The sequence below is a fragment of the Miscanthus floridulus genome, chromosome 8 (assembly GCF_019320115.1).
Source record: "Miscanthus floridulus cultivar M001 chromosome 8, ASM1932011v1, whole genome shotgun sequence".
Classification (NCBI taxonomy): Eukaryota; Viridiplantae; Streptophyta; class Magnoliopsida; order Poales; family Poaceae; genus Miscanthus; species Miscanthus floridulus.
Genome location: NC_089587.1, coordinates 203,094,134 through 203,234,642, shown reverse-complemented (window position 1 = coordinate 203,234,642; position 140,509 = coordinate 203,094,134). Strand labels below are relative to the sequence as shown.

Here is a 140,509-nt window from a genome sequence, read left to right as displayed (position 1 = left end):
GAAGATGGTTACATCAACACCTCTGACATTGAGGATGAAGAAGATCAAGATGCAGATGAAGAGGACGGCAAAGTCCTTGGTGACGAGGCCACGGTAGCCTATAGGAGCATCATTGTACAGCGGGTGCTCAGCTCACAAGTCCTGCAAGCATCGAGCACGTGTCATTATTGATGGAGGTAGCTGTAATAATTTGGTGAGTTCTGATTTGGTCAAAAAGCTTGGCTTGACCACACATCCACACCCACGTCCATACCATATTCAGTGGCTAAATGATTCTGGAAAAGCAAATGTAACATAAACTTGCAGAGTTTCATTTTTCATAGGTTCTTATGCTGATTATGTTGATTGTGACATGGTACCTATGCAGGCTTGTTCGCTCTTATTGGGTCGTTCTTGGGAACATGATAATGATGCTACACACCATGGAAGAAGTAATAAATACACCTTTGTGCATAAAGGAAAGAAAATTACTTTGGTACCTTTGACCCCTGCTCAAATTGTACAAGCTGATAGAGAACGCGCTGCTAGCTTGAATGATGTTCAATCTGAAAATCAGCAAGTTGTTAATTCTATTCTCCCACCTAAAAAGGATAAGTCTACTTCTATTTCTAAGGCTGAGGGGATTAAATTGAATGGTGGTGTTATGCTTGCAACAAAATGTGACTTTGCTGAAATTTCTGATGATGATATTTGCTATGCTTTGGTATGCAAACGAGCTATGTTTTCGCTTGATGATATTGTTAGCTCGGCTCCTCCTGCTGTCACTAATCTTTTGCAGGAGCATGAAGACATTTTTCTAGCTGAGATACCCTTGGGGCTGCCACCTATGAGAGGGATAGAGCATCAAATCGACTTAATTCTAGGAGCAACCCTGCCCAACCGTGCTGCCTATCAAACTAATCCTGAGGAGACTAAAAAAATTCAACAAGTTCAAGACCTTTTGGACCGTGGGTATGTACGTAAAAGCCTTAGTCCTTGTGTCGTTCCTGTACTTTTGGTTCCTAAGAAAGATGAAACTTGGTGTATGTGTGTTGATTGTAGAGCCATCAATAATATTACTATTCGATATCGTCATCCTATTCCTAGGCTAGACGATATGTATGATGAGTTGTGTGATTCTATAATTTTCACCAAGATTGACTTGCGAAGTGGCTACCATCAAATTAGAATGAAACTTGAAGATGAATGGAAAACTGCGTTTAAAACCAAATTCGGTTTGTATGAGTGGTTAGTAATGCATTTTGGTTTGACCAATGCACCTAGCACTTTCATGCGCTTAATGAATAAGATTTTGAGAGCTTTTATTGGTCGTTTTGTGGTAGTTTACTTTGATGATATATTGATTTATAGCAAGTCTTTTGATGAACATATGGATCACTTACGTACTGTTTTTAATGCTTTACGTGATGCACGTTTATTTGGTAACCTTGAGAAGTGCATCTTTTGCACGGATCGAGTGTCTTTTCTTGGCTATGTTGTAACTTCACAGGGAATTAAGGTGGACGAGATAAAAATTAAAGCCATAAAGAGCTGGCCGGTTCCCCAAACCGTCACACATGTGAGGAGTTTTCTTGGTCTTGCAGATTTAAAGCCTTATTTGGGATAAAAAGATGAGCTTGAGTCGAGGACGACTCAGTTTCAAGAGGGGGAGGATGATGAGGACATCACTCCTTCATATGTACACGCTGATCCTCCAACCGTCATGCAAGGTCCTATGACCCGGGCTCGAATGCGTCAACTTAATTTAGAGGTGAGCTCGTTCTTAAGCGATCTTTTTTATACTTTTGAGAATAGACTACTATCTAATGATGTTATCTTGCTTAGGAACATTAGAGAGGGTCATGAGGGACTTAGAGGAAGACGTGGAGGCGTTGATGACTAGCAATGACGTTCAACAGAAACCGGAGGCCCGGTCCAACATGATTTCAAGTCTGCTTCGGTCTTCAGGACCAGTCTGCCTTAAACTGGTCACCCAAAACGTATTTGGACTCCGTTTTCGATAATCCACATATGGTTGGAAAGCTAATTTGATAAGGAAGCCAATCCAAGTCATCTCACGTCAAAAGCCCTTTAGAATCAACAGGAATCGTTGAAACAAGTCAACGTTCAGAATCTGTCAGGGTGCTGCGACACCGTCTTTTGGTCCGTTGGACCGTGTATCGTGTTTGGGCCTATTAGGGGCGCGTTCAAGGTAGGCGATGACCCTAAGACCTTTATAATCATACGCCGTCGTCATCATTAGGTTTTGGGTTTTGCTTGGATCAATCTGTCAAGAACAGTTTCGTCGTTCATCGGTTTGTGAGACCCCAACTTCATGAGGTTAATCATTCATCTGTAATTTGGTTATTTTCTTTCTTGTTCTTGCTTGTGTTCTTCGTTGCGCAGGCAAGGATTAGCCTTCTTGGCGAGGTCAACCGGATACGTGTCTCGGTTGATAACCAGGGGAGTTGTGGTGCTAAGATTGCAGGGTTCGATCTTTCGATCTGAAGCCGGATCGATGTGTCATTCTCCGCCACAACGATAGTTACCTATACATGACGGAAGATCGGGATCCCCGTCCCCATTACTAGCCTTCGCCATCCCTGTTGTTGGGTACCCTATAGTGCAAGTGCAATCAAATCTGACAGGTTAGCTTAGCACCTAGAACCGGCTAGAATTGAGGGTATCACTGTTTGATTGGGTTTCTTATGATGAAATATTTCTATTTTTTTGGATTTAAATTCTCAACTTGTGTGTGTTTGTTTTCTAGATTTATTTTAAAATTTAACTGTGATGTTTTTTAGTGGTAGGTGACCTGCTCATCCACAACGAGTAATCTATGATAACTTTGTCAATTTTAAGATATACCAGCTCGGTCTTTAAAGGTACTCATAAGGATAAGATATGTGCATAGTAAGGCAAATATAAGTGTTTGATTCTGTAAAGTGTAATTGAAAAAAAAAATACTAGCACTGGCAGCTTGCATCGGTGATTCTTCATGTTGCTTTGCTTCAAAACTCCATTCGTTTAAAAAAAAGAATAAAAAAGGTGACTATATCAATCTGTTCAAAAGGTAACTATATCAATCTCCTAGAATCACTCCTATTTTTATTGATAGAATATACAACAAAATAACTATTTTGATTGGATCTAACTTAGGCCCGTTTGGATGATTGGAATTGAATTTATTTTAATAATCATAATTTAGACACATATTAATTAAGCTAATATGATTGTATATGGATTATATTTATATATTGTTGTTGGCTACACAACAAAGAGACTTATGTGATGCATTTCTACCGTAGGGGAACGAGTTGAAGAGCGTGTTATAAGTTACAAAGTAGAAACACAGTATGATGATCTAGGCTGCGTTTGGCTGACACCATACCCGGCTTGATCCGCTTCTTTTTTTCATCCGGAACAGTATTTTTCTCTCACAAATTCATCTGTAAACAGTAACTTTCTGTCGCTACACTGCTTTTTGGGTCAGCCGAACGCCCCCCTATAGAATAAATTTTCATCTCTCACCCTACGAATTTAAGATAGGCTTACATGTGAACTTTGAAAAGTTGTGGAATGTCAAATTCCAAGCCAAATAGTCTAGATTATTAAGTAGATTTCAATTTCTCCAAATGAAATGATCTAAACGGCTCCTTAGGGATTTTAAACTAAAGTTCCTCAAAATTGACTGATTGTATAAACTATTTGCGCTTAAGAGTATAGAATTAATATTTTAAAAACTAAGGGAAACAAGTATCGACCAATAAATATAGATAAAAAAATATAGAGAGAGATTTCAGATTTGGCTAGTTTCTTGAAGTCCTTGGAGTATGCTGAAATGTGAAGAAGAAACTGTATGGACTAAATTATAGCCAAATGAAAATACAGAGTGGAATTTAGAGTACCCAAAGGACATGCTATCAGTTATTCAGTAGCCTTTGCTATCAGGTTGCTAGTGCTAGTACATCAGTACATGATTGTGGATTGTAGTATTGATGGGAAATGCAAATCCGGTGAGAGCGGGCCGCAGGGCCAATACGGACGCGGGGGGTCGTTTTGCAAAATCGGAATTCGACCATATTTTCTTGAAACGAGAAACGGACGGTACAAACTTGACTAGAATCAGCCCGCACGCACGGCCCAAATATAGGCCTCACTCTAGTACCCAGGACCCGACGTTGTTTCTTTTTTTATGTGTGCTGTATAAAAGCCTGCAGATCCTTTTTTGTTTTGTTTTTGATGAGGTGTACTAGCCACACTTTATCATACTTCACCTTAAACAAGTTTGATGAAGTTGACGAGTATTTAGTTACTAACTAGACAAGATTCTTTTATGCTACATATGTCATAGAGTAAAAAAACACACCGAGATTTCCTTAAACATAGCACAATGAGGCTCAAAAAATTTCGAGCCACACTCACTTAAGGTTAGTTGTGGCAAATTATGGCTGGGACCATACATAAAACTTGTTTTTGTGACAATTTTAAATGATAAATTCAGTATTTTGGACAATTTCAAACAGTAAAATCCTATTCAAAATTGTGAAGACAACAAGTTACAGAGATTTTTCAAACTTTTTTAGCAGTTTTTAAAAACATCATCACTATTTTCTATGAGATCAATGGCAGAGATTCATCAAAAGTATCAGGAGGGGCTAGTCTTTAAAAATGAGTACTAATCTTGCATAAACGGTAAAGGAATTACAATTTAGCGAAGGGAAATCGCATTGGATAGGGGGGGGGCGGGGGCGTGGCCTAGCTTGGTCCTAACAAAATTTCTGAACCTGTATGAGATTATAATTATAACAGTATATAATGAGATGGTGAACTAAGTGTTATATTTGAACATTTATTCTGGCTACAAAATTTAAATACATTTGAAACAATATCTCTTAATAGGAATCCTGCTACCAAACCGCGGACGCCCAATAGGGCCACGTCGCCCGTTAACCTCACAGCCATTGGATCGAGCAGTCAAGCGATCTGGTCCGTCCAATACCGGTCGGTTCGGGTCTCCCAACATCGACCAATCCTTCGCGAGCCTTCGCGGACCGCAGTTCTCTGCCCGCTCCCTCGCCTCTGCCTGCGCATCGCAAGGTGCACGTCGCCGCATCCCACACCGGAGAGCTGGCCACGGCCACACCAGGGAGGAGTCGCGCTGGGGCCAGGGCCATCTCGCCGCCACGCCAGGGAGCGGGTCCGCCCCGCCATGGCCGGAGACCTGGACCACAAGAGAGAAAGAGATCGAACCGGGGCAGCACACCGGGGGCCTCACCGAAGCGCCGTGGACCGGCGCCGCCGCTTCCCGCCCACGGAGCCTGCGCGTACCATGGCTGAATCACGACCCTCACGTGCCGGGGCCGCGATTCCCGCACTGGTGGGTCCACGCGCTCGCGTGCCCGCCTAGGCTGTGCGCCGGCCGCGCGTGCTCCCAAACCACCGAGGCCGTGTGCTCCTGTATCGCCGGGGCCGCGCGCCACCGGTTCCTCACCGTCGTCGCGCCCGCACGTCCGGCTGTTTGACCAGACCAGTACACCATCGCATACTAGGGCAGCGACGCTGGACCTCCTCTGCCTCCACACGCCGGGGCTCGCACATGCTTCCTTCGTGCCGCCTCTAGAGAGAGGAAATAGAGCGAGAGAGAGTTGCTGCGCCGTGCTCGCGTGGGCCGCGTGGCTGCTGCTGCAGCGAGAAGAGCCGTGCTCTTACTGTTGATCTTGGATCATTATTGAGTCCCCTTCCTATGCTCAAAAGGTATTTCACTAAGGGGGCGTTTGGTTCTTTAGTCGCTCCTAAAATTCATGTCACATCGAAAGTTTAGATACTAATAAGGAGCATTAAATATAGATTAATTACAAAACCAATTACATAGACGTTGTCAAATTATGGACTAATTAGACTTAAAAGATTCGTCTAGCAAATTAGTCGCAAGTTATGCAATTAGTTTCGTAATTAGTCTATATTTAATTTTCCATGCATATTTCCAAACATTTAATGTGACAGAAATTTTAGAAGGGACTGCAGAAACCAAACAGGATCTAAATGCCGCAGCAGACATTCTTCGCTTGGAACATTATTTTGACCAGTTGTACGCACGGCGGCATGCTAATGCAGGAACTAGCTTTTCAATGTGACGTAGAGGGGCTGCCACTCTCCAGTCATCTCCGAGTGCAGCTATCAAGGGCGCATCGCGTGACAAGGTGACAACTGACAACACCAAGAACCTACTGCACTATGCCAAGCAACTTCAGGTATGAAACACATATTTCTCCCTTTCTGATTTCTCTCTTTTTTAATCTGTGCTCTACACTTACATATCCATGTGTTTTGCTAGTTTCACAAGCACATGTGCCAGCTACTCAGCTCCCGGTCCAATTTTCCTTTTGATGTGTTTAGTTTCAGGCTTTAATTAACTTCAGATGTTTGCTAAACTATCAAAGAAAATATGCAGAAATTAAAACAACAGAATGACATTTGTGCATGAGCATTTGTTTAGTGTCGTATTACTGACAAACTAGTATACTCAAATTTTGTAGTGCTGCTAAACATATGTAGGATTTAGACAAAAAAACTAACAGGACTAATTACTCATTATAGGGCCAAGAAAAAGACAATATTCAAGATTATTATCATTTTATACACAAATTTAGTATGTAAAGCATACAACAACTTGAATGCCAAATATCGTATTTTTTGCAATTTGGGCAACTGTATTCAGAAATTTATCTGTCAATACGTGTGTCTACGATGGTATGGTGTATTGCTTTTTATACAAAATCAAGGGCAATCAATCCAAGCATATGTACAACTAACTAATAAGTCTACTGGAGTAACCAAGTGTTAGCTGATCCATATCTGTACCTTGTTCCATGCCCATGGTGTTTAATTTTTTCCATGTACAGCTTGGATATAGTTACCAACATGTGACATCTTGGTTCAAATGGAGCTCTATTGTAACACCCGGTGTTACATTGTAATGTTTTGCTGAAACATTTCGTAAGCATATGAATTATGTGCACATGTGTATGACAGGCTTTATAATCAATGTTGGCATTGAAACATTTTGATGAAACGGGAAAGCGAATGTTATGTTTCGCGTCACATAGCATGTTTATTATCTTAATCAAATTCTTGTTAAAACAAAATGTTATAAAACGTTTTTGCGAACGGCGATAAAAAAATGTGCGGTCGAAGACATGGATGGCTAGCGAGTACGTCCCGGGGGTCGGGTTTGGGATTTAACGCGAAACCGTTCAAATCGACGTCCTTCGCGTAAGTTTTAGAAGAGGTCGACGAAGCCATCTTTGACATTATTTGTAGAACAATTGGCTTAAGGAGTAGCGCAATGTCGCGACTGTGGTTGATGGCTCGCTGTACCCCTTTGCGCATCTAGCAATTAGCTTAGCGTTTGGAACACGGCGTACGCGTTTTCTAACCGCTTTAAAAACCGTGCATGGCCCCAAGCTGAGTCCTGAGCGCGGTCACCACCCGCTTGCCAACGCGCTCTGCCGCGCGGGCCGTACCCGCCGCCACCCGACTGCGCCCATTGCCGCGTTTGTGCGCGCGCACGCCCTGCGCGCCAAGGCCACTGCCCCGCTGCTGCTCGCCTCGCCAGCTGACACGTTGCGCCCTGGTCGCCGGCCGTGCTCTGCCAGCGCCTTGCCCTGCCCCGCTATGGCCGTTATCACACCGGGTCCCGCGTTCGCGTCGCCAGCGGCTACGCTCGGTACTGCGCCATTGACTTCCTTGGTTGCTTGCGCGCTGGATGTCCACCTGCACCGCCATACCTCCGCGTCGCATCGTTTTGCGTCGGTGTCGGGCGTTGACTGCAGCAATGGCGCCATACCGCGTTCGTCGCGTTGCTGCTGTGGCCGTGCAGGCAGCCGTCTGGGGGTACGTCCCGCCTGTCCCGTTGTCTGTAGTGGTGATGTTGGCCCGAATGTTGACGCTGCAGACGAGCCAAGCCAGGACCTCCCCTGTCTCCGCTGTCTCCTTACCGCCGTGACGATTTCTCCTAATTCGCCATAGTGGTTGCACCACGTTTCTATTGGCTTTGCTTGCAGCTCCGTTAGGCAGCCGGTCGTCCAACCTACCCTACCGTGCTATCGTTCTCACCTCACTGTGCTCCAATTTCGAATTACCGCGCCACCAGGTCCATAAGGCCAAGCCGACGCCCTCCATCGGCGAGCTAGCCCCGCAATACACCTCGTGGCGATTTAGTGCACCCACAGTCTCGCCATGTCCTCCTGAGCATCCCGCGCCCTACAGCCGTAGCTTCGCAGCAGGCCAGCCCCACCGCCGTGGTAGTGCCACCGTCGGGCACCACCGCACCACCGCGAGCTCATGTGGCTAGCCTTGCTCAGACCGCCTCCAACCAAACCATCAGTGCCATGGTGTCGGTGAGTACTCCCTGGTGCTCGCGCGCTCATGTGCTGGTCTCGCCTTCGCTATTGCTCAAGGGAACGCGGCCGCCTTTGTAGGTCAGGAGCCACCACCGGGGAGGGAGTTCGTCACTGCGCCTCTGCTCGCCGTGTCGCCTCTAGTAGCTTCGACTTGTCGTCAAGGTACCTATCGACCCCCTTAGGTAGACCGTAGAGGTTCGGGTGTGGCCGGCGTAGTCGCCCAGTGCCCGCGCCGTCGCGCCGGTGCGCGCCCTGGGGGGGCCAGGGACTTCGCCACGGTGAAGACGTAGAAGTTGGAGGGTGCAGGTGTAAAACTGCAGACTAGCGAAACAGTACTGTAGGTCTCGTAGCAAATACCGTGTACGTCGGGGGTGCTCGTGCATAATCGCCTTCGCGCGCAGGCCATCCCCATCGCGGGCCGTTGGCCGGCTGGGCCGCGCCTCCGCGTGGGCCTCGCGCTGGCCTACCGTCGCGCGTGGGCAGGGTGACGCACTGGTCCGGGCCACACGTTGTGGGCCGGCAAAAGAGGTTTCGGTTTTCCTTATTTCCTGGAATTAGAAATGCTTATTCATTTTATGTTATGAATCCAACTTCGATAAATCATAGTAAATTGCATGGTTGTCCAAAAATAGCGAAACTAAGTTTGTTAGGTTCACAAAGATGTCATCTACCTGTTAGTACAGTTAGTTCACCATTAGCTGTTAGGATGGTAGGCTCATAAGATTTAAATAGAAAGCTTAGAATTATATCGATCAATAATTGCAAGAATTGTTGTGGCGAACCGACAATAGCTTTAGCTTCGAAATTGCTATAGTAGGGTCCTTAGACCTTTATATACTTGCTGTAAAAATTGGTAGCCGTAGAGCGAGTCGTTTAATGGCGTAGTTATTATCCTTGCTTTAGTGAATGTATCATAAACTGGCATTAGGAGTAGGAGTATCCGTAGTCACCGTAAGAATGTATGACACGTTCATACTTGTTAGTAGTGCTGGTACGTAACTTAGACTTTAGTGGGTAGATATCACTTAGTAGTTTAATAGAGGTACTTTTGCATTGAGAAGTTCTGTTGCCGTAGTGCTAATCATTGCATCGTCATTTCATGTAGATCACGAACAGGTAGACTTCGTTCCTGTCGGTGAGCCGGAGTACGACGAGGTGATCGAGGAGTACGAGGAGGAGCTCTTCGCACAGGAGGGAGCCCAGGAGCCTGTTGGTACTGATTTTGCTGACCCGGCACCTGCCCAAGGCAAGCCCCGGTGCATAACCCCTATTTTTAAATGATCATTGAATATATTTATATGATATGCATTTACGTTACAAGCATTTTATGGAAACTACATGCATAAATATATCAACCATGAGTCCTACTAGTACAGGTCGAGTAGCTGCTATGCTCAGGATGTCGGTAGCGTGAGTAACCTGCCGTTACTCGTAAATAGGTGATTAAACTATGATATCATGATGAAATAATGGAAAGGAAAATGGTGACCGGACAGGGATGTGGATTTGGTACTGGTGGGTGTGAGGGGTTGTGTCCTGCGGCCAACAGGGCATAGCCCGGTTACACTTTTTCCCTGTCTGTGTCGATTAAGGACCGGTCATTGCATATGACTCTAGACAAGTCATAGACTATTATCCCAAGCACATACTTAGGGATGGGCGCAGGGAAGACTTGCTGCTCTCTTGTCACGGATCCTGCTCTTTCCTAACTGACTGATGGGGAGAGGAGGTGGTGGAGGTCCTTGCACTGCACTGAGTCCAGGATTCAGAGGTAGGGGCTTGGAGTCCAAGTTTGGACGGGGACCTGGACACCCAGGACAGGAGAGTGGTGGGTTAGTCCTGCTTGTGCCTGGGGCACAAGCAGGGCGTGTGTCTTCAGGGCACCCAGCTGGGTACATTGATTCGTGAATCACCGGGTTATCCGGTATGGCTTGTCTGCGGTTTAGCACCATAGTAAGAACTAGAAGTGAAAAAGAAGAAACAGTATCGATTGCTCAACCCTTGCTTGAAAGTAGAATAGGTGCTTATATAGATGGACTAGATGAAAACTTAATCCGACTGATGATAATAATGTATCCATAAGGACTCAATATTAGTATTGTTTTTTGCTAGAAGAGAACCAACAAACCATAAAGCCTAGCATATTCCTTGGAGTCAGGAAAGTATTCCCACTGGTCAGATAAGTCTTGCGAGTACATTGTGTACTCAGGGTTTATTTACCCCTGTTGCAGGTGATGCTTGAGGAGTACCTTGTGTGGAGGATTCTTCTGGTGGGCTCAGACGAAATCCTCGTTATCTTATCGCTAGAAGTTATCTTTTAATATTCCGCCGTTTAACATTCCGCACTCTATATTTGGTATTGTAATAATGTACTTTTTAAGAAACTCTAATGTATGAGATGGACTTGTGTTGTAACTCGTTTTCATTATTGGATCCTTGGGAAAAATATGGATCTTTCGGGTTCTCCCTCGGGGTGTGCCCGACGGACACCGCTCACGGTAGTTACTTTCGAGGTGCTTAGTGTCTAATGGAAGACGAGCGCCTCCATAAGTACGCTATTTTGGGTGGTTCTGCCACAGTTGGTACCAGAGCCAATAATGGTCATGAGTTCCTCACTCTTTTACAAAACTAAAAGTTTGACCAACAAAAGTTTTGCGAAAAGTAGGATGTGATTAAGTTAAGTATAAGCCCTAGCTATATGGTATATCTAGGATAGCGGCACTAGTTTTATCTAATTGGTTTTCTGCAGGTACACTGACTTACGTTGCGTAAGAAATCGCTTAGTATACAGAAAGTGAGTGTACGATGTGCCGAAAATTTTATGAACGTCGCTATATTCTGGCTTGAGTGAACGTATAGGTCGAAGTATGCATCATATAATAGCATCTTACTTGAACTAGGAATCCCCTTCACATATAATGAAAGTAGTAAATTGGTAGGACTAACTTAATGAATGCTTTAATAAATGTGCTGCCATCTCTTTAATCCCTAGATCCTGATTGAGAAGGTGTCCTAATGGATGGTTCGTCTCTCTTACAGATGACTCTGAGGTCCGGACGTGGGAGCACCAGTTTGGGAGCGCCCAACGAGGGCCATGGTGACAGTGCTTGGGCCTTTGTGTGTGACAACGAGGGAGCTCGGGAGGTTCCACCTTTGGTTCCTCATCCTTTGCCGCCGCCACCACTGCCTCCGCCGCTGTCCGCCATGGAGGTCATGGTGGAGTTGTTGGCTGCTCACCAGGAGTCAGCCGCTACTCGGCAGGAGACAGCTCATGCCATGGAGATTATGGCACAGGCCGTCGTGGGTCTCGCCCGTGGAGACCCTGGGGGCAACGGTGGGAATGGGAGTGGTGCTCGCCGTCCTGAGGGATAGTCCTCTTACCAAGACTTCCTCAAGACCCACCCGCCCACGTTCACACCGTCGGACGATCCGTTGGAGGCGGAGCACTGGCTTTGCACGCTGGAGCAGAAGTTTTGGCTACTCGGAGCGGTCAACGAGCAAAAGATGCACTTTGCGTCCCAACAACTTTTGGGGTCCGCAGGTGCTTGGTGGGAGACTTTCTAGGCCGCGGAGCTGCCGGATCACCCGGCAACGTGGCAGGAGTTCTCCACCGCCTTCCGCGAGTTCTTCATACCTACTGGTGTTATCCACCAGAAGGTGACCGAGTTCATGGAGCTGCGTCAGGGGAGCAGGACGGTAATGGAGTATGTGACCTAGTTTAACCACCTGGCTCAGTATGCTGGTAGTTAGGTGGACACGGATGACAAGAACAGGGATCGCTTCTTTCACGGTCTCACTCCTGCTCTTCAGGAGAAACTGTACCTGGGGAACTATCAGACTTTTGGGGCTCTGATGAACGCCGCCATTGCTCTTGAGGGTTTTCAGCGAGCATCTCAGGTGGATTGGAAGTGGAAGCGGGTGGTAGCTGGATCCTCCAGCCATCCTCATACTCAGAAGGTGCAAATTGTTAGGCGGGGGCCCTATCAACCATCCGGCGGGCCTCCGTTCCGGTCACCCTAGCAGACATCACAGACTTCCGCTACTCAGTACAAGGCACCTCTGCAGCAGGTGCAGCCCTAGCAGACTCAGGGACAGCAGGTCCCACCTCGTCAGGGATTTGGGAACAAGCCTGGTGCTTGTTTCAAGTGTGGCAAGGATGGCCACTATGCCAGGGAGTGTCCTTAGCAACAGGCAACTCAGTCGTCTCAGCCGTCTGCAAATTCCAAGCTTATTAAGAGGACTTTCATCAAGAGGAAGGTGCCCAACAGATCTGGTCAGGTGCACTTCATGGATGCTCAGCAAGCTGTGCAGCAGGAGATAGTTATGGCTGGTATGTTTACCATCGAATCCCATCCAGCTTTGGTGTTGTTTGATTCTGGTGCATCGCATTCCTTTATGAGCATGGGGTTTGTAGAGCAGCACAACTTATCACTATTGGTTATACCGTATGCCTATAAGATCCGTACTGTGGGTGCTTAGATGTTCATCAACACCTGCACGGATACAGTAAGTTTGGTATTAGCCACCCACACTTATCGTCTATAGTTCATGATAATGCCTAGGCAAGGCATTGATGCTATTCTTGGAATGAACTGGTTACGGGTGTATGGGGTAGTATTGGATATGAGAAGAAGTGTAGAGTTATGGCTTCCTTCTTCTAAGGATAGGATGTCTCTTATCGTACCCTCAGAACCGGTCTTACCTGTTGCTGCCCATGCTGAAGCCGTTCCTGATCTTACCTCCATTCCTGTAGTATGTGAGTTCCCAGATGTTTTCCCTAAAGATCTTCCTGGATTGCCACCGGACCGTGAGGTAGAATTCTCCATTGAGCTTGAGCCTGGTACTACTCCTATCTCTAGGCGTCCATACCACATGGCTCTGAGAGAACTGGTAGAAATGAAGAAACAACTGGAGGAGTTGATGGACAAGGGTTTCATCCGCCCAAGTTCTTCACCATGGGGTTGTCCAGCGATTTTTGTGAAGAAGAAGGATGATACTCTACGGATGTATGTGGATTACCGCCCCCTTAATGTGGTAACAGTCAAGAACAAGTATCCTTTGCCCCGCATAGATACTTTGTTTGATCAGTTAGCTGGGCCAAGGTGTTCTCAAAGATAGATCTCCGATCGGGCTACCATCAGATCAAGATCAGGCCATAAGATATACCAAGGATAGCTTTCTCTACTAGGTAAGGGTTGTATGAGTACCTAGTGATGTCTTTCGGTCTCACCAATGCCCCGGCTTTCTTCATATACCTGATGAACTCAGTCTTCATGTCGAAGTTGGATAAGTTTGTGGTAGTATTCATCGATGACATCTTGATCTATTCCAAGAATGATGAAGAGCATGCCTGTCACCTCCAAATAGTCCTGACTCGACTAAGAGAGCACCGGCTATATGCTAAATTCAACAAGTGCGAGTTTTGGTTAGATCGAGTGCAGTTTTTGGGACATGTGTTGACACCTGAGGGCATTTATGTGGATCCCAGCAAGGTGCAGGATGTATTAGATTGGAAGTCTCCAAGGTTTGTGCACCAGATCCATCAGTTTCTTAGGCTAGCTGGATACTATCAGCGTTTCATCCTTGATTTCTCCAAGATAGCCTAGCCCATGACTAAGCTGCTCTAGAAAGAAGCTAAGTTTGTTTAGAGTCCAGCTTGTGAAGAAGCTTTTTAGTCCCTGAAGATTTTTCTGACCACTGCTCCTGTATTGGCTCAACCTGATATTGAGAGGCCCTTTGATGTTTACTGTGATGCCTCAAAGATAGGATTGGGGTGTGTGCTTATGTAAGAGGGGCGTGTGATAGCTTATGCTTCGTGCTAACTGAAGAAGCACGAGGTGAACTACCCTACCCATGATTTAGAGCTAGCTGCTGTAGTTCACTCTCTGAAGATTTGGAGGCATTATTTGTTGGGCAACAAAGTGTATATCTTCACTGACCACAAGAGCCTTAAGTATATTTTCACTCAGTCTGAGTTGAACATGAGGCAAAGGAGATGGTTAGAGTTGATCAAGGATTATAATTTGGAAGTCCACTATCATCCAGGAAAAGCCAATGTGGTAGCTGATGCCTTAAGTCGTAAGTCACATCAGGGTGAGAAAATACCCTTGTCACTTCACCACACCAAGGTGCTAGCTCAGATTGCATTGACCTCAGAGTTGCTGGAGCAAATTATTCGGGAACAAAAGGAAGACCCCAAAGAGATTCCTCACATCAAGAAGTTGCTAGTTGAAGGACGTGGACCTCATTTTAGCATTGATGAGCTGGGAGTCGTGAGATACAAGAATAGGCTGGTGGTTCCGTCTAATGAGGAGCTAAAAAGAAAGATTTTGCAAGAAGCCCATCATTCCAAGCTGTCTATCCACCCTGGTAGCAACAAGATGTACCATGATCTACGCCAACTATACTGGTGGTCCTACATGAAGCAAGATATCACCTAGTTCATTGCGGAGTGTGACACTTGCGGTAGAGTCAAGGCAGATCATATGCGTGCTCCTGAATATCTACAACCTTTGCCCATTCTGGTTTGAAAATGGGAGGATATTTCCCTGGATTTCATTGTGGGTTTACCTCGCACCTCCACGGGTTTTGATTCTATTTGGATCATTGTGGACCGTCTCACCAAGTCTGCCCACTTCCTTCCGGTGGACACTAGATACAATGCAAAGAAGTATGCGGAGTTATACTTTGATCGGATTGTGATCCTACATGGAGTTCCTCTCACCATCATCTCTGATAGAGGGTCAGTTTTTGTCTCTCGTTTCTAGGAGAAACTCCAGGAATGTCTGGGTACTCGTCTTCTCAGAAGCTCGGTATACCACCCACAAACTGATGGTCAAACTGAAAGGGTGAACTAGGTGCTCGAGGATATGCTGTGGGCTTGTACCATCTCTTTTCCTGAGAAGTGGGATCATTGTTTAAAGCTGGCAGAATTTTCTTATAATAACAACTATCAGGAGAGTATCCGCATGGCACCATTTGAAGCTTTATATGGACAGAAGTGTAGGACGCCACTAAACTGGGTTGAAGTAGGAGACCATGGGTACTTCAGGCCTGATTTCATAAAGGAGGCTCGAGAGAAAGTAAATATAATTTGTGAACACTTGAAGGCAGCTCAGAGTCAACAGAAGGCTTACGCAGACAAGCGAAGAAGACCTTTGGAATTTATAGCTGGGGATTATGTGTATCTCAAGGTATCTCCTATGAGAGGGGTACATCGGTTTGGTGTCCATGGCAAGTTAGCCCCTCGGTATGTGGGTCCATACAAGGTGTTGCAGCAGTGTGGTCCCGTTGCTTATCGTCTCCAACTCCCTAAAATTCTCTCGGCAGTTCACAATGTATTTCATGTCTCGCAACTGAAGAAATGCCTACAAGTTCCTAAAGAATCTGTGGAAATAGAAGGACTTCCGCTCCAACCTGATCTGTCTTATGTGGAGCATCCTATAAAAATCTTGGATGAGAAGGAGAGAGTGACCAGGAACAGGGTGATAAAGTTTTACAAGGTACAATGGCAAAACCATTCAGAGGACGAAGCCACCTGGGAGCAAGAGAGCTACTTATCAAAGCATTACCCCCCACCTCCTCTCTGGGCCGGATAGTTAGTTTTGTGCCAAATGTACTCCCTACCTCTTTCTCACACTAGGCACATGAAATCTCGGGTCGAGATTTTGTTTTAGGGGGGTAGATTTGTAACACCCCGGTGTTACATTGTAATGTTTTGCTGAAACATTTTGTAAGCATCTGAATTATGTGCACATGTGTATGACAGGCTTTATAATCAATGTTGACATTGAAACATTTTGACGAAACGGGAAAGCGAATGTTATGTTTCGCGTCACATAACGTGTTTATTATCTTAATCAAATTCTTGTTAAAACAAAATGTTATAAAACATTTTTGCAAACAGCGATAAAAAAAATGTGCGGTCGAAGACATGGATGGCTAGCGAGTACGTCCTAGGGGTCGGGTTTGGGATTCAACGTGAAACCATTCAAATCGACGTCCTTCGCGTAAGTTTTAGAAGAGGTCGATGAAGCCATCTTTGGCATTATTTGTAGAACAATTGGCTTAAGGAGTAGCGCAATGTCACGACTGTGGTTGATGGCTCGCTGTACCCCTTTGCGCATCTAGCAATTAGCTTAGCGTTTGGAACAAGGCGTACGTGTTTTCTAACCACTTTAAAAACCGTGCATGGCCCCTAGCTGAGTCCTGAGCGCGGTCACCACCCGCTTGCCAGCGCGCTCTGCCGCACGGGCCGCACCCACCGCCACCCGACTACGCCCATTGCCGCGTTTGTGCGCGCGCATGCCCTGCGTGCCAAGGCCACTGCCCCGCTGCTGCTCGCCTCGCCAGCTGACGCGTTGCGCCCTGGTCGCCGGCCGTGCTCTACCAGCGCCTTGCCCTACCCCGCTGTGGCCGTTGTCGCACCGGGTCCCGCGTTCACGTCGTCAGCGGCTACGCTCGGTACTGTGCCATTGACTTCCTTGGCTGCTTGCGCGCTGGACGTCCACCTGCACCGCCATACCTCCGCGTCGCATTGTTTTGCGTCAGTGTCGGGCGCTGACTGCAGCAATGGCGCCATACCACGTTCATCGCGTTGCTACTGTGGCCGTGCAGGCAGCCGTCTGGGGGTACGTCCCACCTGTCCCATTGTCTGTAGTGGTGATGTTGGCCCAAAATGTTGACGCCCCAGACGAGCCAAGCCAGGACCTCCCCTGTCTTCGCTGTCTCCTTGCCGTCGTGACGATTTCTCCCAATTCGCCATAGTGGTTGCACCACATTTCAATTGGCTTTGCTTGCAGCTCCGTTAGGTAGCCGATCATCCAACCTACCCTACCGTGCTGCCGTTCTCACCTCACTGTGCTCCAATTTCGAATTACCGTGCCACCGGGTCCATAAGGCCGAGCCGACGCCCTCCATCGGTGAGACAGCCCCGTAGTACACCTCGTGGCGATTTAGTGCACCCACAGTCTCGCCATGTCCTCCTGAGCATCCCACGCCCCGCAGCCGTAGCTTCGCAGTAGGCCAGCCCCACCGCCGCGGTAGTGCCACCGTCGGGCACCACCGCACCACCGCGTGCTCACATGGCCAGCCTTGCTCAGACCGCCTCCAACCAAACCATCAGCGCCATGGTGTCGGTGAGTACTCCCTGGTGCTCGCGCGCTCATGTGCTGGTCTCGCCTTCGCTGTTGCTCACGGGAATGCGGCCGCCTTTGCAGGTCAGGAGCCACCGCCAGGGAGGGAGTTCGTCACTGTGCCTCTACTCACCGTGTCGCCTCCAGAAGCTTTGACTTGTCGTCAAGGTACCTATCAACCCCTTAGGTAGACCGTAGAGGTTTGGGTGTGGCTGGTGTAGTCGCCCAGTGCCCGCGCCATCGCACCGGTGCGCGCCCTGGGGGGGGGGCAGGGACTTCACCGCGGTGAAGACGTAGAAGTTGGAGGGTGCAGGTGTAAAACTGCAGACTAGCGAAATAGTACCGTAGGTCTCGTAGCAAATACCGTGTACGTTGGGGGTGCCCGTGCATAATCGCCTTCGCGCGCAGGCCGTCCCCGTCGCGGGCCGTTGGCCGGCTAGGCCGCGCCTCCGTGTGGGCCGCGCGCTGGCCTACCATCACGCGCGGGCAGGGTGACGCGCTGGTCCGGGCCGCGCGTTGTGGGTCGACGAAAGAGGTTTCGGTTTTCCTTATTTCCTGGAATTAGAAATGCTTATTCATTTTATGTTATGAATCCAACTTCGATAAATCATAGTAAATTGCATAGTTGTCCAAAAATAGCGAAACTAAGTTTATTAGGTTCGCAAAAATGTCATCTACCTATTAGTACAGTTAGTTCACCATTAGCTGTTAGGATGGTAGGCTCATAAGATTTAAATAGAAAGCTTAGAATTACATCGATCAATAATTGCAATAATTGTTGTGGCGAACTGACAATAGCTTTAGCTTCGAAATTGTTATAGTAGGGTCCTTAGACCTTTATATACTTGCTATAAAAATTGATAGCCGTAGAGCGAGTCGTTTAATAGCGTAGTTATTATCCTTGCTTTAGTGAATGTATCGTAAATTGGTATTAGGAGTAGGAATATCCGTAGTCACCGTAAGAATGTATGACACGTTCATACTTGTTAGTAGTGCTGGTACGTAGCTTAGACTTTAGTGGGTAGATATCACTTAGTAGTTTAATAGAGGTACTTTTGCATTGAGAAGTTCTATTGCCGTAGTGCTAATCATTGCATCGTCATTTCATGTAGATCACAAACAGGTAGACTTCGTACCCATCGGTGAGCCGGAGTATGACGAGGTGATCGAGGAGTATGAGGAGGAGCTCTTCGCACAGGAGGGAGCCTAGGAGCCTATTGGTACTGACTTTGCTGATCCGGCACCTACCCAAGGCAAGCCCCGATGCATAACCCCTATTTTTAAATGATCACTGAATATATTTATATGATATGCATTTACGTTACAGACATTTTATGGAAACTACATGCATAAATATATCCACCATGAGTCCTACTAGTACAGGTCGAGTAGCTGCTATGCTTAGGATGTCGGTAGCGTGAGTAACCTACCGTTACTCACAAATAGGTGATTAAACTATGATATCATGATAAAATAATGGAAAGGAAAACGGTGACCGGACATGGATGTGGATTTGGTACTAGTGGGTGTGAGGGGTTGTGTCCTGCGGCCAACAGGGCATAGCCCGGTTACACTTTTTCCCTGTCTGTGTCGATTAAGGACCGGTCGTTGCATATGACTCTAGGCAAGTCACAGACTATTGTCCCGAGCATATACTTGGGTATGAGTGTAGGGAAGACTTGCTGCTCTCTTGTCGCGGATTCGGCTCTTTCTAGACCGACTGATGGGGAGAGGAGGTGGTGGAGGTCTTTGCACCGCACTGAGTCTGGGATTCAGAGGCGGGGGCTTGGAGTCCAAGTTTGGACGGGGACCTAGACACCCGGGATAGGAGAGTGGTGGGTTAGTCCTGCTTGTGCCTAGGGCACAAGCGGAGCGTGTGTCTTCGGGGCACCCAGCTGGGTACATTGATTCGCGAATCACCGGGTTATCTGGTATGGCTTGTCTGCGGTTTAGCACCGTAGTAAGAACTGGAAGTGAAAAAGGAGAAGGAACAGTATCGATTGCTCAACCCTTGCTTGAAAGTAGAACATGTGCTTATATAGATGGACTAGATGAAAACTTAATCCGGCTGATGATAATAATGTATCCATAAGGACTCACTATTAGTATTGCTTTTTGCTAGAAGAGGACCAGCAAACCATAAAGCCTAGCATATTCCTTGGAGTCAGGAAAGTATTCCCACTGGTCGGATAAGTCTTGCGAGTACATTGTGTACTCAGGGTTTATTTACCCCTGTTGCAGGTGATGCTTGAGGAGTACCTTGTGTGGAGGATTCTTCTGGTGGGCTCAGACGAAATCCTTGTTATCTTATCGCTAGAAGTTATCTTTTAATATTCCGCCGTTTAACATTCCGCACTCTGTATTTGGTATTGTAATAATATACTTTTTAAGAAACTCTAATGTATGAGATGGACTTGTGTTGTAACTCGTTTTCATTATTGGATCCTTGAGAAAAATGTGGATCTTTCGGGTTCTCCCTCGGGGTGTGCCCGACGGACACCGCTCACGGTAGTTGCTTTCGGGGTGCTTAGTGTCTGATGGAAGACGAGCGCCTCCGTAAGTACGCTATTTCGGGGGTTCTGCCACATCTATTTGTGCCACTTCCCTCTCAACCCTGCTCAAACATGTTTTACTTTCACTTTTTTATACTGATGCTTCCCATTATCCTTATTTTCATCAGTTAAATGACCTAACCATCATGACATTTCATTGTACCCTTTTGAAATGTACAGAGTACTATGTGCATTTCTATTACAAGGAAATGCAGCTACCATTTGCACATCTGTGTACCATGTCGATATGCACACTGTGAAAATGATTATCGTGTCGTGCCATGGCGGTTGGCGCTATCTTCGTACACTTTGCCAACTTGATCAATAATTATAAATTTAGTTGTAGAACATATTCAAGTTTGATGTCTACTTACATAAATCCTTTCTTATCATCCTTTGCTTTACAATATCTTTAGGTGGTATGATTGAGTTGAAGAAAGACAAATTTAGCTATATAAGAGATCTATCAGGAGTGACCCCTATTAAAGTTCACCAAGATTATTTCTAAAGCATGGTTAACAGATCAAACGATGCTAGTACAATGTCCGTGCAAATTCAATCATTTATAACTTTTATCAGCTTGTAATTGCTAAAAGTGTGCCAGCTAAGCTGGAACTACATAAGTGAATATTTAGCTGCCAACATTATCAACTTGCACATATTTTTACATTTAGTTACTTGTTGCTACTATATGTCAAAAACTTTAGAGTTCATGTCCTCAAGTCCAGATTGATCCACCAGCGACATCAAAGGGCCATGTTCGCTTTGCTGAAAAGTCATGGCTGAAAGTATTGTTCGCTAATTTGTTGTGAGAGAAAAACATTATTCCTTCGCTGAAACAGTATGGCTCATAAGACAATTATATCTAGCTGGGGGCTCTAACAAGGATAAGGGACCGTGAGTTGGATTGTTTATTTGTTTACACACTCAAAGTAAGATATGTACTTGCTACACCTTTAGAAAGTTGCAAATTGCTTATTCTTATCATCATAATGTCATAGGTAATTATCTGTTATTTTCAATTATTACCATTTCACATCACAATATTTTTCTCATTCAAAATAAAAAATATTATTGGATATTCTTATATATCATCCAAGCAGCGAAGGAGCATGAGCTGTCGCCCGCCCTGATGGTCTCCACATAGGGTGTGATTGGTTGCCCGAACCGGACCGTCATATGGCCCACCCAGCATCCTTTGGTGCATTCGCCTGTGTTTGGTTGCCCTACTCGCATCTTTCTCCTGCTTCCTCCCATGCAGATTCCCTCCTTCATCCCGGACGGCGTCGTCTTCTCGATCCCCACTTCCCTCTCGGTGCAGGCTCGCTCGGTGCTTGGCGGGAACATTCGTGCCGAGCACGGGAGATGAGGCCGTCCGAGCCATAAAAGCGCATGTGGGTCTCGGCTAGGGTTACCGCCCTCACTCTTCGCCTCTCCTTCCACCATAGCTCCGGTGCAAACTCCCATCTTGCTCCCCCTTGACCTCGGTAGCCCTACCTAGGCGACCCTCGCTGTCGGATTTCTCTCGGTCCTCCAGCGCTTGGACAGTATATATGCCACCTGCGCTCTTCCCCTCATCTTTCTTTAGTGTCGATTTTGTTGATTTGTTGGTGGATTTTGCTTGAAATGCCAAGAAATCAGGGTTTTTGGTTTGACATCCTCAGATCTGTATGATGTTATACCTGATTTACCTGTTCCTAGCTCAGATCTGTACATGATGCTTCGTATTTGGTTTATACCTCATGTTTTGTGTAGATCTTATACATGCTGATGCCTATTTTGTTGTACACACTGAGCAAAGTGCCTAGAGGTTAGTGATGTTGATTGTGTAACCGTATACGCTGGAGGAGCACCCTTTGGTGTGGCAGCCGCATCTTTCATAGTTCATTTTGTCTGATTTTTTGCTTGCTAAGCAGTACACACCCATGTTGCATGCTTCCTTTCTAATGTTGCCCTCCATCATGTTGGTAGACATGGCCTTTGAAGCTAGGCGAAGGGCTACCGCTGCTGTGGTTGTTGCAGTGGCTGCTTGGTTTTTCATGTGGTTTAGGAGGAGAGTTTAAGATTCACGCTCAGTTACCTATGGTCCCTTGGCTGAGAGGGACAGACAGAGGATGAATAACCTTAGATACATCTATGAATCTGATGATGTGCACTATGTCAACCTTCTTAGAATGAAGAGGGCCCCTTTTTCCAACTTTGTGACCTTTTCTGTAGTAGAGAGCTTGTCACTGACAGCATACATGCATCTATTGAAGAACAAGTAGCCATGTTCTTGCATGTTGTTGGTCACAATGAGAGGTTTAGGGTGGTTGACCTCACCTTCAGGAGGTCCGTAGAGACAATTAGTAAGTTCTTACAGAAGGTGTTATATGCGGTAGGAGAGCTGAGGAATAAAATGATTGTCCCTCCTGCTACCAATGTCCATCCTAGGATCCTTAGGAGTAGAAGGTGGTATCCCTATTTCAAGGTTGGTATCCATAACTTGTCATACATAGGTCTCATGTATTATCAGTTTAGTGTCAATGTTCACTTGCACTTATATTTTGTTGATTTAGGACTACATAGGAGCAATTGATGGTACTCATGTATTAGCTAGAGTGCCTGTGAAGATGCAAGTTGCCTTTAAAGGCAGGAAGCACACCATCACACAAAATGTGTTGGTAGCCATGGACTTTGACCTCAGATTCACCTATGTGCTTGCTGGTTGGGAGGGATCTGCACATGATGCTCTTATCTTGTTTGATGCTCTTGAAAGAGCTGATGGCCTTAGAGTGCTACCAGGTATCATCCAAACCACAAAAAACCTTTGACACTTTGCTTAATCCTAAATGAAACTACTAAAACATATTCCTATCTGCTAATTTTTAGGCAAATTCTATCTTGTCGATGCTGGCTATGCAGAGAGGCCTGGTTTCTTGCCACCATTTCGTGCCACAAGGTACCATTTGAGGGAGTTTGGTTCAAACCGTCCTCAAAATCAAAGAGAGCTTTTTAATCTAAGGCATTCGTCTCTTAGTGTAACAGTTGAGAGGGCTTTTGGGGCTCTAAAGAATAGATTCAGGATATTGGATAACAAGCCTTTCCACCCATACAAGACCCAAGTTAAGCTTGTTCTTGCCTGTTGTATTCTTCACAATTGGATCCTCAGGCACGGGTAGGACGAGCATGTGCCTGCTGAATCCACATGGACTCCTAACATCAATGACAATGCCTCACAACCAGATCATGTCCCTGACAATGGTACCTAGGCATAATAGAGGGAGGCATGGGCTGCACAGATGTGGTAAAACAGGGGGAATTCTAGGGTGTAGTGGCATGGTGTGTGTACTGTTTAGTAGCATTAGAGAAACTTGTATTTTAACTAAGACCTATGGCACTTTGCAATGATGTAGTACCTATTCCTTTTCTGCCTATTTGATTTGTTGAACTTGTATTTCATATCATGCAATTTGTTTTCCTTACGTACTGGTTGTTCAATGTTATGGTGGTTGTGGATAGGAAATGGACAATATGTCTGACCAGGTTATTAACATTGGTGGTGAGGACGATGTGGTGAAACAGGGTGGGGTAGTTGCTGCTAATGATGGCAACCAAGCAGCCCCTTAGCCCAATGGCCCTATGCACTGGAGTCATGTCCAGTCTGGGTTCATGCTAAGGAGGTTCCATGATTTGGTGGGGCAGGGGGTCAAAACTAAGAAAGAGTTCAAGGAGGTACATGTTAGGTAGGTTGCACTCATGGTCTCTAAGTTTGCTGGGGTCAATGTGAGCACCCAGTAGATTTACAATCACCTGAGAAAGTGGAGGCAAAGGTGGGTTAAGATTGTTACGCTCAAGGATTTGAGTGGTGCTCTGTGGGATGAGGACCACCATATGATAGTACTTGATGATGAACACCTGCTTGGTCACACCAAGGTTAGAAACTATTTGGATAACACCTTAGCAGTCCCTTTTCTTTTCTTCTGCTCCCCTATGTCTAATAGTTACATCTGTTTCACTAACTAGGATCATCCTGCTGATGTTAAGTTCTTGAACACACCAATAGAGAACTATGTTCAGATGGAGGCCATCTTTGGTGGTAACCAGGCCACAGGCAGGTATGCAATGGGCTCAAATGAGCCTCTGGGTACTCCAACTGACATTGGCCAAGGTGATATTGATGTCGTTGAGGACATCACTGACTTAGGTGGCACAGAGGCTGATTCTGGAAAGGGAACTCCTCCTGGTATGAAAGGTTCTAAGGGTTCTGATGCCATGGGCCAGGAGGAAAGGGGTGGCAAGAGAAGGAAGCTTGCCTAGAGGAAATAGACCTCATGAATGGAATGATCAAGGTTGTGGAGTCTGTAGGAGATGTCCTCAAGACTCCACAGCATAATGAGGTGCATCAGGATCTTTATGGCTGTCATCAAACCATGTGAGACATCCATGCCCAAGCAACAGCTGGGCGGTTGTGATGATCTGATGGTTGGGCTGGATGTCTCTCATGGTTTCATGCCTATCATGATATTAGTTTTCTACTATCTGTTTGAGGTTTGTTGCTGTCTATGTTTCTTAAGCTCCAAGTTCAAGGTCAAATGAAAAGACAATTAAATCTAAGGCAAATCGATTGAACTACCCCTCATCTTATCAACATCTTATACTTGCTTTTATGTGTTTTTAAGGGGCAAATGGCTTGGTATGTTGTGTACCATGGCAGAGTTCCTGGGGTATATGCAACCTGGGCTAGATGCAATACCCAGTAACTAGTTTTAAAAACAACAGCTACAAGAGCTTCCCTAACAAAGAAGAGGCAGAAGCATCATACCTCGAGTTCATGGGTTGTGAAGATGATAAAGTTTTTGTCAATCCTCCACCAAAGGTGCTCAGGAACAAACTGGTGTTATTTATTGTGGCTGTGGTGCAGTCTTTTCTGTTGCTGGTGCTCTTGTGGTTCGTTCTTGCTCGTTGCTACAACTGTCTGTGATGCTCAAAATGGCATGGCTTGGTATGTTGCCTATCGGGGAAAGGAGCCTAGGGTCTATGCCCTAAAATGCCTCCTTGCAGTGCTTCGGGCAACCAATGAAGCCCTAAAATACCTTAGTTACTGGCTATTGCTTTGGTTCGGTCGTTTATTTTGATGATGCTTAACTTTTTCATTGCTAAGCATTGTTGTAGGTGCCTCTAATTGTTTCATATTGCCTGTGATGGTTTCAAAATGCCATGAACACGTGTAAAGACAATGACCTTGTGAGGAACTGTGACTTTTGTTGTTCATGATTTGCTGGGAGTACTATTGTCATGTTTATGTCATTAGAAGCTCCAAGGTCATTGTCAATGCCAAGCTTGTTGAACCGAGGCAAAGTTATCTCTGTTTCCTTCTATTCTTCTTCATTCTGCAATAGCTGGTGGTAACCACACCAAACTCATACATGGGTACTCAGACCTAGGGCAATACGGCCAACCAAACAAGACCTGGAATCACCAGTTCATACATCGAAATGGTGCAAACGGGGAACAAAACACGATGTAGGTCATCCGGTATCCTGTACTCGGATGCAACCAAACACACCCACTTGCATGCTTCCATCATGACTGGGAAGAGCCTGCACAGGGCCCCCATCCCAGATCACCAATGCCAGAGCAACCAATCACGCCCATAGTCTCTGCACGCATCACGGATTGGGCGACTGGCCCAGCACAGGCAGGAGCGCGGCGAAGCCGCGCATGGTTTCTAGTTTGGTCCAAACTGGCACATTAATGGAGTGTTTGGTTTGGAGAATTAACTTATTCTAGATAAGGTGATCCATCATGAATTCATCTTTTAAATTTAGTGACATGATTTCATTAATCATACTAGTACTAACTATTAGCTTGTGAGGAGTGAGGCGATGATTGATCAACTCATTCTATTCCACAAACCAAATAAAGAACTTAAGAAATAAGACGATGATAGAGTACCTGGTTCCACAAACCTAACACCAGTCAGCCAACAAAGTGAAATAACATGCCGTTCGAAAAGGTGTAAATTAAAGACTACAACAGAATAATGGTCGTCAAATGTCTTATTGGATGGGGACAAACATTTTTGCAAAAACAAATAAAAAATAAAAAAAACTCCAAGAGCTCGACGCACTCTGCTCGCTAGCAATGAGTGGCCCAGTCCATGGAGAAAGTAAGTTGGGGTCACATTCCTCACTTTCTCTAAGTCAATGTTCGCTAGATAACTTGGGCCGGTAGCAGCCCGCGGACCACTCGATTCCATTTATTCTGGGGTGCTGCGACTGATATGGGAATTTAAATGAGCAAAGCTGAACATGTGCATACTGCATGTATACTGTACCATGGTATCTCGGGTACGAGTGTCTGCTATGCACCGCGACAGATACGCGGTACGCTTGGGTCCCCTAGCAATTATACGTAGACAGAGGTGCCACCGCACGCTACGCGATCATGCCAAAGCGGAGCGGAACTCGCGCAACTGTCGTGTTGGCGCGCGGAGGCCAAACCTGCCGGCGCATCGGCAACAGGGCCAGCCGATCGACGGCATCCGGCCCGGCCGGGGTCCGGGGACAACCATCGATCATGGATGCAAGATGCCATGCAGGCAGGCTGCTTTTCGTTCCTGCACCGCATGCATTCGCTCTGCAAACCAAACCCGGTGGCCTACTCCGAGGTACTGACCTGCCACCTACCGAGAAGCAACAGCAGCGGCGCCAACCAACACGACACATGTTCTCGATCGACCGTGCTCAGTTCTCTCACTTTGCGGGCAGCGTGCAGTGGCATCGCTCCATGGCTTTCTGAATTCTGAACAAGCACGTGAGTGGCCCCATCCCCAGTTGCACACTTAATAAGGGCTACTAGTAGCTTGAGCCATCTTGAAGGAAGGGGAGGTGTGTGGTCTGTGACTGAGTGGCATTCCTGTCCAACCTGTCCGACTACAACTCCCTATGGCCGCAACACATCATCGTCCTGGTTGTGTTCCGAGATGGATTGATCAGTGTTTGCATTATATAAGTCTCTCTCCACCATTGGTTTAGTTGAGTTTACCATCACATCATCCAGCTAGCTAATTTAGGCTGATTGTCAAGATAACAGGACTACAATACTTAGCTTTTCTGTTATATATGTTGGATCATATATTTTATATACAGTAATAAACATTATTATTTCACAACACAAACAGTCAGTTACCTCCATTCCACAGCTGAACAGCATGACATACTTATTCCTGGCTTTTGTTTCGCACTGTTAGATCCTGGATGAGTGCGAGGATAAAAGTACGTGTGTTTATAGAATTGAGTGTGTATAAGCGAGGATTTATGTTTGTTCTGTGAAGCAAGAATGTGGGATGAAAAGTTTAGCGTACTGTTCGCTTGTCTTATAAGTCATACTTTTCAGCCAACGAACATTATTTTTCTCTCACAATAAATCAGCCAAAAGTACTTTCAGTCATGGTTTATCAGCCAAACGAACAGGGCATAGAACTCGGGACCAAGCTGTGAAAGGCTCGAGGTTCACAAGTTTACTTGATCTCTAATAATATAAATGTGCTGAACTCGAACCTTACTTATCAATCCATTCAGCTCGAGCAGAAATTGTGCTGACAAGGCTTAACTTTTATACTCACATAGCAACGAAGCTTTGGGTATTTCAGTATCACGCGATAACGTCCCTTGTATTACTATTCATTCAACATTTTCGACCACTTTCTTTTATAGGAAAAGGTTTACAATGTACGGAGTAATGTGCATCCATTTTGAGCCTTGCTTAGCCTGATCTAATCAACTTTGGCTAATAAGACCAGCTCTAATGTCAAGGTGGCTTGTTGTTATTAATTAACTCAAGTTAGTCTTCTCGTCCCTTTGAAACTATAGGAACTAAGGTAAAATTAAATTTTCCCAAAAGGGCATGTGTCCCATCAATGCATATCATTGCTGGACGCGTATGATCGAAGACGTGTGTGCATAATAGGAAAAAGACAATCGTATATACAGCTATTACTTCGTTTCTTTTTCTTAGGAATCTTATATAATCAGAGGAGGTATATTTCTTAGTACAAAATTTGGATAATGCCTCATGGTATTTTTCTTAGTTATGCCAGGAAAACCTACTCCCGTAGGCCAAAAAAAAATATTATTTTTGCTATAAATCTAAACAAATATTTGATCAGATTCATAACAGAAATGACATTCTTTTTAGATAGAGGGACTAGGGTGCAGTGTCGCCTATTCACTCATTTACTTTTTTGCCGAAACACTCTTTTTGTTTGTGTTATAAATACCCCTATATCGTTCAGATTAAACGTTATGCTCTGAGTAAAACACATCATCCCTTCGTAAAACAAGACTTGGTTTCATTAATTAACGGAGGGGCTGGTGGCCATTTCCTAAGCATAATAAGCCATTAGTCCACAAAGCATGGCTAATAATATCGTGGATTATTTACTGCTGGCTGGTTTGGTGTGAGAGAAAAACACTGTTCCTGGCTGAAAATTTACGATCGTTTACGAGCAAGCGAACAGGCTGATAGACCATATATTAGCCCACCCACACAGTAGATGTCTATTAGGAGTTTAGGACATACTTCATCGTTAATACATGACCCCCGTTTTCTCTAATAATAAGGTCTTTTGAAGCTTATTAGTGACGAAGTTAAAGCAAAATAGAGAAGGGGTGCTCCTATACTGTAAATGCATAGACATGTACCTCAGAGCACATATACCTCGAAAAATTAGAAATAATCATTGTTTTAATATTTTTTTACGAGGTCATAGTTGATTCACCGTCGACTGGTTGTAAATCTCAGGATCCTAAAGTCCTGTCTCACTGTTTGGATCTTAAGAGAATTTAAGAATCTAGATAAAAAAAAAATCTCGGGATCCTAGAATCATATCCAAACATACAGATTTTAGAGAATAAAACACATGAATTTCTTTAATCCAGATTCTTAAAATCTCTAAGGAACAAAACGGTACTAAGGATCCTATTTGGCACGGCTTCAAACGTCTCTGGCTCTGACTCCCTGCTATAATGCGCGGAGGAGCCGAAACTAGTGAAACAAGAGATAGTGGTTGCATTGGCTCTTAGTTTCTTTTGAGATGAAAGGGGAAAAAATAGTTCCTCGCTACAGTGCTAGAAAGATTTAGAGCTCTACCAAACTATACTCTATTCTATTTTCTCTTTTTCTCTATTTAAGGTCCTATTTGGTGTCGCAGAACCGACCAATTTATAAGAATACAAGTACAATGGCAATCCGCAAGCGGTTGCGCTGTTATACTTGAACCCATATAAACCCGGTAGTCCGTCGAGTACCACGACGGGTCTCGATAAACGATTTACAACAACCAAGATCGTACAGGATTCAACATACATGCCACATATTACATAAAGTTCACAGATACTTTTCATCATCAGAGTACGAATAGAAAGTTATTACAAACCGAGTTTGATAATTAAAGCGAAAGCAAATGAGTTCGAAGATAAGTTTCCAACGTAGTTTGATACAGTGCCATGCCAGATCACGATCCACAAAAGCAAAGATAGGAATTACTAAGGAAGCCTGCCCAAGGCTTACTCCTCATCCACAGCGGGATAGAAGCAACTCTTGCAATAACCATGATACACAGTGCCATCTGCAACAATGGGAAAATAAACCCTGAGTACAAGAAGGTACTCAGCTAGACTTACCCGTCATGAACCAGAAATAAAATGACTCCAAGGATTATGCAAGGCTGTATAAGTGGACGTAACTTGACAACATTTTGCGAAAAAGGCAATTAATCTTTGTACACTTGTGATTCCTTTGTCAAGTTAATTATAACTATCCATTTCTAGATTAGCAACTATCCTGTGCCAAACATGTGGTATATTATTTAGAGTCATATAATAGTAACCATAGCAGGTATTGTAATTCCATATTCATCTGAACCATCATGTTTCATAACACAGTTACTACGATGTTGGAGCTAGCCAAGTTTCTCACTATCCGGGAGAGACGGCGATTCGAATCGATTTCTACCAGCTGGGAATTTATTCCTAACACAAACCCAGATCTACCAGCCACGATAGTCTTAGGTCACCTTTGGTACAACTCAGGTACACATTTCGCGGGTCCGTACCGCGCCGCACAATCTGGAACACCAGATGCCAGGATGCTCAGGCCAAGCCTACCCTTGGGCTCAGTCTGATCGTTCCCCGGAAGGAGCGCACAACAGAACGGTTCCCGCCCTGAGTTGAATTACTCGGCTTCGCGGTCGGAACGAATTATCCGGCCAGCTAAGTGAGAGGCATGCGTTCAATCTTGTCAGAAGTTCCAACAACGGTACGGTCCTTGATCGACACAGACGGGGATAGATCCACACCCAAGACCTCCATGCCTTGTTGCTTTTCTATCGATATCCCGCCCGGTCTCCATTTACATTAACCATGGTTCTTTTCCACGATAACAATTATGACCAACCGTGCTCCGGTATCCACCTATATCTCGCAGGTGACAGGAAATCGCCCGACTTCTACCGGTCTAAGCATGGCTAAGCATATATATTCGATCCTGGACCTATACCAGTTAAAGGTGTAATTTCTGGACAAGGAATGTACATGCATCGAGTGGTTTCATTCAACTCTTATAACCTAATGCATCAATCATAAATACGTAATTAAACATTTGTAAATTACTGGGAGACTTATAATGCTCCGGGGCTTGCCTCGCAGAAAGGAAGTAGGGCGATGGTCAGGGCACTCCGGAAGCTCTTCAGGGTTCTGCTCTACGCCTTCGGGAGCTGCGGCTTGCGGATCCTCCTGCGGGTTCCCTTCCTCTGCTTCTTCGAATTCCAGCAACGTGATCTCTTCCTCCGATCCTAGATGCATGAGTATGGTATGAGTATTACGAATGCATAATGTTAACAAGTGCATCGCGTTGTTGAGTAGGTGCATATCTCTTCTCGATTACTACTTAACTATTTCTACAATGCATCGACTACACCATAAAATAGCAGCTACTTGTTTCACTCATAACTGGAGTTCTAAAAATCCAAAAACAGTGATCCTGGACTTTCTGGAAAGCTTATCAAATTCTCTACAACTCTGTTATTAACCATTTTTACAGTCTACATCAGTTTCAACATGCAACTCATCATATTCTAGAATCAGTCCGGAAACTATTTAACATGCAATATAAAGTAAGAATACTTCTACTTTATGTAATCATTCAAAATTTGACAAACTAGAACCTACCAACAGTGTAAGCATACCAAATACAGTTAAGATGATATAATGGTGAAGCCCAAACTATTTATTAAATTGCCTTTATTATTTTATTTAGATATCTAGGTTAAATAATAAATATATATCAGATGTGCTTAATAAATTCTCAAAAATTTACAGAGCCTTACTAATGCTATCAAAGGACTACTATAAAAATTTCATGTCATTTTACTAAGTAGAACATTCTATACAAAAATGATAAGGAAGCAAGGCTTGAAATAGCATAAATGGAAAATCCTATTGAAAAGTGTCAAGCAACAGATTTCTTACTTTTCCTAACATCCATATGGTACTAGTATCATCTCCAATAAATCTCATGAATTTTGGACTTATAATTAATTTATAAAAATTCAGGCAAGGATTAACTATTTATAAAAGAAAAATCTATAACTATAGATCTACACATGCACTTGTTCTCAAATTTTTATCCAAGCTCATGTATGACAAGAATAGCCTACCACAAAAATTTCATAATTTTTGGAGCACAGGAACTCTAGATATAAAATAAACAAATTTGAATGCATTCAAAAGCACATTTGAAATCCCTATTTAAATCTCCAGAAATTTCTACTGTTGAAGCCAAGAACATATTTTTTCTAAATACTACACTTCCTAAGCAACACAATCATATTTATTTCAAAATTTTAGGAGCTACCAAACTAAAGATACAAAAATAACAAAACAAATCAAAAACTGGAATATTTGAACTAGCCTACAACACTGCTGTCGCTGACCGGTGGGACCCAGTGGTCAGGGGACCCCACACGTCAGTGACACGAAGCAGAGCAGCGGCGCTGCTGGGCACTGCGCGGCTGCGGCTCGTCGACGGCGAGCTTCGCCGGTGGTGAGGTCATCATGGTATGACCTACATGACCTGGCGAACCTATTGAGCCGCATGGTCGGACCTATTGCCGACCCTAGAGCTAACGGCGACGGCCATGGCGGGGTGGAGGCGCGGGTCGACGGTGAAACGCCGGTGTGGGCTACGGTGGCTCGAACAGACGCTGCGCCGAGCATCACCGAGCTACGGTGGAGCTACCTAGTGCCCTAACGCGGCCTGGGATGGACGGTAGTGACGTGGCCACGGAGACGGAGCTCACGGCGGAACTCCGGCGAGCTTAAACGCGCGGCGATGGCTTACCAAGCGCTGTCAATGGTCACGGGAAGAGGCAGTGGGTCGCTGAGAAGACGGTGGAGCTTTGGTGGTGGTGCTGGAGTGGCTAGGCGCGGGCTGCGCACGGCTATGGCGATGGCGGAACTGTGGGCGCTCGGCGGCTGCTGCAGCGGAGAAGAAAGGGCGCCGGGAGCGAAATGGGAGCGCGGGATGGCTCGGGCGGGCGCTGGCGACGTTAAGGCCGCGCTCGGGCGCGGCGTGGCCTGCGCGGACAGAGCGCTGGCGACGCGCGGCCGTCGCCGGGGACACGCGGAGCGCGGATTCTGCCGGTGTCGGCCACTGACGCTCGCGATTCAGTTCGTCAGATAACGCGAAGCCGAGCCTGACGACGTACTTTCGTGGAGCTTGATCTTCTAATCCGTGACGTATTAGTGCACACAATCTACACCAAAGTTGTAGCTCTAAGTACCATCTGTAATTCATATAAAACGATCAAGACCTAATTCGCAACGGTTAAGGAGGAAAATCGTGCTCAAAGTTGGCTTGTCAGGCTGTCGGTGTTCACGACTTAGCAAAAATTTGCTAAGTGTAGAATTTGTGATTTCTCAGATTTTTGAAACCCAAATTCACACATGTTAGGAGCTGAATCAGTCAAAGGCCCAAAAATCAAAGTTGTTCCTTATGTCAAACACTACAACATTGCTTTAGTGAACTCCTCCATGCAAGGTCCCTAACACTTAGTTCAACTTTAGTCAAACATGTCACTTTGAAAACATGCTACATATACAAACCATGGCTAAATGACCAAACTAGCCCTAGCACTAAATACCAAAGTTGTTCCTAATGATATCCTAAGCATGTTAAAACAATTTGCAAGGTCATTTAAGCATTTCATGTAGTAGTCACTCATATAGCCATTCAGGTCAACACATGAAATATCACTTAAGTGCTTGATCATGAAATATGGCCTTCATGAACAAGGTTCCTTTTGTTAACCTAAGTATAGCTAAGGTGTTTTAGTGACTAGCACTACCCACTTGCATTCATTTGTACAAGATCATATGCATATGTTCTAAGAAACACGAGATAACAAGTAATGTTTCATATGTTTCGATCCAATGTTTCAATTGTAAATGATGATTTATGAATGCTTGATGCTCATGCTCATGCTATGCAAGTCAAGTTATGCAAGGCTAACACCCGAGGTGTTACATTTGGAACACGTGCATTTTTCTCTGTTCCTGCATTTTTCCTTAAAAATGAACTATTTTCTCTTTTTCTCTATTTAAGGTCCTATTTGGAACATGTGGATTTTTATCTGTTCTTGCATTTTTTCTTAAAAATGAATTGATTCATATAAAATTCCCCTGAAATTACTGTGAAATTCATGCGTTCGAAACGTACCATAAGAACAAGTATAATAGCAGGCTATAAGCCGACTAAATGCTGAGGTGGAGGAGAGAGGGGAGAAGAGAGAGGAGAAGCGGGCTGTAAGCTTACAGCCGGCTTGGGCACAAGAACCAAGAAAGTCTGTGAGAGAGACAACTGGGCTATATATTAATTGTAAAGAGCTAACTACTGTATGAGTGGGCTGAGAGAAGGCTGTAAGGAACCTTACAGCCAATAAACCGGCTGTATTATTAGCCTTGCTCTAAGCATTCATATGTATCGCTAAGGGTCCAGCTGGAGCTAGCCGTCCAGTAGGGTAACAACAATAGGGCTGACGGGTCGCTGTCTTGTCACTGAGTGGGCAGATGGCCCTACCAGCTGGTGGCACATCTAGCTAGCTGGATGTCAAATGCACCAAAACCCTTCTCTTTCCTCTGGAAAAGTAAAGTCGTTGGCCGCCATTAGTGCCCTGTGACTCCATTGGATTGGATGGTCGCAAAACTAGCGAGTCTGCTCACATCGCAACCATGAACTCCGTACTCAAGTGCACTGCAATGCAAAACATACAGACGCTTGAACTGCACGTACTACTAGCTGGTTTGTTGCTGCGTTGCATTGCATCACTAGGGCATCTTGTGAAGCAGTAAAAAATCTGCGTCCTTGGCCCAGCTGGTAAAAGACAGACAAGGGCAACGGAGGACAAAATGGCCTCACTGTTGGTCATGTTTTACCTGTAGCAACGGACGCCCACATTCACGTCTAGTGGTATGCTGCATCGCAGGCTCGCAGCATTGCACAGTTGCACTAATAACTTTATTACTGTGCATTTGCTGCTGGCCACCATTTTCCTGGCTCTCCGCATGTGTAATGCAGGCTATCCTACGCTCGCTGTTTTTTCGAAAGGCAGGCTATCCTACTCGACCGCTCAGATGAGACGGGACCCTTCGTATTTTCTTAGGCGGTGTTTGGTTCTTCGATCTCTCCTAAAATTTATCTTACATCAAATATTTAGATATTAATAAAAAACATTAAATATATATTAATTACAAAACCAATTACATAGATGAAGGCTAATTTGCGAGATGAATTTTTTTAAGTCTAATTAATCCGTCATTAGCATATGTACTGTAGCACCATGTTGTCAAATCATGAACTAATTAGACTTAAAAGATTCATTTCGCAAATTAGTCACAAGTTGTGTAATTAGTTTCATAATTAATCTATATTTAATATTATATTCATGTGTTCAAATATTCGATGTGCTTCCATAGGCCCTTAGACCGCTTTCTCTACGTCCAACCGAACCGGCGCCCCCGTCTTCCTCGTACAGTAAGCAGGAGTGGCTACTGCTGCAGACCGGCAGTGCGAGGCACCAATCCTCGTCACTTCCTCCCTGCCTCTGTGTCTCTAGCCCGCTTCAAATCTTTACAAAAATAAAGAGGCTTTTATATGTATGCTATTAAAAAATTTTATAATTACGCATAAGTTATTAAAAAAATTGATCGCACATGAGTGCTATCATTCTGAACTTCTTTGCTCTTCAAACCATTCCGTCGGTGTTCTGTTCGTTTTTCACCGTTACATGTGGGCCCAGTCAGTATAAACGTTCAAAATACCCTTCTCTCATCATATCCTCTTGCTTCTTTAGTCCACACCGCTCGCGCTCGCGTCCGAGGCCGGCGGAGTTCGCTTCCGCGCTCGCGCTCGAGCTCGCGGCCGCCATCCCCTCCGTCAGCGGCTGCGGCGTCCATGCCCGGCCTCGCGCTCGCAGCCGCCTATCACTTCCGGCAGTGGCAGCGGCGTCCACGCTCGGCCTCGCGCTCGCGGCCGCCATCCCCTCCGGCAGCGGCGGCCTCGTCCACGGCCGGCTTCCCCTCGCGCTTGCGGTTGGCAGAGCCCCGCTCGGCGGAGCTCGTGCTCGAGCTCGCGGTCGCCATCCCCTTCGTCAGCGCTCGTGCTCGCGGCAGTGGGCGTGCCCGTCGCGCTGTGCCGCTGCGCGCTCCGCACCCGGGCGAGCTGCAGGCGCACCTCCCACACCGCCACGGCCAAGAAGAAGGAGATGGCGGTGTTGCTGATGGTGGCCGCTCTGGCCGCGGCCATCCTCAAGGTGGCCACCGCCGTCATCGTCGTCGTCGTGTTCGGGGGGCAGCTCCACTCCGACCATAGCGCCACCTCATCCAGGCTAACGCGTGCGAGCTCGCGGCCGTGGTGACCGCCTCAGCGGCACTGCTCCGCGCGGCCGCCCAGCCTAGCCTCGGCCGCCGCAAGCGCGGGTGCGGGCGAGCTCCGCCCCGGCCGCACGCACAAGAAGAGAGATCGAGTTTGAGAGAGAGAGGATAGAGATGAGAGGGGTATTATGGACGTTTTGACTGACCTGACCCACCTGTGATGACTCCCAAACGGTGAAAAACAAACAGAACACCGATGAAATGGCTTGGAGAGCAGAGAAGTTCAGAACGATGGCAGTTATGTGCGGTCAATTTTTTTAATGACTTACGCGTAATTACAAGCTCGAAAACAAATCCATGGTTTTCTCTGCTCACTTTTACAGTAGCTCCAAACCGGCTCCACAGAAGACGATCATTACCGCCATGCAAATAATGGCGCGGGAAAGAAAAAGAGACTGCCGCCGTAAATCCACCTGTCAGCGGAACAGTAGGCGGATATGGACGGGCTCTGTGGCAGGCGAGGCGACAGACGGACTGGTCCTGGAGGGGGGCATGCCTCCCCCGTGCCGTCACGTGCATGTCCTGTCCGGGAAAGGCACGGCCGAGTAGGCCGCCGGGCCCGGGCGGACCGAGCTGGACTGCTGGAGCTGGGCCTGCCGCCGCTTGCGGTTGCGGGTGTCCGTGTCCCAAGGGGCCGTGGAGCCCGGTCCAGAGCCCTCGGGCCTACTTGTCCTTGGCACGACTGTCCTGCGGGCCACCCGACGCACACGTAGCGGCGGCTTCTGGTTGCGCTGCCCGTGGTTCATGACCTTTTCGACACTGCTGAGGTTGCACAGTTTTATTGCACAGCCGTGAAGGGCCTGCCATGGACATGGACGTGAGCGGCAGATTGGGTGGCCGCAAACGGTCCGAGTAAATCGTGATATTCAGCTCTTGTTGCCGTAAAAGTTACTGATTTATTACGCTTTGGTCGAAATACTCCTGCGCTTGTTCCACGTATAAAAAACACCATGCTGGCTGACATAGGGCTCCTGCCTGGACACTGAACACGGGCTGCCGAGTGAATCGCAGACGCAAATCTTTATCGCATGGACGACGTACGGTCACGATGTGTGTATCGTCTGCTGGTGGCCTCACTACTACAGAATGGACCTGTTGTCCCGGGCGGTAACAGCCTTTAGTCCCGGTTACCGCGCCGGGACAACGATCCCGGAACTAAAGGTGGAACCTTCAGTCCCGGGTCATCGAGCCGGGATTAAAGAGAGACCTTTAGTCCCGTTGGTAACACCAACCGGGACTAAAGGCCCTCCAGCCGAGCGAACCTGGCGCACCCTTTAGTCCCGGTTGGGGTTACCAACCGGGACTAATGGTTCACCCTTTAGTCCCGGTTGATAACCCCAACCGGGACTAAAGGTTCCTTTTCTTTTTCTTTTTTTTTGTTTAATTTGTTTTCAGTTCAGTTACACGTATTTGTTTAATATATAATATGTTTTTATGTACGTATTCTACGTTGCTAATATAAATACACGCATGCATATAATTACATCTAATTCTCATCTTGAGCATTATTATATTCGAATAAAGTATGAAACTATATATATATATATATATATATATATATATATATATATATATATATATATATATATATATACAACACTTTCATAATCTTGTTCTCGAAAATAACGATATCAATAAACATTTAATTTACATCATTTATTCCTTAAGATCAAAGTAGAACTCGCCGTTGGGATTTAGCACTTTTTCTAGAAGATATCCTGCTATTGACTCTTGAACTGCTTTCAGATGGTCTTTTTGCATGACCCTTCGTTTCAACCATTCAGTCTTGCATTTGAAATAAAAGGAAAAGTATTAATACACATATATGTATATATATTCATTTAAAAATAAATAAAAATTGATATATACGTACTCTGAGGACATCTTCAGGAGTTCTTCTTATGTGCGCAGTGATAAATTCACAAACGTAGTATCCACACAAGTTATTACCTGGTTCCTGCCGTAAACACCACTGTACGAGAAGAAGATTATTCTCATCATCTCACACGTAAATTGAAGTACGATATAGTAATTAAACACGTGGGGAAGTGTATATAGTACAACTTACTGGTATTTCAACTACATTAAGTGGTGCCTTGCAATCCTTGCGATGTTGTCGAATAAACTCTTTCCAAACCCTTTGCGACCAATAATGTACGATCGTTAATAAATTATGGCAAAGTCTATTCAATAATAGTTGTGCGCGAGAGATCGAAATTACCCCTGGATAATGTCTATCATATCTTGGTATAGTGCCCGTTCTTTTCTCAACGAGTCAAAGATTAGTAACCGACTTGAGTTTAACTCAATGACAATGAGTATCCAGTGAAAACTGCATTGGTTTATACACACACGTACATGCATATAAGTTGTATTGATATTACATAAAATGTGTAGACTACATTATTATTAACACTTACTCAAAGTTGTACGGGAAAAGTATTGTTGTCTTGTCGTGCTGCTTCACGAAGAACTTCATGATATTCGTCTGTGCTTGAGATACCCAGTGGTCCTTGACAATAATATCGGTTTTGAATACGATATAAGGATCAATGAAGCCAACACTGGTGTCTTGTATTATTTGGAGCTCTGACATCTGGAATCTATATATAAATATAAGTTACATGTGAGGATAATTATATACACGTACGCATGGAAGTGAGTTTATTAAATAAAAGTAAGAATCACTTACAAACAAAAGGAGCTCATGATTGATTTGTCCAGAGCGTCCAAGTGGAATAATTGATGCAATTATTCGAAACTAATATGTAAGATGTCATCGCCACGGAAGTAATGATGGTCTCTAAATCTGACAAAGATCCACTGCTCACCCCTGCCACACGCCTGCATGTACCACTTGTTGAGCAAGTACATTTGCGTACCTAATTCATTCAGAGCCGCAGGGTTGTACAGACTTTTGCCATATTTATAAGTCTTCCAGGTATCAACTTCCAGGTTCTGGATTGGAGCTTTGCCCGTCAATTGATCCAAGGTTAAACCAGTATCTTTAAAAAAAGCATTAAGGGCTTGAACCGACACTTCTCCAGAGTTGTCTGGTCGATAGACTTCTATGTTGGAACCATATTCATTAGCAACAACAAGATTTTGCATTGGTTGCTTCTGTTGTCCGAGCTGTGGGACATCCTTCCCTGATGCTCTTTTCCTTTTCTTATCTGCATCATGTGACTTCACGAGGGAGCGGTCATAGTCTGATAGTGGCGAAGGCTTACGAAGTTCAATCATCTTTTTCTTGTGAGCATCGACCTTCTGCCTCAGCACATCTCGTGGTATGTAAAAGTACGGCTTCTCCTTAAGCTTTGCTTGACTCTTGTTTTTGATATCTATAAAAAAATCTTTTACTTTTTTGTCTTCTTCAGCTGCTATTTGCTCATCAGTCTTTTTAGGAAGTATTTCTTGAGAAATAACTCTTTTTCTTGGGGTCTTCTTTGCCGCCGGGACCTTAGACGTCTTTGTAGTGCGTCGTTGTGGAGGGGGTGGGGGCGGTGTTGGAGATCGGTGTGGAGGCGATGAGGCCGGTGTAGGAGTTGGAGATCGTTGTGGAGGCGGTGGGGCCGGTGTAGGTGTTGGACATCGTTGTGGAGGCGGTGGGGCCGGTGTAGGAGTTGGAGATCGTTGTGGAGGCGATGGGGCCGGTGTAGGAGTTGGCGATCGCCATGGGGATGAAGTCGTCTCGCCCCCCGCGACGCTGTGATGAGATGGGGAATGAATGATTAGGCTAGGCTGGGGAGAGACCCTGCTATAAAAACAATTTGTGTGTCAATTATTTTTGAAGCCAATAGAAAATTAATGGAAAATAATATTTCATTCACTTTCATTCGTACCTAGGGTGAGGTAGGGGAAGCGGTGGCGCCCCAGGAATGATGATGAAGCGTTTGCGCCATTGAATAAATGTCTTCTCTGTTTCTCCTAGTGTCTTCTCCCCATCACCACCTTCAATGTCAAGAGGAACATTGCTGTAACCTTTGAGCACTCTATCGACCGAGACGCTAGCATATCCAGGTTGAATAACTGACCCATGGATTCTTGGTGTCTTCGTTCGGTCTATTAGAGATACAACCCCGACAGCCACCATGATTGATGCATTACCATCTGGAATGTGCAGCTCACATTTTGTTAGAGGCTCGGTAATGTCATCAATAGGGAAGCGTAACCCAGCGTCGTCTTGAATAACTGGTAGCTCCGTAGAAGCACAACTGCTTTTCATCTGACCAACGGGGCTAATGGTGACTCCCGGCGTTGATTGCGATTGCATTTGACTCATTGCTAGCTGCACTTGCCTCTTGATCTCCTCCTGCATTCTTGCCTCAAGAGATTTTTCTCGTTCACGTGATTCAAGCAATGCTTGTCGTGACTCATCAACAAATTGCTCCAATGCACGAATTCGTTCTGCCTCCTCATCCTTCTTTCTCTGACGGCTTCTGTAGGTATCCTTGTCTGCTGGGAATGCGTGTAGCCACAGAACCGCCCCATAGCCTCTTGTTCGACCACCGTGTTCGGGATTCTCTAGGGCATATGTCAATTCATCCTTCTCTCTGTTGGGCTTGAAAACACCACTATCAGCTTCTTCCCTAGCACGAGCTAGTCTCTGTGTTGCTCTCTCAATTTTTTGGCCGAAAATTAGCTTGCCAGTGTCTGGGTCTAGGCTTCCCCCATGAGCGTAGAACCAATTCTTCGCGCGTTGAGGCCAGTTCTTTTCTATTGTTTCAGGTATGATTCCCTTGGCAGTAATCTCTGCTTCTAGGTTCTGCCACTTGGGAATAGCACTCCTATAACCACCTGATCCCATGCGATGATGGTATTGCTTCTATCGGGCATTCTGCCGATTCCTCATCACACGTTCCTCACTGTCTTGAGATGTCTTGTATTCTACGAAGGCATCCCAATGTGACTCCAACTTGACAAACGCCTTAGCATTGAAATTCGGCGTAGCATTCTTCAAGATAAACTTTTTATACAATGTCTTCTTCCAACTCTAGAACAATGTTGCCATCTTCTTCATTGTCCAATCCCTCACTAGCTCCTTCAAAGCATCATCTGCTTGTAATGTGAAATGCTGAGTGATATCTCTCCAAGCTAGGTTCTTATCACGATCAGATACAAAACTAACATTAGGAGCGGATATCTTCTGCTTCTATTCATGAGCACTAACTGGGATCCTATCCCTTACAATGAACCCACATTGATTGACATATGTCTGAGCATGTGGTCCCAATGGTTTGCCAGTGTCGGTGTCGAATTCTGATATTATGAAACGGCCCTCTAATGGCTTTTTTGGCCCTCGGACTTTCCTACTTTTGTCGGTGGTTGATGTAGATCCAGAGACCGGCTACATGAGTAGAAACACAACGATTAACAACAAATATACGTACGCATGCATCTATAAGAGATGATAGATAATCGAATATACCTCGCCAGTATTTTCTTGCGCGACAATTTGTTGATCTTCAACCACCGGCATATTCAGGATATCCTCATAATCAGCAAAGTACTGACTCGTGTCATCTACATCCACATTGGTGCCGGCGTTGATAATATCCGCCAATATGTCATCACTCAAGTTATCATCCGGAGCAGCCATTTGTATCTTCAAGATAACACATAGATAGAATTATTATGGTACATAACATAAGTACATGTGATAACACATATAGAATTACTAAATCCAATTAAATATAATAACACATAATATTTCATAAGGATAAACAATAATAAGGTATAGGCTTTGGAATCGAATCAAAAACACTTTCGATCCAAAAACATGGAAATAAGTACATGTATATATATACACATAGAATGATACAATATATTTTCTCTCTCTCTCAACACATAGAAATAAGTGCATATGTCTATATCTCTAGATATGCATGTGATAACACATAGAATGTCTCTCTAGATACAATTTTCTCTCTCTCTCAACACATGAAAATAAGTACATGTATATATACATATAGAAATAATTAATTAAGTACCATATGTATACATATAGAATCTCTCTCTAGATATATATATAGAGAGAGATAGAATATATAATTACTAAATCCAATTAAATAAATCTAACATGAAATTAGATAAACTAGTAATAGATAATACATTTTAATCTAACATATATCAAAAACTATAATAAAAAACTTGTTGATGCAAAAGTGGATCTGCAAACACAAAGGGCTAATACCCGAATCGATATCCAAAGCGTGCCAGTCAATTTGACCTGTTAATCGACAAGGATGAAGATACGAACACTTTAGTCCTGACAACAGCGATACGCCCGGAAGTCACGGCCAAGAGGTGCTCACGCGGAACCCGAGAATCGCCGAAGGTCGCACTGAAACGATGCAGCTCGCCGATTCAATGAGAACTCGTAGAAAAGAAAAAGTATGCAAATTGACGAAGTCGCCGAAAAGTAAGTAGATGCAAATAGGAGTAAAAGTTGGTTTTGATGTTGATTGATATATCTCTTACATTGCCCCTTACTCCATATTTATACCCTGATCTAAAGAGACACAACCAAACACAACTAGGACACCAATCCCATATCTAAGGAAACACGTGACTCTTACATGAATCATACTCTAACTAATATAGAAAAGGAAATCAACTTCTATCTATTTCCCTGTCCGCCTCAATTACGATGGAAACCTCACTGTCCTCCTTCCCATCGGCATACTCCCTATTTCATCGGCAGTAGTCTTCAAGCCTTCCTTCATCGGCATATTCCCTGTTTCATCGGCAGTAGTCTTCCAGCCCTCCTTCATCGGCATATTCCCTGTTTCATCGGCAGTAGTCTTCCAGCCTCCCTTCATCGGTATTGACAACAACACCTCCAACCTCATCGGCAACGTCCGAGTCCAAATCAACCTTTCCATCGACCATCACCAGCTATCGGCAACCATCTTTACAAGCTGGCTTTCATCGGTTATCAAAGTATTCAATAACTTTCCCCTTGCCGATTAGTCCACTCCGATTATTTTGACACGTGCAAAAAACGGTGTCAACACATGCCCCCCAATTTCGGAGTATAAAACCATTAATGCTCCGAAATTTACTCCAGATAACGCTTGCCTTCGCCCGATTACCGTAACTCATTCTCCAAGCCAAAACTTGATTTGTTATCAAATCCAATCAAATCTAATCTTGATTCACGCACTTCAGTAAATATCGCACAATCGCCAACCACTCTTGCCCTAATTATGGTTAAGATACCGAAGCAATAACCCATCGGCAAGATCTTAACATGATAATGCTGCCATTTTCAGAATTAAAATATCCTGTATCGATATCCCTTCCAAGTCATGATTACTTGTCATCAACTCATCTGTACAATCCCCTGATTATCGTGCGAACAGTTACCATATCCTTCTGAACCGTCTCGACCTATATGCGCGCGATATAGAGATAAGTCCAAAATACCCTTACTCCGGGCGGCTTATAAATAGATTTCTCCGGAACCCTCATTTTCTACTTTCAGCCTCCAATCCTTGGCATTTTCTCTCTCCGGCGGCGACTCCGACGAACAACCGCGCGACCTCAACCAAGGAGAACCCTTCTCCGGCGCTAACTTCAAGTTTCCTCAGGACCATGGCTATCAACTTCGACGTCCCCGCGGTTCGCTCCACTTCCATTACCCTTTACTTTAATCTTTTCGCAAATTCATTCAGTCGGTGATTTTTCCTTTCTTCTGTTCTCTGGATTCTATAACCTTAGGAACTGCGCAACAAATTAATTATCCCAACCGATCAACCGCACGTCCAATGCCTCGGTCCAATGGGCAACCCAGATCCAACCGATCTGATCAATGCAGAAGTTAACAGAATCCCCTTTAGAGCCCAAAATTTTTCTCTGAATTTGTGGAAAGACACATTCCGATCTTGGCCCAAAACCACCAAGGGGTGGAAAGATTGGTACTTGAGAGTTAATAGATCGATGCAAGTATACTGGGCAGAACGAAGATTAGACCAATGCATTAGGCTATCTATTGCCGATATGCAGAAAAATGAATCAATGATGATTGCAGCTGCTTATTTCTGGTCAGACACGACCAATACTTTTATGTTTGGACATGGCCCAGCCACTCCTACCCTTGCCGATATCCATATGCTTACTGGCTTGGACATCTCAACTGCCGATGAAGGCTCCATCTATGGTAGAAAGCCTGAATACAGGGTAAATACCCGCAACATCGGCGGTTGGACAGGATACATTCAAGAATACCAGAAGACCGGGACAGTTAACCAGAGGGAACATGCCACATTCCTGAATATGTGGTTGGAAAAAATCATCTTCTGTGGTCGATCAGTAGGACCAACCAACGCCTTCCTCCCTGCAGCTGAACTTTTGGCTAATGGCGTAAGGTTTCCTCTTGGCCGATACCTTCTGAGCTCCACTTATCATCTTCTTCATCAAGTGTCTCAGAAACTTTTGCTCGGCGAACACATCGGCAATCTGGGAGGCCCGTGGTGGTTTATCAACATGTGGCTGAATGCCCATATGCACAAACGTTTGCAATGGGACTTTTTTGCTCAACAATTCCCACGAGAAATTGCTGAAGACTATGTGCTTGGGGATGATGAATCGGCAACACGCTCACCCCTCAATTTTGGTGAAGCCATAATTGTCCTTCCTGGAACAGAAGCCAACGAAGACCAAATCGGCAGATTCTTTCAAAGCTTCTACAATGGTCTTTCTCGTGATCATAGGGCCTGGGTGCCTTATATTGACGAAGACAACAGATTCCCCCTTCTTTTCAACTTTGCCGATAACACTCTGAATCAAGATAATGAGCTCATGATGGCTATCATTACTCCCAGGGCAATTCCAGTAAACACATTCGGCAGCGGGAAAAACACCAACATTACTTATGAATTTTACAACCCATCGGCAGTATCCCGCCAATTGGCTTTTGGGCAATTGCCAATCAAACTCTGCTTTGCCGATGTGATCAAACCCAGGGAAACAATCACCTGCGGAACAGATTGGAACAAGGTAGTACAACTCTCCCCCGATGCCGATACTACAGATGTTGATATATCCACCTGGACACCAATATCTTTCATCACCGAGTCATATAAGCAATGGTGGCAAGAGTGGAAAGAACAACTGTTCGCAACTTCTGCTCACACATATCGGCACATGATCGACCCTGAATACGCCATCCCTGACGACGCGGTAAGTTTCCTTTAACTCCCTTCTGCTTTTCCCTTCATATATCAGTAACCGATTCTCTTGTAACAGGTTAACAACCCAGCACCATCGGTGAGCAAAAGTGGGAAACCCTTCAATCTCCGGCCTGTTTTCCCAACATCGCTGATCGGCTACAACGCTCCCACCTTAGCCGCTTTGACCCACCAGAAGATTCGTACCAAGACCATCACTTCCAAGTCCAAATTGGCCACATCCAGGGCTACTCCATCGGCTGCTGCTACAACCTTGGTCAAAGCATTTAAGGTAACAACCTCGTTTATTTTTACTTATGCCGATCACAAACTGTATTAACCTTAATCATCAGGGGGTAAGAGCTACTACTGGATCATCATCGGCAATTCCGCCGATATCAAGCACCACTTCCTTCGATGAACCTTCAGAGGTAGCTTCTTGACTTTACATTTTACTTGTTAAATATCATCTCTTACACTTGTTTTGCAGCAACAATTGGGTACATCGGCAAACGTACCAGATGTCCAAGCTTCACAACCAACAAGTGTCGATGCCCCCCAGCCCATCGTTGCCGATGCCCAAGCAAAACGCAAAGCTTCAACAGATACTGAAGCACAGCCAAAACGACAAAGGTCTATGCCGATCCCTACATCTGCCCCAATGTCATCGGCCGTCATACCTCAAGAGCCCACCATCGATGAAGTCACAGAGGATATCCCATCAGCAAGCTCAGCCGATCCCCCACACGACATACTCCAGGTTGCTTCCTCCAGTCAAGCACAAGAAATTGCCTTGAAACAGGTAAACCGATCAGCCTAGTTGATTTACAATACTCATACTTACCCCTAACTGATCTCCCTCTCTCTCTCTCAGGAACAAGACTCCCCGAACAGCCTATTTTCCTTTGCCATTGATATTTCTGACGACGATGGAGAGGAGACAAGTTCTTCCCTTGCACTGGGAACAATATCGGCAGAGACTAAATCCAAGTTGGAAACCCTCCTGAACTTGCTACAACAAGGTACCGCCCAACTGGTAGATGACTCGGACCCCGCAAAGGCAATCTTCAAAACAATTCGGGGCCAGGTCCCTGCCGATGTTGAAGAAGTACTCTTCCCAGCAGCTCACCTAGAAAGCCGCCAACTGCAATATCAATGGGCCGCTCAGCGCATTGCCGATAGAGCAGCTCAGGCTCAACTCAAAGAAGAGATGCTACAACTGAAACAGATTGCCGATGAGAAGCACAAGGGCATCGGCAACTTGCAGACTTCGGGCGCTGAACTTAAGCAGAAAATCTTAGATTTATCAGCAAGGAAGATGGCTCTATTGGCTGAACTGAAAGAAGTTGAGGCAGCCTTAACTCATGCCCAACAAGAAGAAAGCCAGCTACCCGATGCCATCAAGACCCTTCAGCAAGAAAGAGATATCCAAGCTCGCAAAGCTTTAGCCATGAAGAAAAAACTCAAGCCTGTGGAGGGTGCCGCCGATGACGATATCAAGGAAATGGAGGAAGCCGACCAGATTCGCCTGCGTGCGATATTAGCTATCCAATCCTTGTTGAACGTGTAATCTTATTTATTGTATCGGCACTTTATACTTTTATGCATCTATCCAGATACTAGGGTAATATTTCTTTAAATATTTTCCATTTATCGCTCTGGGAAACACAACCCCTTCGAGGGTTTCTAAAATATATGCATTACCAGGAACAGACTGATTTATCCGATATGGACCTTCCCAATTAGGAGACCACTTTCCAAACTTTGAACTTTTAGTCCCAATCGGTAAAATCAATTTCCAGACCAGATCTCCATCGGCAAACTCTTTTACTTTCACCTTCTTGTTATACCATCTAGCTACTCTTTTCTTATTTTCTTCGATACTAACTAAAGCCCTTAACCGATGACCCGCCACATCTTCCAACTCATCCTTCATAAGAGTATTATAATCATCGGCTGTCAGCTGATCTTGAGAACGTATTCGTCTAGAGCCAACCTTAATTTCCCAAGGCAATACTGCATCGTGTCCATATACTAACTGATAAGGCGTTACTTTGGTTGCACCATGACATGACATCCGATATGACCACAAGGCTTCATTTAATACTGTATGCCACCTCCTAGGATTTTCTTCAATTTTGCGCTTAATGAGTTTGATGATCCCTTTGTTAGAAGCCTCAGCTTGACCATTAGCTTGAGCATAATATGGAGAAGAATTTAAAATTTTAATTCCCATACCTACAGCAAACTCATCAAATTCTCCTGATGTAAACATAGTGCCCTGATCGGTAGTGATAGTCTGAGGAATACCAAATCGGTAAACAATATGCTCTTTCACAAAATCAATCATATTGACCGATGTCACCTTTTTTAAAGGAATTGCCTCAACCCACTTTGTAAAATAATCGGTAGCAACCAGTATAAATTTATGTCCTTTACTCGATGGCGGATAAATCTGACCAATGAGATCAATAGCCCATCCCCGGAACGGCCACGGTTTGATTATAGGATTCATAGCCGATGCAGGCGCTCTTTGAATATTACCAAACTTTTGACACTCCTGGCATCCTTTAAAATACTTAAAACAATCTTCAAGAATAGTCGGCCAATAGTATCCATTCCTTCTGATCATCCATTTCATCTTGAAAGCCGATTGATGTGCCCCACATACTCCTTCATGAATTTCACCCATCAAGCTTTTCGATTCATCATTGCTAACACATCTAAGTAAAACTCCATCTATAGTTCGATAATATAATTCATCATCGAGGAGCACATATTTGGTAGCTTGGAACCTTATACGTCTCTCAACCTTTCTATGTGGATCCTTTAAATAATCGACAATCTCTTTCCTCCAGTCATCGGTATCAACTGCCGATGTTAGCACTTCCTGAATAGGCTGATACCCTGAAGCATGCTGAGCTAGTCGATTAGCTTCCTCATTATGCAATCGAGAGATATGTTCAAGACGAAAACCTCTAAATCCTTTCAACAATTGCAAACATCTTTCATAATACGAAATCAAAGCTTTACTTCGGCATTCATAACTTCCAGTCAATTGATTTATAACTAGCATAGAATCACCAAAGATTTCAACAACATCGGCACGTATCTCCTTCAGCAATTCTAACCCTTTTATCAAGGCTTGATATTCAGCTTGATTGTTTGTTGCTGTAGCAACAATCGGCAATGAAAACTCATACTTCCTCCCTAGAGGTGAAATTAACACAATGCCGATACCTGCTCCTTCACCACATGTGGACCCATCGAAGAAAAGTGTCCAGGGAGCAATCCCCAGAAAGTCCACTGTATTACAATGCTGAGTGACAAAATCAGCCATCACTTGCCCTTTAACTGCCTTAGTTGATTCGTAACGTAGTTCAAATTCTGATAATGCCAAAATCCATTTGCCGATTCTACCACTTAACATCGGCATCGACAGCATATACTTGACCACATCGTCTTTGCATATGACCGTACATTCGGCAGTTAACAAATAATGCCTTAATTTGACACAAGAAAAGTATAAACACAGACACAATTTTTCGATGGCCGAATACCTCGTCTCAGCATCCACTAACCTTCTGCTCAAATAATAAATAACACGTTCTTTCCCTTCAAATTCTTGAATAAGAGCTGAACCGATAACTGTATCATCAGTTGACAAATATAACCTGAAAGGCTTCCCATGTTGAGGTGGAACTAACACTGGAGGATTTGATAAATATTTCTTAATTTCATCAAGGGCTAATTGCTGTTCAACTCCCCATACGAATTCCTGATCAGCTTTTAATTTAAGTAGTGGGCTGAAAGCCTTGATCTTACCCGACAGATTAGATATGAATCTTCTAATGAAATTAATCTTACCGATCAAAGATTGCAATTCAGTCTTATTAGCAGGAGCAATCACCTTGTTAATTGCATCAATAGACTTCCTACTGATTTCAATGCCTCGCTGATGCACCATAAAACCCAAGAATTGTCCTGCCGATACACCAAATGCACATTTATTAGGATTCATCTTCAATCCATGCTTCCTTGTGCACTCCAGTATCTTTCGCAGATCGGCTAAATGCGCTGTGATATCTCCAGACTTAATCACTACATCATCAATGTAGATCTCCACTAATGTGCCGATGTATTCATGAAAAATAAAGTTCATAGCTCTTTGATAAGTAGCACCGGCATTTTTCAAACCAAACGTCATGACTATCCACTCGAACAACCCCACATGACCTGGACATCTGAAAGCAGTCTTGGGAATATCTTCCTCAGCCATGAATATTTGATTGTAACCTGCATTACCATCCATGAAGCTGATAATTTGATGTCCAGCCGCAGCATCAATCAACAAATCAGCAATCGGCATTGGATAGCCATCCATTGGTGTGGCTTTGTTGAGATTCCTGAAATCAATACAAACACGAAGTTTTCCATTTTTCTTATAAACAGGAACCACATTAGAGATCCACTCTGCGTATCGACATTGCCGAATAAACTTTGCTTCAATTAATTTAGTTATTTCGGCCTTAATGTCAGGAAGTACATTAGGGTTGCATCGGCGCGCTGGCTGCTGATGTGGCCGAAATCCAGATTTGATAGGTAACCGATGTTCAACTATCGATCGGTCTAATCCAGGCATCTCAGTATAATCCCAAGCAAAACAATCTTTATATTCTTTTAACAAATCTGTTACTCGCTGCTTACACTTGGAATCTAACTTAGCACTAATAAAAGTAGGTCTTGACCTATCACCATCACCAATATCTACTTCTACTAAATCATCTGCCGATGTGAACCCTTGACCTAATTTTCCATCATCGGCAAACCTATCCATTAAAACTCCTCTTCAGAACCGACTGCTTGGATCGGTGGAATTTCATAATCAGCAACTCTAAGGAACTCTTTTTCCCAAGCTTCTCCTGATATGCATTTAGTTCGCTCATAAGTATCTGATTCTGCCGATGCGATGATATAAGAAGAATCACCAGGGACGACCTCAATCTTATCCCCAATCCACTGTACGAGGCATTGATGCATTGTAGAAGGAACACAACAATTAGCATGAATCCAATCCCTCCCTAGAAGCAGATTATATGCACCCTTGCCGTTGATAACAAAGAACGTCGTTGGCAAGGTTTTGCTGCCGATGGTTAATTCCACGCACACTGCCCCTTTAGCCGGTGACACATTGCCTTCAAAATCTTTCAACATCATATCGGTTTTGGTCAAGTCTTGACCCCCTTACCAAGTTTCCGATACATCACATAAGGCATAATATTAATCGCAGCCCCTCCATCAATAAGTACCTTAGACACAGGCTGCCCATCAACTCTGCCCTTCACAAACAAAGCCTTAAGATGCTGTCTCTCGTCATCGGTAGGTTTCTCGAAAACAGCCATCATTGGATCTAGTGTTAACTGAGCTACTTGATCAGAGAGAACAACTTCTTCCTCATTATCAGATAGTGCCAAAAACTCCATCGGCAACATGAATACCATATTAACATCTGCCGATGGACCCTTATTTTTGTGTTTTACCTGCCACTGCTGATGACCAGGCTTTTCATTGGAGGAATTTTCCTCTTGGTATAAATCCTCCTGACGCTCACGTTGCATCCTCCTCTTCTGCGTCTTTGTCAGACCCTCTGGGCACCATCGAGGAAACTTGGTTTTCCAAACCGGCTGATAACAAGTCCTAGTTGATTCTACACGACGTATATTAGGGTCCCTGTAGAATATTTCCTCATCGGGAACTCTTGCGTTTGCCATCTCCTCAAGCTCCTCTTGATTCCTTGGAAAATATCCAGCGCGTTTACCAAGCCTCTCATGTACACTAAGTCTGCCCCCCAGCCGATCATGCACTGATGCTCTGCCTCTGATCGGCTCATTGACAGACGAACCCTGATTACCAAGTTGAAACCTCCTTTCTGAGCGATTGACTCCGTAATAACCATTACACTCAGGGCAATTTTCAACAGTTGGCAATTTAATACCTTCTTCCCAGCAATGGATGAAAAACGGACATCTCCAATGATCTTTATGTCGATTCCATTCCTCCCGACGTCTCACTTCTTGCTGTTGTCGATATCGGTCATTACGTTGACGCCAACCCTCCTGCTGCCTCCGATGAGTAATCACAATGCCAGATCGAGGAGGATTTTTGGAACTACTGCTTTCTCCTAGCAAACCCTTACTTTTTGCATCATCGGTAGTTATCCGATGTTGGGGGTCCACTGACGCGTTTTTCTCAGCAGCCTCTGACGTCAAAACCTTGGTCTTTCCTTTGGCATCCAACATATTTGCTGGAAAAGGGTGTTGATCAATTTTCATCGGCTTCTGGGCTTTGGAAGTACCAAACTTAATCCTCCCAGATTCAATAGCCGATTGTAACTGTTGCCTGAATACCTTGCACTCATTTGTACTGTGTGAAGTTGCATTGTGCCATTTGCAGTACAAGATCTTCTTCAACTCTTCTGCCGATGGGATCACATGATTAGGTGACAGCTTAATTTGGCCCTCTTGAAGCAAAAGATCAAATATTTTATCGGCCTTGGTGATATCAAAGGTAAACTTTTCTGGCTCTTTTTGACCAAAGGGACATGATATTGGCTTTTTATTCTTAACCCACTCAGCTAAACCGATAACTGGTTCTTCATCAGAGTCAGAATCTCCTACTTCTTCAACAAATGATACCTTTTTACTCCAATTCTTTTTAGGTTCAAAAACCCTAGTATCTTGATCAGAGATCCTTTGCACAAGATGACTCAGGCTTTCAAACTCCTGAGAAGCATATCTGTCTTTAAGATGTGGCAATAACCCTTGGAAAGCCAGATCGGCAAGCTGCCGATCATCCAGCACCAGGCTGTAGCACTTATTTTTTACATCTCGTAGCCTTTGCACAAAGCTCTCTACCGATTCATCATTACGCTGTCTCAATTTTACTAAATCGGTAAGCTTCTTTTCATGGATTCCAGCAAAGAAATACTTATGGAATTGTTTTTCTAGATCAACCCAAGTAATAATAGAATTTGGTGGCAATGAAATGAACCATGTAAATGCTGATCCAGACAAAGATGATGAAAATAATCGAACTCTTAATTCATCTCTGTTAGCTGCTTCTCCACATTGAATAATGAAGCGATTGACATGTTCCATTGTTGATGTATCATCTTGCCCAGAGAATTTAGTGAAATCCGGTACCTTGTACCGATTTGGGAGAGGAATTAAATCGTATGCAGGAGGGTATGGAGTCCGATAAGAATAAGTATTGACCTTGGGCTTTATCCCAAACTGATCCTTCATAATTTCTGCTATCTTATCGGCCCAAAAAGCATCAGCCTCCTGCTGACGAACCGGTTGAATTTCTACAGGTGCCTGCTGACATCCCTCCACATATCTTTGTGGCCCACGATCTCCAGCAATCGGCATATTTGCCGTTACTTGTGGTCCATTAGCCTGTTGGAAAGGATTCATCGGCTGGGCTGCCGATGCTTGATTCTGGAAACCAGCTTGCATATGACCTTGTTGAATCCCTGCAACCTGCTGATTTCGCTGAACTGTATGTTGAACAGGTAACTGTCCTGACCAATCATTATTAGAACTCATCGGTACAAAACTTACCGATGGCCGGTAATTTGCTGATATTGTTGGATAATTAAAACCGGTTTGAGGCATGAACTGAACCCCAGTTTGACTCATAGCAGGGACTTTCTGCTGCATCGGCAGTAAGCTCGCCGATGGACTTGAATTGAATGTTTGAACCATAGGTATCTGGAAACCTCCTGAAGTTGGTTGCACAGAAGTAGTTGCGGCATATTGAGGCACTTGAGCCATCGGCGAAACGGCCGATGGTATAGGCGCTCTCCCTACTGCATCAAACACTTGAGGTAATCTAGGATTGAAAGCAGATGACTCTGGAGGCATGCCATATCCCCACCAATTAGTAGGAATCTGGCTATTCTGAGACACAGGGCCTGACATAGCTGATGCCGATAGATCTGTATTAAGCTGAACTCGCCCTCCTGGTAGTACCTGTTCTGATTGTATTGGTGTAGATTGAACATTAGGTGAGCCCGCCAATACTGGAGGGGAAGTAACTTCTGTACCCACAACGGCCGAAGGAGCCGATGGAGTTTTGACAGATGCTGGCTCTGGTTGATGATAGGCAGGCCCAACGTAATGTGGTGCCGCTTGTCCTTCTTTGAGAGTTCGAACCACAGCATTATGAACAGTATTGGACAGCACACTGGAGTGATTAATCAAAGCATGATTTACTGCAGAATTAACCATCTCTTGAAGTTTACCAGGATTGGAGTCAAAGGTAACCTGCCGAGGCAACGGCAAATCTTGCTTCTGGATGACTTGTCCACTCTTGTTCAAGCTAAATGATCTCAGACAAAGCTGCTTGTATTCTTCTACAGCCTTTTCCATAGCCTGCCTCTGTTCTTCCTTGAGATCTTCTTCTGATACTGCGATAATGTTCCCTGAATCGATCTCGGAATTGAACATATTGATTGATTTGTCCCACCGGGCGTGCCAAAAGATGTGTTGATGCAAAAGTGGATCTGCAAACACAAAGGGCTAATACCCGAATCGATATCCAAAGCGTGCCAGTCGATTTGACCTGTTAATCGACAAGGATGAAGATACGAACACTTTAGTCCTGACAACAGCGATACGCCCGGAAGTCACGGCCAAGAGGTGCTCACGCGGAACCCGAGAATCGCCGAAGGTCGCACTGAAACGATGCAGCTCGCCGATTCAATGAGAACTCGTAAAAAAGAAAAAGTATGCAAATTGACGAAGTCGCCGAAAAGTAAGTAGATGCAAATAGGAGTAAAAGTTGGTTTTGATGTTGATTGATATATCTCTTACATTGCCCCTTACTCCATATTTATACCCTGATCTAAAGAGACACAACCAAACACAACTAGGACACCAATCCCATATCTAAGGAAACACGTGACTCTTACATGAATCATACTCTAACTAATATAGAAAAGGAAATCAACTTCTATCTATTTCCCTGTCCGCCTCAATTACGATGGAAACCTCACTGTCCTCCTTCCCATCGGCATACTCCCTATTTCATCGGCAGTAGTCTTCAAGCCTTCCTTCATCGGCATATTCCCTGTTTCATCGGCAGTAGTCTTCCAGCCCTCCTTCATCGGCATATTCCCTGTTTCATCGGCAGTAGTCTTCCAGCCTCCCTTCATCGGCATTGACAACAACACCTCCAACCTCATCGGCAACGTCCGAGTCCAAATCAACCTTTCCATCGACCATCACCAGCTATCGGCAACCATCTTTACAAGCTGGCTTTCATCGGTTATCAAAGTATTCAATAACTTTCCCCTTGCCGATTAGTCCACTCCGATTATTTTGACACGTGCAAAAAACGGTGTCAACAAAACTATCTAAAAAAAACTATCTAAATAAGTACTAATTAAAATTTAATACATTTTAATCTAACATATATCAAATACTATAATAAAAAACTATCTAAAAAAACTATCTAAATAAAGTACTAATTAAATTTTAATACATTTAAATCTAACATATATCAAAAACTACTAATTAAATCTAACATTTTAATCTAATATTGGCCGGTCGAGAGCAAGCTAAGCTCTAGCAGGCTGGGGATCGAGGCGGATGGCGCGGGCCGGCAGGGCGTGCTGGCCAGCCACGCGCGGGGCCGAGCTGAGCACCTCGATCGCGCGAGGACGATGTACGGCGGAGACGGCGGGGCTCGACGACGAGGCCGCCGGGCGCGCGGGAAGCGGTCGACGGAGGGGGCTCGGGTGCGGGCAGAGACGGGATGCGGCCGGGCGGATGGCGCGGCCGGGCGGGGGTAGAAGACGACGGCGGCGCGGCAGAGATGAGCTTGATGTACGGCCGGGCGGGGCTGGGGCGACGGAGGCGAGATCGAAGATGGCGGTGGCGGCGGCGATGATCGACGTGTAGATCGAAAGGTAGAAGATGAAACCGTTCGATATATATAGGCCGGGACCCTTTAGTCCCGGCTAGTAACACCAACCGGGACTAAAAACCCTTTAGTCCCGGCTGGTATTACCAGCCGGGACTAAAGGCCCAACCCTTTAGTCCCGGCTCGCCTTACAAGCCGGGACTAAAGGGTTTTTAGTCCCGGTTGGTGTTACTAGCCGGGACTAAAAGTATTTTGGGCGGGCACCGAAATTGCCGCTCACCCTTTAGTCCCGGTTCTTGGTCTGGGCCGGGACTGAAGGCCTGAAAATTTTGGCAACCCGCCAGCGTAATTGGACAGACCTGGGATTTTGATTTTGTTTAATACTAGGTTAATCAATTAATTCCATAGCAACTTCAATACTTTGCAATATTTATTTTAAAAAATTCTATTGATTAACTAATTATTTATTGTAAATAGGAAAATTTTGTAACCTATAGTTTTTAATTTCTTTTATGAATATAGAATATAAATGTTACTAATACTAAGTATTTTGTTAATGCAAAAATATATTTGTAACTTAAAATTAATAAAACTAATATTATTCGATAGGAAATTTATTATCACATTATTGTAACGTCAATGTTTCAATTTTTTCTCGGTTTTTGACCAAAATTGACAGGAAATTTTTGTTAAACCTATAAAAATAAAGAAAATATAGTATTTTTTGTTGTACAACTTTTTCAAATGAAAAAATGGCCTATATAAGGATTGTTGTTTTTTCAATTCGACCAAAATTAACAAACTTGGTATTCAAAACTTTTCAATTCGAAGTCATTTAGAGTCCATAATACTAGGGTCAAAGTGTTGTTTTTTCATTTGACCAAATTTGACTTGGTCAAACTTGCTCAAATGAGACACTAAATGACCTCAGATGAAAAAACTCTGAATACCAAGTTTGATCATCTCAGCAAGATCTACAATTGTTACATAGCTTGTTTTCCCATTTGAGAAATTTTTATCAAACACTAGTCACAATTTTCCTTATCTGTTATAGACTTTCTAAAACTATGTCACACACTTGTGAAAATTGAACTACATTTTGTTCAAGCTTTCTCAAATGAAAAAATGGTCTATATAAGGATTGTAGATATTGATGATATGAACAAACTTGGTATTCAAAACTTTTCAATTTTAGACAATCTAGGGTTCCGAAAACTAGTTTGTAGGCGTCGAAATTTAAAAATCATAAATTTGAACCGTCCAAACTTTCTCAAATGGAAAGTTGACCAAAACAACAATTGTAGATCTTTTTGAGTTTAACAAACTTGGTATTCAAAACTTTTCAATTCGAAGTCATTTAGAGTCCATAATACTAGGGTCAAAGTGTTGTTTTTTCATTTGACCAAATTTGACTTGGTCAAACTTGCTCAAATGAGACACTAAATGACCTCAGATGAAAAAACTCTGAATACCAAGTTTGATCATCTCAGCAATATCTACAATTGTTACATAGCTCATTTTCCCATTTGAGAAATTTTTATCAAACACTAGTCACAATTTTCCTTATCTCTTATAGACTTTCTAAAACTATGTCACACACTTGTGAAAATTGAACTACATTTTGTTCAAGCTTTCTCAAATGAAAAAATGGTCTATATAAGGATTGTAGATATTGATGATATGAACAAACTTGGTATTCAAAACTTTTCAATTTTAGACAATCTAGGGTTCTGAAAACATATTACATAATATCCGTCTCTAAAACATAATATATTAAACATGCATCGTTGTATCATGCGGGCACAACAGTGAATTTCTTCTTGACGTATGACCCTTGGTTATGATCTTGTCGTAACCATGGAGTGTCTTCATCATTTAACATGATGCTTGGATCTTTCTTCACTATGAATGGTGGAATTCGGACATTTCTTTCGTAATCTTCTGACATGTCTGACTTGTCTTCAATTCCTACTATATTTATTTTCCCAGAAAGAATTATGTGGCGCTTTGGCTCATTGATCATTGAGTTGATGTCTTCGTTTTTTCCTCTCTTTGATTTTGTAGACATGTCTTTCACATAGAACACCTGACTCACATCGGCAGCAAGGACGAATGGTTCCTCTTTGTATCCAATATTGTTGAGGTCCACTGTTGTCATTCCATACTCTTTGTCGACTGTTATCCCTCCTCCGGTCAGCTTCACCCATTGGCACCGGAACAAAGGGACTTTAAAATTAGGTGCGTAGTCTAGTTCCCATATCTCTTCTATGCGGCCATAATATGTTTGTATATTTCCATTTGGATCTGTGCCATCTATGCGAACACCACTATTTTGATTGGTGCTCCTTTTATCTTGGGCAACTGTGTAAAATGTATTCCCATTTATCTCGTACCCTTGGTACGTGAGGATATGCCACGATGGCTGCCTAGCCAACAAATACAATTGCTCATCAATATTGTCATCGCCTTGACATTCTTTTTGCAACCAACCACTGAAACTTTTCATGTGCTGACGCCTAATCCAAGCTTCAGTCTTCCCTGGAAACTTGGATCGTAAGAACTCCTTATGTATCTCGATGTACGGATGCACCAATGACGAGTTCTGAAGAACTGTGTAGTGTGCTTTATTGAAATAATCGTCTTCCATGCCAATATATGTTTTCTTCCCTAAAGTTCCTTTACCACTGAGTCTCCCCTCATGTCGTGATTCGGGAACGCCAATCAGAGCAATGTCAGGAATAAAGTCAACACAGAACTCAATGACCTCCTCTGTTCCATAGCCCTGGGCGATGCTTCCTTCAGGCTTAGAACGGACTTTCACATATTTCTTCAAGACTCCCATAAACCTCTCGAAGGGGAACATGTTATGTAAGAACACAGGTCCAAGAATACTAATCTCCTTCACCAAATGAACTAGGATGTGTGTCATGATATTAAAGAAGGATGGAGGAAACACCAACTCAAAGCTGACAAGACATTGAACCACATCGTTCTGTAGAGTAGCTAGTTCCACTAGATTGATTGCCTTCTGAGAAATTGCATTGAGAAATGCACATAGCTTCACGGTGGCTAGACGTACATGTGGAGGTAGAATTCCTCTTAAAGCAACTGGAAGCAATTGCGTCATAAGCACGTGGCAGTCGTGGGACTTTAAGTTTAGGAATTTTTTATCTGGCACATTTATTATACCCTTTATATTGGAGGAGAATCCCGATGGGACCTTGATGCTGCTTAGACATTCGAACATGCTGTCCCTCTCTTCTTTGCTAATCGTGTAGCTAGCAGGACTTAAGTAATGACGTCCATCACCTGTCTTCTCTGGATGAAGGTTGTCTCGTTCTTTCATGCACTACAAGTCCTGGCGTGCTTCAAGTGAATCCTTTGGCTTCCCGTACACACCCATGAATCCTAACAGGTTCACACAAAGATTCTTTGTCAGGTGCATCACGTCGATTGCGTTGCGGACCTCTAGGACTTGCCAATAGGGTAGCTCCCAAAAGATGGACTTCTTCTTCCACATGGGTGCATGTCCATTAGCATCTTTGGGAACAGATTCACTGCCTTGTCCCTTTCCAAATACTACTTTCATATCCTTGACCATTGCGAGTACATCTTCCCCGGTTCGGTTATGAGGCTTCTTCCGGTGGTCTGGCTTACCTTTAAAATGCTTCCCTTTCTTTCTTACTTGGTGGTTCAAAGGAAGGAATCGACGATGGCCAAGGTACACGACCTTTCGACATCTTTTCAAATATATACTGTCAAGGTCATCAAAACAATGTGTGCATGCATTATATCCTTTATTTGTCTGACCTGAAAGATTACTTAAAGCAGGCCAATCATTGATGGTTACGAACAACATTGCTCGTAGGTCAAAGTGTTCTTGTTTGTACTCATCCCAGACACGTACACCTGGTTTGTTCCATAAAACTAGAAGTTCTTCAACTAATGGCTTCAGATATACATCAATATCGTTGCCAGGTTGCCTCGGACCTTGGATGAGGATCGGCATCATAATGAACTTCCGCTTCATGCATAACCATGGAGGAAGGTTGTAGATACATAGAGTAACTGGCCAAGTGCTATGACTAGTGCTCTGCTGTCCAAAAGGATTCATACCATCTGTACTTAAGGCGAACCTTAAGTTTCTAACCTCATTTGCAAACTCTGAAAATTCTCTATCTATCGCTCTCCACTGGGACCCATCAGCTGGGTGTCTCAGCATATTGTCTACCTTACGGTCTTCTTTATACCACCGCAACAACTTTGCGTGGTCTTTATTTCTGAACAAACGTTTTAAGCGTGGTATTATAGGAGCATACCACATAACCTTGGCAGGGATTTTCTTTCTAGGACGTTGTTCACCCTCGACGTCACCAGAATCATCGCGCCTGATCTTATACCGCGATGCTTTACATACCAGGCATTCATCCAAATTCTCGTATTCATTGCCATGGTAGAGGATACAGTCATTAGGACATGCATGTATCTTCTGGATTTTTAATCCCAAAGGGCAGACAACCTTTTTTGCTTCGTACGTAGTGGTGGGCAATTCATTTGGCTTCGGAAGCATCTTATTTATGAGGTTTAATAAATTCCCAAATGCCTTATCGGATACACCATTCTTTGCCTTCCACTGTAGCAATTCCAGTGTTGTACCCAGCTTTTTTTGCCCCTCTTCGGCCATCGGGTATAGCAACTTCCTATGATCCTCAAGCATGCGCTCCAACTTAACTTTCTCTTTTTCACTTTCCCATTCTTGTTGTGCATCACGAATGGCATCGCCAAGAGCATCACCGAGATCATCTTCTACCGCTACCTCTTCTTCATCTCCCCCCATTGTAGTATCATCAAAGGCACCATACTGAGCAATAATGTCATCAATGTCTAAATCTTCTCCTTCACCTTCTTCCATCATGACCCCGCTTTCTCCATGCTTAGTCCAACATATATAGTTTGACATGAAACCTGACTTAAGCAAATGTGAATGAAGACTCATTGAGCTTGAATATTCCTTTAAATTCTTACATAGGGCACATGGACAGCATATGAAACCATCCCGCTTATTTGCCTCGGCCACACCTAAGAAATAGTGCAAGCCCTCTATAAAGTCTTGGGAGCGACGATCGGCATTGTACATTCAATGGCGTGACATAATCTGTATTACACGACAAATTATGAAAACCTTGAACATAATTTAGTATTTTATTACACAACATAAATGGCACACACACGGTTGATTAATTAACTAAGCCTGGCTACAACGTAAGCAATCCCAACTATCACTAAACAAACTAAAACTACAATGCACTTCAGTAACATAATTATTTTGTGATCGTACGCAACTAAAACAGACAAATCATTCTTCTGTTGAACATCAATAAGCTTCTCCTGCTGGCTCACTGCCTCATCAGCAGCATCCGCTACCTCAAGCGCACCCAAATTCTACACGTATGTAGCATAATCTTCCTCCCAGTACCAACCATCGCATCCATTGCCCTCCCACTGAAATTAAAGCCAAAAAATATTTAGTCAAAAATATTCAAGAAAAGCAGGTCAATTAGCCATAATTATAAAATGCGTAAGAAACTCACATCGCGATCCGGGCACTTGTAGAAAACACGACCCTTGTTGGGTCCCTGTCTCTTGACTCGGTACTCCATCACAATCTTCTGCTTACACTTGCCGCAGATAATGAGAGGGAGTTCTGGCCTCAGTCGTTTCGCAACCGAACGAGAGGCCGAGGATCCAGTAACAGTTGTCATCTACTTTCTATACTTATTTTTGCAAACTAGTGTAAATTTCATATTATCAAATATCCATCAAATTATAGCTCAAAAACATGTTTCAATAAATAACCATCCATACTAGTTGACCTTGCTTACGTGATCATCTCGACGAGCATTTCTCCACCGGACGGCACCGTACTTGGCCAAGGAAGAGCTCTGATTCTACGAGAAAGGGAACACGGTCTTCCACGACCGTTGCCGCTCTCCCTCGTAGAATCAAAGCTCCTCCTTGACGTCCGTTACCGCTCGGCAGAGAACATGCTCGCCGAGATGAACACGGTCCGCAAGTTCAACTAGTACGGATTTTCTATAATTTTCTAACAATTTTCTAAGTTTTTCATTTCATGGAAAAATTAATTCTAAGATCACGTAAGCCACCGGGGACGAGAATGGCGCGTGCTCCAGCGAGGACGAGCGAGGCGTGATTTTGATGAACTAATTTAACTTTTGTTTATCCAAACATATATGCAAATCATCATGTGATTTTGAGCTAAAAATGACATATAAAATCATAATAAAGTCCAACATATAAAGTTACACATGCATCTACATCGCAAAATGAGATAAGCTACTGATAAAACATAAGAGGATTAAGTTTGTTACCTCCAAAATCGAAGAGCAACACCAATGGAGGGGGAGAGTGCAAGAACAACAGCAAGCTGAAGAACAGAGGCAGTGAGTTTGAATAATGGAATGGCTCGGGCTCGGGGAGGAAGAATTGAGCAGAATTATAGGCCGGGATAATTAGTCCCGGTTAGGGGTCCAAACCGGGACTAAATATTAATCTTTATTCCCGGGGCATAACCCAAACCGGGACTAAAAGCTTTAGTCCCGGTTGGTAATACCAGCCGGGACTAAAGATCCCTGCCCCGCGGACGACCGTTGAGCAGGGACCTTTAGTCCCGGTTGGTATTACCAACCGGGACTAAAGGGTCCTTTAGTACCGAGGGCAAAAAATCCCGAGGCTAATGCTAAATTGGGACATCGTTCTAAAGTCTGTTCTCTAGCAGTGCCTGGTCCATCCAGATACTACACGGTATACTAGGCCGCAGTCGCAGCAGAAGCCAAAAATAGACTGCCCGCGCCGATGCCCCGTTCGCCCTAGTTGTTCATCGTCGTCGTTCTTCCCCCCCACCTTTTGATTTCTTTCCACCCTACACACGTGAACGGTGAATCATGCAGGATCAGGGTCAGCAAGGCTCAGCATGCGGCGAGCTTGCTTGGACATGGCTTTTCAATTTCGTCGTCGCATGCGATATGTGCACCACGGGCGTGCTTGAAGCGGAAAGATTTTCTGATCGTTACGCCTTACAATGACGCGCGTGACGACAGGTGTTTGCCCCATAATCGGACGAGCGAGGCGTGGTGGTACCCAACCTCACCGCGCGCTCGTGTGCCTGCCCAGCCGCTGGACCGGCCGTCGTCGTCTGCCCGGTCGGCGATCTGGACCACGCGGCGTGCACACGGGCTGCCAGTGCATGCATGGCCGGCCGCGCGCCCGGCGTCGCGCAACACGCGCGCGGGCTGACGAACGCCATCCCTGCACGCCCGCGCGTGAACATGCATACGACTTCAAATCCCACCAGACCCATGCATGCTGCGGCTAGCTGCTGCGCTCCTGGCTGTAAAAATCTTTACTGTAAGCTGGGAGTAGTGGCTGGTATCAACATCAGTCAGGTGCGGAAAATCACGTCCCGTCTTACATCCAGCATTGTCACTTCGATCGCTTTTGCGGTAAACCTTTTTTTTTTGTGAAACATTGGTAAGCCTTTTTCTTACCCAGCCCCAGCTACTGTAGGTCACTTTTCTTTGACCACGCTTTGTGGGAGTCAAACGTAGTAGTAGTACGACCGGCGGGTCCAAGGGTGATCGAGTTCGTTCACGTATATCACCAACTTTTTAGGGGCTTTAGTGTGCTTTACCGTGTGTATGCATTCGCAACTGTTTAGGCGTGTCCTCGTTCAAAAAAGGAGAATGTTTACGAGTACGTAGATAGGTATCGCGCGCATACGGAGTACCGTCGCAAAAAACGCGCGCGGATACAGACGTGGTACTACTCCGTATGCGATGGCACGTAGCCTGTGAGATTAGTGCCAAGTAGTACTACATGGAGCAGTTGCAGTTGGAGTGCTTACCGGTTGGAGTGCTGGACTGCTGGTACAGATTTGTGTCGCCTCATCTGCCGCGCCGCGACCAGTCAGCGTGCGAAGGCAAAGGCACCATCCCATCCCTGCGCTCCCAGCTGCGATTAGATAAGGGCAAGCTACTGTCTGCTGAGCAACTGCAGCTCGCTGCCCCTTGGTCCTGTCTCGCGGGATACGCCTCAGGTACTACAGCAACGAAATGAGCAATGCAAGCACTCTCCTACAAGCACTTCTGCCCCGGACCGGAAGCTACCAAGAAAAAGCTTCGGCGTGAAGCATCGCATCCGGCCGGACAGCACGAGGCCAGCTAATACTCACACCGCTTTTTTATCGATCCCTTGAGTTGAGAGCATTTAGCCGATCCCGATTAACAGCTGTACGAATGATGCGTGGTGCATGGGATGGCACACCATGCAGCCATGCTCCCCCTCCCCCTGAAGTGACGGTGCCTGACGTGAAAGGCCCCGGACCGGGAGGGTGCAGTGCAGTGTGCAGGCAAGAGTGCGCCTTGCGCGCGGCAGCGGCAGGTGCGTGATGTGACAATGGCATCATCCATCTCATCTCGGCATCTCGCATCCATCCACCACTCTCCTACAAGGCGCGCGCAGGCGCAGGTTAAAGCCAGCCGGGAGCCGGGCAGCCGGCCGGCCCTAGCTAAGCTAAGCTAGGTGCGGGGGCTACGGCGGTAGCTGTGGCTATATTATAGGGAAGCATGCCCCCTCCCGTCACGTCACGTGCACCAGCTGTCCTGCAAAGCCCAACCACGCCAACGGAAAGCTAGCCTATCCTAGCCAGTTGCCAGCTCGACCCTCCACGCACCGCGCTGCTCCTGAAAAGGCCAACCGCTCAGCAAACGTAGGCCTTGTTTAGATTGATGAAAATTTCAACCTGATGAATAGTAGCATTTTCGTCTTATTTGATAAATATTGTCCAATCGTGGACCAACTAAGTTCAAAAGATTCATCTCGTGATTTCGAACTAAACTGTGCAATTAGTTATTTTTTTTACCTACATTTAATGCTCCATGCAAGCGGCTAAAAATTGATGTGATGGAGAGAGAGTGAAAAAACTTGGAATTTGGAGGTGATCTAAACAAGACCGTAATTCCAGTTTTAAAGCTGGACGTGGGCCTTGTTTAGATCGCCTCCAAAGTTTTTTCACTTTCTCTCCATCACATCAATTTTTGGACGCATGCATAGAGCATTAAATGTAGGTAAAAAAATAACTAATTGTACAGTTTGGTTGTAAATCACGAGATGAATCTTTTGAGCCTAGTTAATCCATAATCAGATAAAGTTTGTCAAATACAAACGAAACGTGCTACAGTGTCCAGATTGCAAAAAATTGCAATCTAAACAAAGCCGTGGTCACGTTCAAAGCTGAATTATGTTTTTTTATACGAAAGGAGTAGATGCGGCCAGACCAGGAACAGACGGAGCCCGCTACGGCGCTACCTGGCCTGCTGCCGCTGCCGCTGCCATGCATGGCATGCATGAAGGGGGTCGATGCTGCAGGTGGCATGGCGACCGAGGCGCGCGCGGCGGCCGCCAGGTCGACGGGAGACGACCGTGCCCCTACGGGCTACAGGCATTTACTCCCGGTCCTGTCGCTCTTCCTACCGCAGTCCGCAGATCGCCTACCAGCGGCACTGTTCCCTCTTCCCTTCCCTCCCCTCCGGGCTCCGGGCTCCGGCCCTCCGGGAGATTCCCACGCGTGGGTCCGTATCGATGCCTTGCCTGCTGCGGGGCGCCCCCCCCCCCCCCCCCCCCCCCCCCCCTCGCTTCTTTTCTTCCATGCAGACGCGAACGCGGTCGTCTCGTCTTTTTCATCGGCCGTTTGCACGGAAGACATCTGGGTGGGTGACGCCGGGCGGACTGCCATGTGTGGATGTGCCATGCACGCACGCACGGCCCATGCGTGCTTGCTGCTTCGCTTCCTTTCTTTAACTCCACCCTGCAAAGCTGGAAATTAGTACTCTGGTTCGGTTGCTCGCTCGCTCCTCGTCGCTGACGTATAGTCTGCGCCCCTGTGCAGCGTACTAGCAGACTGTACAGTGCTGTACTCCTGGTCTTAAAAGATATCTACTTCGTTCGTTTCAAATTATAATTTGTTAGACTTTTTTTACACCAAATTTGATCGCTTGTCCTATTTAAAAAAATGTATACAAATATAGTCAAATTTAAGTCATTCTCGAAGAACTTTTTTTAATAAAACAAGTCAAAACAAAAAAGTGATATTTAGCATAAATTTTTGAATAAGATAAGTGAGGGTAAAAAAACTAAACGAATTATAATTCGGAACGAATTTAGTAGCTTCGCAACGCTGTCCATCGAGAAAGATACCAGTAGTAGCACTATAGCAACGTTGAAGCGGACGCTGGCCCATCCCATGCCCCATGGACGACACGGCGCGAGTCGTCGCGGCAGCTTCGAGATGGATTCGACCTGTCGTGATGGACGCCGCAGCGCGCAGGCTCTCTCGCCGGTCGCCGGCGCGCTGATCAGCTTGTAGTGGCAGAGGCCGCGGCGGAGCCTGACGCTGCCGGCCGGTTCACTTCAGTGTGACGTCGCTGCTGCTGCTGAACCGGCGTACGAACTTGGCTCCTGGCACTGTCATTTCGTCTTGGCATGGCATGTGACTTGTCGTCTAACTCCATACCTATACCTATACGTATACTATACTCCACTACTATACTGCACTCTGCTTTATAGTAACGTTATTATAATATCATGGCGTGTCATTTGTGTCTATCTCAGTGGAAGTCAGGTTCGGTATTGATGCACAGAGAAAAACAGATGTTGCCCTTATCTACTTTGCCCTCGGAAGTCGGAAGCGACCGGACAGCGGAGGACCAGAATACCAGACACCATTTGACCGAGTTGACATTTTACTGCCCTCTTTTGTGCAAGCATTAACTGTAGTAGTGAATGATCGTAAATTTTTAACTACAACAGTAATTTTCTTTCATATTAAACTAATTGGTAGTAATAATCCACGATCATATACGGTCGTATCAACACCAGCCGAATAAGCTGAGGTATCACACTGGTCAGGCTAGGTCTTTTCAGTTTTCACTCATTATTAATCAGCAGGACTCGTCACTTCAACTTCACAAGACCGCGCCCTCGTCTGCTACAATGGTGCGGCTAGCTTCAAACGGGACACAAGACTATCAGTCTGTTCGTTTGGTCATAAATAATCATAAATTATAAATTAGAATAGTATTTTTCTTTCATACCAAATCAGTCATCAGTAATAATCTACGACCATTTAAGCCGAAATGAACAGGCTGTATAAGAGCAAAGGCTAATTGATAAGGGCCGTAGCACAATGCATGCCATAGATAGATAGCAATACAGCCAACTAGATTAATTAATACCGTAAGCTACTACTCTTAAAGCTTACATTGCATACGATCAACCATCATTCGATACCAAAATAAAATAAATAGTACCATAACACGATTCTCACATACTCTAGCTGATTAATTTCAAGCAACAACGCACTCATGATGTGATGGAATAGCATTGTGTCATGACACTTAAAACATCACATAAGTCTTTATAGCAAAGCATAGCTCAGCTGGTTGGGTTCCTTGTGGTGGAACTGGCTCACCCGGGTTCAGTCGCTGACTTAACATGGATGCTCGCATTTTTCTGGATTTATTTCAGAATTTAACAGTGTTATTCTTTCAGTGGTAGGCGACGTACCCGTTGACAGCAAGACACCTGTGGTGACTCTGTCAATCTCGAGATTTACCGGTCCAACTCAGTTTTTCGGAGGTGCTCATAGGGATGAGTATGCCTTCGTGTAAATGAGCATCTGCGTCTGTAACCGGGTCTCGAAAAAAAATAAACACAACGCAATCATGTTGTATCACAACATTTCATATAGTACAATAAAATATAGTTTTCGAATAACATAGTCATCTTTGATAAGGTGTTTCGGTTTGAAAGCATCTAGACCTATAGTTGGGTTTCAATGATTAGGCAATAAAAGTTAGATCACAATAATAGTGATTGATTGAGCAATTATGGCTTTCATGCCCCTATTGATGGTATTCAATTTCGGTTTTGAAACGATGAGCACGAAGATTAAGGACTGAATAGTTCTAAGAGTCAATGGTGTTGAGGGACACTTAGATTAGTTATAGGATCATTAGTTTCCCTTTGCTCGTACTATAAAGGGGGGCACGAATGGGTAGCTTGACCTAGTTGAGTCTAGTGAGCGGATGTGACACACACTTGTGACAACTAGCGCAAGGTGGCTCTATGAAAGCCCAAGTCATGTTTGATATCAAACCCAACTCAAAGAGTGTTTCAAATGGATGAGTTGGTGGTGCTGCAAGTGCACCGGATATGCACAGTGCACTAGTTTTAAGATGAAGGAAACAGCGCGACACCTATGAGTCCGAAGTGCACCAGGCGTGGTGGCGCCACACTATGGCAGAACCGTTTAATCTAATATCTCCCAGGAGTACTTGTCTTCCATTAGACACTAAGTACTCAAGGGAGGACACTAAATTACGCAGTTCCGTCGAGCACACCACAAGGGAGAACCCAAAAATCCACATTTTTCCATCAGAATCACAAATGAGATAATAAAGCTTACAACATTTTAGCCATTTCTTACATTACTTTCCATGCAACATCAGAGTATAATATTTATTGTTTATAATAGCGGACTATGATCATGTTATCTGAGTTATGAACAATTTAATTTAACAGCAGAATACAAACATGCGATCAGAGTTACAGCGGAAATAAATATCTATTCATGACATGATGAAGCATTGATATATAAACTGACAACAGATTATAAAACTTCTATTTATAAAAATATTTAGTGAGAGTTATAAATAAAATCTATGATCACAGCGTAAGAGAATCATCTCTGAGCCCACCAGGAGAGATCCACACACAAGAGTCATCTCTAGCATTCGCCTGTCACCTGCAACAGGGTAGAACAAACCCTGAGTACTCAATTATACTCCGCAAGACTTATCAGTCAGGAGAAAAGAAAAGACACCAAGGATATGCAAGGCTATCTGGCTTGTGGGTTTATTGCATCTGCAGGAGCATTACTAAGCGTGTGTCCTTATATTTAATTTTATTAGCAGCCAGCATTAGTTCATTAACTAAACATTCTATGTAAGCACCTGTGCTACTTTCAAGCAGGTAGTAAGCAATCAAAATCATTTTATCATCTTTCATCTTACAGTTTTTACTACGGTGCTAGACTGTAGACAAGTCATACCGGATCACCTAGCGATTCGTGAATCGATGTATCCTAGCTGGGTACCCTAAAACACACGCCCCGCTTGAACCCCAGGCAAAAGCAGGACCAACCCACTACCCTCCTGTCACGGGGTCCAAGCCCCATCCAAACTTGGACTCCAAGCCTCTGCTCTTGAGTCCCGGACTCAGTGCGGTGCTTAGACCTCCACCATTTCTGCCTCCCATCAGTCGGTCTAGAAAGAGCCGGAACCCATGACAAGAGAACAATGAGCCTTCCCGCGTCCATACACAAGTATGTGTTCAGGATAATAAGTTTGTGACCTGACTACCATCCATTGCAACGGCATGTCCTTAACCGACATAGGAGGAACAAGTGCAAACCGAGCCTCGCTCGAATGCCAAACCAAGTCTAGATCCAAAGTACCATTTCGCCCGGTCTCTAATTATCATTCATATATATTTTCCAGGTGATAATAATATAATAGCAATAATAATATATTTTCTATCTCTCACGAGTGACCGACAATCACTCGACTTCTACCGAAGTCCTGTAGCATAGCAATCTACACGATCCTGTCATACTAGTAAAATTCATAGGGTAAGGATATATATATATATATATATATATATATATATATATATATATATATATATATATATATATATATATATGCAAGTGGGTTTCATTCAACTCCTTAAACTTAATGCACAAGCATGAATTAAAGTGCAGAATAATATGGGTTAAGCACCGGGGCTTGCCTGAGTAAGATATAACCAAAAGTTAGCATCCCATCGTGGCGACACGATCACCAAGGCACCATCTTTTCTGCTACTCCTGTCGTCTCTATGGTCCATCGTTGTTCCTATTATGATATGCGTGGATGCAACGCTTAGATGTAAATAATCAATGACAACCGAAACTCTTAGAAATTTGATTATACCTCACAAGCTAATGAGATAGCTCTAACGTGCTAGTCTACGTATCCACGTCATCAAGTAAGGCTCGTTCTCGGAAAATGTTTTTGTTCTACAAACCCCCAATTAATTTTGACATTTGATTGATTAAATATATATTTTCGTACTAGTGCTCATTTAGTTACCTTAACAAACTAATTTCTATGGAGCTACAAAAATTACAGTGAGCATCTAATATTGCTTGGAATCTACTGTAAAAATTTCAAAGCCATCACTATCACCAATTCACCACAACAATTCCTACAAATTTATACTTTGACAATATTAAGTATGTCAAATTAATTACATAGCTTCTGAGAATATTATAAAAATATGTGAACAAAATATATTAGCAGATAGATCATGATTTTAAGCGTCTAACAAAATTAGTTTCACTATTTTTGGATATCTATGTGATTTTATAATATTTACCAAAGATCCGCTCAGAAATAAAATTAACAATCTATTTCTAATTCCTCCTAAAAAGGAAAAAATGAAACCGGCCCACGCGCGCGGCACGCGAACGCGACCCACGTGACGCGGCCCATGGCGGAACCCGCGCCCCTCGGGCGTTTAAGCAAAAACACCCCCGGTCTTTTTTCGACCTACACCACGACCCAAACCCTATTCCTCCTTCTCTCACCCCTCTTCACTTAGCCCCCTGACGTTTTCCAAATTTACGCGCATACCTCCTTGAGTCAGGGAACGCGGCAGCGGCACTGGGCGGCTACGCCGACGAGCAGGGCTCACGCCGGCCCCATCTAATCGGCTGACCAACATCACTAACCTAAACTCAGGCGCTACGTAGCGGTGTGGGACAGTGGGGCTCGTGGGCGAGAGTGGCCACGGCGCTCAGCCACCCGCAGTGGCGACGCGGTCACTCCGGCTAGCTAGGGCCTCTAAGGGTCCATTCGGCTAGCACCAGAGCACCACAGACTTACCACAACACTAGCCGAGGCGATGGTTGACACGGAGAAAGGCTGGGGTGGGTTGGCCATGTGCGTTCAACGAGGTCTGTGGCGCTCCAGCAGTGGCTCCGTCGCGTCACCGCACCAATGGTGAGCACCCTGGCACAAACGACGCGGACATCAGTTGTAGGGAGTCGAGATGAGCTTAGAGCCATGAGCAATTGAACTATTATCGCTGCAATCCTACCTTTCTTCCTGTTCTCGATCACGGCGACGACATGGCCTGCGGCGAGCAGAACCTCGAATTTACGTGATGGAGGGCATCTAAGGTAACTGGCGCGGTCGGAACGGCTAGCTGGTTATGAGTCCTTGCTGCAATGGCGTTGAATTGAGCTAGGATGCCATAGTCCGTGCATTACTTCGGGAAGCGGCGCGGCTACCAGTGCCCGGATAGAGCCATTATGGCGTGCCCGCATACGGCCACGCTAAAAGGTCCTTGTTGGTTTTGGTAATTGAGTGACAACTTAGGTGGACTAATTGTGTTTATGTGAGATACACAGGTGATTAGTCCACAGGTACATGTGTGTGAGCAACATATGCCATGAAGGTGAAAATGGCTTGGAGATGTTGCAAAGCTCACACATGTGATGATGAAGGAGCTTATTGCACATGAGACATGACATTGAGTCATGTGATCAAGGTGGAGAAGATCAAGACAAGACTTGGCTTGATGGACCGGTTGCAAGCGTGAAGGGCAAGTCGAAGGCTTTGGAGTGATGGACCGCGTGGCGGTGAAGCTTGAGCAAGACTTGGCGCCGATGGACGATGGCAACGGTGAAGAGCAAGTAGAGTCAAGATCGATGAACCAATATGATCATGTGATGATATGAAGTGGATCATATCATTGTTGATCGTGTTGGTGCATATGTTGCATCGACATTGAAGGAGATGGAATGGAATGAGCAAGGCAAAGGTATAACCTAGGGCATTTCATTTCATCGGTCATAGGTGTGTAGAGAAGTTTATGACCGGGTTTAGGATAGATGGCCGTACTATCAAGAGGGGCAAACTTGTTTGCATATCGGTCATCTAGTGCCACTCGAGTGATCTAACTTTACATTGTCGCTAGGATCGAGTGGCGTGGCAAGTTGAGTGGCTAACATCCTTTGGGAAATGATTGTGAAAATGCTAACACACATACACATGGTGGTGTACACTTGGTGGTGTTGGCACATTTACAAAGGAGGTGGTGTTTGCAAGGGTGAGATGGGTTTGGGTCCCTCTCTCCCTCCCGCCGAGCTTGCTCGGCGGGATTCGGCGCTTTCGGGAAAATGGGATGCCTATTTTCTATTGCGTCGGATGCAAATTCTTGTGGTTAGCACACTTGAGCAAGGGTGAAGAGAATGGAGAAGATGCTGGCGTCGGTCAACTGACCGGACGCTGGATCTGAATGCACCGGACGCTGGCAGGCTGTGTCCAGTCGCGCTGACGTGGAGTGACGCTGGCGTCGGTCAACTGACCGGACGCTGGGTCTGAAAGCACCGGACGCTGGCTGGCTGCGTCCGGTCGCGCTGACGTACGGTGACGCAGAAGCTGGAGAGTGACCGGACGCTGGCTGCGTCCGATCGCGTTCGATCGGACGCGTCCGGTCATACTCGGGAGCTTACTGGAAACGACCGGACGCTGAGGGTCTAGCGTCCGGTCAGTTGAAGTGCTGCGTCCGGTCGGCAGATGACCGTTGGGATCGGAAGATGACCGTTGAACGCAGGGGACACATGGCGAGTATCGCGTGACCGGACGCTGAGGTCCAGCGTCCGGTCGATCGGACCGGAGCGTCCGGTCGTCCCGACCGTTGCCCAGTGAAGGGGTAACGGCTAGTTTAGCCCTTGGGGCTATAAATAGAAGTGGCCCTCGGCCATGGCTGGAGCTGAGCACCTCAAGGGACTTAGTGTCCATGCTTGTGAGTGCTTGGGAGCCCTCCATCACACATATACTTGATAGCGATCATCCGATTGTGTGAGTGAGTGATTCTAGTGCGATTGCATCGTGAGGTTGCATCGAGTGGCACTAGGTGATCGAGTTGCAAGCCGGTGGTGCTTGTTACTCTTGGAGGTTGCCACCTCCTAGACGGCTTGGTGGTGGTCTCCGTCGAAGCCCGCAAGAAGATTGTGCGGAGCTCCGGAGAAGAGCTTGTGAGGGGTACTTGTGCTCGCCCCGCGGGAGTTGCGAAGAGCAACTTTAGTAAAGCGTGTCATTGAGCTACCCTCACTCAAGGGGTAGGTTCTTGCGGCGCCTGACGTGCGGGCTTAGCGGGTGATGCTAATTAGCCGCCGAACCACCAAGTGAGCGGTCGACACAACGGGGACTAGCGTGTTGGCAAACACGTGAACCTCGGGAGAAAAATCATCGTGTCAACCTTATTCTTCCCATTGGTTTGCATCCCCATTACACAAGCTTGCAATTACTTTTATACATATTAAGCTTGTGTAGTTGCTCTTGTAATTAGATAGCTTGTGTAGCTTGCTAATTACCTTCTTGCTTGTGTAGCATAGAAGTAGCTCCCTTGCGTGGCTAATTTGGTTTTAGTAACCTTGTTAGTCACATTGCTTAGTTTGTGTAGCTAAGTATTTGCGCTCTCTAATTACGCATTGGTTGCCTTGTTATTGAGCATTGCTAGTGAGCATCGTTAGCTTTGTGCTTTTGCTTACTAGCATGTGTAGGAGCTCCCTTGTCGCTTAAAGTACTAGTGGCATAGGTTTGTGTGACCTTGCTCCTAGAATTGTTTAGGAGAGCTCTAGCTAGCCCGGCACCTTAGTTGCATAATTGTTATCTTTGCAAGGTGCTAGTGAACATATATAGAGGGGTGTAGTCTTAGCTAGACCGATTGTTTTAATTTCGCATTTATATCGGTTAGCCGACGCGATTAAGTTTTAGAAAAGACTATTCACCCCCCCTCTAGTCGCCATCTCGACCCTTCACACGCGCACACAGCAATGCGACGCCGTGATGTAGCAGGCAACGCGATGGCATCGAGCTTGGCTTGGTAGGTGGTTCGAGCGGTGAGATGGGCGCGACGTCGGTCCATCGGCTAAGCGGCCACAATTTGGCCCGTGTGTGGCTTGACCAGCAGCGCGCACGCGACGGCCACGCAACGGCAGCCTAGCAGTGCAGTCGGCCCACGGTGACGGCCGAGCCCACCCCATCCCGACACGTGGCCAGCAGCCCGCAAGGCCAACCACGGCATGACCATGGTAGTGCGTGCGGTGACCGTAGACACGGGCAGCGCCACAACGAGCTGTGATGTGCACGGTTTTTAAAGGGATACAAAAGCTGCTAATAAACTCAACTCGGGTTCAACCGGTTCCACTAACCTAAAGTTGGTACTAACACCTAGCTGGTGAAACAAACCTCACGTCTAGAGAGTGACTAGAGAGCGAGATAGGGAGGTGCCAACATGAGTCCATCACGCGGGATGGTGGTTCACGAACCGGGCACCGAATCATAGTTCGCAACGCGTTCCGACGTAGTTCGAAGAATTTTTGCACGAGCAACGCACCACCCAACACAACTAATTATACCAAGCTCGTGCACTCACCTTGGTGCGACCAACGATGTCAAAATATGATGCCATCGCTTAAGCATTTTTGTTAAAATTTAAATGACAACATAGCATCGTCCATGCTCATTTCGGACTTAACGAATTCGATGTTCGATTAGAACTAACCTTCCCTAACACTTTTGGTTGAATTTTTAAACGGTCTAAGCCTCATCAATTTCAACTTGACAACATGTCATGATCTAGCTCATACTTCATGCTAACTCATATAAACAAAACATCTAAGAATTATTTAACCCGTTTGTTCAATATAACTCGCCAAAGAATGATACTTTTAACATAAATTCAAGTATTATTTAACAACGAAAATGACCCTCCTTAATTCAAAGTTTGATTTCTGAACTCCCAAAATACTAACTAATAGTATTTATTCTCCCAAAATGAATGTTACATTTCCACCTACTTCACTTGCACTCTAAGCTTTATTTAAGCGCTACATACAAGTGATATTCTATTTTTGTTTACAAAAATAGTTTTTCATGCCCAACAATTAAAGCAATGTATCATATTTTTCTTATTAGAATTTTCACTAACATTTTTACGCACTAAAAGAATTACTTAAGTTTTTATTTGATTCCTCTCAACTGGAAGGTAAATCACATAAGAGTTGTTCATCATTTCATTTGAGTTTAAATCTTAAAAACTGAGGAACTTGTTTCGGTAATTTTTCTTAGGCCCAAATCTTGATGCTTAGCGAGCTCGTAACACCAGAGGTGTTACACACACGACGTCAAAAGAGCCCTGCAAGCCGACTGGGAGCCAATGCACTCACTAGATGTGCCCAGTGGTTCATCAAACTCTGCACTGGACTAGGGTTCCAGAAGAGGTCTGCAATTGAGAGTTTGAGGTCATGTATGAGCACCGATGCTCACGCACCGGATGCATCGTACAATAACAGCTAGTTTTCAAACTAGTCGTTGGAGTACTCATCGTGCGTGTCCAATGTGGACAGCAGGGTTGCACCGGATAGGTCCAATGCCCTCATGATTGCTCAGTGAAGAGGCAACGACTAGTTTCTTGCCTTGGGGCTATAAATACCCCTCCATTTCATCCATTGAAGCTCTGTTGCTCATTTGTTCGGCTGAAGAAACACATTGAAGAGCAAGGGAGATTCATGCCTAGTGGGGTGATTAAGACGTGATAATCGTAAGATTAATAACTTCATTAGTGCATAGAAAATAGTAAGTGTGCATACACTCTTCTCATTAGTCTATGATACTGAAGCTATCAACGAAGTCAGAATTAGAAGGGCACCAAACAGACCCTTAAACTTATGAATGGTTCACGTGGCAAATTCAGCGGTAGCATGAGAAGTCAAATTTTGGATTTGAAATAGTCTGGTCCAAAAAAATTATAAGGGGTTTGGATCCAGGGACTGGACACATCACACGTTCGGATTCTAACTAGGAGGGTTAAACATGAGCTAATTATAAAACTAATTGTACAGATGGAGACTAATTTGCGAGACGAATCTATTAAGTCTAATTAATCCATCACTAGCACATGTTTACTGTAGCACACATTGTAAATTATGAACTAATTAGGTGTAATAGATTCGTCTCGTAAATTAGTCTCTATCTATGTAATTAGTTTTATAATTAGTTTATATTTAATACTTTAAATTAGTGTCAAATATCCGATATAACATAACTCAACTTTAGTCCGGGCACCCAACACCCCAAGCTCACCCCAAGTCGCAAAGACTTTTGTCTTGTTCGACGAGTTAAAAAACGGCTGATATTGATGCTAATACTAATTTTTATCATAAGAGAATAATATTATTATTTTACTAAAACGGTACAGCAGAATGATTGAAGCGAACCGGGCCTATCAAGCGTCCCGTACTCCCATGAACTATGACGGAAGAGTGGAAGAGATAGGAAGTCTGTGTTTAGTTTACGAATTTTGGAAATTTGGCTACTGTAGCACTTTTCGTTTTTATTTGGCAATTAGTGTTTAATTATGGACTAATTAGGCTCAAAACGTTCGTCTCGCAATTTTCAACCAAATTGCGCAATTAGTTTTTTCATCTATATTTAATGCTCCATACACGTATCGTAAGATTTGATATAATAGCTCCTGTAGCACTTTTTTGAAAATTTGGTTGGGAACTAAACAACCACGAAGCAAGCGCGGGAGGCAACGGCAACGGCGTCCCGGCACCCTCCTGTGTCCTGTGGCCTTTAAGTGCCGGCCTTGGGAACCGCGACGCAGACACAGCCCAAATCCACAGTCACGGCCCTCGTCTCTCTCCTCCAACATGATGCTTGTCACCACCCTCGCTACAGTGCCTGCATCCATATCCACTTCCGCTCGCGCAAAAAATAAGCCCCGAAACAAACAAAAGCAGCATAGGAAACAGAAGAAAGTTGTACGAGTACGTGAGGAGAGAGAACAACAAACACACATAACACAAGTTCACACTACGCCTGCTATCGTGCTACGGACCACCACAACGCCAGAGGGACAGCCGGACAAACGCGGAGGCCCAATTTTTTACATTTTAATTTTTTTTTTAAGTTTCTCACAAATAGATCTCTAAACAAAAGATTTTTAGAATATAGACCCTTAACTCAGCGTCAGGTGATTGGTGCTGACGTCGAGCTAACACGTCTCGGCGCTAGCATCTCTGGCGCCGAGATCTCGGACTCGACGTTGACGTGACGTTGATTTGGCAGACAACTCAGTGCCATAGACGCTGGCGCCGAGCTCGGCGCCGTGGGCACTGGTGCCAAGCCTCCTTTCCTCTCCCTCTCTCGCTATGCTGGTACTTTATTGCGCGTAGTTTTTCGGCAACAGGATGGCCGGACGGCGGGTGGAAGAGTACTGTGCAAGAAGTTGGAGCAGTTATCGTGGCTCGTGGGATGGGTATGTACGTACGATTATGTGCCTGCGTGTTTGGATTTTTTTATTATTTGTACTGGTTGCGTTATGTCAATGCCACTCTACCCACTCCGTCCTGCGCGAGCGGTGCTCGACTGCCCACACCACGTGACAAGACCGTCGCTATAGTGGACGGGAGGAGGGAGGGGGGACGTGTGATGGGACAGGGCGAGACTGTGAGACCGTCGCTATAGTGGACAACAGTAGTTGTTGCGTTGTACTTCCTCCGTCCAAAACAACTTGATAAAGAAAGTCTGATTGCTAGCGAGAGAAAGTCGTTGTTGCGTTGTACTTCCTTTGCCTAAAAAACTCTAGGATTTAAAAATTGTCCTAAAAAACTTCATATTTTTGCTTAGACAGTATATTTGGACAAATCTTAAGTAAGGGATTTATTCCTTAATTAGCATAGTTCACCTTCAATAAATAGGGGTATATTGGTATTTTCGTTGAGCACTAATCTATCCTAAAATCATAGAACATCAAGTTTTTTTGGACAGAGGTAGAGTATGTAGTGGTTCTTAGAATTATAGCTAAAAGTTAGGTAGATCTCTAAATCCATGGGTAAGTCACAGTAATAATGATTCCGCCTGTATAGAATGATTGAAGTGAATTGAAGGAGACCACTAGCGAGCATACGTATATAATAGCAAACATGTTGGCACGTTGCAACATAACACCTTATCGCTCGATTAACCTAACAACTTATAGCTCAGAGATTTATGTAATGGTTGGATTATCTATTTCAATACGTATATGAGTATGGTTCTAACTTATAAGAGCAAGGTTGTGAGTTCGTGTCACGTATAAGACAGAAAGGGGCGCAAGAGCATTGTAGAAAGGAAAAAAACAGACAGACAGAATAATCATCCTGTTCCCTTGGCTTATAAGCTGTACTTTTTTAGCCAACGAATAGTATTTTTCTCTCACAATAAATCAGCCAATAGTACTTTCAGTCATGACTTATCAGACAAGCGAACAGGTGAAATCATTTTACTCTTCTTTTACTTTTTGAACTGTCGTCGCGTTCTTCGTATCTCATATTTGATCTAGATTATGACACATGTTCATATGAGTTAGAATAACTTATGTCTAATAACGATGGCACAAAGTCCTATTCTAAACTACAGTATATTAGGTTTCGTGTAACTTGCTAGTTAATATTAGGTAGGTTTGCGTCAGCCTAAACGTAGCACGATAGAGTCCTATTCTAAAATACAGTATATTAGGTTTCATGTAACTTGCTGATTAGTACTAGGTAAGGTTTACGTCGGCCTAAAGATAGCACGATAACATACGCGTAAGCACAAATGACGAACAACTTACAAGAGGCAATAGAAAGCAAGAGAGGAAAGAGGCAAAACACACATAAAAGGTGGAACCGTGGAAGGGGTACAGAGACAAGCTTATAGTAGAGGTACACGCAAAACGTAGAACGATAGCATGCCCGGCGCCTAGCAGGAGAGACTAGCACCAATAGGAAAGGGTAGCAGTAATGTCAACGAGAGCGAACAACTATTTCACCATCCACTATAGCGAACAACTATTTCACCGTCCAACAGGAAATGGCAGTAGTAATGATAGCATGCCCGGTGCCAAGCAGGGCCCTCGCAGTCTCACCATGTCCCATCACACATCCCCCCTCCCTCCTCCCGTCCACTATAGCGGCGGTCTTGTCATGTGGTGTGGGCAGTCGAGCACCGCTCGCGCAGGACGGAGTGGGTAGAGTGGCATTGACATCACACAACCTGTACAGACAATAAAAAATCTCAACACGTAGGGATGTAGTAATCGTACGTACATACCCATCCCACGAGCCATGATAACCGCTCCAACTTCTGCACAGTACTCTTCCACCCGCCGTCTGGCCATCCTGTTGTCGAAAAAGCTACGGGCAATAAAGTACTAGCATAGCGAGCGAGGGAGGGAGAGGAAAGGAGGCTCGGCGCCAGGAGCAACGGCGTCGAGCTCAGCGCCAGCATCTATGGCGTCGAGCTGCCTACCAAATCAGCGTCACATCAACATCGAGCCCAAGATCTCGGCACTAGGGACGCTGGCGCGAGACATGTTAGCTTGGCGCCAGCACCAATGGCGCCGAGCAAAGGGTCCATATTCTGAAATCTTTCCACCAAGGGTCTATTTGTGAGAAACTTTCAAAAAAGAGCTAAAATATAAAAAAATCGGACATGGAGGCAGGCATCGCTTGTCATCTAGCTAGGTCGAACGAAGCCGGGGGAAGGGGTCGGAGCTAGTAGAGCTTCGCGCCCGGTTGGTGCCTGCCAGTGCACTAGTGCCCTCCTCGTGTCCAAACCAGATTGCGCGCTTGGATCACCGAGTAAAATTTAGTTCATCCTTTAATACTAGGCTAAACATAGATTAATCTAACCATCAACAAATGACTGGAGTATTAATCGATGTTTAACATCCTGTTTGACATCTAAAACCAGAACTAATTTTTAGTTGGCTTGATAAACGCCCCCTAAAATTTGGCTTATGTGTAAATATGTGATAGGAAAATACTATTCCATAGCAGAAAAGTACTCCCTCCATCCCAATTTGTAAGTCGTTATGGCCCTATTCACTTTTTCCAAATTGTAAGTTGTCATATCACTTTCGTATTCATTCAGCTTCGGTCTATTCTAAAATTACCCTCGCCTCCGCTCGCTCAGTTGGCTCCTGCCTTTCGCTCGGTCGACTGCCTAGCTCCCTCTGCCCCAGATCCAGATCGAGCCTTCCCAAAATCGACGACGTCTTGCTTCGCCTTTCCCCGAAATCGTCGACGTCTTTGGTCCCCTCTAATCTAGCGAGCGCTTCGATGTGCCTTCAAAACCGGAATCCACAAATGCCTCATGCGGTTGCAGCTTGGGAGTTGGATCTGGGGTGGCCCAAGAAGAAGGGCAGAAGGCGGCGGCGGTGCCCATCTAGATTTAGTGTACGTACCTTCTCCCCTCTAAATCTTCATTAGGAATCTTATATTGTTTGATAAAACGTTCATCTTTTCACTAATTTGGTTGGTTAATATGCACTACGTCGAACTTGTTCGGCGTCATCAAGTTGCTGCTCAAGGAGTTACCCTCGTTGGGGGAGGCTCTCCACGGCGTCGGCCCAGGCGGCGCGTGGTTCAGTGAGGTGGTGCTCGGCGCCATCAGCTTTAGCCTCGTCGTCAATAGCGTTGCGGCGTTGAAAGCTCTAGTTTGGTGTTGGTAAATTGATGAAACCCTAAGTGCTAACCTAGTTTATCAAATGATCATGAGATATATAGCACATTCCAAGTGGTGAAGCAAATGAAGATCATGACATGATAATGGTGATGCCATGGTGATGATCAAGTGCTTGGACTTGAAAAGAAGAAAGAGAAAAACAAAAGGCTCAAGGCAACAGTATAAATGGTAGCAGCTATTTTGTTTTGATGATCAAGACACTTAGAGAGTGTGATCACATTTTGGTTGGATAGCCGTACTATTAAGAGGGGTGAAACTCGTATCGAAATGCGGTTATCAAAGTGCCACTAGATGCTCTAACTCATTGCATATGCATTTAGGATCTAGTGGAGTGCTAACACCCTTGAAAATATTTGTGAAAATATGCTAACACATGTGCACAAGGTGATACACTTGGTGGTTCGCACATTTGAGTATGGGATAGGAACTTCACCGGTGGAGTGTCCGCCCGTAGAGTGCGGACAGTCCGACGGTGCCATTGACACCCTAGACAAAAAAGATGGAGGTCATTGTAAGTGACCGAATGCTGGTCTCTAAAGGACCGGCGCGTCCGGTCAGTAGCAGCTGAAAAAGCGCAGCGTCGGTCGTCGACTGGATGCTGGCGCTGAAACGACCGAACGTTGGCTAGCTACGTCCGGTCACATTGACATGGTCACATACAGAGGAGTCGCTGAGTGACCGGACACTGGGTGTGTCCGGTCGAGCATAACCGGACGCGTCCGGTCGTGAAAAGTCATCTCTGTATGCTTACTGGAAACGACCGGACGCTAGAGTTCAGCGTCCGGTCACTTTGAGCTGCTGCGTTCGGTCATCACATGATCGTTGAGATCGAGCGCTCAGCATTTGATGAGAGGAGACACGTGGCACGCATCGCGTGATCAGATGCTGAGGTCCAGCGTCCGGTCAGTATGACCGGAGAGTCCGGTCACCCCGTGTTGTGCCTAGTGAAGGGGTACAATGGCTCTATTTCATGAGGGCTTCTATTTAAGCCCCATGGCTGGCTCAAGCTCACTCTCTTGGCCATTTGCATTGACATAGCAACTTTGTGAGCTTAGTCAAAGCCCTTCCACGCATCTCCATCATTGATTCATCATCTTTGTGAGATTAGGAGAGAATCCAAGTGCATTGCTTGAGTGTTTGCATCTAGAGGCACTTGGTGTTCGTGTTTCGCTGTGGGATTTGCTTGTTACTCTTGGTGGTTGCCACCACCTAGATGGCTTGGAGCAGTGAGGATCATCGAGCGGAGGTTGGTGATTATCTCTGGCTCCGATCGTGGTGATTGTGAGGGGTTCTTGACCTTTCCTCGGCGGAGAGCCAAAAGGTACTCTAGTGGATTACTCGTGGCTTGTGTGATCCTTATCTTGTGTTGGTTGTACGACACCCTATTGAGGGTTTGGCGTGTGATGCCAATTAGCTCGTGAACGTCCAAGTGAGTGAATCGCCACAACGAGGAGTAGCTTGCCGGCAAGCAAATGAACCTTGGTAAAAATCATTGTGTTCATCATTTGATTCCGAGATGATTGATCTCCATTGGTATTCATTCTTGTGATTGATTGGCTCCTCATTCGACACAGCGGTATAAACAAATTGCTCACTCTCTTTACATTACTGCAAACTTGTTGTCAAGCTCTTTAGTGTAGCTAGTTGTAAGAGCTTGTTAGTTTGGTTAGTGTGGCTCTTTAGTTAGTTTTTGAGAGCACACTAACTTAGTGTAGTGTCATAGCTATTGTATGGATAGAAACTATATAAAGTAGAATTATGGTAGGTGGCTTGTATTTTTAGTAGGCTAGCACAACACTTGTTTCGCCTCATAATTGTCTAACCGGTTTGTTAAGTGTTGTTCTAGAAATTTTTAATAGGTTATTCACCCCCCTCTAGCCATTAGGACCTTTCAGGCGTTCAACGAGTCCTTGTGGCGCGCCATCGGTGGCATTCTCCACTAGTGCGCCGCCGCCGCCCAGCAAGCGTCACTGTAACGTGGCCGCCACCCAGCAGGCGTCACTGGAACGCGCTGGCGATGGCTGTGCTGGTGCTCGTCGTCTACTCACGCTCGTTTTCCTCCTCGGCCACCACCGCCCCACCAGTACGTGCATCAGTCCATGCCTCGGATCTATCATCTCCCCTTCCTTTTGATGCTGACCCTCTAACCGTGCATGTTTCGTGCTCTTGCAACAGACTATGGATCGGACGAGCGTAGTCTTCAACACCATAAGCTTCTCAAGTCTCCCCTGCAAACTTGTTTAACTGCATACTCCCCTCAGAAGTCCCATTATCTCAAGTACAGTCCCAGTTTCTGAACTGACGCCTTAGATGTGCTTAGGGTTGCTTTACTAGGAGCTGGTTGGCCTCGGGTATGGAGTATCTGAACAAATGCTTTGCAGTACGAGGGAGCCATCCAGACGAATGGCAGAGGATAGAGAATCTGGGACACGTTTGCGCACACTTTCGGTATGTATGCTGAATTTGTGCGTTTCAGATTAGATGGTGTTTTTTGTTGGCGTTTTGTTGGTTTGCCTTGATGCTGAATTATGTGTTCTATTCATATGGTATGGATGTGGATGCAGCTTCATTATATGATGATACTCTTCTTCAAAGATCTTGCGCTAATGGACTTCTGCATGACAACAATCTACTATCACTATCCTTTGATGGCCGCTGCTTCTGCTGTGTACGCTGCTCGCTGCACGTTGAGGTAGAGTCCTCTCTAGACAGAAACTCTGAAGTACCAGATCGGTTCGACACGCCAGTGATGCCCAACTTCCTCACCTAGCTGACTGAGGTCAATTTCCATTTCAAAACTTGGTCACATTCAGTTTTCAGTACATCAGACGATTCAGACCTGAAGAAGTAGAGACATGTCTGAAACTTTGGTTGTTCTGTCTATCAGCAAGAATATCTTGTGCTAATTAAGCAACTCTGCTCTGCCATTAAAGTTTTATGACTTCCAGTTCTATCTAATAATGCAGAACAACTGGCTTATGACTGTCATAAAATGATTCCTACAATATCCATGCTCAAAGTGTCAAAGTAGGCAACAAAACGACATTAAAAATTAGAGGTGACTCTTGGTGCTTTCTATGGCTTATGACTATCGATAGTCCTTGGTGCTTCATACTGGTCTGTGTGAAGTAGAATTATGATACTCTATAGCAGTCTAGAATTTCATCTTGACAGCAAAACAACTATTCTTAGTGTGCAACCCCCATGTTATTATTTTATTCCTATCAATGATGCTTAGTTTACCAATCTACGCATGCTGATGTTAGTTCAGTATGACACTGTAGCAGATTGTTTGAGAAGCTCATTTATGATATCCGTAAGAGCAGAAAAAAGTAAGAAAAAACACATGAATTAACTCTGAGCTGAGAAACTATTGATGACTGAAAACTGAGCTGAGAAACTATTGATGATTAAAAAATAATAGTGGAATGTTGCTTTCTTTCATGTGCAGGCTAAAAGATCAGTGAGAGAATGAGGCTACCTTGGAGTAACATTGCAGATAAGTATTGTCACTCATACATAGGTTCTGAATCAATATTTTGTTCCTCTCTATAAATTTAAAATAATCTCTGAAAATATGCTAGCATAATCTTTACAAAATCTCTTATAGCAACATTCTAAGATACTCAACCGAATTGTGCTAGATGGGCTAGCGCAGTAGCATAGAGACCATTCTTGCATGACAACCGATGAGGTAGCCTCCCTTCTCTTTCTAGGCGTTGCTTATTCATATGTGGGAGTTTGTACCCATTTTCTCCTCCAATTTTCATGACCTCTTTCATGCACAATTGTAGACTTAGGAATACTCGATTCAGAATTGACTCATCATATTCTTCAAACTCTTCCTCCACATTATGAATTAGATCTTCAATAGTTTCTGGACTTCCACAATCAGTTAAGGACTGTATAGAGTTGAAGAAACCAAGATCCAAAACATTCATGTCTAGGGAGTTTGCTGGCTGTTGCATTAGTCTAATGTCTAGACCAGTAGCCGCCACAGTTTCAAGAAAAGCTGGGTCATTTGGACGAACATGTGTTCTAGCATTGTCTTGTTGAATGAAAATAGTCGTGTCTACGTCTTCTTGTGGCCACTTATCTTTGATGGCTGGGATAACCTTTTCAAGCAAATATTGCCTCATCACCTCCCTGTTGACTATGATAGATTTAGTTTCTAAGGTCCCTCTTTCCTTGTTCTGGCTCCTCCTTGCCGCAGGCACCTCTTTCACAAATGGCCATACTCTGAGCTTTTCAGAAAATGTCAAATTTCCTTCCTCATCATATTTTGACCTACCTACAGTAGTCAGGAACATGATTTTACCAATGTTGTTCTTGTTCTAAATAGTGCATTCAGGATCATCTTCTTCAGGCGTCAGGTAGTATTTTTTCCCCTTTTTGGTCATAAAATACCATTTCTCATCAATATGCACTATATTCTGCATATCAATGAATTTAGGTTCTGCATGCCCTAGAGTTTCCTGATCTAACATTGAAATGCAGAACTGTAGTCTATCCCTTTTGTTGCTCTCTCTCAAGTGTGGCTTCAATGTACTGGAGTGGCGTCTTATCTCACCCAGCTTGAACTTTCTGTGCAATGTCAAAACACTGACGCCTAAGGATTTGGCTAGTGACTTTAAGGTGGATCTTCTATTTAGTGGAATTATGGCCATTTGAGAGAGATCAAGTTGAACTTTCTTGCGACCCACTTGACCTATTCTTCTGTTAGAAACATCAACCTCTTGTCCTAGTGCAATCTGCTCACATGCACATTTCCAGATCCTTTGGATAACTCGAATATGAGCATGAAAGAAAGTAGCAACCTCCTTTGTTGCATTCTTTGGTAGTTTCCCATTTATGCTCTTGGCATGCAAAGATGTGTACACAACGTATCTCTAAGCATCAGTTAACCATCTCCTTAACCTTATTTGTGGTACCACATCTGCAAGTGTAATAATAAGAGAAGAAAATTAGGTTGATTCAGATTAATGATTTTTTAATTCATGGCATTGAACAACTAAAAGATTATAAATCAACAACATGCCAACATGCTATTCAGAACTCACTTATGGATAAGCCAACATGTTATTTTTGTAAGAGCACAAAAAAATGGACAAATTGATGATGTTATTTAGCCACGAGCATACTGGATTTGTATTTGTTGGCTAGATCAAAATTTCTAACTCATCAGTCATATTCCAACATATTTTTAACTCATCAAGCCTACTAACAGAGGAGCGAGCAAGAGGCAGATGCATAACTTATACCTGCTGCAATAGAGTCACCACCTTGATCTTGAGCTAGAGTGTTGGCATCCTCGTGGGCTGCAGAATCACCTTCTCCAGGTATGATTCTGTTGTCTAAAAATTAGGTTGATTCATATTAATGTTTTTTTAATTCATGACATTGAACAACTAAACAATTTAATCAACAACATGCCAACATGCTATTCAGAACTCACTCATGGATAAGCCAACTTGCTATTTTTATAAGAGCGCAAGAAAATGGACAACATGATGATGTTATCTAGCCACGAGCATATTGGATTTGTATTTGTTGGCTAGATCAATATTTCTAACTCATCAGTCACATTCCAGTATATTTTTAACACATCAAGCCTGCCAACAGAGGAGCGAGGAAGAGGCAGATGCAGAACTTATACCTGCAGCAACAGAGTCACCACCTTGATCTTGAGCTAGGGTGTCGGCATCCTCGTGGGCTGCAAAATTGCCTTCTCCAGGTATGATTCTGCTGTCGGAGTCTTCTGGAGGTGTACAATTAAGGTCTAGCAAAACAGTTTCTACCATCTGAGATGAATTGCAGATCGAACCACTCAATTTCACACCTGTTGCTGTAGATGATGCAACATTTGATGAGTTGGCTTAGTTGCAGAGAGCTAGAGGGAGGTCAGCTGGACGGGGGTGATCAGGCTTGGGGAGCTCTCCTGGTGATCACGTAGCTCTAATTGTGCTACAAATCCAGTGAGAGGCTGGGTGGCCAGCGCTGGTGAGCTAGGCTCACCGGCGAGTGGCCAGACGTGAAGAAGTGGATCTCGTGCCGACACGATGGCTTCCTGACACCGGCGGGAAGATGCTCTGAGAGAAATTTGAAATTGGAGGTTGCGTTTCTGAGAGAGAGATCGGATGTTTCGTTTGAGAGAGAGAGAGAAATTTGAAATTGGTGGTGTGCGTATGTGTAATTGCTTTGTGTACTTTATTTGAAATTGTCTTCATGTGTTAACTGTCACCTGCAAGTTGTCTATATTAATTTTATTGGCAGAGGGGTAGAAGTGACTATCTACGTCTTACCTTAATATATTCTAAAATCTTCCGAACGACTTATAAGTTAGGATAGAGCGACTAGTTTTGAATAGGATAAATCGAATAGGGTGTAGTCTCAGCTCGCCGCCTTGCCGGGAGACGACACGCTTGACGTTCCAGCGCGAGGCAGACAGCGACGCAGAGAGAGACAAAGCGGGCAATAAAGGCAGCGCGCGCGAGCGAGGCGAGGGGAGGGAGCGAAGCAAAGCACATCACGAGCCCTGCCTGCGGGGGGAGCTCATTAAAGAGGGGGTGCGTCCGGCCGGCAGCGGGGAGCAAGCAGCGCGCGAGAGAGACAGGCTGAGATGGCGATGCGGTATGCCTCTCTTTCCCCGGCAGGCGCCGACCACCGCTCCTCCACGCCCACGGCGTCCCTCCTCCCCTTCTGCCGCTCCACCCCGCTCTCCGCGTAAGCATCCACCACCACCACTCGCCGTCGTCATTTCGCTCGTCGCTCTTCTTGGCCCCTCGTGTATCTCTCTCCCATTGTTTGCCGTCCGGTTCGCGGCGGTTTTGACGTGGTGGCATGTGTGCTGGTGCAGGGGCAGCGGCGGCGGCGGCGGGCTGGGGGAGGACGCCCAGGTGAGCGCGAGGTGGCCGGCCGCGAGGCCGGTGATGCCGTTCACGCCGGCGCAGTACGAGGAGCTGGAGCAGCAGGCGCTCATATACAAGTACCTGGTGGCCGGCGTGCCCGTCCCGCCGGATCTCGTGGTTCCTATGCGCCGCGGCCTCGACTCCCTCGCGACCCGCTTCTACGGCCACCCCACACGTACGGCATATTCCTCCCTCTCCTCGGCGCGATGCCAGCCGCCATCCTTCCTGTATTGCTTTCTTGGGTGCTTGGCTGCTTGCTCCGTCCCCGGGGTCCTGACACTTTGTTTATTCTAATCAAGTGTACTTTGCCTCGATTAGTTAATTTGCTCCGGTCATTTGTTAATCCCTGATGCGCGATTCAAGAACCGCGCGTGTGTTTTACACAAGAGCTCCGATTTGCTCCCGGGAAGTTTCTGGTTTTTTTAATCCGAGCTCGTGCTCTCTTCAAGATTCATCAAATGATAGAGGCAGAGCTAGCTAGCTAGCTCGTCATTTTGTGCTGTTTGATTTGATACCGAGCTTACTCGTGGTTGGAGTAGAGGTTAGCATCAGTAGCAGGCACCATTGTGGCTCAATAGTACGAATACTTTTCATTTGATTTCCTCTCTTTGTGGATGATCAATAATGGCGATGTCGCCACTCGCCAGCAAGCAAATTCGTTGAATGCAAGACACAGCAGCTCGCCATTTCTGTCCGACTGCTAAGAATAGGAAGCGCTACCTTGCGCCTGCATCGGTACTGTCCTGTACCAGATGCCAATCCATCTGGACACCGCAGAGCCCAGATGCATGCGTACAGGCAGATGATAAAAGCATTAAAGCAAACGCATAAATGATGCTTAAATAACGGATAACAGCGTCTGATTTTTTCTGTGTGAGCAGTTGGGTACGCAACGTACTTCGGCAAGAAACTGGATCCAGAGCCGGGCCGGTGCCGGCGTACGGACGGCAAGAAGTGGCGGTGCTCCAAGGAGGCCGCCCCGGACTCCAAATACTGCGAGCGCCACATGCACCGCGGCCGCAACCGTTCAAGAAAGCCTGTGGAAACGCAGCTCGTGCCCCAGTCCCAACCGCCCGCCGCCACCGCGGCCGTCTCCGCCGCTCTGCCCTTGGCCGCCGCCGCCACCATCACCAACGGCGGCAGCTTCCAGAACCACTCCCTTTACCCGGCCATTGCCGGCAGCACTGGTGGAGGTGGCGGGGCCCGCAATATATCTACCCCGTTCTCCTCGTCGATGGGGTCGTCTCAGCTGCACATGGACAATGCTGCCAGCTACGCAGCTCTTGGTGGTGGAACTGCAAAGGATCTCAGGTGACTGTTCTTTCCTTTCTTTCGTTTTTTCCCTACTCCAAAATGACCAATGTCATCCTGTTTCTTAACAGTGCTATCGTTTTAACTGATTGGCGTCAGATGGTCACATAACTACTACTATTATAATCAGTGGCAATCCAGTAGTGTAGTGCGTGCTCAGTACTTTTACTGGCGCCATGCGCAATCAGCGTGACCCTGCTGGCTGGTTGTCTGGCCACGCTTTCTGGTTCAGTTCTAAGCCCCTGCTGAGGCCCAGGGCAGTGTCCATGTCTCTACGAGATACTAGTTGCTGTGCTCAGGTCAGGTGGACGTGCAGGTGCAGCACACAGCCTTCTTGGCTTCGGCACAGGCCAAGCTTCGAATACGTGCTGCCCATAAAGATGGAACTTGTTTTGTGCTCAGTGGTCGCAGCGCTAGTGCCTGCTGCTTGCTGATGCTGTCCTTCCCTGGCCATTACTCCACGTCTTTATGATTTCGCAGAATTAAGTCGTTTCTCTTGCAACTCTTTTAAGGGGGCACCATACAATAAATCTGGTCCATGTAACTACTGATATGTTCATGATAGTGGGGCCTTGTTTAGTTTTTGGGCGTAAAGTTTTAAGATGCCACGTCGGATGCTAATAAAAAAACAAATTGCAGAATCCATCGGAAAACCGTGAGACGAATTTATTAAGCCTAATTAACCAATCATTAGCACATGTGTTACTGTAGTACTTTATTGTCAATCATGGACTAATTAAGCTTAAAAGATTCGTCTCGTGGAGCAGTCGCAATCTATGCAATTAGTTATGCTTGCTGAAACTTGGCTGAAAAACGCTGTTCTGGCTGAATTGTTGTGAGAGAAAAACACTGTTCTGGTTGAAAAAACAAGCCGAATAGTGCGGATTATAAGGTAAGCCGAACAGGACCTTAGTCTATATCTAATACTTCATGTATGTGTCCAAACATTCGATGGGATAGTGCGTAAACTTTTGGGTGAGGAACTAAATAAGGCTTAGAAGTCTATCGCCCTGTTTGTTTGGGCTTGTTTGTCTTATAAGCTATGCCATGGCTGAAAATACTGAAAGTATTGTTGGTTGGTTTGGTGTGAGAGAAAAATATTGTTTGTTGGTTGATAAGCCAAATACGACCAAACGAACAGGCTGTATCTCCTTTTGTCCATACCAATGCTTTGTTTGCACCAATTCAAATTGTTGGTTTTACTGCACAGCTGTTCTTAGTGTATCACCACCTGTTCTTTCACTTTGTTGCTACTTGTGCACTATTCATTTGTTGGTAGGCTTTGTTTCTTGATAGCATTAATTACCAAAATCCGTTCATTTTACTGAAAACACTGTGTCACGTGTCTTTGTAACTAAAGGCTTTTTGACATGAAAATATTTTTTTATCTGAATCTTACATACTACAAACCAATCATGGTCAGTTTGTTTAGGTGTTTGGTCATTGCATAAGTCTAAAATGAAACAGCTAATTCGATGGTAATTTGATTTCGAATGCTATGGTTGTTTTTTATGTGTTTATCAGTGTATCAATAGATTTGATCATGTACCAGCAGAGGACAATTGTAACTTGTGTCGTTCTTTGGTTATCTGTTCATTCTTAGAAACGTTTTCTTTTTTTGTTCAGTAGAATTTATCAAACAGCATAGTGAAGACTATTAGCTCACGAGAAGAAAACATACTGTAGTTTTTTTTGGCATGTGTCTTTTTTCTTTGCATCCCCTACTAATTTGTGGTGTCCACCCTGCTTTCTGAAATTCAGGTATAACGCTTACGGAATAAGATCTTTGGCGGACGGGCACAGCCAGCTGATTTCAGAAGCTATTGACTCATCAATGGAGAACCAGTGGCGCTTTCCGCCATCTCAAACCTCTTCGTTTCCGCTCTCGAGCTACCCCCAGCTTGGGGCGCTGAGCGACCTGGGTCAAAGCACGGTCAGCTCGCTGTCGAAGATGGAGCGGCAGCAGCGACTCTCCTTCCTAGGGAACTCCGACTTCGGCGGGGCCATGGACTCCGCTGCGAAGCAGCAGGAGAACCAGACGCTGCGGCCCTTCTTCGACGAGTGGCCCAAGGCGAGGGACTCCTGGCCGGGCCTCTCCGACGAGAACGCTAGCCTCGCCTGCTCGTTCCCGGCGACCCAGCTGTCGATGTCCATACCCATGGTGTCCTCGGACTTCTCCGTGGCCAGCTCCCAGTCTCCCAACGGTAAGTTGCGTGCTGACACCATAGTGCAAAGATGAAAGATTGCTCGGTTCAGCTGGTTTACTGATTGGAGACAACCATGTCTGGTCTCTGCTGCAGATGACTAATGGTGCGTCGATCTGACTGACCGATGTCCGTGAGCCGGCCGACTATTGTATCTGTTGCGTTCTGATTTCCTCCGGGCCCTTGTCTGTCTCCCTTCCACCCACCGCGCGGTAGCTGCGGAAACAAAACAATCCATGCTTCTGTATATTTATTGGTCATTTTCCGTGTCAGATTTGTACCAAACCAAGCGGCTGGACTGCATCCGCCGTCGGCCGCCGGCCGTCGTCTCGCGTCGCCTCATGTGGCATGTGGGTGAACATGAGACCGTTTTGCTTACGCTCAAAGCTTTGTGTGTCCCCACTGATCGATGGATTCCCTCTGTACCTGAAAGCCTGCTTTTGTAACATTACTCATCAACCGAAGCAAGGCAGTGACAGTGCAGCAACATGTTGACGCGTCCATGCTCCTCTTGTGCTGCCTGTTCCCCGATCTGCATGGATGAGAGCTTTTTTTTTTCTGCTATTGTTATTATCATGCGTGCGCCTACTGCTGAGCTGAGCTAACCAACTCCTTTTTGTGAGTGGGACTGTGGAGGGAGGGCTTGCTTGCAGCTGCAGGTTGGAGTAAGTAGTAATTCGACGTGAGCCAGGCCGGAATCGGCCAGCTAGCAGCGCACAACGATGGTGGCGACCCGTGGCTCCCTTTTCCGGGACATGATCGAGCAGCAGGATCCGTTGCTCTGTCACCTGGAGCCCGTGACAAGCAATGGTCGTTAGCCCCAGACCAAGAGTTGCCTCCTACCCCCGACGGCCCACGCCATCCGATCCCCCAACAGACAGGCACCTTTCATCGCCCTCGCCGCATGTTACCGGGGCTCCGCCTCTACGATTGCGTCGCGAGCGCGTTACGGGCTGCCGCCGGTGAAAGTGCCTAGAAAAACGTCGGGGTCGGGGGTTAGGAACGGGAAAGAGGGCAATAATCACAGCAGCAGCGGTTCCACCACAGTGTATAGTCGGTGGGTCTGGCGTGTCCAGAACTTCCACTTCGAAAGTTGGCGAACGCAACCAGGCTGATGGACGAGGAAGCGGCGTGGGCCGCCGGACCGGACGAGGTGGCCGGCGCTCGGTGAAGCCGCGAAGGCTAGGGTTGCTTGGTACGGCTAGATGTGTGGCCTTTTGGACGTGCCGTGCGGTCACCTCCCCGCGAGCCGCGCGCGAGGGAAGTGTGTGGGGGCGCGCGCGTCTAGTGGTGCATATGCATGTGACTGACCTGGCCGATGCGAGCGACTTGCCACGCGTCACACATCGAGCGAAGGGGCGCACGGCCGCCTCAGTGCGCCAATCGCGCATCTAATTTTTTTCCCAGGAAGAGAGGCCCCTCCCAGACTCCCAGTGGCCAGTGGTGGAACAGCCAGGTGCGGTGGGGGCAGGGGCGGAGCTTCCGATATGGCGAGGTATGGCCCTCAATTCCGCCGCGGATAGCCCTTCGAAATCGCTGGTGGTCAGCTGCTGGTCCGTGTCCGGCGTTCACGCAAGATATCGATTGGCAGTTCGAGAAATAAGTTGATAGATAATACTGTGTTTTTCTCTCACAACAAAACAACATCAGCTAGCTTATAAACCACAGAAACGATCAAACGAACTGATGTAAGAGATCGTTGGAAGGTGCCACTAGCTAGGACGTCCAGTCCAAACCGCTCGAGCTTGGATCACCATTGCCCATCGGTCAAGGCTTGTCTTCGCTGCTTTGCTAGTAAGGTATTGTGACTCATTGTTTGATTATTTGTTTATGACTTATTTACATCTTCATTTGCTTGATTTATTTAATTGGTTAGCTAATTTAGAAATTAAGAAGAACGGTGAAAGCAAAGATGGATGGCACATGGTACTCCCTCTCTCCTAAAATAGAAGTCATTCTCGTTTCCTGAGAAGTCAGTTTTTTCTAACTTTGACCAATTATATATAAAAGATAAAAATATTGCACTCATTTTTCTATAAATCTAATAAAAGTTGAGAAAGTTTGACTTGCACGTATCACATAACGTCCTTATTTTTGGGGACGGAGGGAGCAGGAGATAAACAATGCCAAAATGAAACGTGCATATTGCAATTAGCGACATTATTTTTATACACCATAGGCATAGATACTACTTTATTTTTAGGAAAAAATTATTGTTTATGCGTCATTGTTATCAACTTCGCCACACCTTAATTTTATTTCTTTCTCCGCCACTGGCAGTGGCGGATCCAAAGGGGGGGCTGGGGGGCTCCAGCCCCCCCTAATTTCTTGATTTCAATGCTAATTACTGTAGCAAAAACTTGATTTCACCGTTAAATCTTCGTGCAAATAACATCTCTGTTGTTTTAGCCCCCCCTTATCCCGCATCCCACATCCGCCACTGGCCACTGGGTGGGGTCCATGCATGAGTTGCCTCTTGCCTGGCCAGTCGGATCGGTGGTTTCAGATCTCCCGGCACGAGCAATGAGTCAATGAGCCAAGGCCGAGGTCCGAGGGCGTGACCATCACCCCGTGCCACTGGTTGCGATGCTGCACTTCTTGGGTCTGGTTGGCCAGCTATTGCAAAGCAAACCAGACTACCAGAGATCCGGCCATGTACGCTCCGACCCAGGAACTGTCGTTTGTCATTTGCGTCGATCGAAATCCTCTCGGGCGGGTGGGACACGAAATGTAACGATGCATACCAGAACGGAGGAATCCACCCAGTACGGACATGGTCCACGAGTAGGCATCGCCACGGTCACTTGTTGCCACAATGTCCGAACTCACGGCCCCCCTGTCTGGGCTCTTGGGCCAGCCCGCCTAGCGCCTTTTCTAACCTCGGCTCGACCCTTGGCCCGCCGCTTGAACTCGTCTCGCCAGCGGCCGGTCTCCTCCATCCGCTCGCCGCGCCACAACCCCGGAGAGGAGACTGCGCTCGGTCGATCACCACCTGGGACCCAGCGTCCTCGCGACCAGCTCCGGCGCGGCATCCGCCCTCTGCAGCCACGGTGTCCCCGCGACCGTCGCTGCTGTCCTACTTCGCCACTCGCCACCTTGGCCAGCGACGAGCACCACCAGGACACCAGGTATTCCCTCCCCTTGGTCCTCCCTTCCTGCTGTGCGAAGCCGTGCGCCCAAACCTTAACATAATTCGTAGGTTAAACCGTGCGCCCAAACCCTAACATACTGTCTTACAGGTGTATATGCATGTATTATGCCAACTAACTTCGATTGCTTTGCAAAAATTATTCGGTGTACATACATGTGTACACCCACGTCCTTTACTGGGTCCGCCCCTGCTAGCAACAACAACAACAAAGCCTTTGATCCCAAACAAGTTAGGGTAGTCTAGAGTTGAAACCCAGCAGAAGCAATAAAGGTTCAAACACGTGAATAGCTATTTTCTAAGCACTCCTATGTAAGTCTAAGTCTTTGGGTATATTCCATCCTTTCAAGTCTCCTTTTATTGCCTCTACCCAAGTCAACTTCGGTCTTCCTCTGCCTCTCTTCACGTTACTATCCTGTCTTAGGATTCCACTACGCACCTTGGACATATTCAAACCATCTCAACCGTTGTTGGACAAGCTTTTCTTCAATTGGTGCTACCCCTAATCTATCACGTATATCATCGTTCCGAACTCGATCCCTTCTTGTATGACCGTAAATCCAACGCAACATACGCAACATGACATAATGAAATTCAGTTTTGGTGAAACCTTGTTTGGTTAATGTATGGTGAAACCTGGACAATATGAGAAAAATCAGTTGTGCTAATTACAGGCTTTTATGAAAAAAAATCTCACAAGTCCTCATTGTTTTGAGATATATGCTGATCTGTTATTCTCTTGCTTGTTGTCATCGAGATTCTTAAAAACTTTATAGGGCCCTGCACTGTGTTCCCCCGAGGCCTGGGAATATTTGTTGCGCGTTTGGCATATCTTATTGCATTTTACCAACTTACGATACCTACATGTAAATCCCATTGATTATTTGTGACTAGGTTCTCTGTGTACTGAATGTTGTGCTCATGCACATCTTACGAGCTGCTTTGTTATATTATCGTACATTGTCTTTTGTTTGTGGAACTAATTCCTCTCCTTTTGCAGTTCAAGTAGCTCATTGATTCAGCTTTGGTTATTCCTGGGTGACAGAACTATTGAAAATGGTATTATCGATTGACTCAACGTTATATCGTGTTTCCCTTTTTATAAACTAATTCACTTGTTGTTCTGGAGTCTAGACATTTTGAGAGAGTATTATGGTGATTGATATGCGTTTTTCCTGCAATCTTCATTGCATCCCATGTCTTGGTATCCATAAGAATCTAACAGTTCAGTCTTTTTCCCTTTTATGTATTACAGGTGGTTCTTGCAGCCTCTGTAGTGTCAAAGTCTGGAAAAGGTAAGCTGGTTATTGCCCATTTACTAATTCTGAATATTATTGTTGATTCTTTAATGATATCTGTTTCTGAAACACATAACACTCTTTTAAATCTTTGTAGCTACGTATGTATATATTTAATCTGCCCTGAACACTTGCATTGTATTTACCTTTTGTTCATATAGCATATTAGCATGTATATGAGCCATGGGTCTACAATTGTGTCAAAACAACAACACATATATCAACTTTGTGCAATGGGCTCTGTTAAGTAGATTTATAGGTTTACTTTGATGCATTTAATTTTTGTCAAGCTACGGCCAACACTTTTTCTGTATTTGTGTGATGATTTTTTCTAATAGCAAATAATGTGTTGTTTATGTTTTTCTTCAATTGCAGCACTTGTTTCAAGACAATTTGTTGATATGTCTCGAAGCAGAATTGAGGGACTACTTGCAGCATTTCCGAAGTTGGTGGGAACTGGAAAGCAACACACTTATGTTGAGACTGAAAATGTCCGTTATGTTTATCAGCCTATTGAAGCCTTATATCTGCTAGTCATCACAAATAAGCAAAGTAACATTCTTGAAGACCTGGAGACACTAAGGCTGCTTTCTAAACTTGTATCCTATTCCCAGTTTTTATGTTATATTCCTACCATCAAAGGCTAGTTTATACCGCTCCAAAGTCGTGTTGTCAACATCACAAAATGGATTTATTTTTGCCATCTCTGTATTATTAATTTTTGATACTGGCATTGGATGCATGTTTTCCTTTTATAAGATCAAAGAAAGAACATTATGCACAAGCATAAATACGCTCTTGCTTTTGGAACCAAGGTTAACACATGAATCACTATGTTAGTACCACTTGCCCTTGCTTAGGACCTAATTCTAAGCTTATAGCATTTCCATATTCAAAATGCCAATTCAATTCAGTGATTCCTTGAACACGTACAAAGGTACCTGAATACTCCCCCTCTTTGGATGAGGAAGGTGTCTGTCGGGCGGCATTTGACCTCACTTCTGCTTTTGATGAAGCCATTTCCCTTGGAAACAAAGAAAATGTTACTGTTGCTCAAGTTAAACAGTATTGTGAGATGGAGAGCCATGAAGAGAAGCTGTACAAACTCATCATGCAAAGCAAAATAAATGAAACTAGGGATCGCATGAGGCAACGAGTTACTGAGATTGAGAAAAGCAAGGTTCGTCCTATTCTTTTCCTCAAAGGAACATGCACTTCTCTTGAATATTCAACATCAAGGGATTTTCTTTTTACCTGCCTATATACTGTTGAAAGCTCTAGTTTGGTTTTGGTTAATTGATGAAACCCTAAGTGCTAACCTAGTTTATCAAGATGATTATGAGATAGGTAGCACTACTCCAAGTGATGAAGCAATGGCGAAGATCATGACAATGGTGATGGCATGGTGATGGTCAAATGCTTAAACTTGGAAAAGAAGAAAGAGAAAAACAAAAGGCTCAAGGCAAAGGTATAAAATGTAGGAGCCATTTTGTTTTAGTGATCAAGACACTTAGTGAGTGTGATCACATTTAGGATAGATAGCCGTACTATCAAGAGGAGTGAAACTCGTATCGAAATGCGGTTATCAAAGTGCCACTAGATGCTCTAATTCATTGCATATGCATTTAGGATCTAGTGGAGTGCTAACATCCTTGAAAATGTTTGTGAAAATACGCTAACACATGTGCACAAGGTGATACACTTGGTGGTTGGCACATTTGATCAAGGGTGATGAAGTTTAGGTGCAAGGGTAAGAAACTCCACCGACGGAGTGTCCGCCCGTAGAGTACGGATAGTCCGACGGTGCCACCGGCGCCCTAGACAGAAAAATTGGAGGTCACTGCAAGTGACCGGACGCTGGCCTCAGCTGGATCGGTGCGTCCGGTCAGTGGCAGCAGAGGGTGCGCGCGTCGGTCTATTGACCGGACGCTAGGTCACTCAGCGACCGGACGCTGATAGGCTGCATCCGGTCAAACTGACGGGTCTGCACAGTACCTAGGGTATTGCATCGGACGCTGGTCTGTGTCCGGTCAAGGTGGACCAGACGCGTCCGGTCGAAAAAATACGCCTCGGAGAGCTTAGTGGAAACGACCGGACGCTGGGGCTTCAGCGTCCGGTCAGTTTTGCCGGAGCATCCGGTCAGCTTCGTAGCCGTTGAAATCTGACGAACAGCGTTTGAAGCTAATGATGCGTGGCGTCCATCGGGCGACCGGACGCTGAGGGCCAACGTCCGGTCAAGTCTGACTGGAGCGTCCGGTCAGCCCGCAGTGTGCCCAGTGAAGGGGTACAATGGCTCTATTTCATGGGGGCTTCTATTTAAGCCCCATGGCCGGCTCAAGCTCACCTCTCTTGCACATTTTCATTGACATAGCAACCTTGTGAGCTTAGCCAAAGTTCTCCCACTCATCTCCATCATTGATTTATCATCTTTGTGAGATTGGGAGAGAATCCAAGTGCATTGCTTGAGTGATTGCATCTAGTGGCACTTGATATTCGTGTTGCGCTGTGAATTTTGCTTGTTACTCTTGGTGGTTGCCACCACCTAGATGGCTTGGTGCAGCGGTGGAGGATCGGTACGAGTTGGTGATTGTTCGTGGCCGTCTCCGGTGATTGTGAGGGGAGTTGTACCTTCCTTGGCGGAGCGCCGAAAGGTAACTCTAGTAAATTGCTCGTGTCATTGAGTTACCTCACTTGTGGGTCGGTTCTTGCGGTGTCCAATCGTGTGGATGAGGTTTGTGAAACACCTCTTAGCCGCCGAACCACCAAGTGTTGGTCGACACAACGGGGACGTAGCGTGTTGGCAAGCACGTGAACCTCGGGAGAAAATCGTTTGTCTCTTGTTCTTGGCATTCTCCTGGTGATTGGCTATATATTCATCTTGTGATTGGTTCATCCCCTACACGTCGGTATAATCACCCTACTCACTTATTTACATTCTTGCAAACTAGTTGATACAAGCTCTTTAGTGTAATTAGAATTGAGAGCTTACTTTATTAGTTATATTCATCTAGTTGAGCTCTTTAGAGTAGCAAGATTGAGAGCTTTTAGTGAGTAATTACATAGCAAGTTTGTGCGCCTAAGTAATCATTACAACTAGAATTGTTGGATAGGTGGCTTGCAACCCTTGTAGAGCTAGAGCAAGTTTGCATTACGCTATTTGTCATACTAATCAAATTGCTCTAGTTGATTTGTAGATTTTTAAATAGGCTATTCACCCCCCTCTAGCCATATTAGGACCTTTTAAGTGGTATCAGAGCCGTGGTCACCATTTGATTGAAGGCTTAACAACCTCGGTGTCAAATTATGGCTCAAGTTGTGTTCAACCATGTGGGGGGCAAACCACCGTTCTTTGATGGCACATGCTATGATTATTGGAAGAGAAAGATGAGGATGTATCTTGGTTCAATCAATGATCAAGTATGGGAAGTGACCGAGAATGACTATGCTATCATTGATCCCAATGATCCAACCAACCAAGATAAGATCAACAAGCAATGCAATACAATGGCTCTCAACACCATATACAATGCCATTAATTCCAAGGTGTTTGAGCAAATCAAGGATTATGAAAGAGCAAATGAGGTGTGGAAGAGATTGGAGGAAACATATGAGGGCACACCGGCAGTGAAGAGTGCCAAGTTGTACATCCTCAAGGACAAGTTGACAAGTTTCAAGATGAAGGATGATGAGAGTATTCCGGAGATGTTCCATCAGCTACAAGTAATTGTCAATGACTTGAAGGCTTTGGGAGAAAAGATCAAGGATGATGATGTCTCCCATCGATTCTTGATGTGCTTACCTCCAAGATTTGAGATGTTGAGATTGCTCATCATAAGAGGAGGATTGAAGGATATTACCCCTAACCAAGTACTAGGTGATGTCATGACACAAGAGACATACCGTGTGGAAAGGAAGGGGGATGACAAGGATGACAAGAAGGAAGAAGAAGACAAGAAGAAGAAAAACATAGCATTCAAGGCTAGCTCATCATCATCAAAGAACAAGGGCAAGTCCAAGAAAGAATCAAGTGATGATGATGATCTTAGTGATATTGATGATGAAGCTATGGCTCTCTTTGTGCGCAAGATGGGAAAATTCATGAAGAAGAAGGGCTATGGTGCAAGAAAGAGAAGAGATCACACCAAGAAGAAAGAGTATGTGAGAAGATGCTATAATTGCAAAAGCCCCAATCATGTTGTAGTAAATTGTCCATACAATAGTGACAATGATGAGGATGAGAAGAAGAAGCACAAGGATGATAAGAAAGAAAAGAAGGAGAAGAGAATGACCTTCCAAAAGAAGAAGAAGGGTGGAGGCTATGTGGTCACATGGGATAGTGATGGCTCTTCGGATAGTGATAGCTCTAGTAATGATGACAAGAAATCTATCAAGAGAGCACTAGCAAGCATTGCCATCAACAACAAGCCCTCCATCTTCAACACTCCATCGACGTGCCTCATGGCAAAACCTACCAAGGTAAAATATGATGTGAGTGATGATGATGAATGTGAAAGTGATGCTTGTAGGAGTGATGATGATGATGAGGAGTACTCCAAGGAAGAGCTCATGGACATGTGTGAGCAAGTGCATACTTGCTTTGAGATGAAGAGAAAGAAGTGCAAGGAATTGAACAAGAAAGTCAAATTTCTTGAGCAATCCCTTGATGAGCTCAATGCAACTCATGAGAGGCTAATGGAAGCCCATAAGAAGCTTGGCAAAGCTCACTCTAAGCTTGAAAAGGCTCACTCCTCTCTCATTGAGCAAGTCAAAGTGGAGGAAGCCAAGAAGGAGCAAGTGATCATAACATGTGATGTGGGACTAACATGTGATCTTATTGATGAATCTTTTCATGAACCCATTATTGTTGCTCCTACTAACACTTCTTGTAGCACTACTACTTCCACTTCACCCTTGAGTGATGGTCTCACTTGTGATGCCTCACTTATGGTGGAAAATGAAACCCTCAAGAAGGAGGTGAATGAGCTCACTCGTGCCTTAGGCAATGCCTATGGTGGAGAAGCCCACTTCCTAAAGTGCTTGGGTAGCCAAAGATTTTCTCTTAACAAAGAGGGATTAGGCTATACCCCCAAGAAAGGCAAGGCGGCCTTTGTCACTCCCAAAGCTAGCTTTGTGAAGGGCAATGGTCGGTTTTGCAATAGATGCAAGCAAGTTGGGCATATAGAGCAAAATTGCAAGACTAACAAGAATAAGCTACCTAATGTATCCTCAATCAAATTTGATTCTTGTTACATGCTTTATAAGGGTACCAATGGTGTGAAGGCTAAGTTCATTGGTACACCAATTGTGGGCCCAAAGAAGAAGGCCATTTGGGTACCAAAGACCTTGGTGACTAACCTACAAGGACCCAAGCAAGTTTGGGTACCTAAAAAGAATTGATCTTCTTTTGTAGGTAAATTATAAAGTCAGAGGAAGGCATTGGGTGCTTGATAGTGGGTGCACACAACACATGACCGGTGATCCAAGAATGTTCAATTCAATCAATGAAAGCAAGAGTAATGGGATTGATAGTATCACATTTGGTGACAATGGCAAAGGCAAGGTCAAAGGGCTTGGTAAGATTGCAATATCAAATGATTTGAGCATTTCCAATGTGCTACTAGTAGAGAGCTTGAACTTCAATCTATTGTCGGTAGCTCAATTGTGTGATCTTGGTTTCAAGTGCATATTTGGTGTGGATGATGTAGAGATCATAAATGTAGATGGCTCTGTCAACGAAATATGGTCGGCAGTCTACCTAGGGGTATACCCAAGGTAGTAGATTGTTGGTAGACAGATGCGTAAGCCACAAACAAGATGGTGACGCAAGACAGACACGAGGTTTTATCCAGGTTCAGCCGCCGCGAAGGCGTAATACCTACGTCCTGCGTCTGATTATATTGCTGTATGTCAATGAGAGATGTTTTTAGAGGGGTCCCCTACCCGCCTTATATAGTCCGAGGGACAGGGTTACAGATCTGGAAACTAATCCTAGCCGGTTACAATTGCCATAGGTGGCTGAATAAGGATTCCTATTCTAACCGACCAGGATCTTGCTTGATCTCCAAATCTGTCTTGACTCCTTGCGCGGGACTCTGAACAGGTTGGCCGGGCCGCGCGTCGTCTTTTAGTGGACCAGACCCCCTGATCCGGGCCGGCCCAAGCCTAGCCGTAAGGGTATAGGGGGTTAATACCCCCACAGCTAGTCCCCGAGCACCATGTATTATGCTGCGACACGCCGTTTGATCTCCTTCGACTAATACAATCCGTCTTCATGTCATTTTCAACTGATTGAAACATTGACCAATCAAATGCGCCAGCATTCTGATCAGTACAAAGAGCAGTAGACCATGATTATAGCCGAAGATTCCGGTTGGCCGAAGAATGCATGGTGCTCTTAAAGAAAAAAAGAAAAAGAATTCTTTCCTTATCAAGTGTGCCCACTTGTATTTCTGATAAGAAATGTAAGTGACCCTTGGACAGTAGTAATCCTAAAAATCAGTCAAAGCGTAGGGGTCGATTAAATAAACACATTCACCGCAAGGTGAAGTGTGCCCACTTAGTCCCCGAGCCTAGTAGTAGGTGACGCAGGCACGTGGTGCCAGGGTCTAAAAAGAATTTCTACTGAAGTTAAGAATCCAATCATCGTACAATCAATACAAGATGCACCGGCAGGTGCATCGTACCGATGTAGTCCCCGAGCTTGCTGGAAGGCAAAGTATAAGCCTTGTAGCAAGGTCCAAATAAATGCCTCTCAACTGTATGTGAGTACACATCACATGTAGCCGAGGAGAGCAGTCGCCGAGCATTGTTCAGAACAGTCCCCGAGCATGATAGTGGTCGGAGCAGTCCTCGAGCACGATAGTGGTCTGGACAGTCTCTGAGCACGGTAGTGGTCTGGGCAGTCCCCGAGCACGGTAGTGGTCTGGGCAGTCCTCGAGCACGATAGTGGTCTGGGCAGTCCCCAAGCACAACCGTGGTCTGGACCATCCCTGAGCACGAGACATGCGTCGAAAAAATGAATGCCACTTGTACTATTATTTGGTGTATTTATTTATCTTCTTACTCTGTCAAGTCTAATCTAATACGTCTGGTCAAAAAAGTAGACGGGTATAGCACATCATACTTCCCTCTTGTCCTTTCAAGCAAACAGTCACTTGGCACCTGTATAGAGGTGCGTCAGTATGGGCCCTCTCACACTGGCAACGAAGAGGCGCATACACTGATAACGAAGAGGCGCATATATTGGCATAGATCTCGAGGTTGTGAAAACAACCGTCTGTGGCGCGTGCGTACGTCTCCCAAGAATCTCGAGCAGACGAAACGGTGGAACTCTCGGTTATTTATAATATAGAATTGGTAAGTTACTTTTTACCGGACCCCATTACCATTCACCGTCGGAGCCTTCTTCTTCCTCTTGCCAACCCTAATACCTTCGAAATCATCACCAATCACCCCTCCACCGTATCCACCTTCATCAGTAAGGGCGGATTCATGGCGAAGAGTGACACCTAGAAGAAAACCGAAGTCATGGCGAAGGAGTGGTGGAAGTCAAGAAGCAACGAGCAGACCATCGAAGACCTCGTCATCATGGGAGTACTCCACAACAAGGAACTCACAGGATGGCGTGCGCCAGAAGGCGAAGGGTATCCCGATCCACAACCAGGTGAGATTGTGGTATTCGAAGATTTCTTCAAGTGGGGTTTTGGGGTTCCAGTGCACCCTTTCCTTCAGGGGCTCTGTTTGTATTACGGGATTGGGATTTACAATCTACATCCCAACTTGATTCTTCTTGTCTCCACCTTTATTCATCTTTGCGAAGCATATGGTGGCTTCCAGCCCCATTTCGACTTCTTTCGCCATCTTTTCTGTCTGCGGAAGAAAGGAAGCGGTGGCTCGAAGATAGCTGGAGGTGTGTACCTCAATCTGCGTGACGAGATAAAAGCCCAGTACTTGCACTGCCCTTAGAACACATCGCTGGATGATTGGTACAAGAAGTGGTTCTACATCCGCGAAGAGCCGAACACGATCACACTGTGCGACGTGGGGTTCATTTCAGAGAAGAAGAACAGCTGGTCAGAAAAGCCCGAGCACCTAGAACAGATCCAAGAACTACTTGGGATGATCCCATGGAGGAAACTAGACGGTCCGAGTGTGGTCGGAAACTTCATCAGCCGAAGGATCCTGCCCTGCCAGAGGAGGGTACATCCTGGCTATGAGTACCAGGGTAGCACAGACCCAACAAGGACCAGGCAAGAGGTGCTTAACAAGATCAAAGTCAAAGCCAGAATTGGAGAGCTATTTAACTTAGCTGATCCAAATTATGTCAGATTGAGCGACATCGAGCATGCTTTCAAGCTCGCCCAACCTCCACCAAAGGTAATTCATTCTGCCTTGTACCCATAGTTTTATGTTATAACAGAAACTTACTGTGTTATCTCCTTTGTGTTTCCTAGATTAATGGTCGTGATAGAGCAACGGTATTCGTATCTCCACCCCCTAGTATAGATTGGCCGCAAGTTGCCGGCCCAACCGCCCAGACCAGCGCTGGGATCGAAGACGTCGACTGGGCCATGCTTGGAGTTGGGGAGGAGACAGCGACCCGAGCTGCTGGTAAACGGCCGGTGGCCAGCAAGCGTCGTCAGGCGATCTTTACATTGTCAGACGATGAAACAGAGGATGCAGACATCTTTCGACTCATCTCTCGAAAGAGGAGGAGGCAACTGGAGTCGATGGAGCAAGGTGGCTCCTCTGTGCCAAATAAACCCGCATCGCCGACCACTGCAGTGCGGAGGACAAGCGGCAAAGGGGTCGAGCATCAAGCCCCGGCGCCGGTACTGGTCATAGAGGGAGACCAGGTGGCACCCGCAGAGCTCGTGGAGCAAGCACGGCCGAAGAGACGCGCCTTCGCCACATCATTCTGCGCTTCCAAGCTATAAGTATTTGTAACCTTGATGTAAGCTTACAATTTATATTGAATATTGTTGTCTTCTGAACTTATCTCGGATATAAAGGTCAGCATCCACCGAAAATCCCGACCAACTAGCTAGGAGCGGCGTGGCTCTGCCAGCAGTGTAAGAGAAAACTGCCCAGCAGCCGGCTATGGAGGAACCTATAGCAGAAAGTCCGCCGGAGCCCCAGTAGACGAGCGACCAGGCAACAGTCCCCGAGCAAGTGGTCGAGGAGAGAGCCGAGCCAAGTACAGGTGCTCCGAGCACTAACCCTACTGAGGGGGACACTTCAGTGCCAAGGGTAACAGACCAAACCGAGGAGCAGCAGTCGGAGGTGGCACAGAGCACGTTTGCCGATGCTACGGCCCATGGGAAGGCCATAGTGATCGCAGAAGCTGCAAACTCCGGACCAGCACCGCTACCCGAAGAAGAGGCCGAAGAGGACGAAGTAGAGGAGGTCCTAGGCCGCCCCTAGGACAAACGACAACATGTATATGTGTCGCGCTGGCAGAACGACCAATGGGTTGTGCATGAGGAAATCCCAGAGGTCAAAGAGACCATGAAAGTTGAACGAGCGGCGAAATGTCTGGTGACGGAAGTCCAGGTATGTTTTGCTTGACCACTTGATCTTGCTATCCAGTCAAACTGTCTAACTTAGCTTTTTACATGCAGGACTTAATGAAGACCGCAAGGTACCGAAAGAAGTGCTTCGACCAGATTGAGGGGATCACAGCAAGCAATAAAGAACTGACGGCTGAGGTGGAACGCTTGCGCCACCAACTTGAAGCCGCCAACCATGAGAGGATAGAGCAAGAGGCATAGAAACAGAACCTGGTCGTCCAGCTCAGTAACATAGAGTGGGAAAAAACAAGTAAGTTGTCACTTTATCATAACGAGTGCATGACACGTGTTGTTGCATTGTTGGTAGTCACAGTTGTAGTGTAGGCTTAGAAGCTGAAGTAGTCTGTCTCCAAGAAGAGAATAGCCGTGCGGTCGTAGAGTGTGGTTGCCTGAAGGAGGACAATAAGAAACTGGCGCACAACCAGTCACAACTCTGGGACCACACAACCAAGATGAAGGAGGAGCTGAAAAGTAAGTGTTCTAGACCACCGTGCTCACTTTTGTTGCTCGCCTTATCTTGTCGTAATATGATTGTTTAATTGCTTGTGCGGTTTGTAGTTTTAAAAGTCAATGCCAAGATGCATTTGGAAGCCATGATGAAAGATCGTGATGGCTGGAAGGCGCGGTGCCAAGAGATCACCGAGGATTGGAACATATGGAAAGACTGGTGCCAGGAGGTGGCAATAGGCATCTTGCCAGTCCTCAACCTTATCGACCCAGCGCTTACAAAGGAAGTGCCAAGGATGTCGTAGCTCGGTCTTGTCGATAGGTGCCGAAAGGCATGGGGATGGTTCCAAGAGTTCATGAAGGAGGCGGGCGAGTACATAGGCGCACATGTGCTAAGCATGGTGCGTGCTCACTACCCCTTGATCGATCTTAAATGCCTGGAGGCTGGATACCCAAAGGAGGTAGATCTAGACAAGGCTGAGGAGCTTTGGATGACCTAGCTGGACTTGTCTTCAAAGATAATTGGCGACATTAACCTGTGTAGAGGTGGGACAGCACCTGTACAGGGTACGCCATCAACAAGTCAGCTGGAAGCGCCATCAGTTGTGAGCCAACCGGCGAAGCCTGCGGTCTCGACCAGCCAAGCATCGGCGGGCCCATCCTCTTCAGCTCGACTAGTACAAGAGTCCCTGAGACTCGAGCAGGATGTCGGAAGCAGCGAGCAGCAGGTTCCACATGCCTCGACCAGCCAACAGGATAGGCTAGAGCTGTAGAAGAAGGATGTAGTTGTGTTATTGTAAACTTGTACCTTTTCAGGCAAGCTTGTAATAACGTAACTGTATATTAGCATAAGCTTGTTTGTTTTTTTTGAAAAACGTATTTAAGCTTGGAACTTGTGTCGGTGTAACTAAGTGAGAACATGTTAGCATTCTGTTTAGTTGTACCAGTTTAGTCAACACATCATTCTGAAAGGTTTGTATGGCCCTGGTTTGCCATGTGGTTGGAGTGTGAGGTGCGTAGCCTGTGCACACGTAGATGCAGACAAGTCAAACCAGAGGAGACCTACCGATCACCCATAGCGTAGAGAGTAGATCCCATGCACGCGTTGGGAAGAACCGGAGACAGGGCCTACTCCGAAAACCCAGGAAGGAATGGTGGTCGGTTTTGACTGATTGAGTTAGAATAACAGTAGACTTCGAAGTAACACATTAGAGTGGTCGGAGAAATCATAGTAGCTTTATTGAATTAAATCGAAAGTACAAGAGGAGTACATATCTTAGCAGTTAAGCATAGAAACGCCTAAGCTTGTCGATGTGCCATGAATTGGGTACGTTCGTACCATCTAGGTGAGCTAACCTGTAAGACGTAGGTCGTGTAACTTCCTTGATCATGAAGGGCCCTTCCCATTGTAACAACCCAGAATTTTCCTGAAACAAAAAGAATAAAAATCACAACTACAAATTTTTTTTCTAGAAATAGCCAATGGTTGGTGACTGTCTTGTAGGAAAACTACCCTAGTTGCATTAGTAGTATCTATTGTAGATGTTTATATCCTTGTATTTATTAATTTGCATGAGTTGCTTCTTATGTTCTTTTGTACTGATTAATAAAAGCAACAATATTTATTTCAATATTTAGATAAATGTGTGTGTTGTTGCCAACCCTTGGATGAACCCTAAATGACCTCTAGTGGACCCCATTAGGGCATACATGTGTAGGCAACACATGTGTAAGCATGTAGGAATCATGGTGTAGCTAGAAATAAAGAAGACATAACATAGAAGAGCTAATCCAATTAAGCTAAAATGGAGGAACTCCTTTTAGGCCCTAGAGCTCAAGCCAGCCTGACTCCACAGCCCACGAACAGACTCCAGCCCATCTAGCCACGCACCAGCACTCGTAGGCCGGCCCAACCCCCCGCCCCAAACGGCCCAGCCAACCAGCAGCCTCGTTTCCACCGTGACGGGCCATGGATCCGGCGTGGCCCGACAACGTCAAGCGGCCCAGCTGGGAGCTGCCCTCCCCTCTCTCTCGGTCACCGCTAGCTGGGACCCCGTCGTCATCACCTTCCTTGCACCTCTTCTCCTTTTCATGCCAAGTCAGGACAGAGGAGAGGGAATCTCCATCGCCAGCCGTCTCTTCGCATCGGGTGGCAGCAAACATGTGGATGCGACGCCACCTCGGCCACCCGCACTGCTACCGCCCCCTACTGGAGCCAACCGCGCCATGACGCTAGCGCTGTGGCCCGCGTTCTTGCAACCACCTCTGACACCATCGTACAAAGCCTGAGCGGGTGGTTGCACCGAATCAGAAGCGCTAGGGTGACCCGCGACCGCGCCATGACCGCAACCCTAGCCTAAACACGCCGATCACCTCCACGTGGCCTCAAGCTCACTTCCTGCCGTTCACCTCACCATGATCACCGCCTCCCTATAAGAAGGCACCCCAAGGTGCCCTAGCCAGTTCCCATCACCCCACCGCCGCCCTGGTGGCCACCACTTCCCGTCGTGACCAGAAGAAGAAATGAAGGGGGAAGCAAGAGAAGGCCGCCAAAGAGGAGCCGCTGGATCGGAGGACGACGTACCGTCCGACCACAGCGGAGCAGCTGCTCGGCATGGCACGGCCACGCCTCGACACTGCCTCGACTCGCCCGGCATCGACATCCTTTCGCCATCGCCACCTACGGTGAGCCCCATCACCCTTTCGGCTCTCCACAGTAGCGATCGCGAGCATCATTCGCCGTCATCGTACCGAGAGTGAGCGAGAGAAGGCCCAGACCCCTGTACCCTACTTACACACACGCACACACAGCTGCCGCCCCGACCACAGACCGCACCATGCACCGAGGGCCCGGGAACGCCGAAGGGCGACGCGCCGTGGAGCATGCCCGCCATGGCTAGAGCTCACTATGGCGAGGTCCCGTTCTTGCCGCGTTAGGCCAGTAGAAGCGAGGAGAGATGGTTTACCTGTTTCGCCGCGGCAAGGGACGCGCCGTGCACAGCAAGGTGGAGGGAGAGAGCCCCAGTAGAGAGCCGCTCGCGTTCACCTCGCCGGCGGAGCCGCGCTTCTGAGCACCGTTATGCTGAGGGCGTACCTAGTCACGCTAGTCACCTCGCTGGACAAGGGCGGACGAGAAGTCTTCGGTTGAGTCGATACACGCTGCCGGGGAGCCGCTGTGACTAGGAAACGGCCGCTCGCCGCCGGAGGATGCGCCACCACGCGGGGAAGCAAGGGGAGGGGCCGGGACAGTAGTTCGGTGCACCGTGTGCACCATGAACCAAGAGGGGGAAAGAAACGGTGAACGCGGTCCACCGTAGACCCCACGTGCACACGTGAACTGCTCAGTCATGCCCACCGTGAGCCAAGCCCACAACGACTGGACCCTTTTTTTTAAAATCCACAGCGCAACGTGGCAACACGGGGGACTGCCACGTATCACCGCCTGGAGTTCCCAGTTCATTTTCTTTTTCAGAAATTTAATTAATCTTTAAAAATTCATAACTAATTCATTTTAACTCAGAAAAATACCAAATCAGTGTTCAAATTTTTCTAAAAAGGAGCTCTACGTCATAGGCTTGTGTTTGAGTGCATTTGGATCTTTTGAATTTCTGTTGCTCCTTTGTGCATTTTTATAAGAGTCGCTCACGCGACCGTATGTTACGATTAACAGAGCCGGAGGACCTACCGACTGAGGAGTACGACCCCGACTACAGCGAGGACTTGGGAGACGACCTGCCAGGTGCCACGCCCCACCCAATCTCATAGATCCTATTATGCATGCTATACTAGAATTGCTAGCGCTTAATCTATTATGCAATAATATGATGTTAGGATTGCATGGTAGCTTTACTTGAGCCATATACCTTGTTGCAACCTTACTCCTGCACACCCGCTGATAGGCTAGACGCTCGCTTGTTATATACTTACTGCTTTACTCTTACTCGCATTAAGTCTGTGATGTGATGCTGGTGAGGGAGAGACGTATGTGCGCGAAGCAAGAGGTGCCGTAAAAATTGGTAAAAACTAGATAATAAACATGGGGAAATCTTGGCGTGTGTTTTGGGTGTGTGGTGAGGGTTGAGTCGATCGGACAGGATTTTACGACGAGTCTTTGGGGCAAGTCTTGCCGAAGGGGTGCGACCTGGGCATCCCTTGCGAGAGTTACCTATGGCGGGTACATGTGAGAGGTGGACCGGGGTGTTGGTTATCCCTGGGAGGTGCTGTTGTGGCACGGGGAGTTGGTGATCCCCTTTTGAGAAGATATCCTGTCCGGTCCCCCTAAGGACTGGTATGTCTTGAGAACCGGAACCATGGGACCTTCGTGCACACCACTCGCTCCCGATGGGCGGGGGACGATTACCCGACCGACTAGGGTGGTACCACTACTACTAGGTTGGAAGGTGATAGTGTAGGGAGGTACGGGCATGGGGACCCACACCCTCCTAAGATAGCGTAGTGACCTTGGGGGCCCGGTACTACGTCTCACAGTCTCAGCGTTTCGGTGGACTCCGGGGTGGCCCAGGGCTGAGTGGTAGGGTGGTACTGTACCGGTTGGGAGGCAGTCGAAATCAGCCTAGATGAGCCGGATCGTCGAGGATGGCGATCTTGTGGATTACCAGGTGTACCCGCTCTGCAGAGTTGATCGAACTATACATATAGCCGCGTCCGCGGATATGGACATTCCCATGACCTACGCTTCACTTGATTAAGAGATGAGTCCTTCTCTACCTTTCCCCTGGGTTACGTGTTGGATTCCGGCTTGGGCCGTTGAGGCGAGATCTGAGTGGGAGTCGATCTCGTCGCCTAGAGAGTAAGATGAGATGAGGTGTGTGTGTGATGGGTGGGGAGAACGTGTGAATAAGATGGGTTAAGAAGAGAAAACCTGATGAACATATTATTATTATAACATTAACTACTGGCATAGGAAACCCACAGCCTAAATAGGTCTCTTTCTACTTCCCTAATGCATTCTACTCTCCACAAAGCAATGCAAGCATAGGGTGGGCGATGCGTGGCCAGTACCAAGTGTACTGATAGATTTTTGGACAGGTTCCGAGCCCGAGTACGACTACGAGGGCGATGACTGGGAGGACTAGAGGGTCTGTTCTGTGCTCGAGCTGGTTCCAGGAGATCGTTTTCCGCTGCTATCCTCATCTGAGGCTGTTCAGGATGCTATGTGTGAGTGTGTTCCGCCCTGCGTGGCAAAGAGAATAATTCATGTAATAATCTATATTGTACTCTGATAATCGTGCATGACTTGCTGTATCACTGAGATTTGGGTAAAATGATGGATTGTTTCATCATTTTACACTTTGTTTCTGTGGATTTCCCTTCGTGGAAATCGAGGACGTTTCAGTTGGTACCAGAGCCATGCTTGACCCTAGGACAGACCTGTAGGTTTGGACAATAGGATTTTGAAAGATCTTGACACTTTCGATTATATTACCGACCGTGCTGCATTTTCGTGCACGGCTTACCTCAATTTCACACTCTCTTACCTAAATTTCATATGTCACATCGCTCCGTTCCACTCTGATTCACCCTGTATCACTCAGGATTCATCTAGTATCACCCTGATTTACCTTGTTTCACCTTGTTTTACCAAGTTTCACTCTGTATTACTCAAATACTTCATAAATAACAAGTACTGACTCTGTCTTACGGTTAAAATTGCAGATGGCTCCTGTTGTCGAGCTCCCTGTGGACGGACTGGCCTACCGTGGGTTCGCCTTGATCCTGTATGATGTACTGGACTCGCTAGGCATCCCCACAAAGAAGATTGAGTACGTGTGCCGGGGTGAGCCGGGACCCGACGGGTTCAAGGGCCACATCGTGGTCCACCTCAAGGTCCCCGCCAGCGAGTTTGTACCCGTGCTACGTGCCTTCGAGACATTGGAGGTGGAGAACTCCATCGCTTCGTGCGTGCAGTCCGTCTCGCGCACTGCTCTTCGTGGTGTGATGCGTGACGCACACGACTACCTCAAGATGGGACCGTACCGCCTGCTGCCTGCCGCTCTGGACCTCAATAGGTTCTCGGAGCCACAGATCACTGCTGCAGAACGTGCTGCGTGTGACGAGGTCGACCCCTGCCTGAGGGCCTCCGCACAGTACATCATCGCCCAGGATCGCTACATCATGGATGTGGAGATGCAGAATCGCCGCTACCGAGACTTCCTGTTCCGTTGCGACGAGGAGTTTCTCAAGGTGGAGCACAAGGAGGAGGAGATGGTTGGCAAACTCGAGGAGGAGCGCATGGGCTATGATAGGATGAAGACCTTCTACGAGACTCGTGAGAAGTCACTTCGAGAGGAGATCGCCAACCTCAAGGACAAAGTCGGGGAGGCTGAGCTTCGCCACGACTATCTTGAGTCCAAGGTGCTTGAGTGTGAGGATCAGATTGAGCATCAGAGGCTTACCCTAAGGGAGTTCCATGAGAAGGAGAAGCACCGTGGCATCAGGAAGCTTGCCCTAGAGGCTCGTTGCAACACGATGGAGAAGCTAGCTGTGGAGGCTGCCATCACCACCACCTACAACATGCAACATCTAGTTCACTACATCAAGTGCACCGAGTACCTACAGGACAAGGTGAACCGCATCAGCCAGGCTTGGATCGACGCTGATCGCAAGCGCGTCCAGGAGATCGGGAAGGTCCAGGGCGTCCTCTTACCTGGGATGCGCAAGAAGCCACACAGACAGCCTTTCCATGTTGAGGCCACCAAGCTCAACTTCAAGGCTTGCCCGACAGAGGATTACTCAGAGGTTCCGAGGACAGAGATGCTGGACTACGCGCTCACCTACGTCGCGAGGATCCACCGCTCCGACGACGAGCTCCGTGCCATGGAGGGCACTCCCGAGGCTTCCACTTCCGGTCCTTCTACACCACTCGTCACTCCCGGCCAGGAGTAGCTAATGTAGTAGTAGACATGTTGAGCCCTGCGTGGCCAAAGATATGACGCACTTATGAAGTAAAGTAGGATGTCCCACTTTTGGAGCTGCCTGTGAGTAGCATGATTCCCGCGAATCTGTCAGTGTAGCTACTGGAGATGTCGCTATGTAATAAATTAATGTAATGGATGTTTTGGATCTTATTGCATCTTATGGTTCTTATTTGCTTCTTTGTATGAGTGTTGGATAGAAATCTCATTTTTTTATTATTTTTATTTTTATTGGATAGACCACTTAACAATGAATCTAACGAAAAATGCTAAATAATGACCTAACCCTGCAGAGAGATGTCTTGCCGCCGCTCTGCTCGTCTGAACAATCGCTCGCTTTCCCCCATGCCCATGGCCCGTGGTCGTGGTCGTGGCCGTGGAGGGGGCAGGGGAGCACCCTTCGGTGCTGGGGAGGAGCCCGCACCAGAGGAGCCCGCACTGGGGGCGGGTGCCGCCCAGCAGCTTGGGGGAGGAGCACCACCGCCGCCACCACCACAGTTGGCGGAGGTGATGGACCGCCAAACCCGCCTCTTGGAGATGCTGGCTCAGGGGATGCTTCACCACCGTGGGGGTCCTCCAAACGACTTCCAGCGGAAGTTGGAGGGTTTCCTCAAGCTGAGGCCTCCTATTTTCGACACCGCCGACGACGACCCCATCGCCGCCGAAGACTGGCTCCGTGAGATGGAGAAGAAGCTGGACCTCACCACCTGCACTGATGAGGAGTGCGTGGGGGTCGCCGCCCACCAGCTCACTGGCGCTGCACGCGCATGGTGGGACAGTTACTGTGACGCCCACGAGGACCCGGGGAGAATCTCTTGGGAGGAGTTTGCCGAGGCCTTCCGTGAGCATCACGTGCCCGAAGGTGTCATGGATGCCAAGGTGGAGGAGTTTCATAACATCTCCCAGGGCTCCCAGAAGGTTCAGGAGTACACCACTCGCTTCACCCGCATGATGAGGTATGCTCCAGGTGAGACCGATACCGAGAAGAAAAAGATGTACTGCTTCAAGAAGGGGCTGAACCCTCGTCTCAAGGTGGCCCTCTCAGGTCATGCCTACCGCACCCTTCGTGAGATGGTCAACAAGGTACTAGGAGATGGAGAGGGATCAGTCTGGAGGCGGACGCCCTCCACAAGGAGAAGAAGCGCTCGGTTCGAGAGTTCCTCTCGTGGCCTGGCCCCGCAGAGGCCACGTGCTCACGTGCTTCCCCGCCCCGCTCACAGCTACACTCAGGGGGCTGTGACCGCTCCGAGCCGTGGAGGTGGTACCTACACCGCCAACTACCACCGCCCCACTCAGAGCCGTCCTGCTCCGAGTCGCCCCACTCAGGGAGCTGGCACGTGGAGGACCGCTACGCCCACCCCCACAGGTAGTGCGCCCTTCACTTGCTTCGGTTGTGGCCAGCCTGGTCACAAGATCGCCTGAGTGCCCCATCAAGAACGGCACACCGCCTGCTCCGACCCAGGCGAGACAGGCTACTACACCTGCTGCTCCGCGCAAGAACGTTGCAGGGGCTGTCCATAGTCATCTCAACCACATGACCGCGGAGGATGCCCAGGACGCTCCCGACATGGTGTACGGTATGTTTTTAGTACATGGAGTTATAGCTTCGGTTTTATTCGACTCTGGAGCTACTTGTTCATACATTTCCACCAAATTTGCACGGGGGCATAGCATACCTGTGACCCCCCGCAAGGAGCCCATCGACACCAGTTCACCTTTGGGTCGCATTATATGCACCAAGATATGTCAGGGAGTGAGTATCACCATCGAGGGCTACCCTTTTCTAGCCGATCTCACCTTACTTCCATCTGAGGGACTAGATGTCATACTGGGAATGGATTGGTTGACACATCACAAAGGAGTGATATCTTGTTCACCAAGGTACGTGGAGATCACACACCGAGTGGTCACATAATCCGCTGTAAGCCTAATCAGGGAAAGACAGTCGCTATGTTGTGTGCCTTAGAGGCCAAGACAGTCGAAGAGGTAACCGTTGTGAATGAGTACCCTGACGTGTTTCCTGAGGAGTTGCCAGGCATGCCACCTGATCGGGATGTGGAGTTTGTGATTGACCTTCTGCCAGGTACCGGGCCTATTGCTAAAAGACCCTACCATATGTCAGTCGATGAGCTGGAGGAGCTAAAGAAACTAGCTCAAGGAGTTGTCGGACAAGGGGTACATCAGACCCAGTGCTTCACCCTAGGGTTCTCCCTGTTCTGTTCGTGAAAAAGAAGGATGGATCCATGAGGATGTGCATTGACTATCGGAACTTGAATGTCAGTGACAGTCAAGAACAAGTATCCTCTGCCCAGGATCGATGACCTCCTAGATCAGCTGAAAGATGCCAAGTACTTTTCCAAGATTGATCTTAGGTCTGGGTATCATCAGATGAAAATCAGAACCGAAGGACATTCCTAAGACGGCTTTCATCACCAGATACGGGCAATACGAGTTCACAGTGGTGTCCTTCGGACTCACTAATGCCCTAGCCTATTTCATGAATATGATGAATAAGGTATTCATGGACGAGCTGGACAAGTTCGTGGTGGTGTTCATTGATGACATCCTTATCTATTCCTCCACCGCCGAAGAGCATGAACAACATTTGAGAGTGGTTCTGGAGAAGTTGAGGCAGAATCAGCTATATGCCAAGTTTAGCAAGTGTGACTTCTGGCTCGAAAAAAGTCACCTTTCTTGGTCATGTTCTCACTGCTGAGGGAGTCGCTGTAGATCCCGCAAAGATTGAAGCTGTGAAGGGGTGGGAACAACCCCGCAATGTGACCGATATCCGCAGTTTCCTCGGATTGGCTGGGTACTATCGAAGGTTCATCGAGAACTTCTCAAAGATAGCCAAGCCCATGACCAACCTACTAAAGAAGACTAATGAGTTTGAATGGACGCCCGAGTGTGAGCACAGCTTCTAGACTCTGAAACGGAAGCTTACCACCACTCCTGTTCTTGCCTTACCCGATATCCAGAAAGACTTCGTAGTCTATTGTGATGCATCCAAACAGGGACTAGGTTGTGTGCTGATGCAATGTGGAAGAGTAATTGCCTATGCGTCCCGACAGTTGAAGGACCATGAGCAACACTACCCGACCCACGACCTTGAGCTTGCCGCTGTTGTGCATGCCCTAAAGATCTGGAGGCACTACTTGATCGGAAATAAGTGTGATATCTACACTGATCACAAGAGCCTGAAGTACTTCTTCACACAGGAGGATCTAACATGAGACAGCGTAGATGGCTAGAGCTTATAAAAGATTACGACCTAGAGATTCACTATCATCCGGGAAAAGCTAATGTAGTCGCTGATGCCTTGAGCCGAAAGAGTTATTGTCACAATCTATCCATGGAAGCTGTACCACCCGAACTGTGTCAGGGAATGGGTGACCTTCGTCTTGAGATTCTACCAAAGGGTATGCTAAATGAGCTTCGAGTGCAATACAACCTCAAGGATCGGATCCGCAACGCGCAACTAGAGTGTCCGGAAATCTGGGAGATCCGGGAACTCATGAAGAGGGGCAAGTGCCCCGAGTTCAGGGAAGATGTGCAAGGAGTGTACTGGTATAAGGATAGAATCTGTGTACCATCTGATCCCGCCTTGCGACAAGAAATCTTGGAAGAGGGTCATGACTCTAAGTATTGTATCCACCCGGGGGGCACCAAAATGTATGCTGATATGAGGAAACAGTTCTGGTGGAAAAACATGAAGGCAGATATCGCCGGACATGTCGCGCGATGCGACATCTGCAATAGAGTCAAAGCTGAGCATCAGAGACCGGCCGGGCTGCTTAAACCCTTGGACGTCCCGGTGTGGAAATGGGAGAGCATATCCATGGACTTTATAGTGGGTTTACCTCGAACCCCTAAGGGCCATGACTCGATTTGGGTGATTGTTGACCGACTGACCAAGGTAGCTCACTTCATAGCTGTGAGGATTGACTACAGAGTTGATAAGCTAGCAGATCTGTACATCGAGCACATTCTCAGACTCCACGGAGCCCCCACCAGCATAGTGTCTGATCGTGGCATGCAATACGTGTCCAAGTTCTGGAAGAGTCTCCACAAGGCCATAGGGACGCGACTGGATTACAGCACTGCGTACCACCCACAGACAGATGGTCAGATAGAGAGGGTTAATTAGATTTTGGAGGACATGCTCCGAGCTTGTGTCTTGAAGTATGGGTCGGATTGGGAGAAAAGCTTGTCCCACGCAGAGTTCTCATACAACAACAGCTACCAGGCGAGTCTCAAGATGTCACCGTTTGAGGCATTGTATGGTAGAAAGTGTAGAACCCCTCTGATGTGGTCAGAGGTAGGAGAGAGATCATTCTTTGGACCCACGAAGATGAAAGAAGCCGAAGAAGGAGTCGCCCAAGTGCGAGAGAACCTGAGGATTGCCCAAAGCCGACAGAAAAGCTACGCAGATAACCGTCGGAGAGACCTCGAGTTCCAGGTGGGGGACTATGTTTACCTCAAAGTCTCCCCACTCCGGGGCACTGTCAGATTTCATGTGAAAGGGAAATTGGCCCCCAGGTACGTGGGACCCTACAAAATTTGTCAGAGGATCGGCAAGTCGGCATACAAGGTAGAGTTGCCCGAGGAGTTGACAGGAGTACACCCAGTGTTTCACGTGCCCCAGCTACGCAAGTGCTTGCAGTTGCCAGAGCAAGAGGTGCATACAGACGCACTAGATATTCAGGACACCCTAGAGTACAAAGAACACCCGATCCGGATACTAGACAAAGCCGAGAAAGAGACTAGAAGCACAGTGATACCCATGTGCAAGGTCCAGTGGAGCAACCACACTGAATGGGAAGCTACATGGGAGAAGGAGTCTGAACTCCAGATGCTTTACCCCTACCTATTCGAAAGGTATGTCACACCTTAAATCTCGGGACAAGATTTCTGTGAGGGGGAAGGACTGTAACAACCCAGAATTTTCCTGAAAACAAAAAGAATAAAAATCACAACTACAAATTTTTTTTCTAGAAATAGCCAATGGTTGGTGACTGTCTTGTAGGAAAACTACCCTAGTTGCATAAGTAGTATCTATTGTAGATGTTTATATCCTTGTATTTATTAATTTGCATGAGTTGCTTCTTATGTTCTTTTGTACTGATTAATAAAAGCAACAATATTTATTTCAATATTTAGATAAATGTGTGTGTTGTTGCCAACCCTTGGATGAACCCTAAATGACCTCTAGTGGACCCCATTAGGGCATACATGTGTAGGCAACACATGTGTAAGCATGTAGGAATCATGGTGTAGCTAGAAATAAAGAAGACATAACATAGAAGAGCTAATCCAATTAAGCTAAAATGGAGGAACTCCTTTTAGGCCCTAGAGCTCAAGCCAGCCTGACTCCACAGCCCATGAACAGACTCCAGCCCATCTGGCCACGCACCAGCACCCGCAGGCTGGCCCAACACCCTGCCCCAAATGGCCTAGCCAACCAGCAGCCTCGTTTCCACCGTGACGGGCCACGGATCCGGTGTGGCCCGACAACGTCAAGCGGCCCAGCTGGGAGCTACCCTCCCCTCTCTCTCGGTCACCGCCAGCTGGGACCCCATCATCATAACCTTCCTTGCGCCTCTTCTCCTTTTCACGCCGAGTCAGGATAGAGGAGAGGGAATCTCCATCGCCAGCCGTCTCTTCGCATCGGGTGGCAGCGAACGTGTGGATGCGATGCCACCTCGGCCACCCGCACTGCTATCGCCCCCTGCTGGAGCCAACCGCGCCATGACGCCAGCGCTGTGGCCCGTGTTCTTGCAACCACCTCCGACACCATCGTACAAAGCCTGAGCGGGTGGTTGCGCCGAATCAGAAGCGCTAGGGTGACCCACGACCGTGCCATGACCGCAACCCTAGCCTAAACACGCCGATCACCTCCACGTGGCCTCAAGCTCACTTCCTGCCGTTCACCTCACCATGATCACACCGCCTCCCTATAAGAAGGCACCCCGAGGTGCCCTAGCCAGTTCCCATCACCCCGCCGCCGCCCTGGTGGCCACCACTTCCCGTCGTGACCAGAAGAAGAAAGGAAGGGGGAAGCAAGAGAAGGCCGCCGAAGAGGAGCCGCTGGATCGGAGGATGACGTACCGTCCGACCACAGCGGAGCAGCTGCTTGGCATCGCACGGCCATGCCTCGACACTGCCTCGACTCGCCCAGCATCGACATCCTTTCACCATCGCCACCTACGGTGAGCCCCATCACCCTTCTGGCTCTCCACAGTAGCGATCGCGGGCATCATTCGCCGTCACCGTACCGGGAGCGAGCGAGAGAAGGCCCAGACCCCTGTACCCTGCTTGCACACACGCACACACAGATGCCGCCCCAACCACGGACCGCACCACGCACCGAGGCCCCAGGAACGCTGAAGGGTGACGCGCCGCGGAGCATGCCCGCCATGGCTAGAGCTCACCATGGCGAGGTCCCGTTCTTGCCGCGTCAGGCCAGTAGAAGCGAGGAGAGATGGTTTACCTGTTTCGCCGTGGCAAGGGACGCGCCGTGCACAGCAAGGTGGAGGGAGAGAGCCCCAGTAGAGAGCCGCTCGCGTTCACCTCGTCGGCGGAGCCGCGCTTCCGAGCGCCGTTATGCCGAGGGCGTACCTAGTCGCGCTAGTCACCTCGCTGGACAAGGGCGACGAGAAGTCTTCGGTTGAGTCGATACACGCTGCCGGGGAGCCGCTATGACTAGGAAACGGCCGCTCACCGCCGGAGGACGCGCCACCGCGCGGGGAAGCAAGGGGAGGGGCCGGGACAGTAGTTCGGTGCACCATGTGCACCATGAACCAACAAGGGGAAAGAAACGGTGAACGCGGTCCACCGTAGACCCCACGTGCACACGTGAAACTGCTCGGTCATGCCCACCGTGAGCCAAGCCCACAACGACTGGAACCTTTTTTTTTAAAATCCACAGCGCAACGTGGCAACACGGGGGACTGCCACGTATCACCGCCTGGAGTTCCTTGTTCATTTTCTTTTTCAGAAATTTAATTAATCTTTAAAAATTCATAACTAATTCATTTTAACTCAGAAAAATACCAAATCAGTGTTCAAATTTTTCTAAAAAGGAGCTCTACGTCATAGGCTTGTGTTTGAGTGCATTTGGATCTTTTGAATTTCTGTTGCTCCTTTGTGCATTTTTTTAAGAGTCGCTCACGCGACCATATGTTACGATTAACAGAGCCAGAGGACCTACCGACTGAGGAGTACGACCCCGACTACAACGAGGACTTGGGAGATGACCTGCTAGGTGCCACGCCCCACCCAATCTCGTAGATCCTATTACGCATGCTATACTAGAATTGCTAGCGCTTAATCTGTTATGCAATAATATGATGTTAGGATTGCATGGTAGTTTTACTTGAGCCATATACCTTGTTGCAACCTTACTCCTGCACACCCGCTGATAGGCTAGACGCTCGCTTGTTATATACTTACTGCTTTACTCTTACTCGCATTATGTCTGTGATGTGATGCTGGTGAGGGAGAGACGTATGTGCGCGAAGCAAGAGGTGCCGTAAAAATTGGTAAAAACTGGATAATAAACATGGGGAAATCTTGGCGTGTGTTTTGGGTGTGTGGTGAGGGTTGAGTCGATCGGACAGCCTTTTACGATGAGTCTTTGGGGCAAGTCTTGCCGAAGGGGTGCGACCTGGGCATCCCTTGCGAGAGTTACCTGTGGCGGGTACATGTGAGAGGTGGACCGGGGCGTTGGTTATCCCTGGGAGGTGCTATTGTGGCACGGGGAGTTGGTGATCCCCTTTTGAGAAGATATCCTGTCCGGTCCCCCTAAGGACTGGTATGTCTTGAGAACCGGAACCATGGGACCTTCGTGCACACCACTCGCTCCCGATGGGCGGGGGACGATTACCTGACCGACTAGGGCGGTACCACTACTACTAGGTTGGAAGGTGATAGTGTAGGGAGGTACGGGCATGGGGACCCACACCCTCCTAAGACAGCGTAGTGACCTTGGGGGCCCAGTACTATGTCTCACAGTCTTAGCGTTTCGGTGGACTCCGGGGTGGCCCAGGGCTGAGTGGTAGGGTGGTACTGTACCGGTTGGGAGGCAGTCGAAATCAGCCTAGACGAGCCGGATCGTCGAGGATGGCGATCTTGTGGATTACCAGGTGTACCCGCTCTGCAGAGTTGATCGAACTATACGTATAGCCGCATCCGTGGATATGGACATTCCCATGACCTACGCTTCACTTGATTAGAGAGATGAGTCCTTCTCTACCTTTCCCCCGGGTTACGTGTTGGATTTCGGCTTGGGCCGTTGAGGCGAGATCTGAGCGGGAGTCGATCTCGTCGCCTAGAGAGTAAGATGAGATGAGGTGTGTGTGTGATGGGTGGGGAGAATGTGTGAATAAGTTGGGTTAAGAAGAGAAAACCTGATGAACATATTATTATTATAACATTAACTACTGGCATAGGAAACCCACAGCCTAAATAGGTCTCTTTCTACTTCCCCAATGCATTCTACTCTCCACAAAGCAATGCAAGCATAGGGTGGGCGATGCGTGGCCAGTACCAAGTGTACTGATAGATTTTTGGACAGGTTCCGAGCCCGAGTACGACTATGAGGGCGATGACTGGGAGGACTAGAGGGTCTGTTCTGCGCTCGAGCTGGTTCCAGGAGATCGTTTTCCGCTGCTATCCTCATCTGAGGCTGTTCAGGATGCTATGTGTGAGTGTGTTCCGCCCTACGTGGCAAAGAGAATAATTCATGTAATAATCTATATTGTACTATGATAATCGTGCATGACTTGCTGTATCACTGAGATTTGGGTAAAATGATGGATTGTTTCATCATTTTACACTTCGTTTCTGTGGATTTCCCTTCGTGGAAATCGAGGACGTTTCACCCATGGAGTTGCGAGTTTATGGACATTAGCCTGATTCGTCTTCCACTTCAGGACCAGGTCCCTGACCACGAAGGACCGCTCCTTAACGTTCTTGTTGTAGTACCTATGCAAAACAGCAAGGTATTTGGCTATACGTACGTAAGAATCAAGCCGCTTCTCTTCTACACTATTCACTTCTGGCTCCCTCAGTTCATTGACCTTGTCCTTGTCGAAGTTCTCTACCTGTGCTGATCTGAAGGCTATATCTGTCGGGAGCATTGCCTCAGCACCATAAACCATGAAGTATGGTGATACGTCGGTATTGCGACTGGGTTGGGTTCTTAGGCCCTAGACCACGGCTAGTAACTCTTTGTGCCATCTTCCAGGAGCTTTGTCGTTTTCTCTGTACATCCTCTTCTTAAGTGCATCCAAGATCATACCGTATGCCCGCTCGACCTGTCCGTTAGCTCTAGGGTGTGCCACTGAGACGTATTTTACCACTATGCTCCTTTCATCGCAGAAGTCCCAAAAAGCATTCCCGATGAACTGAGTACCCAAATCAGTGATGATGCTGTTGGGTATGCCGAAGCGGTGGATGACCTAGTCGATGAACGTGACAGCTTTTTCTAAAGATGCCTGTACCAGAGGCATGTACTCTATCCACTTAGAAAATTTGTCGATCAGCACAAAGACACATGTAAATTTCCCAAGAGTCGGCTTGAAGGGCCCGATCATATCCAGTCCCTAGCATGCGAAAGACCAAGAGGCTAGTATTGTCTGAATCTCGTGTGCTAGTATGTAGACTCTTTTGGTGAAGAACTGACAACCCTCACAATGGCAGACTAGCTTCTCTGCATCAGCTACAGCTGACGGCCAATAAAACCCTGCTCGAAAGGCCTTGCCAACCAGTGTTCTAGAGGCCGTGTGGTTGCCACAGGAACCAGAGTGGATTTGGTCTAGGAGATGTTCGCCATCCTCCTAGGTTATACACTTCATCAAGATTTCTTCCTTTGCGTTCTTGCGCCACAATTTGCCATCGACGAGCAGATACTGCTTACTGTGCTGCATCAGGCGTTCGTTTTCTATCCGATCGGTGTAACCGCTACCATCTATCAGGTACTTGATGAAAGGTACTCTCCAATCAGGCTTGTTAGTGATCGGAGGTGGTTCGATGGTGTTTGACGCCGGAACCGTAGCCACCAAAAGTTGGTCTGGAGGCTTGTTGACTACGGGATCTTCCTCTTCGATGGAAGGCGCGAGCAAGTCTTGAACAAATATGCCATGTGGGACTTTAGCTCGGGATGATCCTAACTTTGACAGCGCATCTGCTGCTTGATTTTTGTCCTGGACCACATGTGTGTACTCGATGCCGTAGAACTTGCCTTCCAGCTTTCTGATCGATTTGCAGTATGCATCCATCTTTTCGCTGGTCGTGTCCCAGTCCTTGTTGAGCTGGTTGATGACCAGAGCCGAGTCTCCATAGACATAGAGACATTTGACACCGAGCTCGATAGCAATGCACAAACCATGTAGGCATGCTTCGTACTCGGCGGCGTTATTAGATGCTGGGAAATGAATCCTGAGGACGTACCGGAGCTGCTCCTTGGATGGTGACACGAAAAGGACTCCTGCTCCTGCGCCGTCGATGTTGAGAGAGCCGTCGAAGTACATCTTCCAATACTCATCAGGCCCCTGAGAGGCAGGTGTGCTTAAGTCTGTCCACTCGACGATGAAATCGACAAGTGCCTGAGACTTGATTGTATTTCGGCTTGCAAATTCCAACGAGAAAGGGCATAGCTCCATTGCCCATTTGACGATGCGCCTGTTCCCACCCTTGTTGCTAATGATGTCTCGTAGAGGGTACTCAGTCATGACCACCACACGATATCCATCAAAGTAATGTTTCAACTTTCGGGATGTTATCAGTATGGCGTAGATCAATTTCTGAATCTGTGGGTACCTGGTCTTGGATTCATTGAGTACCTCACTGATGAAATAGATTGGTTGCTGTACCTTGTAGATGTGGCCAGGCTCATCGTGCTCAACCACCATGGCAGTGGAGACCACTCGATTAGTCGCCGCAATGTAAAGCAGGAGCGTTTCGTCTTCTCTGGGAGCAGTGAGGACCGGAGGTGACATAAGGTATTGTTTCAGCTGTGTGAAGGCAGCGTCTGCTTCCTCCGACCACTCAAACTTCTCGGATGCTTTGAGCAGTTTAAAGAATGGCAATCCTTTTTTGCCTAATCTTGATATGAAACGGCTGAGAGCGGTCATGCATCCGATAAGCTTCTGAACATCCTTCACCTTTTTGGGCGGGCTTCATGTCCAAGACAGCTTTGACTTTCTTTGGGTTAGGGTGTATGCCATTGTGACTGACGACGTTGCCGAGTAGTATGCCAAAAGGAACACCAAAGAGGCACTTCTTTGGGTTTAATTTCCATTGGAATGCGTTGAGGGCTGCAAAGGTGCGTTCCAGGTTGTCAACAAGGGTATGTGCTTCCTTGGTTTTGACAACTACATCATCAACATAAGCCTCGATGAGGTCGTCTTTTATCTCGTCTTTGAGGCAGGCCTGTATAGCGCGTTGGTAGGTAGCCCCGGCGTTCTTGAGCCCGAACGACATGGTCGTGTAGCAGTAGGCGCCGAAAGGTGTGATAAAAGATGTCTTGATCTGGTCGTCCTTTTTGAGAGCGATCTGGTGATAACCAGAGTAGCAATCGAGAAAGGAAAGCAGCTCACAACCAGTCATTGAATCTACGACCTCGTCTATGCGAGGTAAGCCGAAGGGGTCTTTAGGGCACTGTTTGTTGAGATCAGTGTAATCAACGCACATTCTCCATTCATTATTCTTTTTGCGTACAAGAACCGGGTTGGCTAACCACTCCGGATGATATACTTCTTTAATAAATCTAGCTGCCAAGAGCTGTGTAACTTCTACCCTAATCGCCTCCTTTTTGTCGCAAGCGAACCGTCGTAGCTTTTGCTTGATAGGTTTGGCCTTGCCATCGACATTTAAGGAGTGCTCGATCAAGTTCTGAGGTACATCGGGCATGTCAGTAGGTTTCCACACGAACACGCTCATGTTGCTCCTCAAGAACCTGACGAGCGCGTCTTCCTATTTAGGATCCAGGTTGGCCCCGATAAGGGCTGTTTTGCTGGGATCACCATCGACCAGCTGGATCATTTTGTGCTCTTTGGACTTGACGTTCTTGTGGGGGGGCTCGAGGTCTGGGATCTCCAAGTGGTCGGCTAGGGTCTTCTTAGCGTCGAGCGTGGTCTCGGCCATGCGAATAGAGAGGTCGTGAGCCTCTGCTATTTTGAAGCTGTCATCCTCGTAGGTGTAAGCTGTGTACACGTTGCCCTTGAGAGTTAGAACCCCCTTCTCAGTAGGCATCTTGAGCACCAAATACCTATAGTGAGGTATGGCCATGAACTTGGTGAGCGCTGGTCGACCAAGAATAGCATGGTAGGTGCCTTTGAAGTCGGTGACCACAAAGTTGATGTAGTCGGTGCGGAAGTGGTCTGGGGTACCGAATTGCACAGGTAGCGTGATCTGCCCAAGAGGAGTAGAGCTCTGTCCGGGGAGAACACCCCAGAACTATGCCTCGTATGGCTTGAGATCAGCCGGGGTTATCTTCAGAGCTGGCAAACTATTCTTGAACAGTATATCAATGGAGCTGCCGCCGTCAATCAGCACTCTTTCGAACTGGACCCTATTTATACAAGGATCAAGGACCAGAGGAAAATGTCCTGGCTCAGGTATTGCGGCCCATTGGTCCTTTCTGCTGAAGGAGATCTCACGATGAGACCAAGGAGGGAGCCGCGGATCGGCGATGAGGTTGTCGATGTTGGCCACATTCAAGCAAGCACGGGCGAGCAGTTTGCATTCTCGTTTGGTCTCGATGGACACTTTGCCTCCAATGATGGTGTGGACGTGATCGGTTGGCTTGACGTACTTATGACGGGGATCTGCGTCTTCATCATCGTTGTCCTTGTTGCGCTGTTCCCCTGTGTCGTTAGGCTTGTCGGACGTATCCGTAGCTTGTTAACGCGTGTAGATAGACTTGAGAACGTGGCAATTCTCCATGGTATGGTTTGACTTGGGGTGGAGCTGGCAGGGTCCTTTCAATGCTTTGGCATAGTCTTCTTCATAGTTGCGACGTCCGCCACCTTTCTTAATGGTGTTGACCACACCGTCGTCTTCCCGAGCACGCTTGCCCCTGTAATCGTCACGGCGATTGCGCCGCTGATTACGCTGGTCGCGGTGGTCATAGGGGTCGTTGCGCTGGTTGCGGCGATCAAAATTGTCGTTCTGACCACAGTTGTCGCAGTAGTCGTCGTGGTGTGGGGGGTGGTTGGAGCGTGGAACCCTTACTGCTTCTAGGATGATTATCTTTTTAGCGTCGTCGGCATCCGCATATTTCTTGGCAGTGGCCAGGAGCGCTGTGACTGATTCGAGTCTCTTGCGGAGGAGCTTGTCCCATAGGGCATCGTGGAAGCGGAGACCAGTGATGAAAGCCTCGATTGCCTCGTTGTCGGAGATTGACGGGACCTCGATGCGTATCTCCGAGAAACGTCGGACGTACTCGCGTAGTGGCTCATCTTTCCGGTCTCGAATCCCCTACAGATCATATTTGTTGCCGGGTTGCTCGCAAGTGGCAATGAAGTTGTCGATGAAAGCTTGCTTGAGTTCTTGCCAGGAATCGAAGTAGTTCACTAGCAAGCTGACCAGCCATTGGTGACCTGCATGACCAACAGCGACTGGGAAGTAGTTAGACATGACGTGCTCGTCAGCCATGGCTGATCTGCACGTGGTTTTGTAGAGCATGACCCATAATTCGGGGTTCTCCTTGCCATCGTACTTCTAAAGTTTTTCAAGCTTGAAGTTCTTGGGCCATATGACTTGGCGAAGATGCAGAGTAAACTGCTTCAAACCCAAAGGGCCGTGGGCAGTATCATATTTGATACGGCGATAGCTTTCATGGGATGCACGATCATTAGCTCTTTGGTCGATGCGATCGCGCAGATCGTGTTCTCTGAGGTAATGGCGGAGATCGTTATTGCCATCACAGCGATCTCGGTTGCCCCTCCCCCCGATTATCCCTATGACCGTGGTTATCACGGCGATTATCGCGGTTGTCTCGGTGGTTGTCATCCCAAAAGTCGTGACGGTTGTCATCCCGGCGACGGTTGTCATCCCGACCACCATCATGGCCACCGTTTCCGCCTTGATGGTTGTCTGATGGATCGTTGTTGCGCGAGCCACATTGGTTGGGTGGCTGTGAGCGACTTGAGTACTAGCGATTGTGGCTTGATTTGACTGATACGGATGGAGCCCGGGCTTGATTTACAATTTCTGCAGTCTGGGCCATGGCAGCCGTTAGGTAAGCTTGTATATCATCACGAACTGTCTGAGTTTCCGGGGTGTTGGGTAGTCGTTCCATTGTCGCCATAGCAACGGCTACATTGGCGCTTGGAGTCTTGAAGACCTGCTTGTCCCCCACCCTGTCAAAGGCATTGTTAAGATCGCATGGCTGGACCCTTATGCGTCGAGCCTCCTCTTCCGCCTCGGCTTTGATTTGTCGGCGATTAAACCGATCAATATTGCGTGCTTCGCATGCCAGCCTTTCTTGTTCTGTCTCACCGACTGCCGGTGGTTCATCATTACTGACAACATTGATCAAGTCTCTCTGCCTTGGTGGGAAGGACGGGAATCGCAGGTATCCCGGGGCGTGGTCTGGGATATCTAGATCATATTCGACGCCTTCATCGTCGTGATTCTGGAGCTCGGTGCGAACAGAGGCATTAGATGCGGTGACGGACGAAGAGCTTGAGCCACCTTCTTGAACTATGTGGACCGATCCTTCTTGACAATCCTCAATCCGAACCATGTTGACGAAGTTGCATAGCTTTGGCCGAGGTTGAAGCATAAAACACAGATCTGAGCAGTGTTGTATATTGTAAGCGTAGTTGGAGGCAGCGTTTCGCAAGCCGTAGGGCTAGGCCTGGTAGTTCTCTGTTGAGGCTTCGTACTCGGAGAGCCGGAGACCCATTGCGGAGGCTGGCCGGCGATGAGCGGAGCGCCCTTCAGGAGTAGATATGACCACGAGATCTGTACCAAGTCGTGCAGGACGACTGGCCTAAGCTGGTCGGGTAGATCTGTTGTGGGGAGTGGTTACCTGCTCATTAGGTTGACTTTGAATTGAACTTACCAGAGCTAGGGTTTCAGTGAGTTTGGTGCCGACCCGATCGATGGAGTCGAGCAGGTCGGTGTTGTTGATCTGCTTCCCTTTGTAGCGGGGAAGCGGACGATGGGTTGTCGACGTGGCTGAAGGTGATACGGACGTGGTTGGAGCCAAATCCACCGTGGTCGGAGCCAGGTCCACTATGGTCGGAGCTAGATCCCCCGTGGTCAGAGCCATAGTCGATGCAGGTGAAGTAGTGGTCGACGTGGATTGAGTCCACACCTCCTCCATGATCATGGCGATGAAGTCGTTGGAGCCAGTGGTCCAGGTGATCTGGTCGACGGTGAACGTGAGGCCGTTCGGCGTAGCCACGGAGCCGGAGATGATGGCCATCTTGTTTGCTTGGAAAGCAGTATGCACACCCCCTACCTGGCGCGCCACTGTCGACGAAATATGGTCGGCAGTCTACCTAGGGGTATACCCAAGGTAGTAGATTGCCGGCAGACAGATGCGCAAGCCACAAACAAGATGGTGACGTAAGATAGACACGAGGTTTTATCTAGGTTCGGCCGCCGCGAAGGCGTAATACCTACGTCCTGCGTCTGATTGTATTACTGTATGTCAATGAGAGATGTTTTTTAGAGGGGTCCCCTGCCCGCCTTATATAGTTCGGGGACAGGGTTACAGATCTGGAAACTAATCCTAGCCAGTTACAGTTGCCATAGGTGGTCGGATAAGGATTCATATTCTAACCAACCAGGATCTTGCTTGATCTCCAAATCTGTCTTGACTCCTTGCGCGAGACTCCAAATAGGTTGGCTGGGCCATGCATCGTCTTTTAGTGGACCAGACCCCCTGATCCAGGCCAGCCCAAGCCTAGCCATAAGGGTATAGGGGTTAACACCCCCACAGGCTCTAACTTGATATTCAAAGGATTTAGATATGAGAATCTATACTTAGTTGATTTCAATGCTAGAGAAGCTCAATTATCAACATGTTTGATCACTAAGTCAAGCATGGGTTGGTTATGGCATAGAAGGCTTGGTCATGTTGGAATGAAACAATTGAATAAGTTGATTAAGCATGACTTAGTTAGAGGCTTGAAAGATGTCACATTTGAGAAGGATAAGCTATGTAGTGCATGTCAAGCCGGAAAACAAGTTGGTAACACACATCCTAAGAAGAGCATGATGAGCACATCTAAGGCATTTGAGTTGATGTATATGGACTTGTTTGGACCAACCACATACACTAGCATTGGTGGAAACAAATATGGATTTGTGATTGTGGATGATTTTACTAGATACACATGGGTGTTCTTTCTTTATGACAAGAGTGATGTGTTTGCAATATTCAAATCATTTGTCAAGGGCATTCATAATGAGTTTGAAACAACCATCAAGAAAGTTAGAAGTGACAATGGTAGTGAATTCAAGAACACTAGAATTGATGAGTTGTGTGATGAATTTGGAATTAGACATCAATTCTTGGCCAAGTACACTCCTCAATCAAATAGCTTAGTTGAAAGGAAGAATAGAACTTTGATTGACATGGCAAGATCAATGTTGAGTGAGTACAATGTGAGTCATTCATTTTGGGCCGAAGCAATCAACACAGCTTGCTACTATAGCAACCGACTCTATTGTCACCCCATGATGGAAAAGACACCTTATTAGCTATTGAATGGAAGAAAGCCCAACATAGCATACTTCCGGGTTTTTGGTGGTAAATGCTATATATTGAAGAAAGGCACTAGATTAAGCAAGTTTGAAAATAAATGTGATGAAGGTTTCTTGCTTGGCTACTCCACTACTAGCAAGGCTTATAGAGTTTGGAATTTGGCTAGTGGTATTCTTGAGGAGGTTCATGATGTGGAGTTTGATGAAACAAATGGTTCCCAAGAGGAAGATGAGAATCTAGATGATGTAAGAGGCACTCAATTGGTCAATGCAATGAAGAATATGGACATTGGTGAGTTAAGGCCTAGAGAGGTGATTGATATTGAAGATGACAAGAATCAAGTGCTCTCTAACTCAAATGTGCAAGCTAGTGGTTCTCATGATCAAATCCAACCAAGCACTAGTGATGGCAATGTGCAAGATCAACAAATGGCTAGTTCATCATCTCAACCAAGTGATCAATCAAATGCTAGCAATCAAGTGTAAGTGCTTCAACCAACCAATGTTGTAAGAGATCATCCATTAGATACTATCATTGGTGATATTTCAAGGGGAGTACAAACTAGATCAAGATTGGCATCATTTTGTGAGCACTTCTCATTTGTGTCATCCATTGAGCCTAAGAAGATAGATGAAGCTTTAAATGATGTTGATTGGGTCAATGCTATGCATGAAGAGCTAAACAACTTCACAAGAAACCAAGTATGGGAGTTAGTTGAGAGGCCTAAGGGTCATAATGTGATTGGAACCAAGTGGGTCTTTCGGAACAAGCAAGATCAAGATGGGATAGTGATAAGGAACAAAGCAAGATTAGTGGCTCAAGGTTACACTCAAGTTAAAGGTCTTGACTTTGGAGAAACATATGCCCCGGTTGCAAGATTGGAAGCAATTATGATCTTGCTAGCTTATGCTTGTGCCCACAACATCAAGTTATACCAAATGGATGTGAAAAGTGCATTTCTCAATGGGTACATCAATGAGCTTGTGTATGTTGAGCAACCTCCCAGTTTTGAAGATGAAAAGAAACCCAACCATGTGTTCAAGTTGAGAAAGACTTTGTATGGATTGAAACAAGCACCTAGAGCATGGTATGAGAGATTGAGGGACTTTCTACTCTCTAAGGGATTCAAGATGGGAAAGGTTGACACCACTCTCTTCACCAAGAAGCTTGGAAATGACTTATTTGTAATGCAAATCTATGTTGATGATATCATCTTTGGGTCAACAAATCAAGAATTTTGTGAGGAGTTTGGCAAGATGATGGCAAGTGAGTTTGAGATGTCTATGATTGGAGAACTTAGTTACTTCCTTGGTCTTCAAATCAAGCAAATGAAGAATGGCATATTTGTGAGTCAAGGCAAGTATATCAAGGACATGCTCAAGAAGTTTGAAATGGATGAGAGTAAAGCTATTAGTACACCAATAGGGACAAGTGGAAGCTTAGATAGTGATGCTAGTGGCAACATGGTGGATCAAAAGATGTATCGGTCTATGATTGGAAGCCTACTCTATGTGACCGCATCAAGGCCGGACGTAATGTTTAGTGTATGCATATGTGCTAGATTTCAAGCCTCACCAAGAGAAAGTCATTTGAAGGCAACTAAGAGAATATTGAGGTACTTGAAGCATACACAACATGTTGGATTATGGTATCCCAAAGGAGCAAGATTTGAGTTGATTGGATATTCGGATTCCGATTATGCAGGATGTAAAGTTGAGAGAAAGAGCACATCGGGCACATGTTAACTATTGGGAAGATCACTTGTATCTTGGTCATCAAAGAAGCAAAATAGTGTAGCACTTTCAACCACCGAAGCGGAGTACATTTCGGCCGGTAGTTGTTGTGCTCAATTACTTTGGATGAAGGCTACCTTGAGTGACTTTGCAATCAAGTTCAAGCAAGTGCCATTGCTATGTGACAATGAAAGTGCCATAAAGCTCACCAACAACCCGGTTCAACACTCAAGAACAAAGCATATAGATGTCCGTCATCACTTTATAAGAGATCACCAACAAAAGGGGGACATTTGCATAGAGAGTGTGGGCACCGAAGATCAACTTGCCGACATATTCACCAAGCCACTTGATGAGAAGAGGTTTTGCAAGCTAAGGAATGAATTGAACATACTTGACTTCTCCAATATATGTTGATGCACCCCTTCAACTTATATGACATGCCTCTCCTTCGAGCAATCCAAGGTAAAAGTTGATTGGCATGGCATACATCCTTGCTAAGGACATGATTAGTGCATCTAGACATATTTTACACTTGAATAGGCTCATTCATGAAAATCAAATGAATTTGATGCTTATATGGTACCACTATTGCTTGTATGTTTAAAATGATCTAGTGGTAGCATATGACATGTTTGTGGGCTTGTAAACCTAGTATTTGATTTAGAAAATGAGCTATAAGTGTTTAACTCAACATGGTACAAGATAACCCTTATTTGGAGGTGTGAAGAAGCTTGTCCTTGGATCAAACCGAGTTAAATATCTTTTGCAAGTAATCTAGATTGAATCAAATTGGGAAAATGATACTCATTTCACATGGTCTCACCCCAACATATCTATAATTTGAGGCCACTTTTTGTGCAAATTATTGACATTATTAATCCTACCCTATCTATACTTTAAGCCTTTGTGGTCATTGATGACAAAGGGGGAGAAATAGTGTACAAAGATAATATATGACAAAAGAAGGGGATCAATAGAGGGAGCAAGCTCATAAACTTGTATGGTGCATTTTAATGAGCATTACATATGTTTGCTTGCATGGCATAAGTTTTAATTTCAAATATCTATGCTTGTGTGGTGTATGCTAGTTGTAGGTTTGAATGTTGAAATGAAAAACTAGCATGCATAGGCTAAGTAACTAGACTTATGTTCATTCTATGGAAACTAGACCCTTGCATGTAATGTTGATCTCACGGGGTATTCTAGTTCTTGTATATATCTAGTTACTAATGGTGCTAAGGATGGTATATTGGTGCACTCCAATTGGTATCACGCTTCAAAGGTCCATCTCTTATACCTTAGCATCATTTGGTAGAAATTGACTCCTATATTTCCTATCTAATCATATGTGCAAAGCTTCAATCCAAACTCTTAGCACATATGCAGGGGGAGCAATTGCTATCATAAGGAGTTCATGAAACTTGCCCATATCCTTTACACATGGTAAATATGCTTGGGCAAGAAACATGGATTCAAATGAACTTTAATTCATATCTTTGTATAAGGGTTGTCATCAATTACCAAAAAGGGGGAGATTGAAAGCTCTAGTTTGGTTTTGGTTAATTGATGAAACCCTAAGTGCTAACCTAGTTTATCAAGATGATTATGAGATAGGTAGCACTACTCCAAGTGATGAAGCAATGGCGAAGATCATGACAATGGTGATGGCATGCTGATGGTCAAATGCTTAAACTTGGAAAAGAAGAAAGAGAAAAACAAAAGGCTCAAGGCAAAGGTATAAAATGTAGGAGCCATTTTGTTTTAGTGATCAAGACACTTAGTGAGTGTGATCATATTTAGGATAGATAGCCATACTATCAAGAGGAGTGAAACTCATATCGAAATGCGGTTATCAAAGTGCCACTAGATGCTCTAATTCATTGCATATGCATTTAGGATCTAGTGGAGTGCTAACATCCTTGAAAATGTTTGTGAAAATACGCTAACACATGTGCACAAGGTGATACACTTGGTGGTTGGCACATTTGATCAAGGGTGATGAAGTTTAGGTGCAAGGGTAAGAAACTCCACCGGCGGAGTGTCCGCCCGTAGAGTGCAGACAGTCCGACGGTGCCACCGGCGCCCTAGACAGAAAAATTGGAGGTCACTGCAAGTGACCGGACGCTGGCCTCAGCTGGACCGGTGCGTCCGGTCAGTGGCAGCAGAGGGTGCGCGTGTCGGTCTATTGACCGGACGCTGGGTCACTCAGCGACCGGACGCTGATAGGCTGCATCCGGTCAAACTGACGGGTCTGCACAGTACCTAGGGTATTGCACCAGACGCTGGTCTGTGTCCGGTCAAGGTGGACCGGACGCGTCCGGTCGAAAAAATACGCCTCAGGGAGCTTAGTGGAAATGACCGGACGCTGGGGCTTCAGCGTCCAGTCAGTTTTGCCGGAGCGTCCGGTCAGCTTCGTAGCCGTTGAAATCTGACGAACAGCGTTTGAAGCTAGTGACGCGTGGCGTCCATCGGGCGACCAGACGCTGAGGGCCAACGTCCGGTCAAGTCTGACCGGAGCGTCCGGTCAGCCCGCAGTGTGTCCAGTGAAGGGGTACAACGGCTCTATTTCGTGGGGACTTCTATTTAAGCCCCATGGCCGGCTCAAGCTCACCTCTCTTGCACATTTTCATTGACATAGCAACCTTGTGAGCTTAGCCAAAGTTCTCCCACTCATCTCCATCATTGATTTATCATCTTTGTGAGATTGGGAGAGAATCCAAGTGCATTGCTTGAGTGATTGCATCTAGTGGCACTTGGTATTCGTGTTGCGCTGTGGATTTTGCTTGTTACTCTTGGTGGTTGCCACCACCTAGACGGCTTGGTGCAGCGGTGGAGGATCGGCACGAGTTGGTGATTGTTCGTGGCCGTCTCCAGTGATTGTGAGGGGAGTTGTACCTTCCCCGGCGGAGCGCCGAAAGGTAACTCTAGTAAATTGCTCGTGTCATTGAGTTACCTCACTTGTGGGTCGGTTCTTGCGGTGTCCAATCGTGTGGACGAGGTTTGTGAAACACCTCTTAGCCACCGAACCACCAAGTGTTGGTCGACACAACGGGGACGTAGCGTGTTGGCAAGCACGTGAACCTCGGGAGAAAATCGTTTGTCTCTTGTTCTTGGCATTCTCCCGGTGATTGGCTATATATTCATCTTGTGATTGGTTCATCCCCTACACATCGGTATAATCACCCTACTCACTTATTTACATTCTTGCAAACTAGTTGATACAAGCTCTTTAGTGTAATTAGAATTGAGAGCTTGCTTTATTAGTTACATTCATCTAGTTGAGCTCTTTAGAGTAGCAAGATTGAGAGCTCTTAGTGAGTAATTACATAGCAAGTTTGTGTGCCTAAGTAATCATTACAACTAGAATTGTTGGATAGGTGGCTTGCAACCCTTGTAGAGCTAGAGCAAGTTTGCATTACGCTATTTGTCATACTAATCAAATTGCTCTAGTTGATTTGTAGATTTTTAAATAGGCTATTCACCCCCCCCCCCCCCCCTCTAGCCATATTAGGACCTTTCAACTGTTAAAGTTGAAATTTTGTAAACATAGCCAATAGCCGTGACAACTCTAAAAATATGCAAAAAGATTTACTATTTGAGTTTGTCCTCGTTTGATACTGCATTTAGTTCCCGACATGGGATCTTTAATATAATAATCACTGTCTTTTATTAGTTACATTCCAGTTATGTAGTTGCTGATAAAATATTGAAAGATAGGACTATAGGAGTGTTTCTCGTCACTGTCACATTCTTTTATCATTATATTACCTCTTCTGTTTGTCTAACTTAATCTTGTAATTACAATCTTGTAATCATGGCAATAGTCATTATTACTTTCAACACTTTCATGCTTGCGATGCGGCTTCTCCAGGTCATCGTTATTAATCTTTTATAAAATTTTGAGAGAAATAGTCATTGATTGACTTATTTCGTCTCACAAACTATATTGCAAAAAGATAAAAAATGGTGAACTTGATGAAATTGAACCAAGTTATTATATTTGAAAGTTCTAGATTGGAAATATAACCCACCCATAAATTCCTGGAATCTTGATTTAAATATTTTGGTGTAGAGTGTTAGTTGTGGCACCAGTTCAAAGTCATGCCTCCTTGTCTCTGTTTGGATGTTTGCTATAATTTGGTGTGCCATGTTGTGGGTAGAGCTGGGTTACTTTCTTACCAAAAAAAATGGCAAACTATTGGGCATTTTTCTTCTTTTGAATTCTTCATTTATATTTTGTGGCACATGGGTCTTTGATTGCCTTTGAAATTCTGGTTAGACAAAGTGTTTTTCCTATTTCGATCATGGTGTTTTGTTTGCAGCATGCAGTACTGTCATTTTTCTCTTGGAAATTTAATATCTTCTGGAAAGAGTAAACATGGAGTACCCCTGCAAAGCTTTTTGTGATTAACAGTGCTCTTTGACTAACTTGCAATTGCACTAGTATTGCAGAAAATTATGACCAACATTTGGCAATTTGTTGTAATTTATGCAGATTGGTAGAGGCAAGACTGAAAACGCATTTGGCCCCCAGAGGACTACAAACGTTGTTAATGACATGAACACCAGAGGGAGTGGTCTAGGGGGTGATCCTATATTTGGGGAGTTGTTTGCTCAAAAGGCCAAAGGTTGGTACACAAACTAATGCGTACTGAATATGTGGAAATTCTGACGCCGTTGATTATTTTATTACTGATGTTGATGGTTACATAGTACTGATTTGTGTTAAGAGCTGAATATAGTGGACAGTAAATTTTTTATCTTTCAGAACTTTTGGTCTGAAATCTCAAATTGGTCATACAACTTTCAGGTCCATTTGGTCTCAGCTTTCAAGTGAATTTTGAAAGGAACCAACACGTTGCATTTACTATTACCGTTCAATAGTGGACGCCTCTATTTAGAGCGGCTATTATTATGTTGATTATTTGTCATTTTTATTTTACTTGTACAGCTCATTCTTCTGCTCCTACTGCTACTAGTAAAGTGGCTGGTGGTATGAAATTGGGCAAGGCACAGAAGACAAATCAGTTCCTTGAATCTTTGAAAGCTGAAGGAGAACTCATTTCTAAGGACACTCAACAAAGTGGAATTCAGTCAAGGCTGCCATCTGCCCCACCAACTGATCCTATCACAGTGGCAATTGAAGAAAAGATCAATGCCACTGTTAAAAGGGATGGTGGAATTCATAATTTTGATATTCAAGGAACCCTTGCTCTCCAAGTTCTGAATGACACCAACGGTTTTATCCAGTTGCAGGTTATTTTCTATATTTTCTTCGGGACCTTTTACATTTGGTCATACTGCAATAGTGCGATCTATCATTCAATTTGCCCCTGGAAGATTTGTCATAGCAATTAACGGCCTACTACCAGTCTCTTGTGAATTGTTTGCCACACACACACACACAACACTGTTTCTGTTATATGCCTTGAGATTTTCTCAAATTTATTTAAACCTTATTGGGTAAACCCTTCTATCATAACCTGATATGTATGATCATTATCACCTGATTCCAGGGCTGCATTTTTGCTTAACAATATTTTTCTGACTAAAGTAGTTTTAATTAGAGGATAATAAATATCCTATATTCGTATGGTTTACAGATCGAGAACCAAGATCTACCTGGACTTAGCTTCAAGACACACCCTTATATTAACAAAGAGTTGTTCAATAGTCAGCAAATTGTTGCTGCAAAAGATCCAAACAGACCTTTCCCCAGTGGTGAAAATGAAACCCCTCTTGTGAAATGGAGAATCCAGGAGTTGGATGAGCCATCTCTGCCATTGTCAGGTATATTTCAACTGTCTTCTGTATGTACTTGCAAATTTAGAATTGTAACCTGTTTTTGCCACTTGCAGTTAATTGCTGGCCTTCAGTCTCTGGAAATGAAACACACGTGAACATTGAGTACGAAGCTTCTGAGATGTTTGATTTGCACAACATTGCCATTTCTATACCTTTGCCTGCACTCAGGGACCATCTCAGAACACTTGGAGCCCCTCAACACATGCACACAGACAGTTGCTAATTGTTGCTTTCCTTTCATTTCCAGTGGTTCTATGGAATTTGCTGTTCCTGCAGCTGATCCATCAACATTTTTTCCCATCGCCGTTGGATTTTCTGCGTCAAGTACCTTCAGTGATTTGAAGGTTGGTTCTTTTGTTTTTTCCCAAAGGACCTTACCATTATCCTCCATCTTCTGAACTATGAGCATACTGAAGTATGAGTAGGAGCATAATGAGAAAATTGGAGGGACAACTGGTCACTTTAGAATTTCTTTCAAAAAAAAATGGTCACGTTAGAATTACACACCTTGGAATGTTGAATTTCACTTGGTTGATTTGTTTCATCTATAGTTGTCCAGAAGGGCTTGGCACGCTGGGCCGGCACTGGCCCGGTCCGAAAAAGCACGGCTTAGGCCCGGTGCGGCACGGCCTGCCTCGTGCTAGGCACGGCACGGCATCGTGCCCGTGCCTGGGCCTCCACAGCGTCCCGTAGTGCCGGCCCGGGCACGGCATGGTTTTTGGGCCGGCACACGATGCGGCCTGATTATTTTAGATCGTTGGATTTCCTCTGGATGAATCACAACCGTTGGATCACAAAACCTAACTATCTTCCCACACCTCTGAGTTTCCCGTCCACACCGCCGCTCCCTCCGACTCCTTCACGCATTCGCTCTCCCTCACGCGCTTCGCTCCGAGCCCGCCGCTCCTGTTTCTCCACTCCCTCCCGTGGCTTCTCCTTCACTGCAGCGGCTTTGTGGCGAGGCGTGGAGGCGGCGCGGCTCGCCTGACGCAGCGTGGTGGCAGCGAAAAGTGCGTAGTGTAGCACCTCGGTGTTTAGCATGCATTAACATTTTGCAAATCATGAGCATAATCATTATTATGCATTCATAAGCATGACATGAAATATAGAATTGAAACATACTAATGAAACATGTATGTTGCATAGTTTTGTTTTAATAGATTGGATGCTATGTTTGTTTTGCCATGTGTGTACCTTGGTTGATCACTTAGACCACTTAGAAGTAATTAGGATGCAATTTGGAGTAAGGTGTATATTCAAAGTTTTCTCAAATATTGCTTTTGAAAATAATCTTCCAAAATACGGTTTTGAAATTAAATTGACCTTAATTTTGTAATTCAAAATCTAGTGGGAATTAGCCCTAGCTCCTTTTGACAAAGTTGTAGAGAATAAATTTTAGAGCAACTTTTATTTTTGGGCCAAAGTTTGAAACTGATTGAAATTGCTCAAAATTTGCATTTTAATGTAATAGGAATAGAAAATAAATTAAAAAAATTCGATTTGCTTCTTACCAGGCCGCCCGCCCCGCTTCTGGCCCAGCTGACAAAGCTGGCCCGCAGCGCTCGCGCTCCCGCTCCAGCGCCGCGCGCTTCGCCCTGGCCCAGCAGCCGCTTCGCCGGCCCAGGGCCACGCCGTGCCGCTCCCACGCGTGTGACGCGCCCGCGCTCCGACCGCGCCAGGACACGCGAGTCGCGTGGCGGCCATGCGCCGGCGAGATCGCCGCGCGGCACCATCGGCCTGCCTCGTTCCGACCGGCCCGCCTTCAAGTCCCCCTGTCCGAGCCTCCCTCTCCATTCTCGCTCTCTCCCTTTTTCCTCTCACGCGCCAGCAGCAGAGCACGCGCACGCGCTCGCCTCCGCCACCGCCCGCACCAGCGCCTCGCCGGAGTTGGCTCGCCCGGCCACCCCCAGCTCGCCGTCGACCGCTCCGTCTCGCCGAATGCTCCACCTCCACCTCGCGCACACCATGCTCGCGTCCTTTCGCCTTAGTAAGCCTTCACCGTCGGGGAATCGCTCATCGGAGTTGAGCTCCTCCTCACCGGAGGACTCCGCTCCGACACGCTCACCGTTTTGCTCCCCCTATCGCCCCATTTTTGCACTCATCCGGACCCTCTCGGTCTCCCGATGATCGTGCGCCGCTCCCCGCGCCACCCCATGGCCGGAGACGCGCTCCCGCCGGCGAGGTCGCCTCCGTGCTGCCATGCACGCCGGCGAGGTCGCCTCCGTGCACCTCTGGCCATGCCCGTTGCATAGTTGAGTTCGCCTTGAGCCGTAGAGCACGTTGGTCGCCTTCATTGGGCCGGAGACCTCGCCGTCGGCGAGATCTCGGCGGTCCGCCGCCTCCTCTGTCCCGTGTGGCTGCCAGGTGGGGCCTGCCTGACGTGGGAGCCCGCCTGTCTGTCGCTCGGTGTGTGTGTGTGTTCAGATCCGGGTGGATCTAGCGTTTATGCCTCGGTTTTCTAAAAATGGTTTTTAAGAAATGATTTCCAGAAAATATTGTAAAGGCTTCAAAAATCCATAGTTTGCTCATTTTAGCTCCAAATCGAGTGAGACCAATTTTGTTGTGTTTCTTAGAAGTAGATCTACAATATAAAAATGTTGCATGTCGGTTTTGGGATACATTTATATAGGGCTTTAGTTAATTCTTGTAATTGTTGTTTTCTTGGAAAATGCTTAATAAATAGAATATACATCAGAAAAATATGATTCTAATTTGGTTGATCTATTCTTGAGATGTACTTTCTGTGAAAAATATATGCCATGCTTGTTCTATAGAAAAATATGGCTATGTGATTTAGGTGCATTTATTTGCTATTTCTTGTAAAATTGCTAGAGCAAAAAATATGAATAAAACATGTAGGTGAAACTTTTGTACAGTGATTGTATGCTATGTAAATCATGGGGAAAAATACCAAATCTGTTGTTTGACACTTTTCATAGTACAAAGTATTTTCATGCTTAATTATCAACCATAGCTTGTCATTTTTGTGTAGGCTATTTTACTTATCCAAATGCCATGAAATTTTTATGGTAGTCTACTTAGAGTAGTACTATGCTACTGTAATTTTCTCAGATTTTTATGAGCAATAGAAATATATGTTGCTGTTGTAGCCCTAGTTTAAAATGAAATAAAATAATCTTCTTTAATGCATGTTTACTTAATAATGTTTGCTTTGGTGTATCTTTGAAGCATCTTAGCTTGCTGTGGTGACTTGGCATGTTAGTACAGTGGTTGTAGTAGTAGTATAGTAGTACATGTTCTTGGATGATGTTGGCTACCTTGTAGAAGAGCTTTACTTCTACTATGTCCAATAAAGTTAAACATGTTCATCTACATTTCATGCATCATGATCATTACATGTCATCTCTCCGATGCACCTATGCATGAGCACTTATACATCTGCATCATACAGGATCGCAGGAGAAGTTGCTAGTAGCAGTTCAGGAAGAGCAGACCGGGACAGATCCACAAGAAATCTAGGCACAGGAGGTGCCAGAGGAAGAGGAGCAAGGAGAGGACTTGCCCGAGTGCGTGGATCATCAACCTAGTTCGTTCGAACGAGGCAAGCCCCGGAGCATTCTAAGTCTTCTACTTTATAAAAGCAATTCTTTCTATATATGAGTTTATATATTGTTGCATTAAGTTGTAGGAGTTGATTGAAACCGTTAATGCATTTATTACTATCCTTGCCTACCTTATTACCTTTTTACCCTGTTAGGTCGGGATCGAATAACTGCTTAGCCTTGCTTAGACCGGTAGCGATCGGTGATTTACGGTCACCTACATTTATAGGTGGTTACTGGAAGAATTTAGCTATGGAAAGAATGATATCCTAGAATTAACCATGTGTGATGGATAATTGGAGACCGGACGAAAAAGTTAGAGGCAATCAGACAGGGTTTTAGGGTGCTGTTAGTTTTTCGTCTGTGTCGATTAAGGACCGATCATTGCTCGTCTCTCTTGTCATGTTGAACGTATGCCTCACATTTAGCTGGCCGAATAAAGTACCTTTCGACCGCGAAGCTAGTGACACTATTCGAGCCGGGATAAACTCGGATTGGCAGACTGGTGCTGAAGGAGGTATGATGGGGACGCGAAGAGTGAGCCCAAGGTGCGTCCTGGCTGTCGGGCGGTCCCTGGGTAGTGCGGTCCATGGCTATTATTCCGCAGCTACTTGGAAAGTGTCATTAGTGATCTGTAGCTCACTTGATCGGTGAGTGTGTTTTGTGTGAGGAATAAATCACCAGCTGGTTAGGAATCGATTCGAATTGCCATCGCTCCTGGATAGTGAGCACTTGACTCGAGCTACAGCATCGTAGTAATTATGATGGAACACTGATGGTTATCTGGATGGTATAGGATATGCTAAATCTAAGTTGGTAACTGGATGTTATTGGTTAATCAAGTGATTGCTATAGTATAGGTGCTTACCTAGATGGATAGGTCATAATAAAGATGATGCAAAGTACTTAAAATGGTTTCTTCAGGATAGCTTATGTTTTTCGCAAACGAGTCAGCTAGCCCACTAAAGAAAG

The 140,509-nt window shown here is 46.1% G+C and overlaps 1 protein-coding gene and 1 pseudogene across 2 annotated transcripts; both read left to right on the top strand.

Moving 5' to 3' along the window:
* The first annotated feature begins 86,397 nt into the window (after nt 1–86,397).
* On the top strand, nt 86,398–90,787 carry LOC136474630 (growth-regulating factor 1-like). 2 transcript variants are annotated; one of them, XM_066472189.1, is made up of 5 exons: nt 86,398–86,517; nt 86,744–86,970; nt 87,677–88,106; nt 89,868–90,310; nt 90,407–90,787. In XM_066472189.1, the coding sequence occupies exons 1-5, from the start codon at nt 86,507–86,509 to the stop codon at nt 90,412–90,414; spliced, it is 1,119 nt and encodes a 372-aa protein (XP_066328286.1). In that variant the 5' UTR covers nt 86,398–86,506; the 3' UTR covers nt 90,415–90,787. The 2 variants fall into 2 exon arrangements, with proteins under 2 accessions (XP_066328286.1, XP_066328285.1); XM_066472188.1 differs by having other exon boundaries at nt 86,398–86,610.
* A 2,109-nt stretch (nt 90,788–92,896) lies between these two features.
* Nucleotides 92,897–136,496, top strand: LOC136470511 (coatomer subunit delta-3-like; annotated as a pseudogene).
* The last annotated feature ends 4,013 nt before the right edge of the window (nt 136,497–140,509 follow it).

Coding starts and splice junctions, on each gene's coding strand:
- LOC136474630 (XM_066472188.1), top strand. CDS start 86,507: ATGGCGATGCGGTATGCCTCTCTTTCCCCGGCAGGCGCCGACCACCGC. Junction 86,611..86,743: donor CGCTCCACCCCGCTCTCCGC/GTAAGCATCCAC, acceptor GTGCTGGTGCAG/GGGCAGCGGCGGCGGCGGCG. Junction 86,971..87,676: donor CTTCTACGGCCACCCCACAC/GTACGGCATATT, acceptor CTGTGTGAGCAG/TTGGGTACGCAACGTACTTC.